The following is a 133,370-nucleotide window of genomic DNA, read 5'->3' as shown; positions in this document are numbered from 1 at the left end:
ATCTTTTATCTAGTGTAAAAGCTCTGCTGCCTTCCCTTAAGTGTTGTAGTATCGATTCCCTTGTGTAAAACCCACTTACCACCCAACCCTTTTAGCTTACAAACTCTGTAAACTAAAAAAGAAGTGACTGCAAGAAGTTCGACCTTGCCCGACAAGGTGAAATCTTGCCCGAGTCTCTTTGTTTGTACTTTTATTTAGTAGATTTGTCACTTAATGTACTTTTCAGCATGTATTCAAGTTATTTCCAATAGTTTTCCACCTAAGAGTGCTATTTGCATTCGAATCTAATTAACTTAATAAACCTATTTTCATTAAGAACAAATTTTGTTCAAGGAAATGGTTAAGAGGGCCATGAACTCCTTTCATTTTGGACATACTAGATTATGAACTAAAAGTGTTTGTTTACAAGGCAAGAAAAAGAATCTAATGCAGACTTAACCCATATATGACAATCCTTTGATAACAAGAAGTTTAAGTAACTTAGGGTGCAAGTAATCAACTTAAATCACACCTATTCAACATCTGTTATACTGAGATAACAGTGACATGCCTAGATTCTTGTTAGCTTTGATTGCGAGCCTCAAGGCCTACACCAAAACCCCTACAAAGGCACCTTTCAAACTAACTACGAACTCTTCTTGCAGCACATCAAGCAACAAGTGCAAGCCCGACTACACCCCAAGTGCCAAACCCCTAGGGAGCTATGCGAGGGAAATCCTTACCCGAACAAAACCTTATTTACCTTGTTGGCTACTCCGCTTGTAAATGGAGTATACGAGTCTCTGGCGATAAATAGGGACGTCCATCACTCAGTTCACTAGCTAAATCGGGGGAAGAAGAAAGATGTGTGCCGTAAATAGGGCCGTCGACCACTCAGTTCACTCACTAAATCGGGGAAGAAGAAAACTGTGTGCCCTATCTTTTCCTACCAATTTACTGTCGGTCCCATGCACCCTAAGCTGGGGGTACTTTTACCCCTAATTACGTAGAAGTTACATGCATTGGGTTTGCAGTGAGCTATGTTTTAAATTTCCCCACTCTCCTTGTACTAAACGAAAGATCTTCAACTTTTATTTCTTTTGGGTGATTGGGTCCCTTGAGAAAAAACCCAATCCCACCATAACTGTTCTTTTATGTTCATCCACGATGAAAAGCTGAAGTGGCTAGTACTCAAATTATTGCTTGGAGTTATAAAGTTGAAGTGACTAGGGCTCAAATTATTGCGTGGAGTTATAATATTGGTGAGAAGATATGACAAATATGAGCGAACATAGCAGTACTCAAACATAATTATATGCTTAAAGTTAAAGATCTTCCGGCCATGGTTGCATAATTATCTATTGGGATTATGATTAAAACATTCATTATCCTCTCCACTTTGTTAGTTGTTAGAATATTACGACCATCAACTCATAATACAAATGTATAGGAAACTAATCATCTAGAAAATCATCATGAGATCATTATCAAATCGGTGTTCTAAATTCTGATGGACCTTTTACCATATGGAGAAGAGAGGCAAATCTCACTTACCCATTAGTATACTAACTTAACATTGGTTGCTTTTCAATATAATTTCTTTCAGCTTTTCAATTAACTAATCCACTTCAACTTGTTGCTCATGGTCTCTAATTATGACCTAAAGCGATGGTTTGCACTTTGGATTCATGTGATGTGAAGGAAAGAATGATCACTACAAGAAGCTCTCTATAAAATTTGGTCCATGGGAGCCTTAAAGCGTTTTGTGCATTAAATTAAAAACCCAAGCGTGAAAATTGGTGTGGTAAAGAAGGAAAGAAGTAGTGCATGTGATGGACAGTGATCTATCTTCCTTCCATATTTTTATATTTTTTATTTAACTTAATAAAGAGCAACAAAATAAAGAATAGGATTTTTTTTTTTTTTTCCACAAGTTAGTACCATTTCTTTGATACTTAATTCCAAGGGAGTTCCTGCATATTTATGGGCTTAATCTGTTCTAAGTATACTAGAAATCGTACAAGAACTTGTTATAATTGGATTTATTGGATTGTTTCATCTATAGTGTTGGGTCATAATAACTTTCTAACTTTGCACCAATGATTCTCCTATTATTTTATTAGTGAATAATAATTAAATAATTTTTTCATAAAGATAGATTTCATAATTCACATAGATATAATAAATCTCGCTTGGTTTGCTTTAATAGTAGTCTTTATGTTTTCCCTTTCACTAGTAGTTTGGGGAAGGAGTGGACTCTACTATGAATTGAGTTTAAGAACTAAACAATATCATTTTTTTTTTATAGAGCGTTCGGCAAAGTTTTTTTTTTTTTTAATTTAAAATTTCACTATTTAAATTTTATTTTCAAAATGAAAAATTTCTTCATTTCGAAATTCTCTTGGCTTTTAGTTGAGTAATGTATTTTATGAAGAATACTCTTTCAATCAAAGAAATATATATCGATGATACAAGTCAGATTTTAGATGTAGAAATATAAGAAGGTAGATCCCTTCTCCACGGAAAGACATGGCATGATAATATCGCGGATACACCACATAAAAAAGAATCAACCGAATTTTCCTAATGTAGATGCAATCAAGAAAACCGCATAAGTAAATATATATCCAACATAAAAGTGGGCTAATCCAACCACTTTGATTGCACAATGGAAAGAGCCACCAGTTTATCTCCCCATCGAATCAAATTAGCCAAAAGTGTGTGTTCATAAACCCATACTAAAGTTACAATCAATTCTTGTGAGAGACCTTTCTCACCACCACTTGTGTGAGGGTTGCACTTCTAATCAAATCAGATGTCGCCGACCCTAGCTGTTGCTGGGGTCGGTGGTCGTGCTTTCATTGTTTTGTTGTCTTCCTTTTTGTTGTTTTTCCCCTGCTCTCCTTCCCGATCTATCCATTTCTTCATACCCTATCGGCGTTACTCCTCACTCATATATGTTCTGATCTGCAACCGCTTCATAACCGCAATTTGTTGCAGTACTTCGAGATGGTATGTAAAGTTTCTGTGTTCCCAGCGGCTCGGGCGTTCAACACCACCACTTTCTCACTATCTGCCTTTGTTGGCAGTGTTGCTCACGGAATCTCACGGGCTTCCTTTACTTGGTTCTTGGTTCTTGGTTCTTATATGTGTGGCTATGTTCGGACAGGTGCTCGTGGTTGGATGTTGCAATCGGCGAGGCGTCGGTTGGTTGGTGGCGAGGGTTTGTATTGGTAGGGATGCTCGGCGGAGGGTGCTGCAATGGAAACCTAGGTTTTCTTTTGTTGTATTTTATGGCTTGGGTCTTTACTGTTTGTTGGATTCTTTGGGCTAGTTTGGCAGGTCCTCTTTTGTTTGTTTATGCTTCTCTATCTTCAGACCTTGTACTGTTCCTTTGTGTTTGGTAATGAAAATGGCCCACTTATCCAAAAAATAAAGTTACAATCAATTCCTGCCACTATTCACGCTAGGAAATTAAAAGTATGAATCCGTGTGGCCCAAGCAAGATGTCCAAATAAAAACATCCCCCCTAGACTGATAAACTATTCATACCAAAAGGGTTAAATTCATTGATAAGTTGTGAAGAGTTTAACCATAAATAATCTCTTAATGGTCCTATCAAATAAGTGGGAGACACATTAAACTGTGAAACATTACCCTACCATAAAGTAATGTGGTTCCAATGCCAATATAATGTGGTTACCCTAACATATTTAACATTAAAAAATTGCCAAATAAAATGTGCCTCAAGCCGAAATATCACAAGTCCCACCTCGTCCTCTATGTACCACGAAAAATCAAATCCATCCTCCAAGATTGAATTTCACAAAAGGACACATAGTTACAGACAATTATAAACATCCACAAAGCATCATGTTCATAATTAAACAGTGTTCTGAACTTCAGCAAAACATTATTGTGGGTCGGGACAATATTCGTCATTAGCTTAAACGCATTGTTGATACGACTAAAATCCAACGTTCAATATTTGATCCGAAAGCTATTCCTTCGTGACAATTATGAGGTTAGGTTATTGTGGAACACACGACCACGACATCACTTTCATCACCTAGATTAGATTATATTCATGGTTCATTATGGATCCATCGACCCTTGTATATGATCATAGTTGGACATGGACTAAATATCTTAGTATTACTTCATTATTTAATTAGATTGTTATTATTATTTTGGTTCAAGCTTCTAATGATGTTTCATCAAGCGTTTTACTTTTCCATTATTTTGTTTGTTGAGCTAGTAATACATGAAGCTCTTTGCATTTGTGATAGTTACTTTAGGATAATTCTTGGCCGTGATTATTACAGTATTATTATGTAGTGTTTCTCCCACTATTTCTTAGCTTAGTATAAGTGGAATAATATATACTTTCAGAAGCTGAGAATTCATATTCTTGTGTCCAATATGTAATTATATTTATCGAAACCATTATTTATGCTAATAATGCATGTATCACCTCTTATGTGCCGAAATAATGATCCGGTTGAGCCTAAACTATGTTTGACTAGAAGTACACGGATCTAATTAAATCCTATTCGCAGCCATTGGATCTGAATCAACCCATCAGATAATCCCAAGCAGGTGCCTTAGTTTTGACTTATGAGTTAAAAATTCGTACAACCCTAATCATTTTTTTATGAATATTGTCGGGATATTCTTCATGAACGAGTATTGATTTTGTTTACGTGAACACATCCTACGCACCTCATGAGTGCTACATTTCAATTATTTTGTTAGACTGTCTGATGTATTACAGTTGTTAATCTGACATACATATTTCAAACAAAATATATGCAATCTACATAATACAAATTATAACAAAATATTCGTAAAATACACATGTTTTCATGTTTTGATGGGTGGATAAATTCTCTGAGTTCGTTTTTTCTCAAACCCACCTAACTAAGGTAACAAAGACAACATAATTATCTACTATACTTGTACTTATAGACGTAGACAATTAGCTGGACCAAAGCAACAATGTTTAACTATTTTATTTAGGGTAATGCTAGGAAGACCAAATTTTTTAAATCAAATGATGTGGTTGCAGATGATTGGATTATTATTTCAGTATCGATTAACGTGATTGTTTTTTTGGACAAAATTTTCTAAACTAAATGATATGGACGTTGATGATTGAATGATTACTTAAGTGTTGATGAACGCACTCATTCTAATTAGTGACACATCATTTAGTTTGTAAATTTTATCTACAAATTTTATCTCTCTAGCAATGCATACCCTTCCTCTTTTATTTATGCACAGGTAATGCTAGGGAGACCAAATTTTTTAAATCAAATGATATGGTTATAGATGATTGAATTATTAATTATGTGTCGATTAACCAACTTATTTCTTATTGATAACACATTATTTAATTTGTCAATTTAGTTTAAAATTTTGGTCTCCTTACTTTTATTCTTTATACACAACAAGATTTCATTCTCCAATGCAAAAGCTTTTAATTAGTTGATGAGCCACTTGCTGAATTGGTCAGCCATGGCCTCAGATCAGTCCAATCTTTAGTAATAATTATGTAGCTGTTATTATCCAAACACTATCCAAACACCTGAAGCTTCTCTCACCAAAATCATGGGGGCATTGATCGAATGATAAAGATCAATTTTTCTTATAAGCTCATGTAACATTTATTTTGTAAATAATGTGAGATTTATTCTTAATATGTGTCAAATTTTCAAATCAAATGTGAAGACAACGCAAGTGGGATAACATAGAGCATGCGTGGCTGTTGGCCTTCACACGTGAAACAACTTATTTTGATACCAAGAAACTAATTGGGAATATGAGTAGTACAACTTATTTATAAGCCCATACAAATTCTTTCTCCCATCAATATAATATTTATTCTCAACAGAGACGTAATTTAGTGGTCCAATTTACTAATGCATGCCAGTTTTGTGTTCATATTACGACAATGTGAATTATGTGTTTGCTCAGTTCTAGGCTTGCAACAAGGGTCGAGGCCTGTTGGGCTGGTTCAAGCCCAACCCTATTTTTTGGGTTGTGGGCTGGTCCGGCCTAGTCTCAGGGTTGGGCTTTATTCGGCCCAATGTTAATTAGGCATGGCCTAGGCCTTGTATTTTAGGCCCTAGGCTGGCTCCTGAGCAGGATTTAGGCCCGACTCTATATTGTCCAATGTAATTTAAATATATTGGAAATTTCTTTAAAATAATTAACTTTTTAATATTATATAATTTAATTGACTATATTAATCAAACAAATATGTTATATCAAATGGTAATGTTTTTTTAGTACATCGATATTTTTTTACACTAAGGACCTAAATTCAATTCTCAATAACATTACTACGTTAAATGAAAATGATTCAAGGACCAAAATTGAGCCTGGCTGGGCGGCCCGCTCATAGGACCTAATTGTCTAGGGTGGTGTTCTGGGCTACCTTACACATTTTACATAGGGTTGGGCCGGGCCATTTAATTTCTAGGGCTAAAAATTTTGAGGCCAATTAGGGCTTGGGCCTTAACCTCTTAGGGCCGGCCCAGCCCGACCCAACCCATTCACAGATCTACTCAGTTCTATTCTAATTAATACAATAATTAAAATTAACCGCTCATAAAAGATCTAAGTTGGTAGAAAGAGACAATTAGGAATGAACGCCATTGCTTAGCTAGCTAGTTAATTAACACAAGCCAGGAACATGCATGTTTCTAACTTATAAAGTGTTCAGCATAATAGTAGTTAAGAATAGAACATTCTCAATGATTATAAGAATATTGATCACAAGAAGCAATGAATCGCCATAATCTAATTGTTTAATTGTTAATCTCTACGCTAATGCGCTAGCCGTTGGAAGGACATTTCGAAGAAATGATCTATTTTAGCTTACAAACAATGTGACAATTATGCATTAGTACATAAATAATTAACCACCTAAGAAGCCAGTCCATTTAGCATAACTATAAATAAATTAATCATCCGTACTACCCTTACTATTCTATCATCTTAATTAGAACTTTGCGCAAATATTCACGTCTGCTGTTGAGTAATTTAAATCCAAAGTGGGAGGATTAAATTAGTAATAAATTATTAATGTTGATATTTGTTGTATAATATTAATGTGTTCAACCACATGGTTTGAAGTTGGTCGGTGACTTCACACCTTTAGAGGTATATATCTTTATTTTGTTACTTAAGAGGAGAGAAATGCACTTATTGGAATTATAACTCACCCACTTAAATACCTTCACCAATTTGACTAACCCAAAAGCTTGCCTTCAGAAGTATGTTCACCGACAATATTATTTTCGTGCCCATACTATTATCTAAAGATTATTTGTTTTAATGTTAGTTATTCCAACAAATATTTTTTTTTAAGGACCTCAAATAAATATTACGCATAGTTAAGGTGGTAACTTACTAACTTATCGAATGATATATTGATTATATTGTTTTAAAAATCATGGTGAAAATAATGCATTCATTTGAAGGGTACTATATTGAGGACTAGGTATGATTATTTAAGTTGTAATTTAACACTTTCTAGACTAAAAGCATCATATGAGGCCCAGAGAAGCACTTCTGATATGATTGTTCTCGAAGTGGCCCATGGCTTTTCTACAAAACGATAATTTATTGATTAAGATTAGTGTTAAGAAATGTTGTGGAAGACACTCCATGTGCATAATTATTGGCTCGTGAGCCACATGATTAGGACAGTTAACCCTAATCTTGTTTAGTACGGAACCAACAGTTTGGTTGCCTTTTAATTGTTGTTATGGCAGCTTTCTGATAATCATTAACTAATCCACTTTCCATGACAGCAGATGCATGCATACACCGATGATCCTCTCCAAGCATGGCCTAAAGTGATCACAGCACTGCGGCCATCTTTCTTGACTGAGATAGGAAATAATACCACCCTCACCTGATCAAATATGTTTTCCTAATTCCATGATTACAAAATGGTCAACTTAAATTTTTTTCCCCTGTGATTGAAGTATCAAAATTAATATAATTAGGGCGTGTTTGTTTGGTCTCACTAAGTTTCACTGAACTGGATAGAATTACTAATCCATGTTTGGTGCATGAAGAGACTGAATTTAATGAGACTAAGAGCAACTCAAGAGCGAGCTGGAGCCTGATGAACCGGCAACTTTGATGACCCAATAGCCCCAGCTACCTTCTCCAGCCCATGCGGACGATTGGGCAAGGGGCCCGAGTGAAAGGCCCGGCTCAAATTGGTGGCCCAAGAGCCTGAGGTCATATGATGCATGCCTGACGTCAGCCACATTATAAAATTAATAAAAAAATGTAAAAAAATTAATAAAAAATGTAAACAATTAATAAAAAATCTGAAAAAAAATTAAAAAAAAAGATTTAATTTTTCTATAAATATCTTATCATTATCTTCCACCTTACACCACAATTTTATATTTGGGTAAATGACAAAAAATTACATCAACTATTGGTCTCACGACACTGTCATACCTCATCTTTTAAAATTGACAATGTCATACCTCATCTTTAAAATTTGGTCCAATGTTATACCTTCCGTTACTTGGCAGTGAATTTTTCAATTAAATGCTAACATGGCTTGATTCAGGATCCACTTTCTATTAAAAATTTAGTAAAATATTATTAAAAACTAAAAAAAATTATTTAATATTATTTAAATATTAAAATAATACATAACAATAAAAAAAAACCCTCAGTTCGTCCCTTCCCCCTCTCTCTCTCTCTCTCTCTTCTCCCCCTTCATCTTCCTCCCCCTACCTGCTTAATCTTCAACAAAAAAAAAAAAATTGAAAACCCATCAACCCCCCCCCCCCACCCAGATCCCGTCACATCCCCCAAAAATATCATCACTGCACCAACCCCCTCCCCCCCCCCCCAAGATCCCAAGATCCCAGCACCCCACCCCCTCCCAAAACCCAATCCTTCCCACACCTGCAACCCAAATCCACCACCCCCCCCCCCAACCTACAGAAGAAGAAGAAGAAGAGAGAGAAAAGAAAAGACACCCCCCCCCCCCCAAAAAAAAACAAGCCAACCTACAACACAAAAAGAAGAAGAAGAAGAAGAAAGGGGAAGGGTCCGTTCCCCCCCCACCCAACCTGCAACCCAGAAAGAAGGAAAAGAAAAAGAAAAAGAAGGAAACCCACCCCCAAAAAGCCAACCTGCAACCTAGAAAGAAGAAGAAGAAAGGAAAAGGAAAAAAAAAAAAAAAAAAGAAGGAAACCCAGTTCGTCCATCCCCCCCCCCCCCAAGCCCAACCTGCAGAAGAAAAAGAAAGAGAGAGAGAGAGAGAGAGAGAGAGAGAGAAAAATGAAAAAAAAGGAAACCCAGGTTCGTCCCCCCCCCCCCCAAACCAAAGCCAACCTACAACCCATAAAGAAGAAGAAGAAAGGAAACAAATAGAAACCTAGTTCGTCCGTCCCCCCCCCACCCCCAACCCAACCTGCAGAAGAAGAAGAAGAAGAAATTTTTTTTTTTGGTACTTTTCTTTATTATTTTAATATTTAAAAAAAAATAGTTTTTAATAATATTTTATTAATTTTTTAATAATATTTTATTAATTTTTTAATAAATGGTGGGCCCCGAATCAAGCCACGTCCGCATTTTACTGAAAAATACACGACCAAGTAACAGAAGGTATAACATTAGACCAAATTCTAAAGATGAGGTATGACATTGTCAATTTTAAAAGATGAGGTATGATAGTGTCGTGAGACCAATGGTTGAGGTAGTTTTTTTGTAATTTACCCTATAATATTATAGTTTGTTAATTATTCTGTTTCTTAGTTTGACACTGCACTAAACACTTCACTAAGTCAGGCTAACTTAGTCTATTCTAAGTCAGCCTAGCTTAATCCCTGAAATTAGTTCAGTCTGAAATAGTCTAGTGGACCATAACGACCATACTCACAAAATTGAAGTAGGATAAGAAATTAGTCAATTTTGTGAGAATGGTCGTATGGTCTTGTTAATTTCTAATCTTAATTCTAAGACCATACAACCATACTCACAAAATTAAGGGCCCCTGTTTATTCTGCTCAACCTAATTGTGATATATAAGACGTACATGACCACCTTGGATGTGATATCAAATGTGAAAATTATGTGCATGTTTTTTTTTAATGTTTTGATCTCAAACATTATGATCAAGTTTGCTGTTGGAAGACCATGTATCCCTAGTCACCAAATCACCAAAAAAAGGACTTATACATTTATATATGTTGTGCATGTATCTATGGTTTCAATCATCTCAATGGTATTAATGTTCTAATCATCACACAAAATTAACTAAGCTTTAAAGGGTAAACAGTTATTGTTACTTAAGGACTACCATCTCAAAGCAAATCTGAGGTCTAATTTGCGTATTTACTTTAAAGTAGGCAATATTGTCTATATCAAAGAAGCAGACAAATTTGTCTACTGAATTGCCTCTACCAATCGAGCCAATTTTTACCTATGCAGCACAATTGAAATTATGAAGGCAATTGGAATCTGCCCAGCTGCTCCAAGTAAGCATAGAGGTTAAAGTCCAAAAACCTCCATGTGTTTAGCCAATGATCGTAGGAATGTTGTCCAGGTGCCCTTGCAAGCCCTAATATATTGAGCTCAAAAGTTTGTGACATCTAGAAAATTCTAGAGGACCCTTGTCATTCACCCAAAGAAGCATAATAACACAAACAACATCTCCGGTCCGAAGAAATGTTGACGTTGTGTACCACACACTTTACAGCTTACACTAATTTGGGAAACTGCAACATCTTTTCTAATAATTTTAACTGTTGCTAAAACAAATCAATGTATATATATAATTGGAACTTTCTAACATTGGATTAGGTTAAGCAATTATCAGTATATATAGTACTCTTCCTGAAACTGCAACATCTTTTCTATAAATTTAAATTTTGCTAAAACAAATCAATATATATATATATATATATATATATATATAATTGGAACGTTCTAATCCTCGGATTATGTTGAGCGATTACCAATATATATAGTACTCTTTCTGAAACTGCAACATCTTTTCCATAGCAATTATCAGTAAATATGGTACTCTTTCTGTCGGCTTAATACCTTTCGGCTTCTTCTTCTTCTCCCCCATATTTGCGAACACTTTGCGCCATATTTAGCCCCAAATTGCCAATTCTTCTGAATTTACCATGGCTGTGAAAATTAGGTTACGGCCGGACTAGACTTAGCATGTTCAACGGCAAATATATATGTGGCAAGTCTCAAACCCTTGTTTTAATCGTGTTGTGTCGCTTCAATTATATTCAAATTGTATTAAAAAAGATTATAAGAACGGATTAAACGAGTTATATAAATCTGACACGAAACATTCATGATTTTAATTAAATATTGTGACTTTTTACTAATTTCTTGTGTAAAGTGTACTTAATCTTAATAGTTGCATGCTAGCGTCACGTAATTTGGAAGGATTGTGAAATATACATGTCACTGAGGCAAATACCCCAACAGTTTCGTCATACTAATGACCAGAAAATCTGGATTATGGAAGATTCTATAAGGATAAACACTCGACCGGCCTTGAAGACTTGCTACTGCGCTCGTCAAATGAATATAATATTACGTGTGTTGCATTAAGACAGGCCCTAATATTTTACGTTCTTAATCAAAGATTGCTTCTGATTATGTACACAGAGGACGAAAATAATGGATGGTTACTTTAATATATTACTAATGACTGCTTTAGAAGTACCAGCAAAAAAAAAAAAAGCCATGACAGCTTTTGAAGTTAAAACTACATGAAAAAAGTGAGTTATCCTGACTGGAAAAACCATTACGAAGGCAACATAGAGTGGAGCTTTTACAAAGTTTCTTATGGATTGAAGTAGTTATTGTTATTTCAGATATGTTAGGCCTTAATGTGACATATATGTATCGTGTTTATTAATAACATTAGCAATCATATTTTTCAAATGGGCAAGACCAATTTGATATATATAGTCACGTAAGCAAGAAAATATTTATTTTGTGCATGAGGTTTTAGGTTGAATTCTCCTCTCATTTATTAAAAAAATTTGATCAGTGCATGGTCATTTGAAGTTTTGTAGTATAACATTATATTTCTAATCACTAATTTCAAGTACATTGGATGTGAAAAAATAAACAATACATAAACTCTATCTAAGGAGACAAACTTAATTCATATTTTTTTCAAACTTAATTTATTAAAATTTAACATTGTATGCGAAAAAATAAACAATACATAAACTGTATCTAAGGAGACAAACTTGATTCATATTTTTCTAACTTGATTTATTAAAATTTATCTTCATTCCACAAGGGTACAAGCAAGCTTGTTTAATTTAAGAATGGCACCGATTATGGAAGAAAACATCAAGGTGATGCCATCAGAGTTCCTATTGATGTACACTCCATTTTTTTATTTCTCCAGATAAATAAATCAAAACATCTCCAGTGCACCATGCTTCCCATCTAATACAATTTTTAAATTAAATCATCTTCCAGCGTATTGAGTTAGGTTGCGGGCAGATTTTATCGAATATATCTAGCCACAGAGTGCAGGCCACGCAGCCTAGGCTTTCAATTCAGTCGGGACACCTTGCTCACAAGCATTGGCTTTTTTCCACCTTTTTATTTCAACAAATAATATATAACTTTAAACTAATCCATAGCATGTTAATTCAGCGGATTAGTGCGGATCTTATTGCATAATCTTCTACCAGTTTTATCATGCTAATCTTGACCAAAGCATTAGGAGTGGCACGTGTTCGAACCCATTTAAATTGGTTACTGAGGTAGCTGTTGCTCATTACCTATTGTCGCTGCGGTAATTTGCTAGTCAAATGGTATGAAACGCCACAAATGTGTCTTATTTTATAAGATAATGGTAGATACTATTTGATGAGCTGGACAAGTACGAGTCACTACACTTGCCAACAAGAGGAACTGGCCAAGTGTTGGGTCAGTAGAGGCTGCTGCTCCCACCTGAATTGCAGAGGGAATCGACCTAACAATTTTTGTTAAATAGTTAATTTAGTAGACAATGATGTAGTCATTTTGCAATTAGAAGTCCTTTTAGATCAAGACTTAAGGATTTAAATTTTTAAGTTTTTTTTTTTCCAATTCTAACTTAAATTAGAAGTCATGTTGTAAAATTAAAGATTTAAGTTTGTACTATTAAAAAAAAAATTAAGTTAGAATTGATTCAATCAACAATTCAAACTGAAATTAGAATTGACTCTACCAAAAATAAATATGACGCGTAAGTTGAGCTTGAGTTAGAGCATCAATTCAATCAAATTTGGGTTGAGGTATGAATTTTTGTATTACGTTTTTTTTATTTTATATATATATATATAAACAGTAGCGCTACTGGGTTAAATAATTATCTGTTTGGGGTAGGTATATCGTTCGGAAATACGCACCAAGGTGCATATGTATAATTGCTTTGCACCGCTGCTATAAAATGGGATCTGCAATTATGTGTATTTTTTAAGGGATATTTTGATATGGGTGCCTCAGTTTTGAATTTTTTTAGATCAAACATCCATACCTTTTAGTTATTTGATTAAACTTTTTTGTCATAATTTTGGTGCTATGTACACATTATATTGTAACAAATTTCCTATAATCTAGCCTTTTGATTACGCTTTCCACCGTTAGAGATAATTGTAAAAAAAAAAAAAAAAAAAAAAGGTTAAATTCAATTTATTTTCACAATAATGCTACAATTTAACAATAATTATCTACAATTAAAATATTTTCTTTTCAAAATAGTTTAAAATATTTTTCAATCCCCCAAAATCAAACGTACCGAAATAAGTTTTTCTTTTCGTACGTTAAGTAAAAATAGGATTGAAAATAATATAAATGTACCGATACACAATGTGTACAAAATAAATATAAATGTACCAATACACAATGTGTACAAAATAAAACGTACCAAAATAAAAAATAATGTACCAATATTAACAATATGTATCAAATCAAACGTACCCAAATTGCAAATAAACGTACCAATTAATGATTTTTGTAAATTCAAACGTACCCGCAGATAACATGTGTCACATCCCGACCCAGACCCCCACCATATCTCGGGCTCGACTCCACCATAACACGATATTGTCCGCTTTGGGCCCCTACCACGCCCTCACAGTTTTGTTTCTAGGAACTTACACGATAACTTCCCAGTGGGTCACCCATCATGGGATCGCTCTCACGCGTACTCGCTTAACTTCGGAGTTCCTACGGAACCCGAAGCCAGTGAGCTCCCAAAAAGTCTCGTGCTAGGTAGAGATGAGAATATACATATAAGGCTTATATGATCCACTCCCCTAGGCAATGTGGGATGTCACAATTTACCCCCTTTAGGGGCCCAACGTCCTTGTTGGCACACATTCGGCCAAGGATTGGCTTTCATTCGGCCAAGGATTGGCTTTGATACCAAATTCTCACATCCCGGCTCAGGCCCCCACCACATCCTAGGCTCGACTCCACCGTAACACGATATTGTCTGCTTTGGGCCCCTACCACGCCCTCACGGTTTTGTTTCTGGGAACTCATACGAGAACTTCCTAGTGGGTCACCCATCATGGGATTGCTCTCGCGCGCACTCGGTTAACTTCGAAGTTCCTACAGAACCCGAAGCCAGTGAGCTCCCAAAAGGCCTCGTGCTAGGTAGAGATGGAAATATACATATAAGGCTTACAGGATCCGCTCCCCTAGGCAATGTGGGATGTCACAATATATACGTAATGTATTGTACCTAATAATAATTCGTCAACAACTATACTTAAAAAAACAACCAAAAAAATTAATTTTACAAAAAAATTGAAAAAATTACACAGAGCTTTTATGTTGATCACCAACTATTTGAAAAAAAAATAATAATAAAAATAAATAAATGTTTGCATAACAAAAAAAAAAACTGTGATAAAAAAAACATATTTGGAAGAAGAGAAAATATAGTTTAATTACTAATATCTCCACTAAATAAGAAAAAGTGCATCATGCAGATAAAATGATAAATTCAAATATTATTTTAATTTTAAAAAATAGAGGTGACTATTGGTCAAAACACTTTAATCAAATTTTAAAAAGGTACATATATTTAATCTAAATTATATAAAAAAACTGTAAAGGATTCTAATTTTCCTTTTTTTTTTTAAGTAATTTATTTTTGTTCATGTTGAATTTGTGGGCTAAACTCTTGGGTTACCAGAGTTAATAAATTATTTAAGCCTAACCTGATTAATCTGGACAATTCAAACTCAACCTAATTATGAGGTTAACCCCTATTATCTAACCAACAAATAAAAATTGAATATGTTAAGTTTGATTTCATTTCTTGTTACATGGTGGGAATTGAACCTCTGTCCAAACCTGATTCAAATTCATTTCACTATACACTCTAACTTCTGAAGCTTGACTCCATAATTTAGCCTACATTTGGAATTTAGCTACAAAACTTATATGTATATAGTACAACCACCTTCTTGACAGCCAAATTGTAATTGTATTAAATAGATCAATTCATATGAATTATTTCTGACAGCCAAATTGTAATTGTATTAAATAGATCAATTCATATGAATTATTTCTGACAATCATATGGTAATTGTATTAAAAATATGTAACTATTGCAGTCAATCTCTTAAGTTTAAGGCTGGTTTATTGACTCGACCAAATTGAACTAGGGTTCTATCGATTGACTCATGCTAGTTAATCTCCCAACCTGTCTTATTTGCAGCCTATAAACACGGAAAAGGATTCTTGCCATATCATTTTCTTGGGATTCCCGTGATCATAACTGTTCATTGTGCGGTCATTTTTCGTTAGGTACTATTTATATTTAATTTTAAAATTTTAAATAATTTCTGATTGCACAATGTACGATGAACGATCATAATTGAGGGATTTCTCGGATTCCCAAAATAAGGATCTGGCGAAAATCCTTTTCCTATAAACACTATCATTTTCTGTACTATGTGCCTAACATATGTTTCACCAGAAATGAACAATTAAACATACTTAAAGCGCAATCATGCATGAATATTGATATTGAACTTCACTATCGTACAGCTATCCTTTTCTTTTATTCCAGTTTTTAGAATTAAAAAAAAACTAGGGTTTGCTGGTTCATGGTTGGATCCTAATTGCGTGCACCAGTGCATAACTGCCGGTTAGAAAGCTGCTGCACCTACTCCCTTCATGAAAGTACTTGTCAATTTGACCTAAACACATAAGTACTTATTATTAGATCTATACTGCTTGGCAGGCTAAATTTGATGCGTAGTGACTTATCTACTAAGTGTCACATCAATATATATATCTCGGAGTTGTCGAGGCCTGCAGCCATAATTTTATTTAATTAAAATGTAAAGCTCCTGCGTTACAGAGTTCTACTTCTATGTCAGCGTCTTGATCATTCTTCTCCCTCAAGTTTCCCGCGCTCCTCCTCGTCGAGTTTACTATGACCTAGACTTACGATCATTTTCCTTTCACGGGTTCGATTTGGATTAATTACCTCGAGTGAACCCATCCGTCATCTGAAATCATTTTTTATACATGCAGCAAATTTGAATTGAACTGTGAACAATGCTTGTCTCCTAAAAAATGAAAAGGAATAACTTCTCCAATATTTGATTATTTATTTATAGAATTTTGTGTTTATAATTAAAACTGTTCATAGTATAAATAACTTGTTACAAATCAAATAAAATCAAGGTCATTTAAGCAACTTGTAGCCAATAGATTAAAAATTTGTAATGCCTTTACCAATTTTAATCACTTGTTTGTATATGATTTGATAACTAAACGATATTTTATTTTATTGATTTTTTATAAAAATGATATTTACATAATATTTATAATATGAAAGGTTAAAGTTATGTAAGTCAGCCATAAAAATGTTTTGAGTAAGAGTTATTTCTCATATTTTAAGGATGCAAGTTAATTTCTTTTGTAGATTATTGATAACTGGATTTTCTTGTATATATGAACTTTTAACTGAAAATTATTTGGTCATTGATCGGAGCATAATAATATTTTCAATCAATAATTTAATTTATTTATGAAAAACAAAAAATTACTTGAATTGTATTCACTGAGATTATGTTTTGTTATGCAATTAATGGATGACATGTGCTCAGTGAACATACGAATTTTATTTTTTTCAATCAAGGATGACCTAGGGTTATTTGAATAATCGTTTTGAGTTGCATTTTATTTTGTCGATTAATATGATAATATCATCAATTATTCTTTCTTTAGACTCTCTCTAACCCTGAGCTAAATACCAAATTTCCCCTCTATTCCCCCCTACCCAAACCCAACCCAACACAACCCAAGCTAAATCTTTGAGCTAAAAGTCAAATGTCAAATGAGGGCCAAATTCCCCCCAAGAAATAGCCCAAAAACACATGGACTTTCCCTTTCGCAGCCCACTCTCGCCCCGATCACTCGCGCCACTTGCCCCACGCGGGTGTTAGCCTTCAGAGCCCGACAAGGTGGGACCCACTGTCAGGGCCACTGTCGGAAGCAATTATGAGCCCAACGGCTCTTTTGTTCATCGGACGGTTGGCATTATTTGTGACAGCCTGTCCTGGGAATTTTAAGAACGTACGCGTGAAAAGACGGTTTTACCCCTAGTGCGTTTCCTTTATGTTTTGTGGTTGTTTTTGGGTTCCTTGTTGGCATGTTTTGGGCCACACACCATAACCTGCACCCACATCCATTCCCTTGCCCTGTACTCCCCTGTCCCGAGCCCCATTCCTTTCCCATTTCCCTTGAAACGTACGGACACACACACGCACTCATTAAACCTCCACAGATCGAAGAAACCAAGACCATATTCATGCTCGTGAGGCTTGTAGGAGTCCAACCATACCTTTTTCAGGTGAGAATACCTTCGTTTTCACGTCGAACTCACGATGCCCGATCTTGGTACTGTTCATGCACATGTAATTTCTCACGTTTTTGGGAATTTCAAGCTTGTAGGAAGCTTGGTGAGGTCCCTAGGAGGCTCGGGGTGGTTCGTTTGAAGGTTTTGGACGTCGGGATCACAAGTTTCGAGGTTGGCCAGAGTTGGGGTGATTTTTCAGGTGAGATTTTGTGGATTTTAGCACTTGAAAGTAGTACGATTGTGTTCCTCTAGTTCTAAGCTTCATTTTGGTACTAATTTTGTGAAATTTGGGTGAAAAACGAAGAAGTTACAAAGGTTTGAATTTTTCCCGATTTTCCGGCGTCGGAGGCTCGCCGGAGAAGACGACGGATTATTCCGTCAAGTCTGACGGAATCTGTTAGGGATGACGGAATATTCCTGATGGCGTCAACTGACGCCGTCAGTGTGCCAGGCACGTGCCTGCGCGTGGCCAGCGCATGTGGCCGTGCCTTGGCCGGCGCGTGGGGGCGCGTGCGACGGTGAAAAATTATTTTAAAAATATGGGGATGTTCCTGAGGTTGAGTAGATCACGTTGGTGTATTCATACACCCCATTTGAGCATTGTATGAGAAGTTATTTCTAAAGGTTTGGTTATGTACTTTAAAATTAACGTTTTCGTAGTTGTTTCGCATATAGGTGATACCTATTCCGAGGACGAGCGTGGTCACTCGAGGCAGGGGGGCTACGACCCTTCCACATATCAGTGAGTGGGCTTTTGGTTTTCCGTATATACCTATATACTTATATTTTCCCATAAAATGATTTGAATTGTTTATTCGTTATATGCCTTATATTATATTGCCATTTGTTATGCATGGTTACTTGCCTTTATAATTGTATGTGTATTGGTGCTACGGACGCACAGGTAAGTGCCAGGTGAGTGGTGATTTATATTTACGTTCAGTAGTGATTTGAGATATATAGAGAGCTCAAAACCTGCACCCCCGGTGTTAGTGCTCCCGCCCAGAGTAGGGCACAATCCTTCACATGTTGTTCACCTCCCACACCACACGCTCAGCTTGGATCCAAGTTAGGTGCACAGTCCTGTCGTACAGACCACTTTAGGTGGTTCCGACTTGTAGGTGACCCGCGATTACTCGCCCAGCCTTCACGTGATCGTAGCACTAGAGCGTTTATATGTATTACACCCAGGCCTGTCGTACAGACCACTTTAGGTGATTCCGACTCATGTGCAGGTCTAGTTAGTGAGTTTGAGATTTGAGCTCTAGATTCAGCCGTACAGGTCACGTTAGGTGACTCCGGCTGCCAGATTATATAACAGTGATATGATTATACCTGAGCACTTGCATTTTATTCTGAGATCTTGGCACGGCATATTCTTGAGCATGATTGTTATATACATATATGTCTATTTTCTGGGAGGTATAGAGGTTTTACGGCGAGGGGTTAGAACTTATTTGTTAAATGGTTTTCGAAAAGCTTTGTTTTTGCCCACTCATGCTTTTGTTCTGCGCCCCTCCAGGTTCTAGTTGGCTAGCACGTTTGGTGGTTTCTCAGAGGGCTTTCCCGGCATATCTGACAGACGATCACCAGCGTAGGGCCACCTTCGGGTGTACTGTTGTCGCGTCGTTTACTTTGGACTGCTTTAGGCTTTATGCTCTGAACTTGTGTCTCACTTACGCTTGCACTTGTTATTACCTTGTGTAAGACTAGTTTTTATTTATTCGTACCACTTACATTATTATTTTATTAGCTTCCGCACTGTGCACATGGTTACGTCACTTTCACGTGACGGTCAGCATGCCCTGATCTCGATCGGGGTGTGTCATTATTGGATCGTTGGTTGATCCAACGGTCCAAATTCAAATTTTTTTTAAATGTTATTTTAAAATACATTGAATCCAACGGCTGAGATCGAATATAATCAAATCTAATGGTAAAAAAAAATCTAACTGTCCAAATTTAAATCCAACGGCTAAAATAATTAAAAAAATTGAAGGCTTGATTTGTGGAAATATTTAGTGATTTTTCAATATTTATCGGAATTTAAATATTTTTAGATTAAAATGTTCATAAAATTAATTTAAGATAGTTTACATAATTATTTTGTTTTAAAAAAAGTTAATTTAAGAAAAAAATTAGCCTAAGTTCATTCATCAATAATCCCGAGCTAAAATTTTAGACTAGAAGGGTTGGAGAAGAAAAGCTATTTCTGAGCTAAAAGCTAAATTTTCTGGACTAAAACATTTGGCTTTTACTCTAAAGATTGAAGATGGTCTTAAAGCCGTGCTAGCACCTGAGGCACACAGATCAATAGCGAGTCTCATTCCTGTGTCTAATACTTTTTTTTTAAGGGAAAATTTGAAATAGGTCCAATTTTATAGACTACCTTTTGAAATAGGTCCAATTTTTAGTGACTTTTGACTTTTGAAATAGGTCTAATTTTTAGTTACTTTGGATCCATTTCAAAAAACCTTTTTTTTTAATGTCAAGCCTGTGTCTAATACTTGACTATTGCTTTACTTTCAACGTATTTTATTACTGGTTTTATCAACAATTTTCACTAAAACACTGTGACAACGAATGGAGCTTACATCCTGCATACGATTTCCACCAACTGGGGGCAGACAGGCAATGCATTTGGATTTGACAAGGGCAAAAAAATAACTAGCAGTTAAAAAAGTCAGCAATAATATTTTTCAATTCAAAAGTTAAATATGATGTGGCTTGATATAGATTAATAATCTTCAACTTCAAATATGCTTTTAATTAATTATTAAATACATTATTATTATTATTATTATTGTTATAGTTTAGTGTAGTAAAATAATAGTTTAATTTGACATATTGTATGAAGAGTAAAAACTTAAAAGATATCAATGTGTCACACATACGCTGTCAAATATAAATTTTATGTTTAAAATTTGATATTTTCTCTATAAATGCTCGGATTGGTGAGTAAAGAAGGCGAAAAAAGTAGGTACCACGCATTTAAAATAGGATCATGTTTAGGCATTTTTATATATGATTAACGTATCTTTGTAGTATAAACCTTATAAAACCGTTAAATCTCTTAACCTTCATTTCGAGCTTATCTCTGCAAAAAAAAAAAAAAAAAAACAAAACAAAATCATTTGAATAAAAAATCTTTTAGTTATCCAAATCTATCAAATAAATAGACAATTCATCACAAATATATACGTTAGTTGTTATCCACACCATCAATTTGTTTTACAACACTTGGATGCATAAATGATATTCGATTGTAGATGGCACTTTACAGCAGCAACAGAAAGCAATAATGCGTATGTACTTTGGTGCGTGTTCAATCCACATCGACTCCCCTCACCCTAACAATTAACAATTAAACCAACACTATCATTTGTCCAAAAAAAGATATATGATTCAAATAATTTTTTGTATGAATGATCTTCAAGTAAAGATTATGAACTTAAATAGTTCTGATTTTAAAATTATACGATAAAGATAAAATATTTGTAGGAAGTTATATATGTGCATGCATTTCCTTCATCGGGGGATACGAGTATTTATCATTCTTATATTCTTTCAATTACAGTTAATATGTGAACAATTTTTTTGAGAATTGTTATTAGCACTCTAAAAATCTCATTCTATACTCTAAACTTTATATATTAGGAAAGAAAAAAACACTTGTGAAGAGTGTAGAATGAGATTTTTGGAGTGTCAATAACACTTCCCTTTTTTTTTTTTTCCTTCTCTTCATGTATGTTTTAAGAAATAAATTGATACTTCATTCGTAAAAAAGCCTAAAGATTACAATTTGATGAAGATCATAACTTCAAGAGGAGAAATGCAAGCAAAAATCTGAATATTATTCAGAATTGTAGCAAAACTCTGAAGGAGGAGGAATATCTATAGAAACTAATACATTCAATGTTGCAAGATTATGTTAGAGATGAAAACTTTCAAAACAGTTAATCATAGAATAGATAAAAACTATGCTTCTATCAAGACACTATTAAAAAGGACATCACAACTCCATGGGAGGTTTCTTGCTTGTATACTGCAATCATTTCGCAGTTTGGTTAATACTTTGACTCCTGACAAGGCTGAAATTTCTACTATTTGCCTATGGAAGGTTTAAAGTTTGACTTTCATGAATCATATGTCTTAAATTCAACTCTTATTAAATTATAAGTTTACATGTAAATTTACTATTAACTCATTATATGATTTAATTCAACCTTAAATTTCGATATGATTGTGAAAAAAAAAAATACTCAACAATTTATTTGCTCAAACTCTTCTTTATTTCTTGACGAGACTATAAAAAAACCTCGATCGATCTTCTTTAGAATTCATCGTTTTGCACATACCTTCTTTTGTCCAAGTTACATATCATGGCTTGAAGACACAGGCGGGGGGAAGTCTTGCTCCTTGTGGGACGATATATTTCATAGGGTTTGGACTGGGGTGGGACCCAAGAGTGGTTACTATATGTAATTCACAATGGTTGGGTTCTTGGCTTCATGCACCCGAGCCAGGGGCACCAGACTGAGCTCTGGAAAGAGGTACAACAGACTCTTAACGGATTTGACCATCCAACAGTTTTTAATTTTTAGAATTTTAATCCTTAAATAAGATGAAGTGTAGAAAAATATCTTATATAAGATTAAAAATTGATTTTGGTCCCTAGACTTTATGTAATGCAAGTATATTAAATCTTTTTTATTTATAATTTTATGGTGTTCATAAATTAAATTTTATGAAAATATTATAAATTTTAATTCTCATTATGGTAAGTATCTTATATAAGAAAATATTTTCATAAAGATTTTTCGGTACACATGTTTTTGCATATTTTCTTATGTGCCACTGATTCATGACAATATATTTAGGTACAAACATGTATCATATATTTAGGTACGAACCTTTTCAGTACACTTATGTTTTTGCATATTTTCTTATGTGCCACTAATTCACTACAATATATTTATATATAAAAATTTCGGTACACTAATTTAGTAAAATATATTATGATACGAACGTTTAGGTACACTAATTAGAGGGAGTAAAATAAATATAATGAATTAAAATGTGTATAATAAAAAAAAAAAAATTTAACTTTAGTATCATGACATTAAATAAGATATCTATTAAAAATTAAAACAAAAATATAATATAAATTTGAATTAAGTACACATTCGAGGACTAAAATCAATATCCAATCTAACACCATATTTTTATTTAATTTTAATCTTCTTAAGGGATTATAGTTCAAAAGCCCCTTTAATTTTTTGGATGCATTTTCCCAAATATATGATCTCTTTATTTTAATTTGCTCCTTTTGCTGCCACCAAGTACCAACCAAGCATGCATGTTTCTTAAATCTTATGCTCTCATCATCTATTATGTATGCGTGCTGCTGCACAATGTTTCTGGTCTGCTGCATTTGTTTTTATGGAGTTTTTACTCAAATATATACACACACTTACATAAGCAACTGTATGATTTTGAATTCTGGATCTCTCTTGCATAGATTGTGACATTATATAATGATCAATGCATTTAAAACTAAATTCCATCCTTTTATTTTATTATTAAAAAAAGCTGGGGATATTGGACTCAATTTGTGAAGGAATAATACATCATAAGTTTTAACTTCATTTCCTGTGCCCTATTCACTCTCTTCCTTCTCATTTATTGATCTAAGACAACTCTTGCTTGATTGATACTATATCATCATTTATTCCTTTATATTTCGTCTTCTGTTCAAAATATAAAAATAATTCATAAAAATAGAAATATAAAGATGATATAATTATGGATAAGAGTTGCATGATTCCTACTTATCTTAAATCTTATTTCAAGTGCTACCTTTTTATTTAGGAAAAAACTAATGAAAAGGGTTTGAAAACTTTGAGTTTTAACGAAAATGACAAAATAAAGGGTAAAGTGAATTGTAACAAGATTGACTTTTTAGAATTAAAATGTGGTTTTTCGTTAAAGTCAACAATACTGTAAGTTTTTCGTTAAAATTCCCTTTTATTTATACATGATGTATTTTGCACTCTGAGATGATGTAATATATTAGTATAAAACTCAATATTCGAACATAAATTCTTCCACTTATAAAGTTATAAATAAAATAATATTCCATTAGATTATAGTACTAAGTTTTATTTTCTATTGTCAAAAAACAAGTGATATAGTAAAGTGAAAAAAATTATGAAGGGAAGTTTACCGGTGCCTGGAGGAGCCTTCTGCTTTGGGCATGCAAACGCATGTTCACTTAAAAAGCATATCTTGAAGAAGAAAAAATTACTCTAAAATCTTTTTTGAATCTTTGATTACTATGAATCACATGATTGAATCTTTTTTTACACAATGGCCACTCTATGTAGAATTAGGTTCTACTAGCCTCTTACCACACCCTCATGTATGTGTGAGAATTTACTCTTTTACATGTTATTCCATACTTGTAATTTTATTTATTTTAAATATTTTTTTATATTTTTATTTTTAAAAACTAAATAGAATCTTAATTTGGGAGGAGTACTTTTGAGATTAGGAATGATTCTTTTTTTTTTTTTTTTTTTTTTTTTTTTTTCCTTCTGGCTTCATATATAGATTATTTTAAAATCTTAATTAGAGAAGGGTATTTTTTAAATTGTGAACGACATTTTTTTTTTTTTGCCTTTTGACTTTATATATAAATCAATAATTCAAATCCCATTTTATTGACACCGTATAAAGTTATTAACTAGTTGGTGTTTCTTATTAAGTTCAATTCCAACATTTGGTTGACTGTTGATCCTTAAGTTGGCAAATCTAACAAAAATCATGAAAAATTAGCCCCTCACAAGATTTACTTAATTTTAATTTTATTATTCGGCCCATATGATAAAAGATTCCTTAGTGCCATCTCATGTGAACGTCTTGTCTGACATAATTTTTAAGAAAAAAAGGACAGAGGAAATAATTAAGAAGAGCACCCAAAATTCAATTCCCGTGAAAAAATCCCATGTCCCGAGCTTATCCCATTGATTCAGTTTGTGATTAGATCTTCATTTCCCATCATGCACATTACGTCTCAAAGGCAAAATTCTTCTTGGAGGGAAAATAAAAATAGAGACGAAATAACTAAAAGTTCAAAACTCAATTTGAATGGATAAATTTAAGATTATTAAGGAATTTTAAAATGATTAAATTATATTTCTTGAATTTTCTTGTTTTGTTAATTTAAAAGAGTAATGAAATTTAAATACGTAATTTTGTTATTTTTAAACTCTCACGCATAGAAATGATACCTATTTATATACAATTTAAACTTAGGAATGAAGATCCCAAATTCCAAGTTTTTTTCCACATGAAATTTCTAAATTTCTATGCTTATGAATCCAAACAAGGGAATTTGCGCATATCAATTTATAAATTCTGGCTTTTGCAAAAATTTCAAGTTTATTTCCTTCATCCAAATATAGTGTAATTGTTACAGTAATTACTGGATAAATTGTGAAGATGTCGATGAGGTCTTGTGTTCGAATTCCTTCGTTCAATATGTTTGTCAATCTCTGTTAGAAATTCCATTAAAAGTTATCAGGTGTTACGCACGTGACCATTTTCATTCGTGTTTTGATCACTCCTTGACCTCTAAATGATTGGGACTAAGTCTTTGGCTACAACTTGTATTTGTGAAAATGAAAAATACGTCCCACAAACTTTAGTTAACTAAATTCTTATTAAGAGTTATATGGAGTTTTTAAGTGTCAAAAATACACTCGAAAAAAATGAAAAAAATAGAGTATTCACACAGTTATCAATTTACATGAGAAATTGACGATTTGGAGTTTTGGTGGTACTTGGGTTACGACAATACTTGGTACTTACTAAAGAATATTTTATGTAGTCACTTTCTGATTTCATCCAATAAAAAATGACACGTATTATTTGTTTTCAAAAACTCAAAAAAATTAATAATATGTCCATTATTTTTTAAAATAATAACATGTGTAAAAAAGCATGGGACAAAATAAAAAGGTAAACTAGTGAGTACCTAAATGGAAGAGGATCCTCAACAAATCCTCATCGTTCAAAATTGATCTTACAGTCAGAAATTTTCTCTACTTTTTCACACAGCACACTTTCACATCCCAGAATTATCTCCCCTTCTCGCCTACGGTGGTGTCCAGCATGCCACCACCGACCAAGTTCGCAGCGGCAAGGAGTTCGACGGCCAAATTGGGCTTCCTCAATCTTTCTCATTCACTTTCACAACTTCACCACTCACCACTCACCCACCTCCATGATTGTTGTCATTCCACCCAATCCACTCCTCCTTCCTCTCCCACCATTAGGACTGCCATCTTCACACCCCAATCCCCTCTGGTCATCTCACCCCCATCCCCTCCTCCTTCGTCTCCCATCGCCTGCACCTTTTCCCTCTGGTTTTATGGCCGCACGATTAAATTTAATGACCAGTATTGATGGATTCATTGGGTCTGCAGGCAAAGCTCTGTAGATGATCTTAGTCGGTACCCAAGAATTTTTTTTTTTTAACTAACGATATTATCTACAGGGATGGAGTGGGTGTAGCCTCACAATAGACTAACAATAAGCTAGTTAAAACTCGCTTTTAGCAAATTTAGAGCATCTCCAATTGAGGCCTTAAATGCAGTCCCTAAATATAAGGACAAATGACTTCTAATGAGTCAAAATTGAAGTTTTGAAAGTATTTTAATACATAGAAGGCTCATCAGATACCTCAAAAATTATCAAATATGAGAACTATATATAGAGACTCAAATAGGAAACTCTATATTAATTTTGAATGGGAAATGATGCTGCTCTTTATGCTTTTTTTCCTATTTTTTTTAACAAGGCAACTTCTCATTTCCCTTTTTTTTTCTTTTTTTTTCAATTCTTGAAAAATCAATGATAAAGATAGTAATTTTATTTTTATCAATGGTTACAATATTTCAATGAAATGAATAATAATTTTTTAATATTTTAATCTCTATATTTAGGGATTATTTTATAAGAAATTTTCATTATACACTATTCTTTTAAGGACTCGAATATTCCTTTAAAACTCCTAAATAAGTCATCAAAAGTGATCGTGTGAGTCCTTGAGTAGAGATCTTCATTAGAAATGCTCTTAAAACATTTCACTTATAAATGAATAGTAATACCGTACTAAGTCGGTAGTAAAGTATTAACTAAACATAATAATTGCACTCCTCATGTTTTAACAAAATGACTAAAATACCCATAATGGAATGTGTGTGCTTTTTAAAAGTTGGACTTCAACGTTGAAGACCTTCGTCTAGTCTCACTCCCTCACACTTCTTTGCGAGCACCTTTTCCCTCTCTCTCTCTCTCTCTCTCTCTCCTTTTTATTTTTACGAGGAAAGCATCTTGATGTCTATAAATTTGAGAAGCCATAGTGTTGCCATTTTGCTTTTACGAGGAAACGCCCACAAATTCCTCTGCATTCTTTCATCTCTCCTCCTCCAAGCCAACCAAAACAAGCAACACATCAGGCCTCGGCTTCTCTGACTTGTCTCTCAACCTTCTTTGCCTGATCAACAACGAAAGCTCCACAAAAGAATTAGGGCTCTCCTTTCAAGTTTTCAACCTCCCTCAATTTTGCCATCATCTCCTTTGGATTCATTCCTGTAAGCATTCTATTTCCCCAGTAAAACCAAAACCCCAAAACACCCAAATTTTTAATTTTCTGTAATTGTTGTGTTTTGCTTGTTTTAGTCATTGATTTGTGACGTAAATCCATTTTTTATCAGCAATGCGATTGACAGTACGTCCCACAGTTCTTATGTATCTCTCTCCGCTCTCTCTATCTCTCTGTTTCATTGTCCCACTATTTCTGTGAATCTCTGTTTATCTCAAATCACCAAGATCTGGTGACTCGTTCCCCATATTTACAAAACCCATATCCCAAATTTCCCAGATAAACAAAAGATTCCGGTCCCGATCATTTCTCATCATTCTTCCATATTTTGGTTCTCAAAGTCCAAATCTTTTTTTTTTTAATGTAAAACCCAGCTCCAAACTTTGACAAAATAGAATCTTTTGTGACATATTTATTTAGATTTGATCCGTTGCTAAAGATCTCAAACCCAAAAGGGCCAACCCTTTTGGTCACTATTCTTGTTTTTGTTTAAGGCCTCCCTCTCTGTAAAGGCTACCTCCCTTGCTTGTAAAGAAATATTCCTCCTCCCAAAAGGATGAACCTGGCCTACTCTCTCTCTCTCTCTCTCTCCCCCTCTTATTTATTAATTAGCCCAAAAACCATTTTCTCCAAATATTGTAATTTTTTTAATTTTAATTTAATTTCTTCAAGCTTACGTTGATTCCGAAGCTGTCTCCATATTTCCTGCAACTGGGTTTCTTATTTTCGGTTGAATGCTCCAGTTGACACTGATTTAATCTCCGTTTTCGCTTTCTTTTTTCTCTTGCCGTAAAAAATAAAAAATAAAAAATATTTTTTTTCCTTTGATTCAGCACCCATTTTGTTTTTCTTGACGACTTTCACTTCTCTAGTCATATTTTTTTTTTCTTAATTAAGTAATTATTAATGTGTTTTTAGATTGGATTTATCTTAACCCACCTACTACACTCGCCTTCCTCTCCGTTCAGATTTTAGAGTTGTGGACTGGATTTCGGTCCGGTGATCGGACGGCGGAGCAATGAGGACCAACGGTGGGAAGATATCCAAGGTACCCAATTCATCTTTTGGCCATTAAATTTTCGTTTATCGTAAATTTGTAATAGATCGGGTTCTCGAAACCGAAACAGAAATTAAATCCAATATCCGAACTGTTTGGCTACAGCCTTCGTGGCCGAAAGTGGTGGCGAGGAAATGGCTCAACATACCAATCAAGGGGGATGAGTTTCATTCCGATTACTCTCCGAAATGTAAGATTTCGGGTTTTTTCCGGTTTATTAATTTTTCGCGGTGTATCGTTTCGTATCGGATGCGTTCGGTGTTTCGGCGATTCCAATCTGAAGTTGTTTGTTTGCTTGTTTGCTGTGTCAGATGAGACTGGGAGAAGGAAGAGCTGCTCGGACGAAGACCACTACGTCGTCGTACCGGACGATTTTTCAGGTAATATTACCATGCAGCTGCACTGTACTCGTACTTGGTTCACCTTTGGCTCTTTATCCTCCAGCTGGAACGGGCGCTCTGATATACTCTGAGCCGTCCGATCCACGGCTTTTGTTTTTAATTTTGATTACACAAGAACTGGGTCACGATGGGCTCCCTTGATTCTAGATGGGTCCCCCTTGGGATGGTTTAGTGCGAGGATTGTTTTAATTTATTGGAAATGCGAATTAGGTTGTCGTAATAAAGTGGTTGGATATTTAAAAAAAAAAAAACCTTCCAACCAATTTTACCGTGATATTTTTGTATTTTAGACACATTGAAAAACCCTCAGAGGTTATTCTGGTTGTGCCACGTGGACGGGGAGGATGTTAGGCTTATGAACCTGAGCTATTGTGCTACAGTAACATAGGTGTCCTTTGCTATGTTCTTTCTCAAGTACTTGAGCTTTTTTCAGTTTTGGGTATTAATTTTATTTTATTTTGTGTTTATTTTTTCAAGATGGATGCAAGTTGATGGGGGAAAGAACCCAGAGACAAAGTTGTGGAATGGAGCCGGCGACTGTCACTGATGATCTCAATCTCAAGTAAGTCTATATCACGATTGTGTAAGCGATGTTTATAGGGCATAATTACCTGTTAAGTGCGAATACCTACAAATAATTAGCGCACCGTTGTATGTGTTACTTAGTGTTATTCAATGAGCCGTACTTTCATGTGTTTCTATTGTAGCCGGATTTGCGTATTTAGTTCAATAAATACGCGGCCGTAACTTTTCTTATATTGTGTTGTGTGATTTTGACTTTACTAATGTATGATTCAATTTTGGGTAATTTTCTTGAGAATAATCTGACTAGGTCTTGGCCTTTGAAACAATGCTTCTTTTCACACAAGTTTTTCTAAACGAAGTCGTTTTGTCTATGTTTAGGATGTTCGTAGGGACATGGAATGTTGGAGGCAAATCACCCCAGGACGACTTGAACTTGAGGGAATGGCTGAAATCTCCTACTCCTGCAGACGTCTATGTTCTTGGGTAACGGTCTTTGCTTTGCATCTCTCTCTCTCCTTCTCTCTCCTTTCTTCTCTCTCTCTCTCTCTCTCTCTCTCTCTCTCTCTCTCTCTCTCTCCAGGAATTTGCATACCAAGTTTGACTCCTTTCTTGTTTTTTGCTTTGTCTTGAAAATGGTAGTAGTCTAAACATCGAAAAGAAGACTTTGTGCCAATGAGTGGTTGTCCAACCTATAATTTACACTTTATTAGATCCAATCCAATATTCCCTTTATATTAGGGTTCTTGTTTAATTCGATGTTTGTTCTGTATGCACGTTTTAATTATGTAAAAGGATACTGGTAATATTTTATTATCAAACAGTCTAACGTGTTATGTTGGTAAAGTATAAGTTAGTTGATTAGTGATTTTCTTGTCAAACAGTCTAACAGGTTATGTCATCATAAGTTGATTAACTAGTGATTCAGATTAACAATCTGACAATGTTTTATGTAAAAGTTATCTGGCAAGAGAACTTCCATTTGTCATGCTTTCATCAAGTTACTTGAAATTTATTTGAATTTGGAACTTTTTTCTTAATTAGGTTCCAGGAAATTGTCCCTTTGAACGCCGGGAATGTATTGGGCACGGAAGATAAGGGCCCAGCTGCCAAGTGGCTGTCCCTGATTCGCGAGGCACTGAGCAAGAATGACCCTGGACAGCTTGACAAGCAAGGCAAGCCTAGGCTCAGCTTCTCCGACTTGCTTTCTTTAGAAGATGAGCTTAGCAGTGCAGATTTTGAGAGACTTCTCAATTTGAATCCGGCGTCGACTTCAAGTGGAGAAAACTCACCAACCTCGCCAGTGATGTGTCAGTGCAAAGGCAATAGTCCAACGGAAGGAAATCGTTACTGCCTATCAGCAAGCAAGCAGATGGTTGGAATTTTCATGTGCGTGTGGGTTCGTGCGGATCTTTGTAGACACATTAGCAACAAGAAGGTCTCGTGTGTTGGTAGAGGCTTAATGGGATACCTTGGAAACAAGGTTAGTTACTTTAAATTTCAAAACATAAAATTTATACCACACGAGAATAAAACTATTTGTATGATGACGTTGTTGTTTAGATGGTTGCTCTAAGCTATATGATTTTTCATGCGACAGGGTTCAATATCAATCAGCATGACATTGCACGGAACAACGTTTTGTTTTGTGTGTGCACATTTAACCTCTGGGGAGAAAGAAGGGGATGAGATGAGAAGGAACTCAGATGTCATGGAAATCTTAAAGAAAACAAGATTTTCTCATTCATGTAGAACAAAGGGACAACGGCTTCCTCCCAATAGCATTTTAGACCATGAGTAAGTCATTGAAACTAAACCTCTCTTATTTTTGTTCATTTAATTGCCATTAAGTACACACTATACATTATGGTTGTTTTAATCCTACAATTAAGACAATTTTGCCTGTTTTTAATCTAATGCAGCAAGGTTATTTGGCTCGGGGATTTAAATTATCGGCTAGCAGCTGCTTGCTGCGGCGACACAGATGAACTGTTAAAGAAGCATGATTGGCAGGCACTTCTACAGAAAGATCAGGTAAGATACTGATGTAAGAACTGTTTTTCCCCCAAACATAGGGGGAATAGGTGTACTGGCCCGAATCGAAATGGTGTCTTTGGTATTTCGCATCTTACGCTCGGATTTGTTGTTTCTTGGCAGCTAAGGATAGAACAACAAGCAGGTCGAGTTTTTAAAGGGTGGGAGGAAGGGAGGATATATTTTGCTCCAACCTACAAATACCTAGCTAATTCTGATCATTATGTTGCCCAAAGTTCTAAATCTAGAGATAAGAGACGCACTCCAGCCTGGTAAGATTCCAATCAGTTTCCCTATGTGCTTATGAATAATTGCATCAAATTTCATCACGCATTCATCGAGTTTATTGAAATGAGGAACAACTAGTGATCACCATCATTACACAGACATAATGTAATTATATGTTTCGTAATCTTCATTATGAATTTTTAATTACATACGGTGAGACCTGTTTTAACCTATATTAGAGATATTATCATTGATTAGCAATGTGGTCAGTAAATGTAGTACATCAGGTAATAGCGTCTCATCGTTAAAAAAATTTTCTAGACTTCGCGTTGAGGTGGACCCAAACTGTTGCTAGTTAAGGACAATCAACTTTATCAAGCCTCCATATTCAATTAGGGTAATCGTCCTCCTACTCCAATAACCGACCTGTCAACTTTATTGAATCTGTGTTGACTCCAGGCTGCAGTTCCGGATTTGTTTAAAATATTTTTCAAATTGTTTGTAATTAGTACCGACCTTTTTCACGTTTTTTATTAAACTGAATTAATCCAAATAAAGCTTAACTTTTACTTGCTACACTAATCTTTTTTAATTGGTGTTGTGGGTGGTGGGATTTAACTATTTAAGCATCATAAAGCAGGGACCATAATTATTATTTTTGTCCACATGAAATCAAAATATTATTTTTTGGTCATCATTTATGTTTTACGTTAATTGATGGTTTAATTTAGGAGTTGGCAGGGGAAACAAAGAACTCTTTCCTTCATCTAATTTTAAAAAAATGAACATGTGACATGTACAGACTGTCATGTCTGTATTATCATATTTAAAACAAGTTGCTTGTGTTTAAACCTTTGCTACTGCGGTCCTGCGGGCGTGGGCATAGCCACATTGGTGAGCAACGATGCTCTTTATTATGCACCCGAGTTCAAATATCTATTTCCGCTGTTTACATTTGTTTAAGGTATAACATCTGCATTGTTCTAGTTTCTCGCTTTCATAGGCTGAGTTTATGTTTGTCGTAGATGCATTTATATTCAGTAAATGTGGTTCAAATAGTTTTCATCGATGTTACTTTAGTTCGGAAAAGAGACTAATGTGGTTTGATATATATGGCAGGTGTGACAGGATTTTATGGAAGGGGGAAGGGCTTAAACAAATGTCTTATGTGAGAGGGGAATCGAAATTCTCAGACCACAGACCGGTTTCTTCGCTGTTTTCAGTCCAGTTAGACTTGGCTGCCAAGAAAAAGCTCAACTCTTGCATGCTCAAGTCATCAGCCAAAGTGCAGGCGGAAGAGCTTTTGCTGCTCACGGAACCAAAAGCTGCTTAGACACCACCTCAAGGTTCTGATTTAATTACTGTCGAACACAGCCCACATTTTTGAAGACCAAAAGCTGAAGCAGCCAGCCAATGTACAAATTTACAGCTAAGTGCTGTGTAAATTGGTTTGGTTTTGACCGACTGACAAAATCAGAAGCTGGTGTCCCTGGCTTTTTTTGACAGTTGTTGGGACTAAAATTTTAACCTCTCAAAGGCGTGCTTAAATTTTTGAAGGCATGATGATGATGAAATGGTGTCGTTGGTGGAGCAGAGAAGTGAAACAGAAACATATAAGCTGCTGGGACTGGGAAAGTTGGGATGGAGAGTGAAAGCAGCTTCTGTGAAAAGTTGAATTGTAAATGGTTGATCAGCTTTTGGCAGAAGAATATATCTTTGTTTGAGATTAAGTTAGGGGGAGAGGGGACACAGAGAGAGGTTGATTAAAAAGTTGAAATGTGTAGAAAAAAAGGACAGTTTTGATTGAAAGTTTTCTGTTAAGGGAACTGGGGGAGATGGTGGCTTTCGTTTGCTTTTACAATTTACTAATGAAATTCTTTTATATTTCCAACCAAGTATAAAGATGGTCTTACGGCACCGACAACGCCGTTACGGATTCATTTAAATACGTATATTTATTAACATTATATACCTCCCAAAGTTAAACTAGCTTTTTGTCACGAGTTATAATTTGAGTAAACTTGCAACATTAAATAATAAATGAAATGGTTTTGAAATTTTGATTCCAGCGTCTGGAACAAGATTGAAATCAATTCCCATCCAATGTTTGGCAAACCCCAGGAATGAAACAAATGCAATCCTTATTCACTGAAGTGAAAATCCTAAATTTCAAAACATGTTAAAAATTGATTTGAAGTTATATATGTTTTAATTATAAAGTAATTACTGACTATGTCAACAACAGAATAAAAGTAGTGTTAGTCCAGCCGTATTTGAATTCATCAACTTGTAGCTATATCCCTATCCAAGTTGACAAACACCACAATCTGCTTTATCAAGAAAACATTGTACCACTATGACTTCAAATTCGGATCTCCGTGCGCATGACAAAAGACTATGAGAAAACTCCACGTTTGTTAAAAGTAACTCATAAAATTTCTCTTATGTTGACACATAACATTGTCTCGTGCTATAATTTCAAGTGAATCACTTTCAATACTAGCACACCCAATAGCATATGGAAGAGAACAAGACAAATGCCCACTAAAACACAAATGGAAACACTTTGAACCAAATTTTTTCACCCAATTTTGTTAGCAAGTCCATTATACTTTGGGCCATACCCTTTTAAAATACAGTTTTCCTTTAAATATATTGAAAACAGAAAAGAAAAAAAAGGCTTCCCCCACTTTTTCCCCAAACACTCCAAAGAGTCTGACTAATTTCCAGTTTCTAATCCTCCAATCTACCAACAAAAGAGTTATACCATTTGATCCCTTGATCAGCTAAAACGTTAAAAAAAAAAAAAAAAAAAAAGCATCATGTAAGGATTTTACCATGAATTCTTTTTTATTTTTATTTTTTTTATTACTTTACAAATTTTACAAAGGGGCATGCTTGCTGGATCATGCATCTATGTTATATATATATATATATATATATATATATATATAAGTGTTATTGGCACTCCAAAAATCTTATTCTACACTCCTTACAAGTGTATTTTTCTTTCCTAATATAGAAAGTTTGGAGTGTAGAATGAGATTTTTGGAGTGCAAATAACAATTCCCTACATATATATATTTATAAATATAATAGATAGACCTATAGATTCACATCCGATATCTTTCTATAGATTGTAATGGTATCAATTCACATGTCTGTGTGTATATGGGGTGGAATAAAAATAAAATAGAAATGATATTTCAAAAAGATGGCTAAGTGGTTGATAGCTCCTGTAAGATCTCACATCGTCCATGGGTGTGGATCCTGTAAGCCTTATATGTATATTCTCATCTCTACCTAGCAGGAGGTCTTTTGGGAGCTCACTGGCTTCGGGTTCCGTAGGAACTCTGAAGTTGAGGAAGTTCGCGCGAGAGTAATCCCAGGATGGGTGACCCATTGGGAAGTTCTCGTGTGAGTTTCCAGAAACAAAACCGTGAGGACGTGGTCGAGGCCCAAAGTAGACAATATCGGTGGAGTTGAGCCCAGGATGTGGTGGGGGCCCGGGCCAGGATGTGACAATTTGGTATCAAAGCCAATCCCTGCTCGGAAGTGTGCTGATGAGGACGTCGGGCCTCTAAGAGGGGTGAGGATCCTGTAAGCCTTATATGTATATTCTCATCTCTACCTAGTACGAGGCCTTTTGGGAGCTCACTGGCTTTGGATTCCGTAGGAACTCCGAAGTTAAGCGAGTTTGCACGAGAGCAATCCCAGGATGGGTGACCCACTGGGAAGTTATCGTGTGAGTTCCCAGAAACAAAACTGTGAGGGCATGGTCGGGGCCCAAAGCGGACAATATCATGCTACGGTAGAGTCGAGCCCGGGATGTGGTGGGGGCCCGGGCCGGGATGTGACAGCTCCGGTCTTGAAAACCAGTATAGTTCGAAACAAAGAACTATTGAGGGTTCAAATCCCTCTCTCTCAGTGAATAGATTTGTTGCTTTTCTTTATTTTATTGGTTTTGCCCAACTTAGTAGCGTAGCATAAAAGGAAATGGCTTGGCTAAGGTGCAGTTTGGGATTGAGGTGATTAAAAAAAAAGCTAGGATGAAAAAAAGCTGGTAAGGATTCTGGTGTTTGGTAAACATCCCAAAACAGCTTTTTTTCAAAGTTTCACATGAAAAAAAGCCAAAAAGTAGAAGCTGCATTTTGTAGCTTCCAAGAAGCCGCTTATTTTTCCAAAACACGGAGCTACAGTACCCACTTAATGAATTTTTTCAATTTACCAAAACTGCCCCCTCCTTTCTTCTTTCTCCTTCTCCCGATCCTACACTCTGCACTCCCTCTTTCTCTCTCGCAAAAAACTTCTACCCTGTGCCGTTCAAAGAACCCCTCTTCCCTCCCGCCGCTACACCTCTTCCTCCTCCTTCTTTTCGTTTCTCTCTGTCACTCTCAACGCCATACCGCCGTCGCGTTCTAGGTACCAGCTACTTGACTTGCTTTCAATTTTTGCTATAACTAATTAATTTAATTTTTAGGTTAGGGTTTGGCTGCTCTCTGATGATGAACCCATGTTTTGGGGTTTTCTGAAACAAGGTTTTGTGTGGCAACCAACAAACGAGCTCGATCTCATTGATTAGGTAAACATAACTCTTTCTGAAACAGGGTTTGGTGTTTGAATTAATGTTCTAATTTTCAGTTTTGGGGTTATGTTCTGATTTTCAATTTTGGGGTTTGAATTAATTCTCTAAATTTCAGTTTTGGGGTTTGAATTAAGGTTATTATCATGAGATCCATGAAGCAATTTCAGTTGTTAGGGTTTGATTGGCAACGATGGTGTTGCTTTGTTTGTGTGAAACGCTTGACAACCTGAGAAAAACAAGGAGGTTCACCAGAGTCAGTAGATGCTAAATGATCACCCGTGAGATCCTTTAGGGTTAAATCATATGATTCATCACACGAGCATAGATTTTGATACTTGTAAACGTGAAAAAAGTTGTGTAAAATGATTGTAAACCAGTAAGTGAAAATAGAACTGTGTTAAATTTGGCAAATGAAAAACGAATGAAGATCCACAAGATAAAGAAGGCAACAAATTTATTTTATGCTGTAAAAAACTATTAGTACCAAATTAAAAGTTGCTAGATTTCTGCATAATCCAAGGAGACATTTGGTTTTCCCATGGAAAAAAAATTACAGAATGTTGAGTTTGCCCTTTAGATATATACACCTTCGATTTCAATACACCTTTTAGAGATACACTACAAAGTTTAGATGTCAATGCTCAATAAATTTGTCGCATTTATACACTTAGGTTTCAGTAATAACGAGCTTGCAGAATCTGCTTTGCCTCATTATTAGTCCCCATTTAGGAACTTGTTTTCAACTGTGTGCATCTCTTCCTAGGAAACTTCATTTTGCATTCTCCAGACTCCACAGACAAAATTGTACTCTGCTATAAAGACGTTAACAACATCCATTCTGTGTAAAGGCTCCGTCATATTGTTGATTTTCATCCATTTGAATGCCACATATAAATGGGTTTCCTTATCTTGAATCTATAAATTCTATATGTTGTTGGTTTTAGTTTCAGTTTATCCGTCCAAGATGTTGAGATATGTGAAATAAGAAGCCTAAAAAGATCTGTATGAAGCTATGACCATCTTTATTTGTTGCTATGTTATTTGTCATCATAGTAAATAGAAGAATGATGTAATAATAGGAAAGAACATTATAATTATGTCCTAAGAGTGTGTCTAAATACTTGCCAAATTCATGGATGAGAAAACAATACCTTGTACTTTTTAGAAGTTTTCAATGAGTAGAATGTGATCATCTCGTATGAACCTTGTTTAGTAAGGTGAACTGATCCTTCAACTGATTTCACAACTAAGGCTCTGTCTTTTGACATTTAAGTCTTCCAGAAGAAGTTTACTGGGTTGGGGTGACATTTTGCTAGTGAAGTTGTATTTCCAGTTTGCTGGGTTGTATTTCCATTTTGCTGGAAGGGACTAATATGATAGTTCACAATTTGGCATGTGAAGTTGTATTTCCATTTTAGGGCTGCTTAAAAGCAAGCGTGCCCCATTTGATTAGCTTACATATGAATAGATGTCAAAAACTGTATAATGCTATAAATGTCGTATAAATCTTTCTAATATTAAAGAAGATAAATTTAACATACTTATAATCTAGTTTATAGTGAAAACTGTTGAACTATTGTCTGATCCTGAAGCAGATAAGAATACAGATTAGTATCAAACAAATTGTATTACGCTTTATATGTAGTCAGTTCATAAAACCAGGTAAAGACTGATTCCACAAGTAACCAATTTAAGAAGAAATCTCTATCTGTAGTGCTAAAAATAGTCCACTAGTAAAAATAACGCTTGAAGGCGATTCGCAATGTCACACTAATGAGTTTCAAAAGCTCAGAGTCATATCACACCTTTGTGAAACCTGGACTTGCAATCACAGCACAGCGAACAACACTGAAATCAACGTGCTTCAAGAATGCCTATCGATATACAAAGCTGTATCATTAGATGCAAGCTATGTTTGACAGTGTGAGGAGCTTCCGAGTAAAACTCAACTTGAAATTACCTGTAATACATTCTCAAAGAACTTATTCAAAGCGTATAAAAAACAGAAAGATATTAGTAATACAATAAGTACAGAAACTCTTTTAACATCATTCTTGCCAGATAACTTGATGTCAGGAAAGACAAAATCTAAAAAAGAAAACATACCGACTCGTAACCTGCAATCCCAGGTCCGTGCTTGCGAGGAATTGAAGTTTCTAGTCGTGAACAAGTAATTGTCATACTGATAGATATAGTTGCAAGAACATTAGTCTCATAAGGTCATAATTTTTTAGGTGCATGATAAGTATAGGATAACACTGCATATGCTTAATCTTGACTTTGGAGCTTTCTATGAGTGATATTTTCAAAACCACAATTTCATAAAGAAAGTCCAAAAATAAGTTAATCAGAAGATTTTAACCAATCTGTCAGGCAGTTTTCCTAACACACATTTCAAGGATATAACCAAGATCCTAATGCAGAGAACTACCAGAAAAATGGGGGAGAGTAATGTGGCTAGGGTCCTAGGGATGGGCAATGGGTCTGCATGGATACTCCACCATCACCATCACTCATCACCATTCAAACGAATCATGTTGCAAATGATGTTAGGCACACCTTTTACCAATAAGGAGAATATGTGCTAATCCTTCTTGCATTAAAACCACAGCTAGATCAGCACTTGCACCGGGATTATTCAAATTGTAGAAACAAGACTACCACATAAATACAAGACCCTAAACATTAATGTCCATCCCAGGAGGTTCCACTATGCATTAGCTATAAAGATGGCAATATTATTTGTTCTTGGTTAATAGCTATGAAGTTATATTACAATATTATTTGTTCTTGTTTTAATATATATATATATATATATATATATATATATATAAATACAAATCACTAGCTGGTATAGATGGCAAATAAGGGAACATCTTCGTCAAATCCTACTGCTACATGGAATGCCCACAATATATGTATATTTTGTGATCTATGCATCAAGGAGGTTGAGGCCGGACATCGTCCGGGCACTTACTTTGACAAAGAAGGATATGCAAATATTAGAGCTAACTTCAAGGCAGAGACAGGGCATGATTATGAAAGAAAGCAATTGAAAAATAAGTGGGATGCACTTAAAAATGAGTGGAAGTTATGGAAAGAGCTAGTTGGTAAAGAAACTGGCCTAGGGTGGAATTCGAACAAGGGTACCGTTGATGCCTCTGAGGAGTGGTGGAATAATAAAATTCAGGTTTGTGTTTTTATCTTTTAATATGTATTATGATATCATGCAATATGTATTAACTATATTCTTTCTTTACTTGTAGATAAACAAAGAATATGGAAAATTGCGAAAAAAGGGCATTAGTCCTGAGATGGAGGAAAAGTTAGATAGGATGTTCTCGAACACAGTTGCTACCGGTGAACATGCATGGGCACCTTCATCTGGAGTACTACCACCAGAGACAAGAGAGGAATCCATAGGACAGATTGATTTAGAGGATGAGGAAGAAAGTGAGACTATGCAGGATCTAAGGCAAGCTACTAGGAAGGGAAAAAAAAGAGCGGTTAACCAAGGAGAATTGCAAAAGAAGGTTGATAAGAAAGGAAAAAAAATTGGAGGCGCTGCAAAACTTTGTGGTTAAATTGACCGTCCTGTTGAAGTTTATGAAAGTAGGAGTTCTGCAAACTCATTGATGAGGCCGCTAAATTTAGGCAGTAGTATTGCGGAAATGATAGCGTCTGTTGCAAAATTGCCTGGTTGTGAGCCACCTAGCGAGCTATGGTTGTTTGCTACATGTTTATTTTGTAGTGCAGAGAAGCGAGAGATGTTTGCCACTATGAAAGATCCTGAAGTGCAGCTAACTTGGTTGAAATATATGTTCAACAAAGAACAATAAGGAGCTAAAACTATGAATTAGGACTGTGTGGTTTGTGTTTATTGAATGTTGCTTGTACTTTGTGTTTATTGAATGTTGGATTATGATTTCTTATTAAACGTTGGATTATTCATGAATGTCGGATTATGATTTCTTAGTGATCGTTGGATTATGACTTGTGGAATGTTGAATTATGTGTTGTGTTACAGGTGTATATTCAATATGAACACCTATGATGATGATGATGTTGAGGATCTGGAGGATGGTCTAATTATATGTGCTATAGCGAAAGCTGTTGAAACATATTATTTAAAATATGTCCACAAAACTCCGTGTATGAATTCTTCCCAAACAGGTAATATTTGGTTGATGGAAGTACTACAAGGACATCATGTGCGATGCTATAGAATGTTTAGGATGAACAAAGATGTCTTTTATAGATTATCTAATGACTTGCAAACTAATTATGGATTGAAAGGTTCAAGGAGAATGAGTGCAATTGAAATATTAGGAATGTTCTTGCATATGTTGGGACATGGTGTGAAAAATATATTAGCTCAAGAGAGATTTCAACATTATGGTGAGACTGTTAGTAGATATTTTGGTGCTATGTTGGATATCGTATGTAAGATGGCAATAGATATTATCAAACCGATGGATTCGGAGTTTCATGGCATTCCCCAAGAAATAAGGAGAGATACAAGATACATGCCTTATTTTAAGGTAAAATTTGACTCGTCTTCTAACTTATTTGCAAACTAGAAGTGTAGATTGACGGTTTTCTTCTATGTTATTATTTTTAGGATTGTATTGGTACCATAGATGGAGTTCATGTTGAGGCTTCAATACCACCTCCGGATCAAGTTCCATACATTGGTAGGAAAGGAATACCGACTCAAAATGTTATGGCTGCATGTAATTTTGACATGCAATTCACATTTACTTGTGCCGGATGGGAAGGCACTGCACATGATACAAGGGTTTTTCCATCCGTGCTACGAAATCCAAATTTAAACTTTTCTAAGCCTCCAAATGGTAATCTTCATACTTGCTTTGTATTATTATAATATTTTACATACTTGCTTTGTATAATTATTACAATACAAAACAAAATTTTCAATTGTCAGGAAAATATTACTTGGTGGATGCGGGATACCCACAAATGAGAGGTTATTTGGGACCATATAAAGGTGAAAGATATCATCTCCCGGACTTTCGTAGGGGTGCTGAACCAACGGGTCATAAAGAGGTATTCAACCACATGCATTCTTCTCTTAGGAGCATCATTGAACGAACTTTTGGCGTATGGAAGAAAAGATGGGCAATTTTAAGGGATATGCCTAATTACCCGTTCAATAAGCAAGTGAAGATTGTCATTGCTACAATGGCTCTTCATAACTACATACGGAGGTATTCTGAACGTGATCGTCATTTTGATGACCCTAGGGACTATTGTGAAGAGAGCGATAGTAGTGATGATGATGATGAAGAATACCAAAATTATGAAGTTGAAGGATCACATGAGATAGAAGCATAAAGAAATAGAATAGTGGCAAGTTTGATGAATGCATCTAATTAGATTACTTTTAAGTACATTAACAATATTGTACTAATGAATTCTAACTATTCAGTCTAAAATATTTCAATTGAAGTAGTTTGCCATACTAATTAATATTTAAGATAAAGTTTATAAATATGTTTCTTTTACAAATAAAGTATATTTAGTAATTCACCTTTATTGGTTAAGAAAATTAAATTAATGGCACATCTAGTATTATACCCTTTTTACATAAAAGTTTATCAAACATTATCAGACTGCTTTTTTTTCCAAAAGCACTTTCACAAAAAAGTTTACCAAACACTCTGCTGGCTTTTTTTCACAGCCGTTTTTTTTCACAGCACAACAGAAGCAGCTTTTTTTCAAAGCACAGTAATACCAAACCAACCCTAAGTGGGATAACCGAGCCATAAAAATAAAAAAAATAAAAAAAAGATTAGAAGATATAAATGAGTTGAAAAAAATCAACCTGATCCACCTTACATACTAAGTTTGGTGGAATCAATTTGATTTCTACTTCAAGCCGGGCACAAGATGCTAAAGGTATTTTAGCTCACTTTTGTTCAGTCAAATAGAACCCGTGTGAAATCCTATTCCCGGAGTTTCACTATTCATTACGTATCTCATCATTAAAATTTGGATTTCACGTTTACATTATTTTTATTAGTTAATTTTAGGAATTGAATCGTTTAGTTATTGAGTTTGAATTTTCATAATTAATCTTTAAAATTTGTTGACCTTTCGAGGTCACAATTAATGTTTTTGAATAGATTTCGAAACCACGAACACATAGGCTCGAGCCGTGTGCGAATGAGGATTATAAAGAAAATTTTACAGACGTTCGAAGTTGTTTTTCCTAATTTTTTATTTAAACCTTAATTCTTTAGTTAAAAGAATTTCCACCAAGTGGGAATTCGGCCCAATCACATAAAGGAAAGCTAAGGGAACCAATCAGAAGGGGGAACTAATGACCAATCAAATTAAAAGGAAACTAAGGACCAATTAGGAGAGGGAGAACTAGGGACAGGCAAAATACCCATGGGTTTGGGTAACCGCGGTTACCCGCCTATTTAAAGTTCATGGTTACGGTTATGGGTAATCGTTTAAATGAACAAACGGTTATGGGTATAACCGTTTATCCGTGAAATTTAAATGGGCGGTTGTGAGTATTACCCGCGGTTATAACGGGCATCCATTTACCCATTTATTTTTGTTTTTTACTTTGTAGTTATTGGTGATACTAATTAAATTTATGCATATGGGTGTGTGAAAAATCATGGAATTTAAACCTTCTATTTATGCATATTGATGGATGGTGATACTAACTCAATTGATTTGGTACTCCGCTTTTGTTTGCTTTTTTTTTTTTGCTTTTTTTTTTTTCCTTCTAATAACCGAGTGTACAATGTAAACCTTCTGTGATCACTTACCTTTGTTGGATTCATGCTAATTGGTGTCGGTGTTCCTAAATGGGATACTAATTCAATTTATACATTTATTTTGTAGGTCTCTTTTGGTGACAACAAGTCGATGAGACTTTGTGATTGAACGTGCTAAATCATTAGTGTTCGAAAGTGTTTAGTTTCGGAATATTTTAAAGTTTTGAATTATCTCGTATTCAAGATAATGACTACTTTTTGTTTTTAGAAGCTTTACTTTGTCATCATATGCATTATAATTAAATACTTGTTTGGGTGTAGCAGAAAAAGATCGTTCGTAAACTATTATTTCAATTATTAGAATTGTATGAGGACTTAAATGATTAACATAGGGAAATGCATGCTAAAATGGACCTATAACGGTGTTTAATTGTCAGAAAACGAAAATTATGACAAATTTTTCTTTTGTAATTTTCAAGTTGTTAAAAAAAAAACATGTAGACGGGTGAAAATGGGTAAATGGGTAAAAAAAAGGATAAACGGGGTTCAAAAATGGATAAATGGTTATGATTAAATGGGTAAACGGTTATTGTTAAATGGGTACACAGTTATGGGTATGGTTAACCGTTTATAAACGGTTATGGGTATGGGTATAGCCATTTATGCAATTACCCAACAGGTAAACGGTTATGCAGGTATGAACATAAACGGTTATGGGTAAATACCTGCGGTTACCCGTCCGCCATAACCGTTGCCCATCCCTAGGGAGGACCAATTAGGAGAGGAGAAGGAAACTAATTTCCCATCCTGTACACCGACACACTTAACCCATTCGACCCAGTTAGATTCTAGTGGTTCCTAGCCATTTTTCAGACGAATTGCACCCAACCATCACTTGCAATCACCACCACACTTCTTCTCCACCATTGTTCATTCAAGATTGGATGGAAATTGGGCCAATTTGTGGCATTTTGCGACGGGACATCTAAAGGCTTCATCGGCGGAGATCCGCCATTTTTTAATGTAATCCCGTCAATCTCCTCCACCATTAGACTCCCTTGAGCCCTTGAACAAAGCCTAATCAGTTTTAGGGGTGGCAAAACACCGAGGAATGAGAATCGAAGCACACCCATTTCTAGGGTTCCGGTGGATCAAGGAGGTTTTCAGGTGTTTCCTAGTCGAATTGGACTTTGGCCCTGGTACGAAAGTTGTTCCTCTCATTGAGATCTTCATTCTTTTAAAATTTGAGAATTTTTAGAGTTAGTCGGAAAATTAGGTTTCTGTTTGCCGGAAACCGCCACCCGCAACAACGCTTGGCCAGTGGGCGGATGTTGCCTTTATAAGTTAAACTTGATGTTCTAATTTCATTTTTTATATCCATTTGATGTGGTTCAATAGTTTGAATCTAGTATTGAATATTACGCCACTTGATCATTATGTGATCCGACGATTCGACCGTTTGATCGTCACCAAACCTTAATACATTATAGTACATGATACTTGACGACCATATGAACTAACAGATTGGGAATCCGACCTATGGATGTTCCCAAATTGAATTTCTAAGTTTGTAAAACCAAACGTTGATAGCAACCTAATTCTAACAATTGGCGGAAATTCAATCGTTGGATCGTTCTGAAATTTTAGAATATTGTTTTAGAAGCATAAGGAGACTCTTGGGAAGCTACGTATTTGATAGGTTGATCTTCCATATTAGGTTACTAGGGTTGTGGACCTTACCCTCGATCTTGATTGACGGTTGACTTTTTAGTCAAATAGCCCAAGTTCTTCTAGCATGCCGTTGAGCTTAGAGTGTTGCTAAGATTCCATAGAGCTTATTAGGCTAAGCATGATGATGTGTCTTCCTCGATTTACGTACTGATGGCATCACACTGTGTTATGCTTGTTGATTTTATATGATTTAACTTGTTATGGAGTGTGGTTGATTTGTATGTTTGGCCTGATGTGATGAAATGTGAGGGCTAGTAGTACACCATGAAACCATTGTCATGGGGTTTGTTGCTTCAAGACTTGTTTCACATATCATATCATTATTTTATTTCTCGTTTCGTTGAGCCGTTCTAATTGCATACCTTGTGCTTTGTTCCATTTCTTGTTTCGTTGAACTTTTGTATTTTGAGTACTTGGTTCATGTATTGTTTCCTCGAGCTGTTTTCATATTCTTGGACTTCCGCTCAGTTCCGTTGAGGGATCCTAAACTAAGTTCAACTGGGGTTCTGTTGAGTCACATGGTTCCCTGCTCCGTCTGGATTCCGTTGAGAGGTCCGGAATCCCTCATGCTCCGCGATTCCGTTGAGTGGTCCGGAATCGTATCTAGCTTGGATTTTGTTAAGTGGTCCGATATCCATTGTACTTCACGATTCCGTTAAGTGGTCTGGAATCATATCCACTTGGATTCCGTTGAGAGGTCTGAAATCCAGTTTGGTATTATGGTTTCGTTGAGAGGTCCAGAACCTGATTAATTGCTTTGTTGATTCTTCAGATTGAGTTTGGATTAAGATAGCTTCAGATGTGTAAGCTTCAGCTGAATTGTATTGTTCTAGCCCTGCATTTCGATGTATTGTATGTGTTATTGATTGGGGTGATTATTGGATGGTGTTGGAAAGCATATGTGTGTGAATGACAAGATGACTAGAGAATATTATTGTGCTTCGTCGAATGTTCCTTGAGATGTTGCATGCCTGAATCGTGGTATTATGTTAGGACATAGTGGTTTATGTGATGAATGTTCGAGTGTAGTGAATGACGAACTACGAATTGCTTAATCCCTGTTTAGGGTATGTAGGCAGTCTAACGAGGTTGTTAGATGCAGCCATAAAACATACAAAAAATTACTATGCGATTTGATTCGATTCTTGAGTTGTGCTTTGCCCATATCCCGAATGAGGGATATGTTAGATACGATTTTTTGGTGACGTCACGTGTCAATATTGGACGTATGTCGAGATCAGGGTATGACAACCCGTCTCTCAAAATTCTCAACCAGGAAATTATCCATATTTTTACTAGTTTTGTGCCTCGAACCCAAATACAGAGAGCAAACCTGACTTGAAATTTTACCATACTTCTGCTGGACCACTTGTCTTAGTTAAAATGTTTCTCCTAGATCTAATTCTTTTGGATGACAAGTCCAAGTTGTGGTTTTCTCACCCTTTACATATTTCACTTTAAGAGGAGACATTTTTATTGGTTGAAATTGAAAAAGTTAACGGAGTATCACAGACATATTGTGAAATAATCTAGCTAAAAAAATGGATTTAATCATAAACCCTAATATAGTAAGTAGAGTTTGATGTTTCAACTAAGGTTGGACGTTCTCTTCATCAATTCGAATCTCTAGACTAAAAAAAAAAAGAGTAAGCAGAACCAAGTCAAGATGATATTCATCAACAATTACCTATAGGAATAGAGGAGATGCTTCCAATTGCATCAACCACAGAGTTTCAGATAATACTAATTCAAATGCCATAAAACTAAGTCCCAACAAATCAAAGCTCCAATGTCTATTTTAAGGTGCATGGTGATAATGCTACTACTCAACAAAGTGTTTTTTTTCCATTAAAGTAAATTTAAATAAATATAACGACTATATATAATTTAAGTGGGACAACCTTTTGCTTATAAATCCAATAAGATACGGACACATGTCCCTGACTCAAGCCACCCTCGTGACACGGCACGTGTATTATTACCATGGCGTATTGTGGTAATAATACAATGTTATGAAATAAACTTACACATATTGGACTATTAATCTGCTTCACTTAATTTATGGATTTGAGTTGTAACATGTGCAATGCTCTTTTTTTTTTAATATCCTGAAATTCTGTGTTTTTCTTCGAAAGGATTTTTTTTTACCGATGCCCACGTTAGTATTCAACACCTAGCATGCCAACTCTTTTTAGTTGCTTGTAGCTAGAAATTTGATGTTTGCATCTCTATTGTATTGTATGTCTCGTGATATTAATCAGGTCACATGTCTTTTTTTTTAAATTGTTACTGTAATTTCTAATATTCACGTTTGGGTATGGATAGTTTTTTGCTATCCTCTATACTATCTCTGTTGTTTAATAAATGACCCAATTAAAAAAAATACGAAGGCCTAGTTTGGCACGTCGTATTAAGCGTCAGATAGGATTAATAATAAGGTAGCAATTGTTTGGTGCACTATTGTACTAAATAAGAACCCGCGTAATTATATGATCCATGAAATTTAATACGATTGACACCAGACAATTAATACAACCCAAAAGCTCGGTATTATTAGTTGGGGGCGCTAAACAAAAACACGCTCACTTCTCCTCTTTGGTTTCACGCATCTGCTCCTTGGCGAATCATCTCCATCTTCAAGAGCAGTTCCTCGACGAGTTCTCGACCCCAACCGCCATTCCTCTATAATTGGTCGCCAAGCAATTTCCCATATCGTCTACCACTTCCTGCTCTGTCACATTTCAATCGTTGACGTCAAAGCACGACGATGTGGACGAAGAGGAAGTTGAGATCAGGAAGCCCGATCAATGTCAACAACAATAGACTCAACAGCTCAATGATCTTCCGTTGCCGACAATGTTGGATTTAGCTCCGATGGCTCTGGTTAACTCGGACCTTTGTCGCGAATTGATTTCTTTTCTTCATCAATTTGGATTTTCAATTTAATTAGTAGTTGTTTTGGTTGGTGAATTGATGTGGGTTCTGGGAGATTGAAGAAATGAGGAAGTGGGATCATATGGGAGGGTGGGATTTGAAGCGTGAAGAAGATGGTGAAGAAAGAAAAAAACACTGTTCTAAAAATGCGGCGCTAGGCGGCTGGCCATTGCCCCGATTAATGCCTAGGCATTTGAAAATTAAGAAATGGTGTCTAGACCTGCTGAGGCGCCCGCCTAGACCACCTAGGCACCCACCTAGCATGCCCAAACCCGCCTAAGCACCTACCTAGGTTGTGGCTCACTTAGACAGAAAATAGATAACTTTCATTTTGCATTTTTTTTCTTCAATAAATTGTAAAAGACTTGTTGTAGACTTAAATGAACACACATTATATGCTTGTTCTCTATTTTTCACTATATTCCAATACTTCATAATATATATATATATATATATATATATCATTCTATTTTGTAGTTTATGATGAAATTGTTTATATTTTAAGTATAAACTGGCACTTATTTACACAAAATATAATAAATTTACATAAATCCGCCTAGTCTGCCTAGGCACCCGCCTACCCGCTAGGCCCCAACCAGCCGTCTGACTAATGCCTAGCGTCTTTTAGAACCTTGAGAAAAAGCTACTGGGAAGAGACCTAGATTTTTCACCTTCTTTTTTTTTATTTAATGTTGTTTAATTACTTTTTTTTTTCTTTCTGTTTTTCTTTGTTTTTCTCCCTTTTTATCATTTTAATAATTATTGTGTGAATTTAAAAAAAATTACTATAGTCCGACGTGTTATACGATGAATAAATTAATCCGATACAACACCAAACATCTGATTAATTTAATCAATATTATATGAAAACTATTTATCATATCCGACTTAAATAATCATTACAATCCGAGCTGCTAAACAAAATCTAAAAGACTAGAAGAGGTGAGAACGATGATGTACTCATTTAATATAAGTTGTTCTTGTTCAAACACTTTCAACTTCCGATCTCCAACTGAAGCTCAGTCCAACCGGTTTCAGAACAGTTCGAGTCCCAATGCCACGTGTACGGCCGCGATGCAATTTCCACGCAAAGTGAACGTGCAGGGCACCCACATCATCTTATATCTTTTTTCGCTCGACTTCAAAATCCAAGTCGCTCTCACACTGTCAGATCTCACCACGATCTCCGTCCGTACATTATCCGGCTTGTTTTCCGGCCGACGCCGGAAAGTTCATTGATCATCGTCTACGGATCCCACAATCAGGTTTGCATTGAAAATACCGCTTCTTTTGATGATACGTTACAGAGTAGGGTCTTAGGGTTAAGAGTCTCTCTTCCTATTTAGCTGATTAAGTCCCTGTTTGGTTGCACTGCTATTCAATAAGTGATTTTCAATCCTGGATTTTCAGAAAGTGGTATTCTTTGCATGACAAGTTCGATTTTCGCTTCGTTTTTCAACATTTTCTCGGTTGCCAGACAAAGCATGACTCATGTATTTTTGGTGGATCATCATTGTTTAGTACTTTAATTAATTATGTTTATTGATGTATTTATTTGTTTAATTTTCTCTGGCAGATAAGTGCTTAAAGTTTTGAGCTTGAGCAGTTTGGTATTTATCAAAATTGGACTATCAATGTGCGTTGTTGGTGGAAGGAGACTTGTATATAGGAGTGTAAATAGTTGTGCAACCAGGTCCCCGGCAAGTGCAACAGCCTCGGCAGAGTGGAGCTCGAAGTGAAGCGGCAGAAATGGTATGTTTGAATCAAGTTTCATGTCTCTTTAATGGTGTTTTGCTTTCGAAATTGGCTTTTTTCATGTGTTTTTAGCAATGTGGTTTCGGTGATGCCTTGGTTTGTATCTTTTTGTTATTGGTTCGGTTGTTAGGTTTTCGTATGCAAATGTGTTCGAAGTTTTGGCTCTCATAACTGATTGATGTGTTTCGTTGTCGATTTAAGGTTTCTAGTTTTAGCTTGTTATTTATTTACAACCACCATAGAGCTTTAAATTTTCTTATTTTCGTATATATAAATTAGTTATGCAGTGAAGACGTCTTCCTGAGTAGTATTTGTGACAGTCTTTTCAGAATCACGGCCTTTGGATGGCAAAGGGTACTGGGTGTTTAAACGAAGGTGAGGCACTGTATGATAATTCTTCTCGAATTGAGCCTAAGCGTTCTCATCAGTGGTTCATGGATGGTCCTGAGGTAGGGATATCCCCCAACAAGAAACAGGTTGTTGAAGTTCCAAACAACAATCTGTATTCGGGAATGTTAAATGCAAATGTTTCTCCGTGGGGAAATGTTCCTGGTTTTCACTCATTCTCTGGCCAATTTGCTGAAAGGTTATTTGATTGTGAAATAGACCGGGCTGTGAAATTTGATGACACGAACATTCCGTCTGTTGGAACGGAAAAGATGAATTTGGCTAGAAAAGTTAATGAGGATCTATTTGGGAATGACTCCTCATTTGGTCTATCTATGTCCAATACACTAGAAGATCCTAGATCCAGTCCTAATTACGGTGGATTTAGAAAAGTCAAAGTTAGTGAGGTCAAGGACTCTGAGAATGGCATGCCCTTTTCAATAGGACAAACGTATATTCAGGCAGATAATGATGCCATGTTGGCGTCTCAATCTTACAAGGCCAAAGACAACTCAGCTTCCACGGGTCCCATTTATAAGAAAGGGGATGACAACTTCATATCCATGAGTGATACCTACAGCAGGGCAGATAACAGCTTCATATCAATGGGGCAACCCTTTAACAAAGGGGATGAAAGCATATCGTTTGGTCAATCATACAAGGAGAGCAATAACACCCTGTTAATGGGTCAGACATGCAATAAGAGTGACAATAATATCATTTCTATCGGCCAAACCTATAAGGTAGAGGAAAATACCATATCAACAGATAATTTCTACAATAAAGGGGAAGAGAGTACCATATCCGTTGGTCATGCGACTCATGCCTACAGCAAGGGTGACAACAATATGTTGTCAGTTGGGCACTCTTATAATAAGCGAGAGGGTACTATCATATCCTTTGGCGGATGTGATGATGATGATGTGAATACCTCTGCAGTCTTTGGTTATGAACTTCTGATGGGTCAACCTTTTGTGAAAACAGAAACCGTGAATGAGAAAGAGTTGGGCAAATCAAATTCCGGTGCATTTGTTAATGTACCTCATATAACTGCTGGAAACGAAAATGTCCTGAAAAAGATAGTTGAACAGAAAACGTCTAAGAAGGTTCCTCCGAACAACTTCCCTTCAAATGTGCGAAGTTTGCTGTCAACAGGTATGCTGGATGGAGTTCCTGTAAAGTATACAGCCTGGTCGCGGGAGGTAAAATCCTAGTACTCATGCTTTCATTTTCAGATTAGATTATGTTCGGTGATACATATGTTCTTCATATGCATTTCAGAAGGAGCTGCAGGGTGTTATCAAAGGTTGTGGGTATCTATGTGGCTGTCAGTCGTGCGACTTCTCAAAGGTGAGTTTGTTCAGTTTTTGCTTTTAACATATTGAAGCCCGGTTTGATGTCAATTGGACTCAACAATGCTTATCAGGTAATCAATGCATATGAATTTGAGCGTCATGCTGGTTGCAAAACGAAACACCCAAATAATCACATATATTTTGAGAATGGTAAAACTATATATGGGACCGTTCAAGAGCTCAGGAGCACACCACAGAATATGCTGTTTGAAGTTATTCAGACTATTACTGGTTCGCCTATCAATCAGAAATCCTTTCGCCTTTGGAAAGGTGATGCACATGATCTCTTCATTACTGTTGGACCCTTGACTTGTCCGTACACCATTCGACACTCCAAATTTCCCATTTTCTTTCTGGTATACCCGCTTTATGTTACGAACGCTGTCTTCTCATGCTTGCTCCTCTTTCTCCTTTTCAGAATCCTTTCTGGCAGCAACACGTGAACTTCAGCGTATATATGGCAAGGAAGAGGGGAAACAGCTTAAATGAAGCAAGCTTGTCCGGAGGCAGGACCATCTTTTGTTTTGTGAATACAAGTAATCGTTTTTTGGCTGTACATTGTTACTCATTTGACGGTGACTTCATCACTAACGCAATGGCTCGGCATAGTTATGTGAAGGACAAGGTGTTCTTGTAAATCTTTAAGACAAAACTTATGTCAGAATAGAACCTCCGTTTTTAGTCGTCGGACATACGATGACGGGTTGTAGTTTGTATTTAGTAAGAGTCTTGAAGGAAATGAAATTTTAAGATAATTTGGCACCAAAAACAACACTACAAGAAAATTGATCTTAGGCGTGACCATTATACACTAGTCACAAGCAGTGCCTGAATTAGCGACCAATTTTGCCAACCGATCACAAATGTTCACGTTGCTCAGTGAAATTTGTTTAGGCTACGTTCGGGTGAGAGATGTATACATTTTGGACTCCTTTTATCATTTGTTCTTTTCAATTTCTCCTCGCATTTCATTTGCAAGATGCGATTGTGATGGCCTCAAGATTGAGATTTTCTTTTACATCGCGTGCTTGCTTCATTGGCGTTAATTCATCTTCGATTGTTTTGTCCGCGGACTCATAATCTTTCGCTTTTACCCCATACAACAAGATATAGGCCGGCGATTATGACCGCAGCACCCAGCAGCCTGTAAAATGATAAAGTTATTGTTCAGAGTATTGCTTTGTCAAAACGAAAATTACACATAAAGCATAGTTTATATACGGTTTATTATTTGAAGGTCTGGTGATTAGGCCTTGGGCAAGATTTATAATGTGGACCCTCATTAAAATACAACTTTGCATGTATAAACGTCACTTTGATCTCTTATTTCGGAGGTTATCTTGATGCAAGTAAAAGGCAGAAAAGAAGAGAATTACTATTGACACTTATAAAAGTAACCATACACTCTTTCCTCTTACTACTCGTGCCAATAACAGCCCCGGAAAAAGAAAGATAAAACCGTCACTTGCAGTGTTGCATCATATCTTCTCGGTCCTCCTCTACTCCAAGAACAAAAGCTCATGTCCATTTTTTTTGGTCGATTCATGTCCTCATCTTGTTGAACTAAATATGAATGGTTTAATCGGTGGAATCCATATCCCCTTGAGTATCAGCAATTTCATCTCATGGTCAAATTTCTTAAAAAATAAATAATGCAGCTTTTTGGTGTAGCTCTATGGGCAGCCGCAACATCAGGAGGTATACCCCAACGTCCTCAAAAATCCAAGCAAAGTTGATTCGATCCCAGTTTCGCAGACAGGACTTGTGCCAAACAGCGTCAGGAGAGTACACATGTGTGATTCATGCCAAATGCACCAACAAGAGTCTTAACACCACCCGCGAGGCGAACAAAATACGGCCGTGTTTCGGAGCACCTAAACTACTTGCGTCCAGAACAAAAACAAACTACCGTAAGTATGATGAGATATGCTCGCTTTAGTTGTTGGTTGTCCATGCTCGTACGTGACTATAAACCATTGATTAGCATCGCCTTCACTTCCACAGCAATCAATGGTTACCACCACGAGTAGCAAACCCAAACGGATCGTAAACGTATGATAGTTGTCCGCATAGTCTAATAACTTCACACAAAAAAGTTTAAAACAAAGGGTAGGGAATTTCACACATTTTCTCCAGGAAAATGAAGGAATGCGCGGGAAAGGAGAAAGAGAATGCTCAAGAAGATAAGCCTAAATGAAAAATCAACTAATATATAATTGACTTCCCAAAATATGAGGATCTACCATTCACACCCAAATCACAAGTACTTATAAAATAATGATAACAGAAAGCGATGCAAGCACAAGTAACATAGTTGTGACAAATCAGTTTTTCTCCCCAGCGAAGTCGTTGCGTTTGCCTTAAACATTTACCCATCACATCATGTTCGACACAGTTTTCTTAAGAACCGCAACACGCTGAGTGTTGGGCAGCTTGAGCAGCCCCAGCTCCCTGGTCCGGTTGGTTAATCTTGATTGTCTGAGGCTGCCAAAATCCAACAAAAGTAACCTCAGTATATCATCAGAGCACGAGATGAAAGATTGGGTTTAATCAAACGATCGCCAACCAGCTCTAGTTGGTAGCAAAGGCTTGATAATGAAAAAAACAATTCGGCACTATAAAGGGTGACTGACTTCCAACTGATATATGCGCCCACTACACACTTTCATTTAATTATTGAACAGAAAGAGTTTCTTTAAGCCTGAAAAGGCACTCTTTTCCATTTAATTATTAAAAAGAAAGCGTTTCTAGAGATTAAAAATGGATACCATATATTTCAAGTACTAAATTAAAAAGATCAGATAAGTACCAACGTTATAGAAACGAAAGCAAGCTACGTATGTATCAGGAGGAATGTAGTAATATCAGTGACATGGACATTATACCTCAGCCCTCGAGTCAGTATCGGCGAGTCTTTGCTTGATATCCCTAGCTATTGAAAAGAAGACCTCTTCCACATTCAAATTTGTCTTTGCACTCTGTAATTCACAATATCTTTTCAGCAAAATGGGAAAAAACCGAACTACATTGTAAGTAAGAAGACACCATCGGAAACTCACGGTCTCAAAGAATTTGATGCCATATTCGTCAGCAAGGGCTTGACCCTTCGACGTGGGGACAGCCTGAAAGAGGTCACTTTTGTCAATACAAGATTGAAGAACCCTGAATCACACTCAAGAAACATACAAAGAAGGGACTGGAACAAACCCTTTTGCTTTCATCCATGTCAGCCTTGTTACCCACAAGGATCTTGTTGACATTGTCAGAAGCATGCTGTTCTATGTTACGAATCCAATTCCTAATGTCTGAATACAGGTAGAAATATAGCTTGATTACCATGTACATGTAATAACCAAAAAATGTAAAAAAAAAAAAATAGACCCTAAAAAAATCACATATAATTCCAACAGTCCAAGTGTACAACCGTCATATCAGGAAAAACATACTGTCTTTTTTCATATTTTTTGGAAAAGAGAAATATACTGTCATCAAGTTAACAATACATAGATCAATAAAGATCTACAAATCTAGGGAACGGACAAATGATGAATATAAGCATAGGGTGATGTAAGTGATGAAGAAGTTACTGTTAAACGATGACTCGTCAGTGACATCATACACGAGCAAAATACCCATGGCTCCACGGTAGTAAGCTGCAGAGACAGAATACTTAACAAGGTTATCAAAATTCTTAGGAAATGAAGGCAAGAGTCCAAAAACTATCAATCTAAAAGATAATATGAGATCTCAGCACAATTAACAGCTTTAGATGTATTTTGGAGCCACACTCAAAAAGGCGACCAAATATTATGACTCATAAGACAAAGTAAGAGCTACTGCATAAACTAAATGTGCTGAACCCAGTTCCCGCTCTGACCATTCACTGTGCCCACCGGCCTGACCCACAAAAGTTGAAAAATGAGATAAAAATAAGGCATGCAACCAACATACTGAACTGGCCCTAATCATCAGGTTTACATAATTCTTCCATGCATGTCTCACAATTGTAGCAAGAAGGCAACAGAGAAGCCCTGGAATTGTACAAGACCCTCCACATTCAGATTGCCACAAGCCAGCAATATAGAAAATATGGAAATATCTTAAATTTTGACCAACAACCCGCTTATCCAGAGTATTAAGTTTCTTGCTAGTGGTCTTGCTGACAGATTGGTGAACACCTAACAAAACTGATCCCAGTGGACTAGTGGAGTCAAACCAAACATAGTATCAATACAAACATACAACACTACAGCAACACCATGCCAGTTTTTTTACAGGAGACACTAGTAGTAACAGCTTCCAACCTACTCTTTAATGCTCAACTTGATCAAATTTACAGCTCCAAATTGAATTTCACAACCGAATACAAGCCCTACTGAGCTTGAAGATATTCGGTTCTTCTAACTTAAAAACATTTAAGATCCAATTTCGGTTAATACATGCTCCTTCATGAAGATGCATAATTGATAAACAAGCTTGCAAACACAGCTGTAAGCAGCACACAATCAAAATTATATTTAGGAGAAAGTTGGACTTGGACATGGTTACACATTCAAGTTCAAAGGAAAAACAATGCGAAGCCACAGAACTAACCAGTTGTAATTGTTCGAAACCGTTCTTGACCAGCAGTATCCCAAATTTGCAATTTAATTCTTTTCCCATCAAGCTCTATGGTCCTTATCTTGAAATCAATACTGTCAAAGAATTACAACCTAGCAAGATTCAGAAACCATTGCAGAAAAAAGAGATAACAAAACCTTAACACATTCAAGCACAAAAAATTCCTACCCAATGGTTGTAATGAAACTAGTTGTAAAGGACCCATCAGAGAAACGCAGAAGAAGGCAACTCTTACCCACACCTGTAAAGTCACACAACAAAGAAAACAAAAGGGAATTAAACTCAAACTAATGGTTGTGGTACATACAAGGAAACATAAACCATAATTGTGAACATGCTTGACATCCTTAATCAATAAAGATACGTCATCTGATCCTAGTAACCCTTGAAAGGCATTTGAAAACAATAAAATCATTGGTAGCCTGACGGTATTAAATAGAACTAACCAACCCAATGCAACAAACATTCCCTTACATTTGGAAAAAGTTCAAGGTGTTAGATTGAACGACAACTTCAGAAATATCAATGAACTAGCAAATACATGTTTACGAAACTGCTTCACACAGCTAGTGCGTTTAGGCTCAACCATTACTTTATGTTTTTAGATTGAAGAGGTGTCTCAAATATGCATATCTTGGCCTATTGGAAACTCCCCAAGGTGTGGGCCCCTAAAAGGAGTCACCCGTTAGAAAAGTTCAATCTTGCAACAGTTGCCAAAAATAATGCACTAATGACAATTTCCTTACCACCGGGAACACATTATCAAAGAAATTATGCTAAGTGGACTCCTAAGAAAGTAGAATTCACTATATAGATTGACCCGAACATGTGCTTCAAACTCCAATAGTCCCCAAACCACAACGGGATTACTTTGCAATGCATAAGGACTATACCTCAAAATACAGATACCACATGAAATTCTGACTCAAAGGAAGCTTACTTAGAACTTCAATGAACTAAATCAATCACAAATCTAACAACTCAGACCACCTACTCGGAACATACATCATCTGATCCTAGTAACCCTTGAAAGTCATTTGAACAATCAAATCATTGGTTTCCAGATGATGGTAAATAGAACTACCCAACCGAATGCAACAAACATGCCCTTAAATGTGGAAAAGTCCAAGGACTTCAACGGAACGACACCTTGGGAAAATCAATGAACCAACATACACATGCTTAAGGCACCACATCAAACAGCTAACAGGTTTAGGCTCAACTAATGCAGACTCCCCAATGGTGAAGTTCAAGCTAGCAACACTTGCTGAGAATAATCCACTGGTGAAAATCTCATTATCAAATAAATAAATTATGCTTAGCACAGTACTTCAATAGCGCCATTCGTTTAACACAATAACCCGAACATATGCTCCAAACTCTTATAGTCCCCGAAAACAATGAAACTATTTATTTTGAAAATGCATACAAAATATACCTGAAATACACATACCACATGAAATGCTGCTCAAAGGAAGCTAAACTAGAACTTCAACTAACTACATCAATCACAAATCTAACAATTCCAACCGCCTACTCGAACGAAGAGGCTAACCAAACCGCAACCTAAAACTTTCACCTCCAATAAATTACGCACATCAATCATGTACCTGGAATTAACAGCAACAAAAATACGATCTACCAAACAAAAATCGAAATCACATATATCCTAAGTATGCACGTCATTAGCCCTAAATCAACCCTCACATTAGAACCTAAAATTCCCAAACAATATACGATCAAACGACAACGCAATAGCAGATTTCGGTCCAGGGGATCAGAAATTTCCTACAGATGTAAAATCGTACCGCTGTCGCCGATCAGGAGGAGTTTTATGAGGTAATCGTAATCAGCTCGAGCTCTGGCAGGTGGAGCAGCCATGGCAAGAATCCCAAAGCCACAGAAAAATTACCAGTGACGATAAAACCCTAGAGAGGAAACCGATGATTGGTGAATAAATTACAGAGAAATTGAAACCAAATTTCAGACCAGAAAAATTAGAGAAAATAATAAAAAATAAAAAGGAGAAATTTGATTCGAGGAAAGAGAGAATTACCAGATCAGGAGAGAGAGAGAGAGAGAGAGAGAGAGAGAGAGAGTGAGATCTAAGGAGATGTGAGAGAAAAGAGGAGGGAAGCGGAAGCAGAGTCCCTGTTACGTCAGCAGACCCAGCAGCACCAGTCGGCCGTTGATTTTCTGTTTTTTGTTTTTATTTGTTTCGGTTTTATTAGAGAGAGAAGTTTTGTGGTGGGGTACGAGAGTTCCTGGCCGTTGGATTATAAGGTCATATCTGACCGAAGGTTGGTCAAATTAGTAGTTTTAACGGCTCTCCAAGAAATTAATATTTTAATGAATAGTATAGGATCATATTTGCTTCCATCTCCAACCGAGGGCCAAAGAGTTATAAGGCTCGTTTCAGCCTTGTCATAAAAATCTGTCTCCAACCGAGGGCCAAAAGGTCTTAGGGCCAAACTTAATTTATTATTTAAATTTAAAAACTACAACAACTTAAATATTAAAAAAACAACTTAAATTTAAAAACTACAACTTAAATTTAAAAACGACAAATTAAATTTAAAAACTACAAATTAAATTTAAAACCAACATTAACTTAAATTTAAAAACTACAACAACTTAAATTTAATATCCATAATCAACATCATCTTCATCATCCCTCATTGTAGAAGTATAGTCAGAGGTAAACAAATGCGGTCGGGTCATAATTTCTTCTCTTTTTTTTCTATCAAAATAGGCCTTACTCATAGGAGTGTAATTCGAAGTATTCCTTTCCATGTTCTTATCATCCATCTCTTCTTATATTTGTTTGGCCTGTTCTTCATGCCTACGGTTCCCTTCTTTAGCATCAAGGGCAGTTTGCTCTGCCATTAATCGTAATGAGGTCACCACTTCCTGTTGAGCGGCGTAATCATCATTTGCCTTGCCCTTTTCCTTCACTCGAAGATGGATTTTCTACCCTTGTTTGTTGAATGGTAGGAGATCCATCTTCATCCATATCTGTTACGCCCCGATCCCAACATACGTCCAGGATCGACACGTGACGTCACCAAATACTCGTCTCTAACATACACTGCCTCCGGAAAAAAGTAAAACATAACTTAAGAGCCGACTGCACAATTATTCTTCGTAGACTTTATAGCTGCATCTAACATCCTTGTTAGATTGTCTACGTATCCTAAATAGGAAGCAAGTCATTCGTAGTTCATTACTTCAGTACATTCGAATATTCATCACATAAGTCGTTATGTCACAACAAAATATCACAATGAATATCATGCAATCTTTCAAAGAACAAATGACGAAGCACAATCATATTCTCTCGCTGTATTTATCAACAAGCCAGTCATAACAATAACAATGATATCCAACATAATAATCCCACAAGACGGATAACATTTCCACTTCATCCATCACATAAATCATCACGTTCCCACATAAAATCACATTTCATAGCGTGTAACATATTAAAAAATTAACAAAGCACAACATTATTCTCCAGAAATATTAATCAACTAAAATAATCATAATAACAATACTCATATCCAACGTCACTCCACAATCCTGTCAATTAATCAATTCATGAATCAAGATGTACAATCTTAGCATTTAATCACGTTCATCAAGCAATGCGATAACAAAACATTTCACGAATTAACCAAGAAACTCTATATAATTCCCCACTTGGATTATGAGTAATAAACATGGTAATTCTAATTTATTTTCACAATATCTATTGTGGGTAATTCCCATCCACTCGAATTTAGGATTCTAAGATCACCTTACAGAATGAACAAGAGCAAGGATTACGGACCACTCAACGGAATCCAACAACATCAGGTTCTGGACCACTCAACGGAACCAAAATATCAAGCGGTTTCTCGTAATCTACCCAAACCTGTCATATGTAAAGTCAATGCCTACATTATGGGATTGGTGCACTGGCAAATCAGGCATTCAGATAAGCTGTGAGGCTCGGGTGAGTGACAATAATATAAGCATGTGATACAATAATAAAACCAGCCATCAATCACAATTTATAAACCTTGAATATAAATCATTCATATGAAATTAATACCAAACTTTTGAAAACTCCGAGGGAGTCACCCAGACATCCAACGGTTTGCCTGGAACAATCACAACATCTCACAACCATATTATCATACACACAATGAAAAGTAGGGTTAGAGCAATACAGTTCGACTGAAGCCTATATCTTTGAAGCTATCTCAATCCAAACTCAATGAACCCAAGGTGGATATGATCTCAGACCATCACTCAACGGAATCGCGGAGTAAGAGAGATTCCGGACCATCACTTAATGGAATCCTAGTGGATACGATTCCGGACCATCATTCAACGGAATCACAGAGTGGAGTAGGAAGGATTTCGGACCATCACTCAACGGAATCCAGGTGAATACGATTCCGGACCATCACTCAACGAAATTCAAACTAGGATATGATTCTGGACCATCACTCAATGGAATCGCGGAGTACAATGCATAACAACCAATCAATGAAACAACACATGAATCAAGTTACTCAAGTTATAAAGGCTCAACGAAACAAGAAATGAAATAAGAAATGAAATAATGAAACGAGGGATGAAACACGTTTCGAAGCAACAAACCCCATGACAATAGGTTAACGGTCCATCACTAGCCCTCACCTTTCATCAAATCAAGCCAATCATACAAAACAAACCCTATTTCCAATATGCATGTCAAATCCCACTTCATAAAACTACCTCGATGGCTAAATATAAAAATTAACAATTTATAGGAAACATAATTATAAAACCAATTCATATTCACATGTATTAAAGTCACTCACATTCCATCATATCATACCATCTATGCAAATCAACCACCTTTCAAATATGCATGTCAAAACACACATCACGATCATCATCAGTACACAAGCCGTTTAATAAACATAGGTCTATGGCTAAATATATACATACATATATATATATATATATATCCATATATAAATATAATCACATTTCAATAGAAATCATATTATAAAATCAAGTCATATTCACAGATGATACCAATATAAGAAATCAAGGTAATAACCATATCACATATGTTCAAGTCACTCTCTAACCAATGTAGGCCACTAGACTTCACTTAAGTCTCCCATAGTACTAATTTTATTATTTAGAACGTAACGAGACATGTTGACAACAATTCAACTCTCGGTCAACGATAGGATCCACCACTCTACGTAATTCGATCTTGAAGATCCGCACATCGGATTTATGATCCATAACTTCCCAAAGTCCACATTATGTTTCTAGAATAACATATTAAAATTTCATTATGATCCAACGGTCGGATTGTCGTCAATCACACAAACAAGTGGCGGTCCAAATTGATCACCACACCAAACATTTGAATTTTGGGAAACCGAGCTAGACATAGGTTCACAGGGTCACTAAAAGGTATTTGGAACCTAGACAACACTCATGAACGATCCCACGCACCGCCACACGCAGTGGTAGTCAAGATGGATGGTTTAGAAACCCCGAAATTTTCGACATTAACTAGATGAGCTCAAATTTACGTGGTAGCTAGAGCTCAACAAGGGAAACACTTTTCACAACTAGGTTGACGGTAATTTCTAACCGGAAACAGTCCAAATTCACCGAAGAAAAATCGGATTTCTAGGGTTCTAAACACCCAACTCTAAAATGAATATGAAAGCACAAACTAAGCATACCAACTTGAAGATTATGAAGAGTAGATGAAGTTTCATACCTTACTCGAAGGAAAGGATTGCCAGAATCACCGGAAAAATGATAAAACCGCCGGAAAGTCGTGGGCTTTGTGGCTTCCAACTACAAAGATGGAAAAGAAATTGGAAAATCTAACACCATAGAGATGTAGGGTTTGTCAAGAGCTTTCCATGGACACCAAGATCACCCAAAACGAAGCTCAGATGAAGAAGATAAAAGCATGTCAAGTTTGTGGGTTAATGGGTCCAAATCTCCCCTAAAACGGGTTAGTAGCAGCTATCCCCTTCCATTTTCAGAAACCTCTCCCTTTTCTGGAGGTTTCACTCCCATTTATAGCATTTTGGTAAAATTACCAAAATGCCACCAACTGCAAACGACTTTAACTTCTCCGTTCTGACTCGGAAATAAGATCTGTTTATGCCTACGCGCTCATGGAATCGAACTCTACCTAACCAATTCAAGAGCTGACCAAAAAGGTCGAGAAATTTTGAAATGACTAAAGTACCCCTCACTTTGTTTTTCTCAAATTTGGATAATTAACGAACTAGTTCCAAGCAAATCTTCGAAATACGTCAAGAATAAAATAAAAAAATAATTTTGGGGATGGGATATCACAATATTTGCAGCTGAGGATGCAGTTCTGAACACCAGTGTAGGACCTACTCTATGTTGAGGTGGATCTTTAAATAACACCCACCCTTTACAAATTTCCCAACAACTGTGAAACTGAAAGGGTTTCGAGCTGCCCTCCATATACAATTCCTCCGCTTGGCGTACCTAGAAAATATAATTACAAAAATTAAAGGAAATTAAATTATGAAATTAAATGTATTTACAAAAATTAAGGGAAAGTAATTCATGAAATTAAATGTAATATAATTAAATATTTAAAATAAATTGTGAAAACACTTACTTTGTCGTAGTAGTTAGCGCCATTTTCATGTCTACTTGCAGCTGCTAACAATGCTTGATGCCATTTGTTCAAACTTGGGTGAACATGTTTTTTCCATCTTGAAGAACAACTCTCGTGGTTTCGAACATTCAGTGGAGTGGCGCCTTCGTAGAACTCTAAGTATTTTTTGGACACACGAAGCCAAACACCTTCACTTGTTTGAGAACTCCCCTTCACACTATCTTCCGACACCCATCTATAAGCCTTGCAAAGAGTTTCATCTTCTTTTCGGGTCCAAGCCCTGCCTTTATTGCAGACAAGGCCATTTGAAAATTATTGAAATAATTGAAGGAAATATTTTTGAAAGAGGTAAGAAAATATGAGAATTGAAATGGTGTATGAATGGTGAAAATTTTGTGAGGAATGGTGAATAAATGGTTTAGATATTTATAGAAAAAAAAATTAGAATTTTTAAGAATTAAAAAAAAAAAAAAAAAATTGGCCCAAAAAAAAAAAGAAAAAAGAATCCAATGGTAACTGGCGTCAACGTTGGATTCAAAGATTTGTTTAAGAATTCATGTCGGATATAACTGACAGGATTAATAACAATGATGTTGGTTATATTCGACAACAAGTCTTAAATTCCTGGCCCAGCCTGAGGCTGGCTGACTGGCTCCTTTGGCCCAATCGGTTGGCCCTTTCAGATTTCATGGGGCCCACGAGCCCTTTGGCCTAGCCCTCTGACCCTCTGGACCTTTCGGTTGGAAATGGCCTAAGGGGAACGAGATATGAGCAGATGAAAAACGCATCATTGTACTCGTGAAGAATGTCGGAGATGTTATGAAACTTAACAAGAAGTTATTTTGAATGTGCATGATTTGGCTGAATATCAACGACATGGTAAGGACGTTGATATCAAGTAAATATTACATTGATATTTGATTGATACATATGACGTAAATACTTAGTATCAAAACGTTAATATGACGTTGTTGATATGATATTGATATCAGTTGTTATATTAATAGTTGCGTCATCCACGTCGGGTTATCCTCGGTCCATGTGAGCAAATAAATCATGCATATGCATTATGGTACATGATTAATCTCCACCAATCTCTCTCCCTCCTACATAACAACTAACAATATAACTCACTAAACGCTAACGTTTGTCAAGAAAAAAACGTTCTATATAGAAAATTACAGTAATACCAAACTAATCCCTAAACTAAAAAGTTCCCTTCATCTTATTAATCAAAAAGCGAGATGGTGTTTCACAAACCTATGGAAGGCCGACCTACCAAAACTAGTTTTGATTACTTGCGAATTTGAATCATATTATTGCTAACTCATTATGAGGCTTAATCCACTGTTCTACCCTCTTAAAATAGATAATATCTTGTTCAAAAAAAAAAAATCACAATTTGTTGAAACAAAGCTTCCTCCTAATCCGAACTTGAGGGCCATAGGTTTAGGGTTTAAGGGCTCATAGTTTAGGCTTTTCAAGTAGTTGGGTTCATCATCTTTTTTGGAGTCCATGGGCCTTTAACAAAAAGGCTTCGATCAGGTGGCCTGCCCTTGATTTTTGGACCAGATACCCTTAACAAAATAACTTCAATTTTAAGTTTTTCTTTTTATTTCTATATAATTTAATCGTCAACTTCAATTTTAAGTTGTTTTATTATTATTATTATTATTATTTGTGCGCAAAGATCTAGTTGTCATGTATGCAGTATGCCTCCTACCAACTAAGAGTGTGATTTGCACATTCTAAGAAGATTTCAGATCAAAATCAACATTATAATATAAAATATGCCAACTAACTAATAATTTAAAAACAGCCTAAAAATCAATCTCAGGTACCCTTCCACTTGTATTCCAAGACTTCTGCACACCTTCCAACCTTATTAAAATACCAACTATAAAAATTAGACCTGGATTGTCTGCGATCCTCATCCTATACCCTTCTCATCTCCTCTTATTTTTGTGGTCATGGTTAAGTCACGTCAATATTTTATATTCTCATTGCTTTTTGTCTTATTATTTCTATAAAAAAATCAATATAAAATGTTGACGTGGCTTAACTGTTACCACATAAATAGGAGGGGATGGGAAGGGTATGGGATGGAGAGGGCAGACAATCCAGTTCCATAAAAATTGGCCACCTATGTATTCAGACAGTATGTCACTTTATATACATACACACACACACACACACACACACACACATATATATATATATATATATATATATTTTTTCTTAAATGCCGGACATTGGAAAGTGAGGAATTATTTTTTATTTTTTAACAAACGATATTTATCAACACTAAGGGATATGGGGATAGGCTTAGCTCCACAATGGACTAGCAATAATGTGGTTCAAATTCGCTTCTGGCAAAAATCAAATTTAGGACTTTTCACTTACAAGTGAATGGGAAAGTAAGGATTTAAACGTAAAGTTATATTGCTACTTAGTACTACGGTTTAGTGATATTTTTTTTTTACTTATAAGTTAATGGTCTTAGGTTCAATTATCGCCAAAAATGAATTTGAACCACATTATTATGACTAGCCGAGTGTGAGGCTTAGCCTCACTCCCCTCACTCCTTTATTGTAAATACTATCGTTTATTAAAAAAGAAGGTATTCATACATAAATATTGAACTCGTCATCTATACAAAGCAAACTTTAGACATATACTTACAAATAAAATAAGAATACCAACAAACTATAAGAAGAAAAAAAATAAAAGAGTACCAACAAAATATAAATTATAATATTAGCAGTTTTTTAATTATAAATATTTGATACTTAGAACCATTGTTCTAAAAATTCCCGTCTTGCACCGCCTAGGCCCCGCCTAGGCTTTAGGCGGCTGACCACCGTCCCGATTAATGCCTAGACGTTTGAAAATTAAGAAATGACGTCTAGACTTGCTGAGGCACCCGCCTAGCCCGTCCATACCCGTATAGACACCCGCTTAGGTTGCAACTCACTTAGATAGAAAATAGATAATTTTCCTTTTGCATTTTATTGTTTCCAATAAATTGTAAGAGATTTATTGAACACTTAAATAAACGCACATTATATATTTGCTCCCCATGTTTTCATTATGTTCTAATATTTCATAATATATATGTTATTCTATTTTATAGTTTATGATGAAATTATATATTTTTTAAATATAAAAAAACACTTATTTACACGAAATATAATATATTTACTTAAATCCGCCTAGTCTGCCTAGGCACTCGACTAGCACCTAACGTCTTTTAGAACCTTAATTAGAACTAGAAGATGATGGGGTGCCATGTGTCAATCCTAATTCTGCTAAATATCTTAAAGCCATCTTCTTTCTTCTTTTTTTTTTTTTTTTTTTGAAAACTAGGATTTCACATACCAGGGCAAAGAAGTCAAACAGGGACAAGAGAGCCTACCTAGAGGCAAAGAAGCCATCTTCTTTTCTTTTTGAACAAATCTGAAAGGCTGAACGCCATCTATCTTAATGGCACTACCACTAGTGGAAGTTTGTTTTTATGTGGGAATTGTGATGGATGGTCGGTCGGTCGGTCGGTTTTCCTACCAGTCAATTTGCTGTGTCGGCTGGGTAGCTCCTTCCAATCATACTTTTTTCTTCCGCATAAAGACCTAAATGCAGGTTTCCAAACAAAATAAAATAAAAATAAAAATGCAATTCAAGACGCATCTGCCAATTTATGGAACAATTATCACTTCATCAAACGGACAATAATTAGAATTGTAGTTTAGAAGTTTAGCTGTGGTAAGGTTCGTTGTTTATGCAATTTTTTATCGTTGATGCATGTGAGGTTTGCAGTATATTAATAGTCTGAATTCATCTACATTATCAATATATAACTGATTAGGTTCACTCGTGCACAAGTAAACCGCTGAAATTACAATTTTTCTTTAGATTTCAATACATGACAAATACGTATTTATGTCGCTTCCTTTTTTTTTTTTTGCATGAATACAATTGATGTTACACATGTAAAACAAGATTCTTAGTGCAATATTTGTTGCCATATGAGAAAGATTCGAGCAAATTTTAAATTTTCTGATTTAAAAAACAAATGAAGAAAAAACGATATGAAATTGGTCAGCATATTTAAAAGCATAAAATTAAAGTGGAATATTGCATGGCGTAGGAATTCCGAAGTATTGATTCTATAGATGAGGAAAAATCAAAGTTAGAAATTTGCAAGTAAGATTCCTCACCCAAATTCCGATCCCTTTGTTTTTGTATTGCTGCAGGCCTGTTCAAGCTAAGTTTTTCAAGGAATCCTTCTTTAGACAAATTTGAAATTTCTAATTGGATAGATGTCTCAACAGATAACAACTTACATGGAATCAGTTTATTATATTTGTGGCGTCTCTAATAATGAATTGTCATGTAGAGAAAAACTTACACATGACAATGAAGTATTGAACTTGAAGACGCCATCTAATAGTAAATTCATTTCTTTTAAGTGTATCACACCAGCATGGCCACCAGGGCCAGTCCAGAGATTTTTGAGGCCTGGGGCAATGCCAAAAAATGTGCCCTCACTTCATATAAAAAAATTATTTGTTTTTACACGTAAGATATCGATAAAATTATATTTAGAAAAACACTTCAAACTCAGTAATTTAGAAACATGAAAAACTAATTTATTTTGTATCGAGAGAAAGAAACCAAAAAACTTCAAGCTTACAAGCAGATAGATTATGAGTTTTGTATTCCATCTGAAGTTTTAAAGTGTTTTTGTATAAATCCTAAAATATTTCTTCTTATTTACTAACCTCGTCAATATAAGACTAAAAAAATAATGATATTTTCAAGTTTTTAAGGATATGTATAAGTAATGAATGGGCACCAAATTATACCTTTTAATGACATGTCATATGATTTGTAAATTTGGTCTAAAAATTTAGTATACGCATTACCTTTTGTTGAAGATTAAACTTGAGGGACGAATGTTTAAAAATAGCAACCCACATAGTTATTAGCTAGTAATTAAAAATAAATTAACAACAAAACAAAAATTCTTAAAAATTGAAAAAAAAAAAAAAAAACATGCACATAGCATTTCGAACTTAGGACCTCTTGTTAATTTTAAATACAAAAATCATTGCTTCTAATTAAACTTCTAATTATTTGGCCAAATTTTATAAATTTATACTGTTATGAAAAGAAATTTGTAAAAATTTAAATTTAAATAAGCACACATGGTGTTTTGAACCCAAGACCTCCTCATTAATTTCAAACAACAAAAACATTGGTTCTAGTTAAATTTCTTTGTCATTAAACCAAATTTTATAAATTTATACTCTTATGAAAAAGTATATAAATATGTCACACTAATATTTTTGATGGTCCTAATTTTTTTGGATCCCAGACAGTCGCCCTACCTGCACAGAGCTTGGGCCGGCCCTGATGGTCACCATTTAGTAACATCATTTTCAGGTAAGTAAGTCTAATGCTATATATGGATCTTCACATCGCTTTCATGGTAACTTTACTACATCAATAAAAATGTCATCTTGACCTAAAGCATGCGACGTGTCGTAGTGTCTGATAAGTAATAAGAGAGCATTTTTCATTTGGTCACATATTTTGTACCACTATTTGTATTATCTCTAGTAGAGGTAGAGGACTTACCAACACATTTCTATAAAAAAAACAATACAAAAGATAATACAAATAGATGATACAATAAAAAATTTCCCCTTGCTCGTCCTCGAGTGGTGAGTATAGTTGCTGGTATGGCTGCTTATTTCTTTTGCTGAGTTTTTTAGAGGCAAATTAGTGTATTCTTTGTGCATATTAATTTGTTGTGAAATTAGAGGTTAAATTTAATTTGTTCTCTAGTTAGACACTTATATTTGCATCTGTGGATTTATTTACGGGCCTTGTTGTGACATCCCACATCGTCCAGGGGAGTGATCCTTAAATGTATATTCCTAGCACGAGGCCTTTTGGGAGCTCACTGGCTTCGGGTTCTGTAGGAACTCCGAAGTTAAGCGAGAAGGGGGTTAGAGCAATCCCATGATGGGTGACCCACTGGGAAGTTCTCGTGTGAGTTCGCAAAAACAAAACCGTGAGGGAATGGTAAGCCCAAAGCGGACAATATCGTGCTACGGTGGTGGAGTGGGCCCAGGAAGTGATCCGCCCCGGGCTGGGATGTGACAATTTGGTATCAGAGTCTAACCCTGGCCGTGGTGTGCTGACGAGGACGTCGGGCCCCTAAGGGGGGTGGATTGTGACATCCCACATCGCCCAGGGGAGTGATCCTTATATGTATATTCCCATCCCTACCTAACATGAGGCCTTTTGGGAGCTCACTGGCTTCGGGTTCCGTAGGAACTCTGAAGTTAAGCGAGAAGAGGGCTTGAGCAATCCCATGATGGGTGACCCACTGGGAAGTTGCTCGTGAGTTCCCAAAAACAAAACCGTGAGGGAATGGTAAGCCCAAAGCGGACAATATCGTGCTACGGTAGTGGAGTCGGGCCCGGGAAGTGATTCTCCCCGGGCCGGGATGTGACACTTGTATTTTGTTATGCTGACCGCATATCAGCTGACCTGAACAGCGGATTTGTTAGGTGCAGAGTGATTGTAGTGAAGACGATGATCGTTTCCTCTGCTTGGGCTTCTTTGTCCACTTGACCTACTAACAACTTTTCTTTAAGTTATCTCTTATACCATTTTCTTCCATATGAATGAAGCTTCATTTGGACAAATGAAAAGATGTTTGAGACGGATATTTGTTGAAGTTAAACGACATCCTAGAAGGTATGAGTTTGATATTCTAAATTGACATTTGTAATTTGAGTCCAAATCGATAAAATACAAAAGTTCATGCATAATCCAAACAATATATAAAAGAGAACAACTTATATAGATAACATAACGGCGCACTCGGCCATGTAAGTGTTTCTCAAACCAAAGCGAAGAAGAAGAAAGAAAAAAAAAGACAAATGAACAAACTGGGTGCGTAATGGCTGGCCACGAAGAAGTCCGTGAGATTGACACTGTCTGTGTTTAATCTTTCCTAAAATCTACTTCTTGAACCATTCGCCAGCAGGTCAATTAAAATGACCTAATTCCAAGAGTCCGAATCTTATGTACCGAAATTTAACCATCGTGTCCTGCATCGACCGAATCTATAACGTAAATTTTGACTGTTCCACGAAACAGTGGCAATAAAAATATCTGAAATCTATCCCAAGTTACGAATAAAGAAAGAAGAGTGGTTGGTATTAGTAAAATCAAAAGTCAAACCTAATAAAAATGTGGCGTCGGAGCTTTTGGAGAAATGGATAGGCATTCCCAGTCATCTCTTACGTACCACCCACGTGCCTAAGATAGAGGAAACGATGATCCCCCATTGGCTATAGTTGCTTCAACGTCGCCTCTTTCATAAATGACTTTTAGCGTTTGACTGTCTTACTGATATGTAGTGTTATCAATCAAATTATACAGGTATATTTTATTATTTTATGTGTGACTATTATATCGTTACTGCTGTTATTATGATGTGATATGTGAATCATTCAAGGAGCATACATTCATATTTAATGAGATTAAAATTAAAATTATATAGCGGTTACAATCACTTGTCATATTATGTACTACATAAAAATATGAAAATGTTAGGAATACCATATTTTTGTATCATATTATTGTATCATCTGGTGTGATAGTGACATATACATGTCACGTCAATTAATGAGTTAATTTTATTAAATGTTAGTTGTATGCATCACTTGCATATGTGATGGTACACTAAATATGTGCAAATGTGTGGTCTCTCTAGCAAAACTCATAAAAATATGTACAAATGGCTAAATTACACTCAGTGTTCAAAATATTGGTATGCGTGAAAATATTGGTATGAAAATTTGTGAAAATAGCGACAGATATATTGAATATCAAACATTGGTTTGGACGAAATATTTTTTTTTTTAATATTTAACAGATGTGTTAGAAATATCGACGATATATGTCGATTTTAACCTAAACATAAGATTTTCTCCGATATGAGACTTCACCCCCCATTTCTATATCTTTCTCTAACTTTTTAACAATATTGACCATATCAAAGAAATTTTAAACACTAATTACACGTGAAGATATAAAATTTATTTATTTATACCTTATACTAGATTCATAATATATTAACCATGCTGCCCATATCCTTAATATATAAAAGTAAATTATAATCACGCACCATTTTTCTATTTTTGCACGCTTTTGTTTATTTGGATTGTCATATTGAATAAATTAAATAAAAACAATATTAAATAAGAGTATATAGAAAAATCATCTAATTGCAATTATATTGTTGTATTTAGATCTTATCTTTTTATCATTTTATTTCCATTTACGATCTTGCAATGTTATCTGATCATCAAAATTATCTACTTTTAGGCTACCGTTAAAGATCATTTTTAAAAGTAATCAAATAAAATTTATTTAAGTGCTGAATTGGACATTTTCATATAACTTTTAACGTTTATGATTCTTCTATTCACACGTAGAACATCTCCTCTCCCACCAATCCAATTCTCCGGGGATGGTCATAAAACGACGTGGCAACAAACTTCGTTGTCGCAAATGGCCACACGGGATTAGCGTAATCCGTCAGCTAGACCATCCCCACCCACCTAAAAAGCATTTTCCCGGATACGTTTTGTCTCATGGAGACTACTCACCGTCCGATTCACGATGTCGCGGCGAACCCGGAAAAAAAGCCCTCACGACCGTTAGGAATACCGTCTCTGTCCGTCTGTGGGACCAAATACCTACCAATAACCACCCGCCACGTAGCACATCGATGCCAGCTGGAAACACGTTAATTTCGGTTGGACAGAATATCCGGATTCCATGAGCACCAAAACTTGGGAAATTTTCCCTTTAATTTTTCATTTATTTTATTTTATTTATTTATTTATTTCCTTTAAATGGGAAAGCACAAAGATAGCGGGAACACGTACAGCTGCTTATTCCTTTCCTATTCTGCTTGAGCCCCATTCACTCCTCCTCCTTCCGCTCTTTCAATTTTTGAGATCTGCGCTCTCTTCCTCTCGAAGCTTCCTCCTCGCTCCGCCGACGGATTTGCAGTTCCGTTCCTCCGCCGGTACGTTCTCGACTAGCTTTTCCGACTCCGTAACCGTCGTTTCGTTCAATTTACGCAGCGTTTCTCGCTGTTTTTGGCGTCGTTTTGGTCAACCTTACTGTCGTTCTAGCTGATTTTATCGTCGTTTTGGTCAACCTTACTGCCCTTCTAGCTGATTTTATGGTCGTTTTTGTTGTGTTTGTGGATATGGTTTTCTTCTCTTCGGTTTTCGGAGGCAGAATCCGTCGACTTGGTCAAATTAATAATGCATTCGTAGCTTTTTTTTGCCGTCGTTTGGTCAACTGTGCATTGTAGCTGATTTTCGCGTCGTTTTTTTTTATCTGTTCGCGGATCTGATTTTTTTCTCTTCGCTTTCGTTATGCTGCTCGTATGCGTTTGCTTTCGCTGCGCGCGCTCCATGTTTGCGTTTTAATCACTGTTAATCGCCATTTAAAATGAATTATTGTGCTGAATTTATGTAAATTTCAGAGATCAATCTTTCTAGTTGTTAATATCTAAAATTGCTCTTTGTTATCGCTCTGAAATTGTTCATGTTCTCTGGCTTCTGGATTACTTGCAATTTTCTTAATTTTCAGTTAGAGTTACAGTTTGGCAGATCTAGACGCGGATTTTCGGTATATTTCGGTCAAAACGTTTTCCGTTCCGTTTCCTTTGCTCTTTGAAATAAAACGCTTTGCTGACGCGTTTCTGGAAACGTATTCCTTCACAGTCAATTTTGCGAGGCTATTTTTGGATTATTTTATTGAATTTTTCCCTCCGGAATTGAAGAGAAAATTGAGCTTTTACAAAATTTTAGAGCTATGGGCATTTTTGGATTTGTTGTGAGAAAGTAATTCTTTTACGTACTGCCTTTTGTCATTTGGATGATTGGAATCTCATAGTTTCGGACCTTTAAATTGGGAAATGTTGCATTAGTTTCATGTGATCTCGGTCTTTAATTTCGAAGGAAAAAGGTTCAATTTGTTTTAATAATTTAGAATTTCAATCATAACTTATAATTGTTATCGTATCTGACGGTCCTCAACATCATGTTTTGATATAAATGATTATTCTAGATCTTAGCTTTTGAGACTTGTGTTTAGTGCCTGTGTGGCACACTCCATGAAACATTATCGAAAAATCGCATTCAAAATCTTTTGTTTTGCTGACTTCGTGTGGTTTATGTACCTTGTAGATATGGTTCCACCAATTGAGACAGTTCAGAAAGTTGAGCCTCCTCAAAAAGTTGTTGAACCCCATGTCACCTATCATCATGATCATTCCTCACATCCACCTCTAAATGAGAGGATACTTTCATCCATGACCAGAAGGTCTATTGCTGCTCACCCGTGGCATGACCTTGAAATCGGTAAGCAGTGTCTCTCGCAGCCATCTTTGTCGTGCTACATTTCTTTTATTGTTCTTATAACCTGTGTCTAACCTCTTCTTCTTTCTTTTTCCATTTCAATGCAGGACCTGGAGCTCCTAAGATTTTCAACTGTGTAAGTATATTGAACCATAATAACTATTTGATGCTTTTAAATTTTTTGATGATTTATCTACGGCTTTGCTCAAATTTTGGATTCTCTGTAGTCTGTACTTAAGTTGAACTTATAGGGATTATATCTTGAACTGAATGACTACCCAATTGAAAAAGGTAACTTAGGAAGTCATATTAGATTAAGTTGAGTTGATCAGCTATCCAGAATCTGGAGACATTCTTGACATTTACTCATATTTAATTTATCTTCCGGAAAACTATTGTTAACATTATTCTCTAAATAATCAGTTTCCATGTTACAATTCTAATAGTTATGGCATCAATAGTACTTATTGACAAGAGTGTTCAATTGTGTTTGTCATTCTACTGACCATTGTTCTTGTGGAAATCATCCAGGTTATCGAAATCCCAAAAGGAAGCAAGGTGAAATATGAGCTTGACAAGAAAACTGGACTCATCAAGGTAAATATCTGTGCCAAGCTAATCTTCCTGGTAACTTTAGTACGTTAAGTGTGACTGCTAACGGGTGTTTTTTCTATGTGTAGGTTGACCGAATATTGTACTCATCTGTTGTCTACCCCCACAACTATGGCTTCATCCCCCGTACCCTTTGTGAGGACAATGATCCCTTGGATGTCTTGATTATTATGCAGGTATTTTTATGCTTCTTTCTGCTGCAAATGCTATATTGGAACTTTATTTCGTGAATATCGGGCAATGAAAACCTGAATATGATATCAACCTGTTGGGCACATACTACCCATGTCCTATCATGCACTCTGAGACAATCATATGCATGTCTCATTAAATAAATAATAATCATATAAAAAATTTGGGCTTAATTTTCCATATTTGTAAGGAATCGTGTTTTTGAAAGTATTGCATTATATTTGTAAGTAACTTTACACAGCTTCCAAATCTATTTGGTTTATTTTAAAGCTGATGCTTGTAAGCTGAACCTCGAATCTGATTTGTTTTGACACTTGAAAAATCTTACAGGAGCCAGTTGTTCCTGGGTGCTTTCTTCGTGCCAAAGCTATTGGCCTGATGCCTATGATTGATCAGGTATATATGAAGACAGAAAGCGTTGTTATCTTAAATTTGTTACAAAGGTTTATAACTTTTCATTTATTCAGGGTGAGAAAGATGACAAGATCATTGCTGTTTGTGCTGATGATCCTGAGTACCGACACTACAATGACATCAAGGAGCTCCCACCTCACCGTTTGGCTGAGATCCGGCGCTTCTTTGAGGACTACAAGAAAAATGAGAACAAAGAAGTTGCAGTTGACGACTTTCTCCCTGCAGCTACTGCCTTTGACGCAGTCCAGCATTCCATGTAAGTGTCAATGCTCTCTGACCTTCGCACACTCATATGATTACCTCTTTGTCTGTGAATTAAACTGTCGATAGTCTTAGAAGAATGTCGTGGATACAAGTTATGACTCCGTCCAAATTTCTTTTGATGTCAACCAGTGTCCATGTGCATAACATTACTCATTCTCGTTGGTTTGTTTAGTTCTACGAATGGAGTATAATCTTAATCTCTCTCTTTGTTTCGTTGTGATAGGAACCTCTATGCGGACTACATTGTGGAGAGCCTCAGGAGGTAGTTGTTCGTGCAAGTGATGAAACATGGTGCTATCACTACTCTTATATAGGGAACGTTATATATTCGTTTCTCTGTTATGAAAAATAACTCTATTATTTTGTTGTTAATGCAGACATTTATGCCTTATGCTCTAGACTCTAGTTGGGATTGTGCCTTAAAACCTTTTTATGTAGTAATGATCTCGACGAAAATGATAGGAAAAAGGAGCAAGGAAAATAGTCTGGGTTGATATATATTGGTTTATGCCTTTATTTTTTCCATTTGGTATGTGACTCTTGAGTTGAGTCTTCCCTTTCTGTTTTTGTTGGAGAAACATGTTTTATTTACTTGCTTTGTGTCCATGTAACGGAGCAATTCATTTTGTAAAATGCTTAATTTCAAATGTATCATTTGTTACCAATTTCAAATTATGATTTTCCGATGAAATAATCGGTTCAAGGGAAGGCTTAAACTCTTCTGCCGAGATTGCATCTCAACATCGACCCTTTCATGTGATCCCCATCAGTGTCGTACTTGCCAACCGTGCAGGTCGAATTTGAAACCTTCCATTTGTAAGTAAAGTGGAATATTGAGGAATATCTAGTTAGTGGTCAAATGTCTCATGCCGAATGAATTCACTCAGGTTTGAGATTTTATCTCAAAATACGGTGATTCTATTAACAACAAAACACCTACTTGTCTTCTTCAATAGAAAAGACAAAAAAAAAATCCCACTTGTAGTATGACGTGGAATCAAGTCTACCCACATCCGTTACTTGTATCAATCCACACAACCGCAACTAGTACATCCAAGCTGTCTACAAGTTGTCTCCGTTCAACACCCTTACTCTCACCATACAAACAATGTTGTGCAAATGCACAAATTGGACGATATAACTTTGTATGTAATCATCACGCTGTCATTGTTTTTTTTTTTTTTCCTCTCACGAGGGATCCAAATCACACTATCATTGTGGTATCATCCATTCATTTGTTGCAACACATTTTAGTTGGAGCGGTATCATGTCCACTCACATGAAAAAATAAGACAGAGTGGACATAACAGTACTATTATATTCGTATTAATATTCATGTCCTAATTGTGAATTTATCTACTTAAATTATAACATGTGGGATGGTAGAATCGCATGTAAATGTTTGGGGCTTGGAACCTAAAACTTAAGTCGATGATAAAACATTTTGAACTTGATACCAAATTAAGTTGCTCATTATGCGGTTTATCTGAACTTCTTATCTCCTAATGTGAAAGTATCGAGGTACGGAAAAAAAACACAAAAAAACACTTTTGAACTTCGATTCCAATGCCAAAGAAGGCTTGAGCCAAATTGATCACACCTATTCTAATCACAGTCAGAGACTCAGAGCCCACAGGTTGACATTGTGATAAACGTCCAGGTCACAGCCACGAATGTGCTTATCAACGAACTCCACGTGCTTCCATCGGAACTCTGCACGTGGCAGAAACCCATCTTCAATCGTCAACATAATAAAATAAATAAAATCCTTTAAATATTCCAAACTCCAAGCTTAAAGGCATAAACCCTTCCGTTCCCATCCCGCAAAAACCCAAAACCCCTTTCCTTCCAAAGGGCGATGTCCTAAAACCCTAATTTCCCCAGTCCGAACCCAAATCCAAACGCCATGAGCTCCTTCACCAACACCACCAATTTCGACAACCTCATGCTCCAAACCCTAATGGGCAGGCTCCAAATCCGACCCCCCACCAACAACTCGTTCCTCTCCCAAACCCTCGAGGAGCTCCTCTTCGACGCCGCCAATCTCTCCGACGACGACGACGATGAGAACAAGACCCAGCTCGCCAAGGAAGAATCCCGCCTTGAGAAGGAGATCATCCGGGTTGTTCTAAGCGGCAAGACCGATTCCCTCAAGCCCAATTCGGGTCAGGCCGTCACGATTGGGGAGCACCACATTTGCGTTGGGTTTCATGAGGAATCGGGTTCGGAATATCGGGTTTGGGAGTGGCATGGGCATATCATGCTCTTTGATGAAGAGAACGGGTACACCCCTGAGTATATATATGGGAATTACTTTGAGAGGCTGATTGGTAAGGCTCGTGGAAATGGCGGCGGCGGAAGTGGTGGTGTTCGTGAAGAGGAGACCAAGGAGGAAGAGGAGGAAGATAAAGAGAAGGTGACCACTTTGGGGCTCAGGGAGTTGATTGATGGTGTGGATTCGGGTCAGGGTCGGATTCTTCATCGGAATATCAATGCGGGTTCTACAAGGTTGATATGAATTACCCCCCTTATTTTTCTTGTGTGTTTTCATATGATGTGCTTGTCTTTGCATTGCTTTCACATTTGTTGGTGCTTTGGGTTTTTAAAGTAGTTGTGATTTCAGAAATGGTATATTGCAATGTGATTACGCTACATTTTGTGTTGGAACTTATATTTGGAGAGAGTTCGGGGCTGCATAAATTGCACTGTAATGAACATTTATGCTGTGGTTGGAAGAACATAGCCGTTGGTGGCTTTGCTTTCTGATAGACAATTCTAGTGATGAGAAAACGTTTGTGATAGGACTGTTCAAGATGTTGACTTAAAAGCTTAAGAAGTTTCGCATATCTTACCAGATAGGCTGAAAATAATAATAATAATAATAATAATATGGCCAAGCCTTGATTATTTCGCGTATTATCTTGAAATTGGTTATGATATGGCTACTAGCAGCTATATGAGGAAGGCCGGCATCTCACAAGGAAGTAGAGAATGATTCTGCTACCACTTACTCATATCATCAATTCTTCACCTTATTGGAAGTCGATATAAAATCCCAACATCACACAAGGACCTAGAGGAGCTACTGCTACTCGCTCTTACCATCGATTTGTTATCATGCTTGTAGTCTTAACGATATCCTGCCAGCCACCTTGACTGTGGACCCTTATGCTTGTTGAAACCAATCTGGCATAGGTTGATTTAAGACGAGGTTTAAAGTTCTCTTAGAATATAAATGTTCTCTGCCTAGATCTAGGAGACTAGGATCTTGTTTCAACTTGGATGCTCTCCCCCTAAATACTGTTTTCTTCATCCCGTTGTCTGTAATGGATTTGAGACACATCATGTGAAAAAACAAGGAGTTATAGAAGTAGAGTTTAATTCTTTAGTAAATTTTGAATGATTTTTCTGAAGTCTTTCTCCGATTCCTTCATGAAGCATTATTTAACCGCATCTTCTATTAACCGCATCTTCATGTTTCACTGATGTTTATAGTAAGTTGTGATTCAGAACTCCGAAATGATGGGATTTTTCTTAGGATTCTACATTCATGTCTAGCTGGGATTTAACTTTCAACCTCAGTATTTAATACCTATACGTATAAACCCAAATAAAGATATGGTAGTATGTGCTTTTGTGCATAGGATCCTGCCGATCGTGTCATTTGCAATGATCTACATGTTTAACCTGATTATCCTTCTTCTTACAGGATTAATTAAAAGAAAGACTTTTGGTTCTTAAGAAGTTTCTGATGTTAAAGAAGGAGCTGCGTTGAACTTTTCTTTTCTTTGGTACTTGGTGTGGGAATTCAGGACTGCTTATCACTTTACATGGTTGTAAGCTGTTTTCTTTTTGTTGGTTTTCGTTTGAATTTCCAATACGTAAGACGGTACAGAAGAAGAAGGAATGCATTGTGAGACATCATTCTGTTAAAAGTAGATTTTGATTAACTTATCAATGGACTAAAAATGGTGCATCGACTCTTTTATATTACTTGGTTGTAAATTTTAGTTATGCCTGTAAGCTGGCTGGTACAAATAATTGAGTTTCAAAGTTTCTGGTTCCGAAATGGTTATATTCTTGATACACTAGGTGTACTATGTCTAATTTATTGCTTGACTTCAATAGAGGGAGAATGACTTGTATGGAACAAGTTTACCATCATGTGGTGTCCTGGTGTCCTGGTTGCTATGCACGACAATGCATTATTTGACGTGATAGTGAACCTGTTTAACAGAAGTTGCGCTGTGGTGATCGAAAAGGATCAAATTCTGGATTTTGGTGGCAAATTGGATGACCATTCTCGTAATGACCAAAAAATTGTGGGATTTTGAGCCGTTTACTTCATCAGTCTTGTATTCCGATTCGAGGTTTATCAAAACAAGGGAACTAGGCACATTTGATGTTTGGGATGGCTTGGCTTGGACAACTTAATAAACTCAAAGAATAGAATGTTGAATGAAATTTGAATGTTGACGTACGTATTTTGTTCAAGTACACGTAGTAGATGGAGAAGTCATAAAGAAAACCATATCTATCATAACTCCCGTAGAAATGGGAAGATTGAGAGGGATAAGTGCTTTTGTAACTTCTCCATTTTCTACCTTCACATGAACAAGATATATGAAATCTACAAAGCTATTATTCTTCTCATTTCTTGAAATTTCATGTATATTGTCATATACCAAAATTCAAATTTATTCAACAAAACAACATAGAATTTGTAAATTCTCTCCTATTCTCTATCATTTTTTTTTATTGTTTGGAATTTTCAATCGATTCTCCCTATATAATTTAATCGTATGTATAAATGATGAGGTTTCCATGCAATGGTTTATGAATAGACAAATGATCAACGCTTAAGTTATTATGATGTTTTGGTTCTCCCTTTTATTTTGCCTCACATAAAGTTTGACTCCACCACTATTCAAGTACCTGTTATATTATCTACATTATGGGATGATGAGTGAGTTAAGCCTGATAATGGGCCAATCATAATAATTTGGTTCGAACTCACCTTTAGCGATAATCAAACCTTAGACTTTACTTACAAGTGAAAATGAATACTAATAGACCGTAATACTAAGTGGCAAAAGGTAACAAAGTTATTTAAGAAGTCTTAGGTTTGAATCTCATGGATGGTAGGTTCTCAACCAATTTATTCTCTTACCCCTTAGTGCAAAATATGTTGTTGCATAAAAAATAAGTTTGCAAATTTAAGGGTATTCAACCAAAATTCTAAATAAATTCATGAAACTCTATGGATACTACTCAATGTTTTGAAAGAGTTTGTAAAACCCCACACTAATCTAAGGAGGGTGTAGTCAAATTAAGATTTGAAAGGATTTTAAAAGACTTTAGAATGAGTATGTAGTCAATTAGGATGTTAAGAAAGGATTTTTTAAAAGATTTTGAAATCATGGTGTAGTCAAAGTAAGATTTAACAGGATTTAAAATTATGGTGTAGTCAACGTCAATTAGGATGTAAAATTAAAACAATACGTTGACGTGGCTTAACTGTAACCGTTCAAATAGGAGGGGAGGGATAGGGAGGAAGACTAGGAGAGGAAAGAATCTTACTCTAGTTTCAATATGATCTTTAAATAATTCATAAAACTTCATGCGTATTCAATTAAGTAAAAATGTTAGGGATTTTTATGAATTTGGAGGGATTATATAATGTATTTTAGGTTTTCGGAAATCAAGCCTCTCCCTCTAACATGTTGAATGATTTCAGTCAGGATATAAGAGCACTCATCTTGGATGGGTTTACTACTTAGATGATTTCAACAGTTATCCGCTCTGCTCTTGATTTGCATAGACATTCAAGAACTATTGTCCTAGGTGCTAGGGTTACGAACTTATAATCTATGATGATCTAGTCGATTAGGAAATAATCGAGTTAAGAGTTGTAGCTATGGGTGCTACAGATGCTTTAAAGAGAGAAATGAAAGTGATTGACACCGAAACTCCTTTTAAGTGTTCCAGTCGGCAGAGCGACTCTAAAACAAATTTTCAAGCCTTTTTTCACATTTGTCTGGTCTGGAGAAAGCTGCTGTCATAAGGATTTTCCTAATCCTCCCTCGCGGATTCAATTGAAAAATGTAAAAAATTTGTACAAGTTATCCTTTCCGTTCTCCATTAAAACTCCTTCAAACTCCGTTAATCGGTCTGACCACGACTCCAGTAAATCCAACCGCCACCACATGTCCAAATCAATCCAACGGATGCCCAATCATACACGTCACCGATCCTCATGAAAACCAATCACCCAATCACAACTAACCACCCCTCACTATATAAACAATTCGAACTACCAGCACCTCCACCAAAATCCCTTAATCCACTCCCTCTCCCCGCACAAATCCGTTTCAACTTCCCTTCGAGTCCGTTCGCACAACAAACCGCCCGAAATGGCGCCGACGAAGGCCGAGAAGAAGCCGGTGGCGGAGAAGGCACCGGCGGGGGAGAATAAGCCGACGAAGGCGGAGAAGCAGATCCCGAAGGAAGGCGGAGGAAGCGTGGAAATGAAGAAGAAGAAGAAGGTAAAGAAATCGACGGAGACGTACAAGATCTACATCTTCAAGGTGCTGAAGCAGGTCCACCCGGACATCGGGATATCCAGCAAGGCCATGGGGATCATGAACAGCTTCATCAACGACATCTTCGAGAAGCTCGCGCAGGAGGCGTCGCGTTTGGCCAGGTACAATAAGAAGCCGACGATCACGTCGAGGGAGATCCAGACCGCCGTCAGGTTGGTGCTTCCTGGTGAGCTCGCCAAACACGCCGTTTCCGAGGGCACCAAGGCCGTTACCAAGTTTACCAGTTGTTAATTTTTCATTCATTTTTTGCGATTTTTTTGTTTGTTAATATTATTTTTGTCGTGAATAATATGCATGCAGTTGTATGGAATTGGTTTTGGATTTTTCCAGATGACGAATCTTGAGTGGTTCTGTTTATATAAATTTATTCGGTTTTGATGAATCAGTGAAATAGTGAGCAATCCGCAGTTCCGCACCGTTGTGGGTTCGAAATCTTTAATAATTTGCAGATTTCAGTTGGTGAAAAAGGGATCCACATTTTCCTGATGGTTGGCAGATTGAAGATTTTAATTACGTTACATTCTTTTGGTTTTTTAAATAAACGATATTATTTATGTGGGAAAAAGGGTTAAGCCTTACAATGAAATTATAAAAATATGGTTCATTTGGCTTTTGACACTAAACCATAATGCTAAGTGCTTAATCATCTTCTTAGTATGATGTTTCAATCATGGCCCATTGAGATGTTTCTCTACAGTGTCTTCATGAAACGCTTTCGAGTGCTTTGCCAAGGTTGCACATACAAAATTTTACTTTGTTTTTAGTAGAAGCAGTTTTACAAAAACTAGAAATATGGCCAGCACGTTGATGCGGGATTAGAAACCGTATGGCAAAATATGTTTCAAAGCTATTAATATATTGTTACAAAATGTTAATGTTATCTGCACTGAAAGATGTTTGAGCTTTTTAAAAGAATTTTTACATGAAGAGCATACAGTGGGTGAATAAAGCTCCTGGAATTCTTTGAACCACTCTAAGAATATAGCATTACCTGTGAATGATTGATTGTGTAACAAAAATTAGTAAAAGATTGGAATATATGAAACTTTCATATGTATAATTCAAACTTCTACACATTTATCCATACCTTACCAATTGTTAGAAACTGCTAACATAACAATTGGTATCACATAATTGGTATGCTATTAACATAATGAATTCGTGAAGCAAAAAAGTGATATGTAATTTCAATTTACGATGCTAAAGAAGCTCTATAAGAGTAGCCGGGCCCTCTGTGCTTTATCTATCAAGGCATTGCAACTGTAGATCTTGGAAACTATAAAAATCCATCTAGTCAAGAGACAAAATTCAACAGTTATAGGTAAGGTGAATATGGAACCACGAATGTAAGATATACTTGACAAATTTGCAACCAAACAGATGAAAGTACAGATGATGAAACAATCAATTCAATCAAAGACATTGAATTCAATCTCTATGACAACACAGAAGACAAACAATTGATGTCGTTGTAGGTCATTTTAAACGAAACGAAGAACGTTGTCTTACATAGTTGGACGCAGGTAGCTAATACAAAATCTATCTATGTATCTTGCAAAACATTACGGAAGTAGTAAAAAACAATCCTCACAGATGACAGTAAAATAACGAGAAGGCAAACTTGTACCAAACGTACAAACAGGACAAATACATATTAAAGCGTAAATAATCAAGAATAAAAAGATGAGGCTTTTCAAAGCCTACCAAATAGAATCACCAAGGAATTTTCAAAGCATTAAGTGATTTTTTGTAACCCTTCTTCGTAATTCTACAAAAAAGCACAGGAACAACTATATAAGCTCCTAATAAAAGCTAAAAAGCTGATATAAATTGAAATTAAAAAAAAAAAAAAAAAAAAAAAAAAAACAAAATTAGCACAAATTGAATTTGAAGATATCTGTAACGTAATGATAGTGATTTTTTCTATTTGTCTTTGCTATAGACTAATTCAAAGATCTGTTCTTCTTGCATATCTAATGTGGTCAATGCCGGTAGCAAATAAAACCATCCGTTCGAATCCTAAACCAAAGCCACAATGTTTGATGGTCCCAAAGCGTGCCAAGTCAATGTGGCTCAGCAGGCAGACCCATTTCCTCAATCCTGCAATAACACATCCATCACCCAATACAAACATTAGTCAGTTCATTCAAATATTATACAAAACTATCCACTCGGAAGTATGGGAGAAAAATTGTGGAGGAGATGACTCTACTGAAAAGAATAATAATAATAATAACAACAACAACAATGGTAGATAAAGTCACTAAAACATACAAAAACCGAATAATACCTGCTTATAACAACGTCGTAACGCTCTTTCCTTACCTTCCCCCAATCAACTCTCCACATGAAATATAAGAAAACTGTATAAGGTAATCAAAAGATACACAATGCTCAAGCATACAACAGAGCATTGAACTCAACGGTTCAAAGTTCATAGCATAAGACCCACCTCTGGTACCAAGACATCCATAGCAGCCATTGTCTTTAAATCATCGTTGAGCTTTCTATAGAATGCTTTGACCCCTTTATATTAGACGACAATATCGTCCCCTTGATATTAGGAGTAGAATTGATCCGTATGAATCAATGTAAATCATCTTTGTTTCCTTCCTAGAATAGACTTCTTTGTATTATATAAGTCTTGTATTATATAAGTCTTGTATTCAACTGTGAATTAATAAGAAAGTATTCAAAGTTAATTCCCAGACTCCATATTTCTAAACCCTAGCCGAGTTATCTTTCAACATGGTATCAGAGCACCGTTTCTGGTGACTCTGAATACCCACACAGCTTCCGCAAATCCTAACAAACACAACATCACCTAAACCACCATGGGCGATCCAATACCTAAGACGTCCATTGACACCCAAAAGCCTATGGAGACATTCACAGATGTCTCGAACCCTTTTATCATACATCCCTCAGATCAACCTGGGAATATCTTGGTCTCCAAAACACTTCAAGGAGACAACTACAATACCTGGAGTCGTGCTATGCGAATCAGCTTGAGCGCGAAAAATAAACTTGGCATGGTTGATGGCACCATTGACCCTCCATCAGAGACTGACAAACAATTTGCATCATGGCAAAGATGCAATGATATGGTCCTTGCCTGGATTCTCAACTCAGTCCACGACGACATTGCGAGCAGCGTTTCTTATTACACAACAGCAGCCGATGTTTGGGCAGACCTGCGAGATCGTTTCTCACAAGGAAACGACTCACGCATTTATCAAATCAGGAGAGAGATCGTTGAACACAGACATGAACAACAATCGATCCAGATTTACTACACGAAACTGAAAGCGTTGTGGGATGAACTGGCATCCTACAATGAAACTCCGACTTGCACCTGTGGGGGATTGAAGAAGATGAATGATCGAGATGAGAAAGAAAAGGTGATGCAGTTCCTGATGGGTTTAAACGACACTTATGCAGCAGTACGTGGACAGATACTATTGATGCAGCCACTACCAGACACTCGGAGGGCATATTCCCTTGTTCTCCAACAAGAGAAGCAAGTAGAGGTATCTCTAAATCGTAACAATATAAATATGCATGCTATGAATATAACCCGTAACAGGGAAACTGCTGCATCAAAAGGAAACACCATTCAATGCTCATATTGTGATAAAAAATACCACACCGTGGATCGATGCTTTTACCTGTATGGTTTCCCGCCTGGCCATAAGTATCATGGCAAATCAGTCAAGCCACCAAATAAAAGAAAACCTGCGGCAAACCAAGTCACGGTGGAGACCGAGACCACCAAGGGTGTAGACTCACGACACAAGGCGATGTCCAGTGACGGTCCAAAGTTTACCACAGAAGAATATAATCAACTTATGGCAATGCTCAAGAAGAGCAACATTGATGGTAATCCGCAGCATTTTGCAAATGCAACAGGTACAATCACACCTTCTTCTGACTTGTCAGAGAAAACTTTATATTGGATCATTGATAGTGGGGCAACAGACCATGTATCTCCTTCTCCTTATTTGCTAGACAAGAAGTCATTATCCATGCTGGATTCTGTTCAATTGCCGAATGAAGGACATGCCTTAATAGACTCGATTGGTTCTATACAAGTTACCCCACACATTAAACTTGATGGAGTGCTCCATGTGCCCAACTTCCGAGTTCACTTATTATCTGTTAGCAAACTTACTGAAGCATTACGATGCATAGTGATTTTCTTTCCTGATTTCTGTGTGATACAGGACATGGATACGAGGAGGACGATTGGCCTGGGCAAGCGATATAATGGGCTTTACTACTTGGCGCCAGAACACAACCTTCGCCTCGCTCATCACATTAGCCGCAACTTCACCCTCTGGCACCAACGATTAGGGCACCCTTCTGCCGGTCCTCTGCAAACTTTAACCAAACAAGTTCCATCAATAGTATTTGATTCCAGTCATACATGTGACATTTGTCCTCTTGCTAAACAAACCCGGTTATCTTTTCCGTCCAGTTTTATTTCTCCTAAAGCACCTTTTGATTTGATACATTGTGATATTTGGGGACCTCACCGAGTCAATTCCCATTCGAGGGCTCGGTATTTTTTAACGATTGTTGATGATTATTCTCGCTATACTTGGATACATCTCATGCGTTTTAAATCCGAAACACAAGGATTGTTACGTTCCTTTATTGCTTGGGTCCAAACACAATTTCATTGCATGCTTAAAACACTTAGGGCTGAATGGTGGTGAATTTACCTCTTTACGTCCTTTCTTTGATAACAAGGGTATCATATTCCAAACTTCTTGTCCGTCCACGCCCCAACAAAATGGGGTTGTTGAACGGAAACACCGTCATCTCCTCAATGTTGGTCGAGCTCTACGGTTTCAAGCCAATTTACCACAACATTTTTGGGGGGAAAGCATACAAACAGCATGTTATTTAATTAATCGTTTACCTACACCTCTTCTTGGTCATAAAACTCCTTATGAGCTTTTGCATCGTCACACTCCCGATTTTTCGCATCTTCGGGTTTTCGGTTGTTTGTGTTATGCTACCAACCTCCATCCTCACCATAAGTTTGACCAACGTGCTCAAAGATGTATTTTTGTTGGGTATCCATTAGGTCAGAAGGGCTATCGTGTTTATGACCTTACCACACACGAAATTTTTTCCACTCGTGACGTGATCTTCCATGAAGCCACGTTCCCTTTTTCCTCTCAACCACTTGACCATCACCCTGCTACACCTATCCTACCTATCCCCACCGACTCTCCATCTCATCCTAATCCCACACCGCCACCGACTGCACCTCCTGTACCCACACCGACCGACATCCTTTTACCCACACCGATAGAAACTGCTCCTCTCACTCCCATAACACCCTCTCTTCCCACACCAACCGACCCTCACTTAGTCTCTCCACCACTTCCTACCCCACCTGCCCCCCCTGCCCCACCTGCCCCTCGCCAATCTGGCCGTGCCCTCAAGCCCTCCGTCAGGCTTCAGGGATACCATTTATATCACGTGCAATCTTTTGCTCCCAGCGCCACGTCCTCCTCCATGTCAGGTACTCGCTATCCTTTATCTCACTATGTATCTTATGCTCATCTTTCACCATCGCATCGCTCCTTTGCTTGTGCCATTTCGACTCTTGTCGAACCCACTACATTTGCACAGGCTAACGGTGATCCTCAATGGCGTGCTGCCATGGACTCTGAGCTTCTGGCCCTTGAACAAAACAACACATGGACTCTCACTACCTTACCTCCTGGTCATCGCGCCATCGGTTGCAAATGGGTATACAAAATCAAGTACCACTCCGATGGTACCGTCGAGCGTTATAAAGCTCGTCTTGTGGCCAAAGGTTTTACTCAACGCGAAGGTATCGATTACAAGGAAACTTTTGCTCCTGTTGCCAAACTCATCACCGTCCGTTGTTTATTAGCCGTTGCTTCGGTTCGTCATTGGTCCTTACATCAAATGGATGTCCATAATGCCTTCCTTCATGGTGACCTTTGTGAGGAAGTTTATATGCAGCTGCCTCCTGGACTTCATCGGCAGGGGGAGAATAATGTATGCCGACTCAACAAGTCCCTTTATGGCCTTAAGCAAGCCTCTCGCAGCTGGTTCCATAAATTTTCCACTGCCATAAGTCAAGCCGGCTACCAGCAGTCAATGGCTGACTACTCCCTATTCACTAAGGTGCGTGGAGATTCGTTTACAGCCGTCTTGCTTTATGTTGACGACATGATTATCACAGGCAACGATGAGGCTGCCATCCGTGACCTCAAGCAATTTCTTCAATCCCATTTTCGCATTAAGGACCTTGGACACTTAAAGTATTTCCTCGGTGTGGAAGTGGCTCGGTCTTCTCAAGGAATCGCCATCTCACAACGTAAATATACACTTGACATTATTGATGAGGCCGGCTTACTTGGTGCAAAGCCTGCAAAGTTCCCAATGGAAGAAAGCTTGAGATTATCTCCAACGGACGGGCAACTTCTCCATAATGCCTCGCAATACAGGAGGCTTGTTGGGAAACTTATTTATCTCACAATCACGAGGCCGGAGATTTCATACTCGGTCCATATACTCAGCCAATTTATGCAACAACCAAGAAAGCCTCATCTAGACGCAGTGTATCGTCTTCTACGATACTTAAAGGGATCACCTGAACAAGGGCTTCTTTTTCCTTCAAATGGGAGTTTGACATTGAAAGGATATTGCGACGCCGATTGGGCTCGCTGTCCACTTACAAGAAGATCTGTCACAGGCTATTGTATATTTCTTGGAGGTGCACTAGTTTCTTGGAAAACCAAGAAACAATCTACCGTTTCGAGATCCTCAGCTGAAGCGGAGTATCGTGCCATGGCTTCAGCTACATGTGAGCTTACGTGGATGAAGTACCTATTGGCTGATCTGCAAATTGATCACAAGGGTCCGGCAAGGTTACACTGTGACAACCAAGCTGCACTTCACATAGCTGCCAATCCCGTTTTTCACGAACGCACCAAACACATAGAGATCGACTGCCATGTTGTTCGAGAACGACTGCGTTCTGGGATTATTTCGACAGCCTATGTACCTACTGGACAGCAGCTTGCCGACATATTCACCAAGCCACTTGGACAGTCAGCATTCCGTTCTCTACTTGGCAAGATGGGTGTTCTTGACATTCACACTCCACCTTGAGGGGGAGTATTAGACGACAATATCGTCCCCTTGATATTAGGAGTAGAATTGATCCGTATGAATCAATGTAAATCATCCTTGTTTCCTTCCTAGAATAGACTTCTTTGTATTATATAAGTCTTGTATTCAACTGTGAATTAATAAGAAAGTATTCAAAGTTAATTCCCAGACTCCATATTTCTAAACCCTAGCCGAGTTATCTTTCAACACTTTAGGATAGTTGTAAACAGTAACAGGCTTTTGAAATAATACCTCCGTCAGGTATCTGCGCAAAATCAGAACAACGAATCGATAAGCTCTATTTAATCAGTAACCATAATAAGACAAACCAGTAGAGTAATTCTAAGGGATTACCTTTCGTGCTCAGATGCCAAATCAATCCCCCACCCTACATGGTTCTCAAACTTCTTACCCTTTTTCACTTCATCAATTAGCAGATCCACTGTTTCTGTATCAGTAATCCGTTTAAAGGGTGTTTTAGCAAGCATTTTTAGACGATCAATGCAAGTTTTATGAAATTATTGATTGTTTTTCATATTTAATTTTCACAAAAACTTGCTACCACCTAAGAAAAAATCATTTGCAACACAACATGAAACACTAAGTCATCCAACACCATCTAAAACCATAAAACAACATAACAAAGACACCAAAATCTAAAAAAATCCCACATATTTGACTTTCACACTATAGAAAACACAACTTCACAATATTTAAAAAAAAAATTGTTGCAGAAAATGCTAAAAGGAAAAGCTGAAATTGTTTACCTTGAGCATAAACGGCTTCAAAGCTGCACACAGAAGCCCCAAAAAATGAAGAGCAAAGTGTCTTGAAAAAAAAAAAAAAAAAAAAATGAAGCAAATTATACAACCAAACGATAGATCTAAGGATATAAACAAAACACCCAAAATTCCAAAAAATATAGAGCAACGTGTTCTGAAACGAAAAACACATACAAATCATACACCCAAATTTCAGATCTAACGATATAAAACACCCAGAATTAGGAAAAAAATTCATACGAAAATCCCACTTAAACATGGAAAACTACAAAATAAATTAAAACAACAATACTATAAGAGTAAACTGTTGATTTACCCCCTGAACTTTCACCTAACTTTCGATTCCCCCCCTTGAACTTTTCTATTGGAAAATTAAGGACTCAAACTAATTTTTTTAGCCAATTTGCCCCCTACCATTAGTTTTTCATATATTCCATCCATATTTCTGTCAAGTGAGACCATGTGCACAACATGTGAGGCTAGTTAAGTCAATTCACTCTTAAAAATGATTAAAAAACTGAAGAAAAAAAAAAAAACAAAACTTTCCCTCCAATATTTCCCGCTAATTCCTATTGTCAATTATATTTTTCCCTCTCATTCCTATGCATGAGAAATGACTTATGGTGTTATTATCTTCATAAGTAGCCAAGTTAATCTTTTTCTTAAAGCATGTACTACCATTTTTATTTTCTCTAACAAATTAATAATTTGACAAATGCTCATAGTGTTATTGTCTCCAAAGCAGTGCATTAATATAAGAAACATGTTCATAATACTCATAAAAAAATGCTCAAGATAATTACATATTTTTTCATAATGTCATAATAATCCCAATACAATTCCACAAAATGATCCTTAAGAAGTTGGAAAACATAACACCCTCAACCTTACTTAGCCATCAGAAATGAAAATAGGTTTAGGTACAAGATTCCAACCAAACGAGGAAGGCCATGGAAAGTGTAGTTGATATCCACGTGTCATGTGCGTTTCAAGCAGAATGTTTGTGCTCTTGTTTTGATAACCAAAACCTTATTTTGCTTGTGTTTGGTTAACTGGAATGCCCATATTTTGTAATCGAGATTCTATGAGTTATATACCTTATGGATGGTAAAATCTCTTATGCTTTCCAACTTCTTAAGGATCATTTTGTGAAATTGTATTGGGATTATTATGATATTATGAAAAGTATGTAATTATCTTGAGCATTTTTTATGAGTATTATGAACATGTTTCTTATATTAATGCACTGCTTTGGAGACAATAACACCATGAGCATTTGTCAAATTATTAATTTGTTAGAGAAAATAAAAATGGTAGTACATGCTTCAAGAAAAAGACTAACTTAGCTACTTATGAAGACAATAACACCATATGTCATTTCTCATGCGTAGGAATGAGAAGGAAAAATAAATTTGAGGATAGAAATTAGCGGGAAAAAATAAAGGGAAAATTTTGTTTTTTTATTTATATTCAGTTTTTTAATCATTTTTAAGAGTAAAATGACTTAACTACCTTCACATGTTGTGCACATGGTCTCACTTAACAAACACATGGATGAAATATATGAAAAACTAACAGTAGGGGGCAAATCAGCTAAAAAAATTAGTTTGAGTCCTTAATTTTCCAATAGAAAAGTTCAGGGAGAAAATAAAAAGCTAGGTGAAAGTTTAGGGGTAAATCGACAGTTAAAAAACTCACCACCAAATGGAGGCGGACCTTGGAGGTAACAAATCCAAAGGTTTAAACGCAAGATGCAGCAACTATTTATTTTTCCAAGGGTTTTAAAAGCAAGAAATTTACACAGATAATTTGGCTAAGAAAATGAGAAAGATGAGGAGATTGGAAACAAATTAAAGAGGGCTTGGGAGAGAAAGAAAGGCAGGCGGAAAAACAATGAAAATGAGGAGAGAGAAAGACAGAAACCAAAGCCAAAAAGAAGGAAGGGTCAAGAACTTATGGAATCAAACCTATACGTCAACATCCTAGAGGAGCAGGCCGACGCATGGATATCAGGGACAAACACGTAGTTCCAGTGTGAAATAAAGAAAGAAAGCTGGAAACTGAGAGGCAGATTCGTCATTTCACTGTTGATGAACAATGCTCCCTCACAAGATGAACAGTGATTTTCTGCTGGCTTTTAGTAAATAGTCATGTTTGTGAGCAAAAGTATTTTTTAGAGAAACCGTCAATGTCAGCATGACATAGGCTGGCTGGACCAAAGTTAAAAGCTACAGGGAACAAATATTATCTATACTAAAGAGGAGATGGTGGGTTTCGTTTCACAATGGGCTAACAATAATATGATCAAATCCGTCTTTGGTGAGAATTGAACTTAAGACTTACAAATTAAAAAGAATACCAATAAACTTTAGTACTAAGTGACACTTTCGTGATTTAAATCACAAAATAAAAATAAACAAAAAAATAATACAAAAAATAAAACCACAAAATAGGAGAGGGTGGGTTTCGCTTCACAATTGGCTAGCAATAATATGGTCAAATCCGTCTTTGGCGAGAATTGAACTTAAGACTTACAAATGAAAAAGAATACCAATAAACTTTAGTACTAAGTGACACTTTCGTGATTTAAATCACAAAATAAAAAAATAAACAAAAAAATAATACAAAAAATAAAACCACAAAATAGGAGAAAGTGGGTTTCGCTTCACAATTGGCTAGCAATAAGTGACACTTTCGTGATTTAAATCACAAAATAAAAATAAACAAAAAAATAATACAAAAAATAAAACCACAAAATAGGAGAGAGTGGGTTGCGCTTCACAATTGGCTAGCAATAATATGGTCAAATCCGTCTTTGGCGAGAATTGAACTTAAGACTTACAAATGAAAAAGAATACCAATAAACTTTAGTATTAAGTGACACTTTCGTGATTTTAATCACAAAATAAAAATAAACAAAAAAATAAAATCATGAAAAAAAAAATAATACAAAAAATAAAACCACAAAATAATACGAAAATTCGTGATTTAAATCACAAAATAAAAATAATACGAAAATTAAAAACATAAAAAATACGCTACTTTAGTATTAGCATTTCGATAACTCATTTTGTCTTTACAAGCTCTCACCGACATTTAGTTGGCAAACCTTATCGAAACGCCCAAACGATTCTTTCTACCGTACAACAAATGCATGGATCATTTGCAGATTCAATGCCATCATTCTGTACTCTAGGAGGGAAAGATGATCCCGCATCGTCTCGTGGTTAAAACAGCTAATGTATAACATACTGAATTGCTAGCTAATTGTGAGGCTTAACTCACTCCCCACCCCTTTAGTGTAGATAATGTCATTTGTTAAAAAAAAACATACTGCATTGCTGTATGGTAAATTTTTCCCACTCAAGCATCATGAAGCAGATGCTCTCAAAGTACCTAGTAAGATGTAAGTGCAAAAAAACACCAAAGCTAAGCAATAGTTATATGAGGGGAAATGATTGATACAAACTCTTTTTCTCCTCCGCCACATCCTTTTTTTTTTTTTTTTCCCCTTGGCAATTGAATTGAACAAATCAAAGGAAAATCAAGGACCACAATTAACAAGGGTGTAGAAAGTTGAAAAAAAAAAACGTGCAGAAACCACTCTCACTTATATAAGAAAAACTAACGAAAAGTCCTAAAAAACTTTATGTTTTAACGAAAATGACAAGATAAAGGTGTGAGTAAATGGTACCAAGAGAGACCTTTCAACATAAAAATGTCATTTTCGTTAAAAGTGAACAGTACGAAAGTGTTTCATTAAGATTCCCTATAAAATATCTCCAACTGCGCCATTGCAAAAGGCGAAAATTTAGAAGTCGGGTGAATTTCATTTCATATGAAACACAGATGTTCTAAGCGGATACTGAAACAGAGAGTACAAGAGTCTTAAGTCCTAGGGGGATAACAAGGGGAATAACGACACATGAAGGCATCCTACTAACCATGTACAGACATGGAGACTCCATAGACAGGTACTACCATAGACACTGCTAATTGGATCAGTTATGCCTTCTTAGGGGACTTGGTGGCAGCTTTGACGGGCGACTTGGGCTCCTTCGCAACCCTCTCATGCTTCTTTGGCAGAAGCACAGGGTTGATGTTGGGAAGCACACCACCATGAGCAATTGTCACACCCTTCAGGAGCTTTCCAAGTTCTTCATCGTTCCTCACGGCCAATAGCACATGCCTTGGGATAATGCGATTCTTCTTGTTGTCTCTTGCAGCATTTCCAGCCAGTTCCAAAACCTAACCAAATCACGTCATCACGATTAACACCAGTTCCTAACCAAATCATACGGCATATACTTGAACCCATTTGGCCGCTAATCAAAGAGATTGGGAATAAATTTGGGTTACTGGCAGTTATAGGACAATTATAAACTTGAAATAAGTAAATCAACACCAACCACATGATCAACACTAATTTTCATTGGAAACGTCTTAAATGCCCCATATATACCACTTAAAACTACACGATTAACACGTGTTGATCGACAGCCTCCAATCGAATTGATTCATCCTCAGAATGCAAAATTCTTATTGTTGATCCTGTCGATTGTGCCAATCGCGCTGTTTTATATGGTAATATACAGGAGGGTTTGAGGCATGTCACATGTTACGCTCCGTGTGGATCGTGTTGATTTTCTTATTTCAGCAAAAGAGATTTATAAAACTGTCCTATAACGGCCAACATTACAAAAAAAATATACCCAAGAAGACAATTTTAGAAACTTGAATTCTGAATCGAGGGAATGCAAACCAATGATCATAGGATAAACTACCAACCTCAGAAATCACATGCAGGAGCTCATCTATCTAACAGAAGTTAAGCCATCAAGGGCCTGTCTGGATTCCAAATTACAGTTAAATGATTTACAATGCTCTACAATTTAGAAAACCATGATTTCCTATTTCCTTTTTCCATCTTTTTCTTACCGACCAAACAGATCCCAACAGTTAACAAAAAGCAAAACCCTTTTCACCAAAAATAAAAGCACAATTTGGTTTTCGTCACTAAATAATTTCATATTTTGGCAAACGTCAATGTACATTTCATTTTCTAGCTGAGGTCAACAGAAACGATTTTCCCCTGCAATTAAAATCAATACCACTTGCTTAAATTTCACCTCTTTGACATGCACAAAATGCAACTAAAATCAATACTACTTGCATAAATTTCCCTTTGTCGACATGCACGAAATGTTGATTGACCCAATCCTCATATCGAAAATACTCTGTGATTCAAAAATCTAATAGCAAAAACCCTAAGCAACTGATCGGCTAATGCAGAGACATAGAGGAAGCTGAGATTACCTCGGCAGCAAGGTACTCGAGCACAGCAGCCAGATAAACCGGAGCTCCGGTTCCGATTCGCTGAGCGTATCGGCCATGCTTCAAGTACCGGCCGATACGTCCGACCGGGAACTGCAGACCAGCTCTCACAGACCGGGTAACCGGTTTTTTCTTGGGACCGCCGGCTCTCCTCCCTCCTGCGCCTTTCTTGAACTTCCCACCGGTTTCCATCACCCTGCCTCCGCACTGGGTTCAACTTCTGAACCGACTTTCCCGAGAAACAAACAGAAAATAATTTAAAAAAATGCAGAGGTGAAATTTTGTGCACATGGAGCTTCAGTGAGAGGAGCAGGTAGGATATACACTGGGTTAGGTTAGAGCACTAACTATGGTTTGGATATCGGCCGTTGGATTGGCTCAGATCGACGGTTGTCAGAAGCTGAGTTTGTAAATTGGGCTGACTGTTGTTGGCGTTTACTTTCTTATACCAGAGTTCAAAACCCTTTTCAAATAAATTACAACATGTATTGGCAAATAGAAAAAGGCATATTGTAGATTTGTCTCCCGAATTTGTATAAAGATGTCAATTTCTTCTTTGAATTTTAATTTTAGTCTATTATCTCTGAATAATTATAATTAGCTAATTTCTTGAACTTTAATTTTAACCAATTATTCTCTTAAACTTTTATAAATAGCCAATTCTCCCTTTGACATTAGATTTAAAAAATTTCATTCAATTTTCCTTCCATTTTGATCACTCAAATAACGCATGACAACTGTATAGGGGCAAAAATAATGGAAACTTGATGGATGAAAAATTTTAAAATCCAATGCTGGGGGAATTAGCTATTTATAACATTTTTCGAGGGGTAATCGGTTAAAGTTAAAGTTAAAGGAGGAACTTGGCCAATTATAAGATTTTAAAGGATAATCAGCTAAAATTAAAATTTAAAGGAAAATTGACTACTCTAGGTGGCTTTTTTTTTGGGGAGGGGGGGGTGGCGCGGGGAATTTGTAGGGGTGGGGGACAGACAAATACCTCAAAGAAAAAACAATTGGGCCCGTTGTTCACTCACAATAATTAAGGTAGTTTGTGTGCGTCCCATAATTAAAGTAGTTTAGAGTAACTTACCTAATTTTTTTAATGTGAGTGTCATTTGATACCACCAAATTATACTAGTTTTTTTTTATATTTATTTATTTTTTATTATTATTATTGAAACCAAATGATACTAATGTAATGGGTAAACGATACAGTTAATCATGAACCTTGGGTATTGTACTAATAGAGAATATTGAGACAAATTCCTCTGGTCTGGTCATTTGATATCGACACGTTATCAACTATCAATATGTCATTTATATTATCGATCGTATCGATACTTCAATTACATAGTTCTTCATATGTTTGATCATGGAATTCTATATTTCAGGTAACTAACAGACTAGTCAAACAATTTGACCTAATTTTTTTTTTCTCTCTATTTGTGTGAACTTACAACACCATATCATGTTAGTGACAATCACACTTAAAAGCTACTTGATAAATACGACATTTTTAATGCTTATTTTATTCTTCAACAAATGCGAACCTTTGTTACATACATTTTCATGAACATGAAATTAATTTGTCCTTTGACTTTTATGATTTAGAATTACACTGTTTAAACGTCTGATATTAATGATCAAAGTAACTTTATTGTTAAAATTTGTGATTAAATCACTAGATAGTGTTGTTTAGCGATTCAAATTTAATTGTCACTTTATATATACAGTCAGCATCCTAAAATAGTGAAATTTTCAAATATTGCCGAAACGCCCTTTTATAATTAGGGATGTCAAAATAAAATAATTTAATGAAATAGGGATAAAATGGTAAATTGAGAACATTTCAATTTAGAAATAGAAAAATAAATAAACAAAAAAAGAGGCCTTTTCGTGCAAACAGCCGTACACCTTTCCACAAATATCTGCAGAGAAAAATGAAAAGGACAATATGTTAGTTGACCCGGCCCAACCCAATTAAAAATCTTCCACGACCGACTAAAGGACCCGCAGTTCGCAATGGACACGTGTGCGTCCATGATCTGCTGGCCGTGGACCCATTGACGCAAAGTATTACCGTCTTCCTCTCCTCCTTATATTCAAACAAGGAAGAGTCCCAAAATTCCATCCGTTCTGATCTCCATTTCTGCGATCTCTGAATCTCCTGTTGACTTTGACCCACCACCACATTCGGCCGTTCCTCCTTTCTCCGCCATGCTCCGCCGCTAAAACCCCCGATTTCACGACGACCCAGAAGCCGGTTTTCTCAGATTTCGCAGCTCTGGTTCACGATCTGGGGCGGTTTTGCTGCGACTTTCGGGTTTAGGGGTTTCGAAGGGCATACAAGAATGCCTTCGGTGCCCATTCATCTCCTCCTACGACCCTCGGTCCCTAACTTGACTTCCTTCCAGGGCGGCTCTTGCTCTCATCGTCTGAAACGTCTCGAAAAAGGTGATCGGCGCGGTAATCTTAGTTAACATTCGGTTTTAATCTCACTTGGGTTCGTTTATCTTGTGGTTCTTGCTCAGCTTCCCAGTTTGTAGCGAAGGTTAGAGAGTTTTCGTCGAGATTTCTTCGAGAAATCTGAGGTTTTAGGGTTCGAAGAACTTTTTGTTAAGGCTTTAAGAAATTTGGAATCGTTTTGTCAGATCTTGGTGCGAAGGCTTTCTTGCTGTTAACTTTATTCGAGGTAATTAATTTTATGAATTTAATTTTTATTTATGTTGATTGGTATTGTTTATATTTAGGTTCAGATTATGAGGCAGCTGGATATTTTTGGATTATATATATGTAGTTATTTGTAGTTTATTTATGATTCGGTGAACTGTGTTGATTTGATTTCACCGATGATGTTTGATGTTGTTAAAATGTGGATTTTGGCATTTTGTAGAATTTGTAATTGTAGATGGACATAAGCTTTCCCCTTGGGAAATCGGTGTTGCGAAATGTAGACAGTTTGCAAGGTTTGCAGCCCTCTGTGAACCAAGAGCAAATTCGTACTAGTTTGCTTGAAGATTATTCGGTAAGCGGTCTTGTAAGTGCTGTTGGCGAGTCCTTGAATATCAGCGTTGGAGAAGACTCGATTGATGTTAAAGATGTTGGAAAAGAGTCGACTGATGTCAAAGATGTTGGAAAAGAGTCGAGGATTGATGTTAAAGATGTTGGAAGAGAGTCGATTGATGTCAGACATGTTGGAAAAGAGTCGACTGATGTCAAACATGTTGGAGAAGTGGAACTTGCTTCTGATGGGTATAATACTGTCGGTGTGGAGAAGAGAAACACACATGAAGATCCTAAAGCACAGCAGGGAAAAGTCACTCGAAAATGCTTGAACAAGTGTGCAACCTTTCCTAATCCTACTGGTGTGCTCTCTCCTAATGCCTCCGCAAGCATAGTAAAGGAGGAACCTAAAGAAGCACTATGCGGGGATGAACATCATCACCAAGCCTGCTTGCGCTCGGTGTCTTTGCCTGTAAGTTATCTATATGCTTACTGAAAGAGCCTATTGTCCCCAGAGTTGTGCACTTTATTCCCCCTAATACTATGTTTTCTCTCTTGGATATCCCGTTAATAATTACCACTTTTATTTTCAGTTGATATACTTAAGGAACCTGTTGTTATTGTAATGAGCTCATAGCCTTACGCGGACTATGCCTAGCTTGATATACAGCACATCAAACTAAATGGTGCATGTGGTTTAGAGTTTCCGTTCATGCTCCCCCTCTTGGCTCCACTTCAAGTGTGGGAGGCGGAATGTGTTTGTTTCTTTGTGTTTTAGCTAACATTCATTTTTATCATGTTCATTATGCCTTGTCCTTGATGTTGGATGGTTGCTCTGTAGTATGTCATGCAAGGTATAGAAGTGGCATATTTTTTTTTTTGTGCATCTCCTCTGTTAGGTTATCCAGAAAATATAGACATAAAATTTAGTGTAATTATATTTATGCATTAATGTACAACAACGTAATTTCGGCAAATGTAAAATAGGTGGCAGAGTAGAAGGCTGTCTTCTAGGTTTGGAATGATTGAACTGACTACTTGAAAAGAAATGTTGTGATAGTCTAGTTTCTGATGATGTGCTCACTACGTAGGTCTTATGGTTCTTAATGCCTTGTGCAGGCTCCTTCGAAGCTACTTTCTGCTCTGAAAGGTAGCCGGGAGAAAGAGGGCTTATCACCCGGGAAACTTTCTGTCACTTGGGCTCCTGATGTGTACGATCCGCCTGCTACATCAATGTCGCACACAGTTACAGGCAAGAAACAGCAGAAGTCAAAGAACAAAAAGAATTGGAAGAAAGATGGAAAAAAGGGGCAAAAGAGCAGCTCTTCACGAGGAAAAGATAAGAAGCAATATCGCAAATCTGGGGCTTCTGAGAGGTGTCGCAGATCTCTGGATCCCCGTGAAACATTGGTTGACACAAACAATGGTTTTGGTGAGCTTGTGGTGGGCAGCCCAGACCAGCATTCTTATTGTGGGAGCTCCTTCTTGAAAAATTCGCTCACTAACGTGCATTACCCAGTTGCAGAAGCATTGTAAGCAAACGTAATATCACATCCTACGCTGTGTGCATAAATAAGTCACTCGAGACAATGTTATGTTTATGAGTGTTTGAGAAAACCTGGAACAATGTGCTACTCTATTTGCACCCGGTGTGGTTATTTCTTTATATGTTGTATTGTTGCTATGCTTCTTTCAGAGCAGCGTTTTGTAATTAGTATTGCCGTGTTTGTGGCACGCATTTGTACTGTGAACCGGCTTTTCGCTCGCAGAATGCTATCGTATTTGGTTGGCCCGATTTTGATTTGTTGCTTTTCTGCTTGGATTTTGTCTGCGTACTCTCCGTCAAGGGTTTATGAATTCATACATCAATAGCATCGTGGAACCCTAATTTATGTGGAAGTTCAGTTATGTTTGCTGTGCTTGGCGACGTTTTCATTTTGTAAGGTTGTGTTAAAGGCCGTATAAATTGAGCTGGTGTTCTAGACCAATGGTTAAATTCAAAATGGAATTGAAGAGTTAACAGCCTGAATAATCTCATTTGGAATTCCAGTTGGGGTTGCACAATGACGAAATGAGTACTTTATGTTGTGTACTCGGCATTAATTTTAACATAATCGTAACTTAGGTCACAACCCCATGCTTGACCTCGTCCCGGGCCATCACCTGTTCAAAAGTAAAGGGCATATCAAACACGAAAGATGTACAAAAATAGTTGAGTTTGCAGGTTTAGTAATCATGGTTCTAACTGAATATCTGACTTGAATCTCCTCCAAATGTTTAACTTACCTACGGATACACTAATTACAACTGTGCCGTGGATCTCACCAGCCTTCTTGAGGTAGTTACTAGCCGAACTCCTGAAAGAAATATAGCTAGTCAAACTACTAGGTTTAGGGTCGATCTCCTCAGAGAGGAGAAAGATGACGGGCTGAAAGGGAAATGTCCTTGACACAGAGCGAAACGATTTTGTTACCTGTCAAATAATTGTGGCTCCCCACCATCCATGAGCAGAATATCCCCTAGTAATACTTGGAGCTTGCTTTGGTCGAAAGGTATCCCTGCATAGCCTGCAGCAGCAGCGATGCGCCCCCAGTTTGGGTCTCTGCCATATATTGCAGCCTGATTGACATTTGGGAATTAAATTTAGTATTTGGTACACACGAGCATAAAAAAGGTAGGCAGAGTTCAGATATCATGCCTTTACTAGTGAAGAAGATGCCACCGACCGTGCTATTTTTGCTGCTTCAGCCTCACAATCTGCACCAGTCACCGTAACCTGCACATCTAAGTCCGGATTAGCAGACACATCTTCGAAATCATATATGAAATACCTCAATTTCATCATCCTCAAAAATCAAAGTGCAAACAATTAGCAGTCTCGTACTTACCCAGATCCCACACTGAGCACTTTACAATACTATGTTATACTTGTGAGATTAAAGAACAATTTGACTTTAACTTGAAAAATAAAATTAGAAAAACAGTGGAAATTAGCAATCTGGAATAAGAATGCAGACCTCAATTAAGCAGGTTGCACCTTCTCCATCCCAAGCTATTGATTTGGCAAGACCTTGCATTACCTGCAAAATGACACAACAATTGCAATCCTAAGAATTGGATTTAGACCACATACAACAGCTCAAATGGAAAACACAACTTATTTTTTCCATTTAATTCCTGAAATTTGGATCTCAGCCTAGGAGATTTTTGGACCACGGAGGTTACGTAATAATTAAATGAGTGGAACTAACCACATCAAGGCATGCTTGAAGTTGGACTGCTTCGTTACTGTTGTAGGAAGATATCTTGGTTCCAGATAGTCCACTAGCTAACGCAATGACAGTATCATTGGTGCTTGTATCTCCATCTACCTGCAACGAGAAAACACCTTAAGTGGGTTATCATACTACAAAAGAAAGATGCAGCAGGTTGATTACACTCCGTTAGGTGTTAGTCACACTAAGTATGATATTTCGAGAAAAAGGGAAAATAGAAAGTTTACTTACTGTTATTTGGTTGAAGCTTCGGTTGACAGCAATTTGAACCATTTTTCTCCAAACATCACTGCTAACCATTGCATCGGTTGTAACTACCTGTTCCCGTATAAAACTCTTAGTAACATTACGTACTAGTAACAAACATCAGGAGTAACTTAAAAAGACATACTCCCAGCATGGTAGCCATATTTGGGTGGATCATCCCGGAACCTTTTGCCATTCCCCCGACTCTTATATTTGTCCCTCCAACCTGAGCAATCACCAGTGTAGTAAGGACCTGACTGATTTTTCAAAGTTGTTTTTATTTCCAATGTTGTTTACTTGGTAGTAATATGCAGAAGCTAGATCACAATTAAAGAATGTGACATTAGTTTACATTAAAGAGAGTAAACATACTTGGAAATTGTAATGCCAACGTTTTGGCATCGCTGATTATGCATAAAACAAAACTTCAAACAAAAGCAAGCAACATAAGAGTTGCATGGTACAGTGTCTTTATCAAGATCCGTACAAGACAAGCACTGAGCACATTAACAAAAACAATTCCAAAAAAAAGCAGATATCTCATGCATCAAGGATATAAATACAGGAAACATTGCACACCTGAGACTGAATTGCCACACTCTTGCTAACGAGGTCAGTTGTTGTGATTGCCACTGCTGCAGCATTTGCTCTGCAGACCGAACCAAAATGGCACATCAGGGCGATGATTTTAAATTTTTTTAATCCCCATAGTTTCACAACAAAAAAGAATAGCATGCACTCAAAAAACAAGAGAGTTAGTTTACATCAAAGAGAATAAAGTACTTGGAAATTCGATGCCGAAAATAAATACAACCAGGTACATAAACATGAAAGTATGTCATTTATATGAGCTAAGTTTACAAGCATTAACATTTACCCATCAGTTGACGATGACAGTGAATTAACCAGTTTTGGAAGAGATTTTAGAAGTGCTTCCTGCATATGAGAATTAACGAATGAATCGTTTATACAACACTAAGAACATGTTAAGTTATATATCTGCCATAAAAATATCATGTAACATTTATTAGTCAATCTGTTAATATTCCAACAAATACTGTGCACATCAGTATGATTAGAAATGAGCATAAGAAGGAAACAGAAATATGGTGGCTATATATTAACCTTCTTTATCCTTTGACCAATCACACCAGTGGATTCAATCAGCACTTCCTCTTGTCTCAAATGAAGCAGCTGCAGTACAAAAATTCATGTTGAACTTGATAAAAAAAAAATCCAGCCTATGCAAGAGTATCTATGAGATTCATGTGTTTGTCGCCCTCCACATACCTTAGCAAGGCTGCTGGAGCACTCTATTACATCTTGATATCCCGCATCACCCTGGACAGAATTGGAATGTATATCATCTGTGCAAAACTTAACTGTAACAACATACTCGGAGAGTGATTTAACAAGCTACAAAGTTTGGAAGACAAAATAAATAGAAAATTGACAATAGGCATCGATAAATGTCCTACCGTTGCTGCATTGGCTTGACCAGCATTGATCAAAACTGCTCGCGCCTAGCAGAAAATCAAAAACACAAAAATGATATCAAACACAACAACAAATTTACAGTAATCCCAACATCATTAGCTAATAAGTAAAAGAAGCATTGAAACAAAAGACAGTCAAGCACACCATTTCTGAAGTCTTTAATACAGATTTGCAATACAATACCGGCGCAGCTGCTACCACATTCGTGGTAAACGATCCTGCAATTAATCAAACTTAAAAATCATTACAAAAATGAAAAATTACACAGAATCAACTAGATGAGATTAATTACTCACCAGCAGAAGTGGCATCAACATCACAAGTGACAAGCGCAAGATCAGGCTTGTCCCCTTTGGCACGAAGACCGCCATACAATCCGGAAGCTTTGAATCCTTCTGCAGCTGTAACTCCGCCGGGAATCTACAGAATCATGAATAAAGTCACAGGTCTTGATCAATATTAAAGAAACACGAAAACGAAATTGCACAGAAAAATGCAAAAAGTAAAACAAAAACAGCGTCGTGGAGAAGGTCAACCTGCTTCCAAGGTCCTTCCGGAAGAAAAATGGGGGCTGCCGGAATGTGAGCGGAGACTTCAATTGCAGACATGGAAATAGCGGGAATTTTGAAGTCCCGCCGAGACGAACCGAAACAAGGGATTGCTGAGAATTTGACGGAGACGGATTGAGGAGCGTAGAGATACATTTCGGCAGTAACACCTTGGAGTTGGATTTGAAAACGGTGGTTTTAGGGTTTTGCGGCTGTTAAACGTATTCTTTGGGCGGCCGAAAGTTTCAAACAGTATTGGGGTGGAGGTGAGAAGTAGAAAGTTTTAAAGGGCTAATACTTAGTACTCAATGGTGAGTACCCAAAAAACTGACTCTTTGAAGTGGCCCAATTAAAAGTTTACACCTGTTATGTCCAAACACTCCAAACAGATTTTTCAGTATGAGTATTACATAAGGTGGTACATCTACTATTCTTATATAAATTATGGATTATATGTATTAAAAGCTTAATAACTTAAAATTTTTAAAATTTTTTATCATTTATATAAAAACACGTGATATATCATTCATGTTTTCGTCACACCTAAAATTTTCTCCTAGATATGAAGAAATTTTTCATTAAGACGAGAACACATCATATGTTTTAATAGAAGTAGAAGAAAATTTTATTTTTAATACATATATTTCACTATCTATATAATGATATTAAAATGAAAAATTTCTCCCACATATACTCGTACACAAACATCCCTCTTCTTCCTCACTGTCAACCCATCTCTTCTCCATCCGCTCTGATCGTTTCTCTCCGACGACTCCAACCCTAACTCCTTTTATTTTCCAGCGACCACCTCTAATCCCCCGCTTCTCCGGCAACTGCCTCCGATTCTAATTTTTCCGGCAACTGCGAATAGACGGCCTCCCGCGATGGACGTTGTAGTTCCACGCCGGCCTTAACCTGCTGCTCCCCGATGGACGCCCTTGATTTACTCAATCTTCTGTTGTGTGGTCATAATCCCGACCTTCAAGCCATGGTCAGAAAACTGCAGTGGTGGAGACGTTGGGGTCCTACGGATGAAGAGGGGGATGTTTGGATGAGTTATTACCGTTGTTTGGTTACATGTTTTATATAACTTAAACTTTAACAGGTGTCTTATTTACACCACTTCAAAGAGTCAGTGTTTGTGAACTCCACGGTGAGTACCCAAGTATCGTCCGTGTAAAGGTCTTGTCTTGCGTGTGAGTATTACCATCCATGCCACATATAACGAGTTCAAAGACAAGATGACAAAATTTTTTTCTCTTACTCTCTTAGTACTACAATTAATGGTAATGTTGACAAGTTTAAGGTTCGGTTTTTATGGAAGGTGAATTCAAACCAAATTATTCTGACTGATCTGTTGGATAGCGCAATCAAGTCTCTCACTCTGTTGGTATGAGTACATTATTGTACTAAAAAAAAGACTATTGACAATGCATGATTTAGTTAAATTACTATCTCAATGGTGCATCAAATATAAATAAGTTCCTGCCATTTAAGTTCAATTTGCATTATAGAGTACAAAAACACATGTTTTGAAGTGATAGTGCAATTGTTTTTACAATCATTGTTTGTAACACTCATCACGTTAACATTGATCACTCAAGCAACATGAAGATTATTATAGGAAAACAACTATCCCATCACTCAAACTATCATATACTAACATTTCAGCACAAGCTCGCGTGCATGCGAGAGGTCATTTTTTGTGCACATGAGCTACACGCCCTTTAAAGATGGGTTTGGTTTAGAAATTTTTCTAATTGTTTAACAGTGGTATTTCGTGAGAAATTGTTCATGAATTGTGCATGTGAGGGCTTTCTTAACATATTAGGCATTAAAATGTTCTTATGCTTTTCTTTTTCAATCATCTTCTTGAGATAATTTTTTTAACAGTTATGTTACAAACTATGACATGGTATCTAACCACCCAAGTAGTCAAGGTTTACTCTTTATCATGAAAAAAATAATCAACTCGGGTTTGTAAAGAAAAACACTCCTCAAAATCCATCTCGGTGGATATCTTCGTATGAAAACATTCTGTTTTGATAATTTGTCAAAGCTGAACAGTGGTGCAGCAAGATCACGGTGTTCCACCATTCGTGCCTAACAAATATCACTAATAAGAACCTTGTTCTAACCTCAACGCATGACACACATAAGCCTGCTATATAACTGTTCACAACATACTTTTTCATATCATAACGTCCTTTGCACAATTAGTCTGCTATATATCTATCTCAGACTTGCAAGGTAAGTTTCTAGACGGTAACCACCCAACTAACTAAATCATCCCATCTCATGACAAGTGTTAATCATCTAATAAGGTTCCATTACCTAACAGAACATACACATATCTCATTAATTTGGATAACCCAACTTAGTATCCTAACATTACCCCGCCCATAGAAACAGACCTTGTCCTCAAGGTTGAAAAGAAGGGAATCGACACTTGAAATTGTCATACGGCTCCCAGGTGGCATCCTCCTTGCGATGATTCTTCCAATGAACAAGAACTTCAGGGATCTGGGAATTGTCCTTGGTAAGTACACGAGACTGGAGAATGGCAAATGGGGTTGCTGGTAGCAGACCATCATCCGTGACATCAGGGAGCGGAGTAGTAGGAGCCACACCCACACCCAATTGCTTCTTCAAGCATGAGACATGGAAGACAAAATGTAATTTGGAGTGAACTGGCAGTCTGATCTTATAGGCTACTGATCCAATCTTCTCCAATACCTCAAAAGGTCCATAAAATTTTGGTTGGAGCTTATGAAATGGATGACTAGCCAAAGACTGATGTTGATAAGGAACAAGCCGGAGGTATACCATGTCACCTACTTCAAAAGAACGGTCAGTACGATGTTTATCCACCTGTTGCTTCATTTGGACCTGAGCAGCTTCCAAATTAGATTTGAGTTGAGTTAAAATCTGCGAGCGGGTTTGTAAACAGCGATCGACCATGTCCAATTTGGTGGTGCCAGACTCATACGTTGGAATTGCAGGAGAAGTTGGCCATACACAATTTCATATGGTGTGAGCTTCGAAGAAGAGTGATAAGAAGTGTTGTAACTCCATTCAGCCCGTGATAACCATTGGAGCCATTTCTTTGGTTGAAGGCTGCAAAAACAACGCAGATATGTTTCCAGACAACGGTTGACTACCTCAGTTTGCCCATCAGACTGGGGGTGATACCCTGAGCTCAAACAGAGTTTAGACCCTTGTAATGCAAAGAACTCTTTCCAAAATGCACTTAGGAACACCGGATCTCGGTCACTAACGATCGTGGCAGGCATTCCATGGAGCTTGAATATGTGGTCCACAAAAACCTGAGCAACGGAATGGGCCGTGTATGGATGCGACAGTGCCACAAAATGGGCGTATTTAGAGAACCGATCAACAACTACAAAAATAACCGTCTTCCCTTTGTAAGGCGGCAACCCAACAATAAAATCCATGGAAATATCAGTCCACACAGTTTGAGGAATTGGCAGGGGATTCAAGAGGCCTGGTGAAGCCAAGGTTTCGTATTTGTTTTGTTGACACACCTGACAGTCAGCAACCATCCGTCGAATGTCAGTCTTCATGCCATGCCAATAGAAAGAGCGAGAGAGTCGCTTGTAAGTCTTAAGAAACCCGGAATGTCCCGCCATCAAGGTACTGTGATGTTCATGAAACACCTTATCCCTCCAATTGGTCGTCGGACTCAACACAATTCTGCCCTTATGCTTAAGGAACCCATTATCAAAATGGAAGGAAGAGGAAGATGTAGCCGCAACACTAGTCAACACCGAGGGGTCCTTGAGTTTTGAAATAATCCAAGGCTCTTGTTCCAAATGGCGCCTCAAGTCGTCTAACCAACCCATATAGGGATAGGAAATAGCACATAACTGAGCCTCCGAATGTAGTCGAGACAAAGCATCCGCAACTTGATTTTCAGTGCCTTGTTTGTACTGGATTTCATAATCAAAGCCCAAGAGTTTAGAAATCCATTTTTGTTGGAATGGAGTATGAGCCCGATTTTGCAGAAAGAATTTCAAACTATGATGGTCTGTGCGGATAACAAAGTGGCTGCCTTGAAGATAAGTTTGCCATTTCTTAATAGCATGGACGATTGCAAGCATCTCCCTTTCATATGCCGACATAGCTTGAGATCGAGGACCAAGGGCTTTACTTGTAAAAGCTATAGGGCGGCCTTCTTGTTGTAGAACAGCCCCAATGCCCGTGTTAGATGCATCTGTTTCAATCACAAATGGCTGCGAAAAATCTGGAAGAGCCAGAACTTGTGGAGATAACATCACATCTTTAAGCTGATTGAAAGCAACCGTAGCGTCGGAATTCCAATGGAAGGCATCCTTCTTTGTTAAGGCAGTTAGTGGGCCACAAATTCTGCCATAACCTGGTATAAACTTGCGGTAATACCCAGTTAAACCCAAAAATCCACGCAAGGCTTTAATGGTTCCAGGTCAAGGCCAATCTTGAATGACCCGGAGCTTGGAATGATCCGCTGCAACGCCATCCCGTGATACCACATGACCCAAATACTCAATCTGTGTTTTACCAAAATCACATTTTGATTTCTTTACAAACAATTTATGCTGCTGTAGCACGTGAAAAACTGTACTGAGATGTCGCAAGTGTTCCTCCCAAGTAGAACTGTAAACTAAGATATCGTCAAAAAAGACCAGAACAAAGTGACGTAAAAAGGGCCGGAAAATCTCATTCATGAGACTTTGAAAAGTTGCTGGAGCGTTAGTGAGGCCGAATGGCATTACCAGGAACTCATAGTGGCCACTGTGAGTACGGAAGGCTGTTTTGGCAATATCATCAGGATGAACTCGGATTTGATGATATCCTGCTCTGAGATCGAGCTTAGAAAAAAATTGAGCCCCAAAGAGTTCATCTAACAATTCATCAATTAAAGGAATCGAATACTTATCTTTGATCGTCAACAAATTCAAAGCCCGGTAATCCATACACATCCTCCAACTGCTGTCTTTTTTCCGAACCAACAAAACAGGAGAGGAAAATGGACTGTTACTAGCACGGATAAACCCGGAATCCAATAGCTCTTGAACACAATTCTCAATTTCAGATTTTTGTATAGGACTGTAACGATAAGGTCTTGCACTAGGTGGTTTACTGCCCTCCAAAAGTGGAATGTGATGGTCATGGGATCTTGAAGGAGGTAAAGTAGTAGGTGTCTGGAAGATAGAGTCAAACTGAGAAAGCAATTCCTGCAACCCTGCTTGTTGACTATCCGAGAGATCTCCAACCACTACTACTGTTGTATTCGGATCAAGAAGGAATAAAACAACCCCAAAAGACCCTTGACTGAGCAATCGTTCCATTTGACACACTGATACGGAACTTGGCGCATGAGGAGGAGAGCTATACAAACAATAGTATCGTTGGCCTAAGGTGAATTCCATCTTCAATTTCTCAAAATCCCAGAGAATGGGTCCCAAGGTTCGCAACCATTGAGCACCCAAGACAACATCACAACCACCCAATTGCAAAACATACAAATCCGAGATATATTCGTAGTCTTGGATACTAATTCTAACCTGAGAACAACACCCCATACTGGTAATTGTACCACCATTGGCAATCATCACATCAAACTTCATAAGAGGGTCGACTCTCCAACCCATCTTCTTGGCGAGGGCAGAGTTGATGAAATTATGAGAACTTCCCGAATCGAAAAGAATCATTGCAGGGCAATGTTTAATAGACCCTAGGACCTTCATAGTTTGAATATTATCAGGAGCAGAGACACCATACACGGCACATGCAGTAATACGAGCATTCGATAACTCATCACCCTTATCTAACACAGGATCCTCATCAAGAACCTCCTCAGATCTATCAGACAAATCAAGTAGTAAGAGTTGTTGACTTTGGCAAACATGCCCTCTAAACCATTTGACAGGACAATAATCGCAAAGACCCTTTTTCCGTCGTTCCCTAATTTCCTCAAAAGTCATCTTCTTCACAGTGTTTGGTTTAGGAAAAGTAACAGAGGAATTGGGGTTACCTGGATCCGTAAGACCTGGAGTAACCTTACTGCCCACCGAATTATGCCAAGAGAAATTTGGAGTCTTCGAAAAAGATCGGATCTTAGAATCAGCAAGCTTAGCATCGAGTTGTAAGGCAATAGCCTGCGCCTCATAAACGTCCGATGGTCGCAGAAGCTTGACATCGTGACGGAGCTCCGATCTCAATCCCCCAATGAAACAGCTTTTAAGCATCGACGGAGCAATCTCATGGGTTCGATTTGCCAAACGCCTAAACGCTGCAATGTAATCTCGAACTAACCCCGTCTGTCGCAATTGAATCAAAGCTTCAGAAAAATCCTCAAACTCCGATGGCCCGAACTCACGACAGAAAACCTTAACAAAATCAGGCCAACGAGGAAAGTTCTTGATACAATTCCGCCATTGAAACCACTGAAGGGCTTCTCGATCAAAATGAAAAGATGCCAATTGAACCTTGCGATCGTCGGCGACCGAGAAATATTCGAAGAAATGTTCCGCCTTATACACCTAAGCTAATGGATCATCACCTTCACCAAATCTTGGAAAATCGAGCTTGATTGGTGGCTGGCGAAACTGGAATTGATAATCTTGATGACGGAATCTAGTATCTTGACGTTGACGCTGGAATTGCAGATTGGGATCAAGATTCTGATCGCTGAAGGTTTCCTCCGAATCCATGGGATTTCCCCCCAATTCAGACGGACCCACACGATTGGTACGATCACGGCCTTGCTTTTCCATGGAAACCGACCGAGATTCCACCAACGAGAGACGAGTATCGATCGACGCCATGAATTTGGTCATTTGGGCTGTCAGATTCTGAACCGATTCTTCGATTCTGGAGTTCGAAGCTTCAAGGGCGGTGACGCGAGCATCCATCTTTGTGGCTCGAGTGGTTGCCCTCAGCATACGCAAGGGAAACGTGGGATCGTAGAATTGGCTGATACCAATAATAAGAACCTTGTTCTAACCTCAACGCATGACACACATAAGCCTGCTATATAACTGTTCACAACATACTTTTTCATATCATAACCTCCTTTGCACAATTAGTCTGCTATATATCTATCTCAGACTTGCAAGGTAAGTTTCTAGACAGTAACCACCCAACTAACTAAATCATCCCATCTCATGACAAGTGTCAATCATCTAATAGGGTTCCATTACCTAACAGAACATACACATATCTCATTAATTTGGATAACCCAACTTAGTATCCTAACAATCACCCCTAAGATTAAAAACTGAAAGAAAAAAAATCAAATTTTCGAAGTGCATGGCTTAACAGAATCAGTGTAAGTTTTTTTTTCTTCTTTTTCAAAAGGAAGACAACTAGTGGTAAGCCACGGTTATCCATTCATTCCTGGCCCGGAGGGGCTATGGAGAATTTCATCCTGCCCGTGGCCACAGTCAAACAGACTTACCAGCTCGGAGCATCGAATTCGGGACCTCCCACATTTTTTTGTTTATTGGGGAGCCGTAGCCTGCCAACTTATCATTGAGCCACTTGATGTGGTTTCGATGTAAGTTCCATAGGTAAAATGTGCCAGAAAGGTTAAAAGAAGGAAATTTAAAGCATGGATAACCATATTTAAATAATTCAAGTGTTTCATATTTCTCAATACATATAACCAGAGGGGGATTAGTGTTGAAACTGCCCTCCTTTTCATCACAATGAGATTAAACCGAAGCAACTCATGCAGTCATCATCCACACCACCCAATCGTCTTGTTTGATCTGAAGCCAGTTTCCGAAGGGTCTTGCTGTGCTTGCGGTGGAGGAGCATATCTAGGCTCCCTAGGCTTGGCAGGGTCGACGAAAATAACCCACCCATCCAAGAACTTGGCATTCATTCCTTCTCTAGCTTTCTCAGCTTCTTCAACTGATGCGTATGTGATGAAACCGAACCCCTTTGATCTTTGAGACACCCTATCCATGACCACCTTAGCTACATGGCCAACGAATGCAATGCGTTCGGGTTAAAGCATTGTAAGAAAGGTTGTTAGGACTTAGGAGAGCAAATGAACAAGCTAGAATCGACTTTTACCATCTACAATCTGCCCAAATGGGGAAAATGCCTCTCTAAGCTTTTCGTCTGTTGTTAATCTCGAAAGACCTGCTCATTGCAAATAACGAAACAACAGTAATGATTCAAGATTGAATATATTCGTGTCTTCAAGATTCTACAAATGGTAATGTAGTCTCCTCAGGAGCTCAACAGTTCTTCAGTAAACAGATGGCATATTTACAAGAGTTAAACACATTTGCAGCCATATTTGTTCTGTTTTCTTTTCGATAAATTAGTCGAAATATTCGAAAGTATTGGATTGAAGCTTTGTTATTAAATTTATATAAAAAAAAGAATCAAATAACAAAGAAATGAACACAGATTGAAGCACAAGGATATGCAATTACAAATTTACAAAAGAGGCCTGATCCTTTATAGGTCATAGACATACACTAAACTCTAAAGGAGCACCAAATTATATAAACTCGCATAATCTGGGTAGAAACCACAACCACTGATCGTAATGTGTCAATGTTTCATCGACATGTCGTCGATATTTAATTTCAGCAAGTGGGATCTGCTCAATTTAGCCAAGTTCCAAAAAAGATACAACCTTTGACAAAATAAGTGAAAAAGAAAGAATTTTCGAAGCAAAGAAATGAAAACAAAACATGGGTTTCTGCAGGATTCGATTGAATTTCGCAAAAAGGGAAGAACAGAAAGAAAATAACGAAGTGGGTGAGATCGACATGTACCGCTAATGAATAGCCTGGGGGATGTGAGAGTTGAATTGTGACGAATGACGGCGAATTGGGAGTGGAGAGCGGACGAAGATCCGCCGAGGACGCGTCGGAAGGTGGAGATGAACGCCATTTGAGGTGATCCGACTTCAATGGACAGTGTGTGACAACAGAGTCTGGGGATTTTGGGGGTTTAGGGTTTAATGAGCAGAGAGAAATATCAGGTTCGGGTCGGGTGGGAGCAGAGTTCCAGAAGCTTCTACACTTCGTTCAAAACCAATGGGTCCGACCGGGCTTGGCCCAATTGGGATTTTTCCACAAAAGTGAATGTCACGACTCACAAATTTAATAAAGTTCCGAATACGTCCCCGATCACACATAGTGGAAGTTAAGAGGGTCGGATGGTCACATGGTTCGGTCGTCCGCACTCTAGAATTTTTCGACATAAAAGTTTATGGGAGTCTAATATTGGAGTAGCCAATTACATTTATAATTAGATTCATGGTTTTTTTGGAATAAAGCCTAATCTAGCATCAAATAAATCTTAAATAATTTTAGAAAATATACACAAATAATACCGATCACTAGTTTTTAATAAAAATATAATTGGAAACACTAAATAAACAATAATTCTATATGAATCATGATTTTATTGCCCTTTAATTGTCTGTTTAATGTCCTTGAATTATTTATTTATTATATGTTTGTGACCCCTTCTATTTTTTGAGACGAAATGATAATAACTTTATTGATGGGATTATAAACAATTATAGTCTTGAAAAATATGGTTCTAAATAATATCACGAGTCTCCTCAAATCAATACGAACCAAAATCTGAAACAAGAGTCAATTTAGCCATTTTATGCACCACAAAATTAGTGGTTCTATGAACATGACAAACTCACGATTTATCCAAATTTTGCAAGCAAGCCTGAATGTCACTTGCCTCTAAACCCAGCCAAGAGCCTTCAAGATTCTCACATCTTAGCCATTCATCGTGTATCGTATGATCATAAAACATTTGACTTCTTTTATTTAAAATTAAATACAAATATTATCTGACGAAAATCGACCGCAAGATATACAATGAACGATGAACGGTTAAAATGTGAAGATCCCTAGAATCCCTACAAAATAGATCCGGAGAATAACTTTCAAGTACAATATTCGACCATCCCTTCTCGAAAGCCAGCTGCACATTTTCTAGCAGCATGGAACTCCACCACATCGAGCACTGTTACAGGTGGGATATTCAGACAAAACCTCCAGCATAACTACCAGCTTTGCGACCAGTTTTATTCGAGAACATTTCACATATTCATATTTTATGTTACATGAGTTACCGTCCATGGTACTAAATCCAAGTGGTAGAAGCAAAGTGACAATTCAAAGTGAACCGAAATGAAAAATGTGAAACATTATCGTCATACGGTAACCAAATAAAAATGTGGGATGCATGCAGGTTAAAAGGACAGCATGCACTTCTTTTTCTTCTCTTTTTACATACATTCTTCTTGCTCATCTTCCTCCTTTTACTCTCGAATTCCAGTTTCTTCAATAATATTTTTCTTTAAAAAAAATCCTCAAACTGCTGCTTATTGGAGAGGTGAATCACTAACGGGACTAAAAATAGCAGCGATATTACACGGGAAGTGAAGCGCGAAAAAGAAAAAAAACTAACATGTAAAAGAAAAACTAAATCTAACTTCGAACATCACGGAAAATTGACAAGTTGTCAATCCGTCAACTTCACCACCTTTTCTAGCATTGACGTCCCCCTGAAAATTGTCAACTGCACTTCCCTCATGTATTTCGATAACTGGCAAATAAGAGAAGTTCAAGCGGTTAGGGATTGTTAACATTCACTAGCTGCTAACATCAAGAAGATTGAAAACAAGAACAGCCCGCCTTATAATACCAAGTTAGAAAAATCAAATTCTCTGTAACTGCGTACCATCTGCAGATAATAATATATGCAATTCAAGTAACTGTATTCACTTACTTGCTCGTCTCTCATCTTTCTAAATCCTAATTTCCTCGTCCAGATTGACTCAGCTTCCTCAGCCGCGGGGAGAACCAGTTTTTCCACTTTCAGAGAAATAAGTAAACTCTCCATACATGAAAATAATGCTTGGAAATAACCCTACAAACACCAATAAACAATGACGTCAAACTTCAAAAAACCTGTTAGTTTAATAGAAAAGGAAAACATTGAAGCATTATCAGATAAAAGCAGATTCCAAATCCAACTTACTTTTCCTTGATGTTCCCTACTAGTAGCAACAATAGGAAGCTCAGCAACCTCCCGACCAAAAACCCTAAGGAGACCAGCAGATACAACAACAGACCTGGACATAAACGAAAATTGTTACTAGTGTAAAATGGTGTGACAAAACCATCAAGTATTATAATTCGTGCTAACACAGGAGGAGCAACGTACCCCACTATTAAAACTACACAGTACATGCCTCCAAACTCTTGACCTGAAATATTTCTCCTGAAAAATGCCGGAAAAAATAATTGATTCAACAATATTTTTGTCATAGAAATTATATTGGATGAACAAACGCTACATAAAAATACATAATTCCAAGAAGCAACAAATAACTAAAAAACAGTGGAACAAATTAAAAACCACCACTTACCCATATACCATAACAGGGATCAAGTCACGACCAGACTCTGCAACAATAGGGTCAAAGCACTCCTGCCAATTTAGCACAATCAATTTGAAGGTGACAACATCGATAACTATTCCATATAAATTTGTCCGCACAACCAATTTGAAGTGACAACGTATGAAAGATACACAATTGACAACTAAGAAGTGACCGAAAAATACATAAATAGGAAGCCTAATCTAGAACGCCAAGTGACATACGAGAGAAGCCATTCCCTCAATATATTCGTCCTGTATAAGCTTTTGATGACTGAAACATAACTTACCAGTTCTAAAAGTAAATTCTATTTCTTTGTGAATTTTAAACATACAATTGGGACAGAATAAAACACCAAAGTCCAAGTTCAGTGCCATACGTTGAAAGGCATCAAATGAGCATTAAAGAATAAGGGTAACAATTCCAACGCACATATATGTACTTACTCGAAAAATAGCAGCAGCCCTTGAAAGGAAGGGTAGGTGTTCCGGATAGCGCCTCTTTCCACTGAAAACTCGCCATTGAACATCTGCCATTCCGTCAATAAATATACCTCTATCTGCATGCTTCCGGATTATTGTATCTGATAATGTAGCTGGAACACGCTCTGCTTCACTGAGTACTAAATTCTGTAAAGCTGCATGAATCCTGTTACAGTCATCACAACAAAACCATTTATCTTTGGGGAGTGCCTGCAGTAAGACAGCAAAAAATATAAATTAGCATCCCAGAAATATAAAAAATTTAACCACCACAAGGTTCAGAACATACTTTTAAGTCACATAATCCACTGTTCCGTAAGCAGCCAACATGGAACTCCTTCTCACACTGAACAAGAATCAAGGGTAAGAATAAAACGATGATAACTAAAGAGAGAATTTTGACAACTCTCGTTGTATGTGATCAAAAGAATGAAAATGCAAGTCATACCTGATCACAGATTATAACAGTTCGTTCATCAAATAAAGCCACACTGAAATCATGGCTCCTAAAAATACAAAATAATATGTTAGCACCTATGAGTGATAACCAAATGGCAAAGATCAAGTGAAGAAATTATATCACAAGGGTCCTCAAGAGAAATTATATAAAAATATTGCAAAGAAATTGTGTAGAAACCAGGGTACCACATTTCCAACAAAACAGTTTGTCGCCATAAATGTTGACCATGATGTGAGAGACTCAAAAAATTTAACCAACTTAATTAAAACCTTCATTCACTTCAGGCTACTTAAAATGCATACAAGAAATTAATGGAATTAATACACAAAAGGAACCAACCTGCAAACGACGCAGCCACCAATTTCATACTCAGGTGCATTGAATACCCGTGTCAACCGTATCACAATAGGTCTTCCAAAATTTGAAGATTCCCCAGCAGCAGCTTTTTTACCAGGTTCAAACTTATCTCTACAATCTGGACAATGCCAATCACCTTGAGGAACCCGTGGTAAATCCAAACAAGCTGCAATATAAACAAAGGTTAGACCCAAAATAAAATGAAACACCTAACAACTACTAACTTGATTGACTCATAGGGATATTTAAATTCTTAACAACCTGATCAATATATAAGATGACTTTGTTTCCCAACAAAAGAATTGAAATATCAGGTTTTTTTAGTAATATTAGCTGTGCGGAGAATACATCCAATTATTCGATTGAGAAGACAGTGATGTGGAACAAAAAAAAAAAAATCATCAAACCATTAAATTGTTCAGTAATTTCAATTCAATAGCACTACAAAAGCATGAGGAGTGATGAGGAACAAAAATCATTCATCAAATCACTTAAATATTCAGTTAAACTGGGGAAAGAACAAAACGGAATGTATCAAATGTGATCTTAAAAGTTGATGAGCAAGCCTTAAGAACATAAAGCAAATGTATACATCCACAAACTAAAATCAAGTACCAAAAATTAGAAACAATATCAACCTGAATGATAAGCACGAGGGCATCCATCACAGAAAATCATATCCCCTGTATCATGTCCACATACAGCACACATATCATCATTGCCATCACTGCCACCAATTGTCAGGTTTTGGCCGTTGGCCAATGACATGGCTATATCGTGAAGCGTCAGTCCATTGGAAATATAGATGTGACGGTAGCTGCAAAATGAAATAAATTATCTACACATGACACACTGAACAACTAGAACAGCAGCCCGAGCTCTTTAAAAGCTACTCACGGTTGACGCCTTGCAGCCATTCCAGCATGAGCTTCAAACTGTGAAGGGCTTATCTGTTTTCACATAAAGAGTAAATTGACATGAGAAAAAAAGGGAAGGAGGGGCTAGACCAACATACAGGACTCAAATTTGATGTGGTCTGTGCAGCTCAGTATTTACCTCTTTGTCACAGCAATTACAGACTATCCCATTTCCCTGCTTATAGCCGCTAAGTAATCTCTGGGAATAGCACAACATCAAATCATGTAAAGATCAGAAGTTACAGGCATCCACACGTGAAAACAGCATTAACATGATAATTATATCCATAAATTACCTGCCCTTTGACATAGTATGCCAATTTAGCTCCATCTGGAAGTCCATTTGGCATAAATAATAACCGGTGGAGATCATTATCCCTGTCAACCAGGAATAATTTCCCAATCAAACAAAACTCACCCATTATTGCGCAGCATCTTATAAAAAACTCCTCACAGAGAATCACAATAGGAAAAGGAGGGGAAGGGATGATGCAAACCTTTTCCTATTGCCACCTTCAGCAGTTTTCTTCTGGTACATAGCTGCATACGGATTGTGGAAGCTTGGTCTGCACAGCAGATACAGTTTCAGTTTTCTCATGCAAAAGACTGCATGTTTCAGTTTTCCATTAGCCAGTAAATAAATGAAGTTAAATCACCGTTAAATTAATCTAACAAATTTAATGATGGACATATATTCAGTGTATAGAAAACAAAATTACCATGTGTTATGTTTATTACCTGGGAATTGGGTGACGCAATTTAGGAAGCTTCACACGATGTCTTTTCTCCACTTCAGCCATTCCATCGCTTCGATTAAGAGTTTCTGCAGAATGTTTTATATATCGAAAAAGGAACATTGGGGTCTTAATAATACATTAACGTAATTTATATATCAGCTGGACACAATTTTGTTTCCTTTCCTCGATCACTTTTCCCTTATAGCATTTTCGGCCTTCCAACATAAGCATTTTAAAACGCAAAATTTATCAAATTGCAATATCTTTGGCCAACTTTCATCTGACTAGATTACACTACCCTCAAAATCTCAACAAGCACATGACAAATGAGCTTCATGGATGGCAGATTTTCTAGATCTGAGATATATGGTATTTGTCCTAGGAAGTTAAGAAAAATGATGGTGAAATTAAACATGAATTGGAATCAAGCTCAAACCAAGCAACGAAGTTTTCTTCTGACAAGCCCTCCCCTTCCTTCCTCGTTCACTTTCCTTCCCATCCCCCTTCAATTCCATAAAATAGTTCCCATCCAAAACAAATATACACATCATAATCATCATCTTGTTGGGCCTACTTGGGATCCTACCTAAGTGGGTCTGGATATCGTCTGATGTTATTTGGGCTACCGCACGTCCATAATCCTATGTGTGTTAGAGTCAAGTATTGGCTCGATTATTAAGGGAAGGGCTTTTTTAAAAGGCTTATTGAGAAAAGAACAATTTCAGAAAGGGCAAAAAAAAAACCCTAAGAAACTTGTTGCTATTACCTTTCCAAACCCGGAAGGACTCTTCATTGAGAGCAGAACCAGCAATATCCTTTATCACTTCATCCAGACTGCTTAGCGGAGCAGTCTTCAGTTCTTGTATGATGCTATAAACTGCCCTCCCATTCTCCATGTATATGTGATTATTAGGATGCCGAGTCTTGACACCAGCATGCTGCTCAAACTCATATGCACTGAGTACCTGCTCATTGCATTGAATCAATCAGCTATATAAGCAATATTGCACTTAAACTCCAAAACAAAGTAAACAGTGAGTATACTTACCCTGGTGAAATTGCATGATGAGCAGCCGCACAAATAACCACCGCCACTTACAATTCCATGTAGCTCTATCTGCCAAAATTTATATTAGAACCTCCATGGAAAATAGATATTCATACTGCAAGCACATATTATATCCAACCGAGAAGAATATATATGTTTGATAAAATACCTTTGGCGGGGAGGAAACATACTTCACTCGAGCTCCATCAAGAATACCAGTAGACAATAGCTTCTTAACATTTGAAGGATAGCTGCTCGGAACTACATAGTTAGAACTTTCCACCTTTGAGTTAAGCGCACAAGGATGAAAGTTGCCAGTTTCAGCGCATTGCCTCCAATATGAACTATCTGGAAACTCCCTACTTGTACTAGGCATCGCTTGAAAGTCCATTCCGGGCTCCTCGTGAGAACCTCCATGTGAAAAGTCTTGATTACTCGCAGTCTGATTCTCCTTTTTCTTACTGAACTTGAACGTAATCTTGCGAATCCCAGATGAACTGGCAAGCTTAGGAATTTCTACCACAACACGAGAGGTCAATACATCACCATTCGTCTCGTTCTCAATTTGACAATTATCATTCTCGGTACACTGTCCATTGCTCAAGTTCTCTGCACCCAAATTCTCCGAACATGAGGACTCAACTTCACCACACTCCGTTCCGTTACTATTTGCCAATTCCGCAGGTTGGCTAGTAATGTCCTGAAAAATGGAGCCATTCTCTTTCGGAGATACAACGGGGTTTGATACTTCCGATCTTATATCCTCATTGGAATGCTCCTTCACTTGCTTCTTGTTTGGAAACCCGTCTGCCCCGCTATCATCTTCGAGACACTCGTGCTCTCGCTTCAGTTCAGTTCTCGGGAAGTTTTCTGTTTCCACTTCCCCATCTCTCAATTTCCCCACACAAATTGCCTCTTCTCCCATCCAACTACAACTCCACTCCAAAATCCAAATTCGACAAATCCCCAAAAACCAACACTTAGAGACTGAGACAGCATTCAATCAGAAACCCAATTTCAAAAACGAATCGTAATTCGCCGAGCTCGAATCACAAATCACAGCTTTTCGCTCAGAATTTGAAAATAGTTTTTATCCTAAAAACAAGTAATCGAATCAAAACCAAACCACAAAAAATGAAAACAAAAACATTGGAACCATCAATTTAGGAAAAGATTCGAAAATAGTTAAATTTAATACCTTGTGGTACTCCAAATCTGAAAAATTCGAATCCAACAGGACTTGGAAATCCGATAGAAGAAAGAGGAGCTTGGAGATCCAAAGCGTTTTCGAATCGAATTCGGAAAGATGCGGATCTGAAATTCAAAAAAAAAAAAAAAAAAAGTCTGGGTTGTTTGTGTGGAGTGAGATATCTGAGAGGAAATAGCGCGGGATGCGAAAAGGGTTTTAAGAGAAGTGTGAAAACATGCAGAGCGGCAAAAATAGCGAAATGAAAAGCTTGTCTCGCGCCCCAGATTCAACTTTTGAGGGACAGATAATCGGATATAGTCCACAAGAGACAAATATTATTATTTCTCTTTTTCTTTAAATAAAATAAAATAGAAATAAATTAAAAAATGGTGACGAATGAGTTTCTTTGGAATTATCGAGAAGGCAGGTGGATAAAGCATACGGGCCCACCTTTTGGACGAACCGGATGGCGCCGCGTGGCGTACAACCATCGGGACCCATAGAAACATTGTGAAGTGTCCCGTCGATGACACGTGTGATGCGATTTGGAACCGCGAGTCCCGCGCCTTTTCAATTTTTTCGGGAATTTTGTAATTTTAAGAGTTTGGTGCGCGGAATGAGGATCCACTCCGATCCTCTTTGTGAGATATTAGGAATCTTTAAATTATGTCAATTTATCGTATATTATGTAGTTATAAATTATTTTAAATTAAATATAAATAGTACTGACGAAAACTGACTGTACGATATACGATGAACAAACGATTTGAAGATCCCCAAGATCCTTATAAAGAGAATCCTCTTGGTGGTGCGCGGAAGCAACCATGAGTGCGGCGTTTGATTGAATTTGAGTCGTGGGATGGTCTAGGTGGAGGCATCTGAAGGAGCGTAAAAAGTTTTTGAGGGGTCGAAACACTTAACTACAATTTATGGTATTCCTCTTCACTTGTAAGTGAGGGGTTTCGATTCTCGTTAAACGGAAACTTGAACTACATTATTGCTACTCATTATGAGGCTAAGGCTAAGCCCAACTCCCTCTCACTTAGTGTTAATAATATTGTTTGTTTAAAAAAAAATAGGGTGGTTCGGTATGGCATCCTAAACCGAAAATGGATCCCGAATCCTAAACTAAAAATTTTCGAGACGGGAATTTGAAGATCAATCTTGAACCGAAATTTTTGGGTTGTGGGCTAAAATTTAGGCTTTTGGCCTGAAATTTTGTTACCCAATTTCATATCAATTGAAATTTAGGTTTTTTTTACCTTATACCAACTTGAAAATTCATATTAATTCAATTACCAATTCATTCATACCAAGTCAAATTGACGTTCCAAAGTTTCAAACTGCTTAATTTCATATTTCTATTTCTAATATAGTTTACTATCAAACTACTTAAATTCAACATTTAACATGCATGCAACCAAAAAAAAAAAAAAAAATATATATATATATATATATATAGTTTGGATTCCTGAACCATTGAATATGTATTTCCGATTCTCGGACCGAAAGGTTCGGGATTTGTTCAATATAGAGTCTTGAAAGTTTCAGTGTTATCAGTTTAGAAATTTTTCGATATGAGATCAAGATTTTTTTTATTTGGTTTGGAATTGTCGAGAAAATTTTCCAGGCTTGCATCTAATTGTCATAAAAAAAGAGAAACACATAATTGTCCCCAATGATGGATTCTTTTTTTCTTTTCTTAAAAGGAAGATAAAGATGAAGAAAATAGAGTGGGCCAGGTGCATAATACCTTAGTTAAGTGGGCTCTGGAAACTAGACCGATGCATGATACCTAAGTGGGCCTCTTTCCTTTTAAGATGGCTTGGCTGAGGATCATGTTGATTTTTGAAGGAATTCTTTTGTTCTTTTTCCGCTTCTAGAAAACTTCCTAATTGCAAGTGGACATTTATCACAGTAATGGAAAGGTGTTGAGTCCTTACATGTACATAACGGTATGGGTTCGAATTCCGTCAGTAACTAATCTAACTTATAATCTAACAAAATCTATCGTTTTACAAAAAAACAGAAAAAATAAAAAAGCCAATTCTTTTCTTCTCTAGTTTTCTTTTTCAATATTTCACACTTTGGGACATATTGATCATATATTGATGATACAACAATAACATGATGACAAGACAACGATGATATAATGACAACATAATAAACATTAAACATTGTTCATTTCTTTAATAAATGTCAAAATATGTTTGTTGCAACTAGTGGGGCCTTTTTTATACAAGCAATAATTGAAATTCAGAGATGAAGGAATTTCGGAGATGGACCTTGTTGCGAATTGCATGCATTTTTTAGTGGTCACCACTCAATGCCTGCATAGTTTCTTCTTGCTTTGTTGCAAAAAAAAATAAAAAATAAAAAAATAAAAAAATAAAAAAAAAAAAGCACTTGCATATCATATGCATGTTGTGAAACTAATTGCTGAAAGAGAATATAGATACGACCAGAACGAGAAGAGAGAAAAAGGATAAGGGATTGAGGAGTTCTATGTGTAATTCTTCATGTTTAGTCTGTTTATTTATACTATCATGGTGGGCTTTACTTGCCCTATAAGTAATACAAGGAAAAAATCTTCCAAATTTTATAAGATTCGTACTTCTAGTTTACACTGTCATACTAGTTATAAAATAGTATTCACAACATTCCCCCTAAAGTGTGTACAACTTAAGAAGTAGTCGCATCAAGTCTTCATGATCAGGAGATGACAATTGTTGTCATAAGTTCTCGTTCGGCACATGCAATGCATACACAAGTGTCAAAGTAAAGGTGCATATAAGGAGATAATCTCACCAAAACCTAGTCATGGTAAATCTAGTGGGGCAAACCCGTTAGCTAAGGAGAAAATTGAGTTAATGCAATGTTGATACGTGACATCTTTAAGATACCTCAACTAGCAGAAAACGCACACAAAGGTATGACCAACCCGACATAGGTGCCTTGTAAAACCTCGTCAGGTTAGCAAAAACCCAATGAAAAAAATACTCATGATCTAAAGGAAAATAGTACGTTAAGGTCAAGTGAGTATACTTCATGATACTTTCATTGAGTTTGACAAAAATCTCCTTGAGAACTACAAGCATTGAAAATGAGATAGGACACGCAATCTAATCCTTGGTAAGCTTCTGGCAGGTAGACATCGGTAGCAACTTTGTGAAGAGATTGACGATGTAAATCAAACATGCTTGACTTCAATCTTCTAATGCTTTGTTGATGAGGGAAGAAAAACTTTGGCGCACGCAATATGCTTGACATTGACTTCTTGGATAGTCTGGTCGATATAAATGGTGTAGTCTTCATAGATCATTATTGAAACTTAATGATGGATGAATGCATGCAGGATAGTGCTTCGAATGATTCTCATGTACATCGTCATGTAAGAAAACGAACTGGCCATGGTTCAAAGATGTTACAACTAAGGTCTATTGTGGGAACTTCCAAGATATTGTGGTATTCTTTAATAGTAATGACATAACCATCTTGGAATGTGCCTTGTGCAAGTTGATAAGGAATTAGCATCAACATAACAAACAAGGCAAACATCATTCTGAAGATCAAGGGTAGATCCATTGGGGATGCAAAGGGATAAGTCTACATCCCTAGTACTTCGAGAGTAGTGGAAAACTTATTTAATTAGTGCCAATTTAGTGGTAGCATGTAGGTGCGGAGCTGTATCTTACCAACATATCAACTACAAAGGAGATGTTCTGCCTAATGCAACGAGCTAAGTTTGATAAAGCGTAAGTTGAACCTAGATATGGAACTTCATATTCCAAAACCTCATCAAGGGTCTCATTTGCACCTAGCGTATGGATGGTGATGGGTGTACCAAAAAAAACAACACCTTATAGGTGCACTTCAACTGGTTGACTAGAATATGTCATAACAATGCTTGAACTTCAGGTCAAAGAATATTAGTATAACAAAAAAATAATTGAATTTATACATAAGCATTTGCCACATATTGAGAAAGAACAATAAGCTCCATGTACAAAAAAGTTGGTGAATATTTAAAAACACATAAATCATATGAATTTCCCATGTTATGAAACTTCCAAGATTACGCTGATTCAAAAATTGTGAATTTGAAAAACTGTGATCCAATCCAATTTGATTCCAAAATTTTAAAACGAGAATTGAAAACGTTATTTCCAATACGATCCGTCCAAAAAGCACCCCTATCCTTTATTATCTTTTTCTTTTTCTCCTCCTTCCAAGTTGGGGCAAAACACATGCAGTGTGTGAATGAGCTTTTAGTTGAATAATTTACGCATACCAAGTTAGGGACAAACCGAATTAAAATACAACTTGTACTATAATGTTATACTACTAATTACATCGAGGACTTTTGATAACAAACAAGCCCAATGGTTATATATGTAAGAATATGAACATGAGATTGGATGTTTTGACAGTGAATGGTTAAGTCCAATTGGAATAGGAAAGCCTTATGAGAAGCTGTGTACAAATCCTTGTTTGTGATGGATTCTGTTATAACATTTAAACTGATATGGATTGGAAAACATAAGTTGTTTTCTATAAGGATTGTAATAGGGAACCTTATCAAGTTATAAGAAGGATATATATATATATATATATATATATGTTTGTGTGTGTGTGTGTGCGCGCGCGCGTGTTGTAACCTTTGCTCTCACAAATGTATATGCTCAATTCAGAACCAAGTCCTATTCTTGGTAAGAGCTTAAAACAATCTAACAGAAAAGAGAAGGATTGCAGCGCGTTGAGATTGGATAGCAACAACTATGGCGTCTTCCAATGGAGGTTCATCAAGTTAGTGGAATTGTAGAGTTCTATATATAAGAGGTTTCATGCTTTCTTGATTGTGATTACTGCAACTTAATCTTGTTCTTGGCAATATAAATTTAACATGTGGTATCAGAGCCTATGGTTTAAGTTCTTAAATTCAATCAAGCAAAGTCGATTGAAACATAAAAACAAAAAAAATTTAAAAAAAAATAAAAAATAAAAACTCTGAAAATCGCCATTATTAGGTTTCGAAGTTGGTCCTAGGTCTCATGACAGTTTTCCTCACTAAACGGTGCGTTTTTAATAAAATAAGGTTGTTTAAAATTTTGACCGTTAGAAAACATTCAACAATGGGGGCTCTTCTGGTCCTAGTAAGAATTCTAAATTCACTAAGAATTCTAACAAATTCAATATATCTGCTAAAGTAAATGACTCCCTATAAAATCTATCAAATTTAAGGCTAAACCTAAAGATGTGTCTAAACTTAAGTGTTTTTGGCGCAAGACTAAAGGGCATTTGAAAGTTAATTGTGAAATTTTTAAAGATTATGTAAAGAGCAAAGAAAAAAAACAGGTACTTGTCTGTGTTGAGTCAAATATTTGTGATGTACCTGTTGATTCTTGGTGGTTTGATACTGGATGCTCAGTACACATAACTAACTCTTTGAAGGGTTTTCAAAAACAAAAGGGAATTGGAAATGCCTTGAATAATGTTTGTTGGGGAAGGGACTAAGGTTGCAATGCATTCCATTGGGATAGTGAACTTGAAACTGACTTCTGGTTTTGTTTTACAATTGAAACATGTGCTCTATGCCTAAAATGAGAAGAAACTTGATTTCTGCTTCTAAGATAGTAAAAGATGGTCATGCATTCTCTGCTGATGATGTTTGTTTGAAAATCTTTAAGAAAAACTGTTTTGATGAAATTTTGGGAACTGCTCTCTTGTCTAAAAATCTCTGGCGTTTAGAGTGTTTAGTTAAGTATGTTGATCACTCGATTTTAAATGTCAGTTCAAAGAGAATGCTAGAACAGGATACATCTTATATTATTTGGCATAAGAGGTTAGGGCACATCTCTAAAGAAAGAATTCTTCAACTCTCCAAAGCTGAGTTAATTCCAAAATTAGATTCTGCCATTGCAACAGAATGTGTTGACTGCTTAAAGGGTAAAATGACCAACTTTAGGAAATTAGATGCTAAAAGAAGTCAAGGGTTACTTGAAATCATACACACTGATATATGTGATCCTTTTCCAATCAAAACAATATGTGGAAACAAGTATTTTGTTAACTTTATAGATGATTTTTCTAGACTAGGATACACTTTTCTTATTAGTGAAAAATCTGATGCCCTTAAATGCTTTATAATTTACAAAACTGAGGTTGAAAAACAGTTAGGTAAAGTTATTAAAATTGTTAGATCGGATAGGGGAGGAGAATACTTTGGTAGGTACACTGAATCAGGGCAACAAAAGGGACCATTTGCACTTTATTTGGAGCAAAATGACATTATAGCTCAATATACAACACCTGGGGCACCTCAACAAAATGGAGTCTGGGAGAGGAGGAATATGACTCTTGTTGGTATAGTGAGAAGCATGATGTCAAAATTCAAGTTTCCTGGTTTCTTGTGGGGAGAAGCCTTGAAAATAGCAAATTATATCCTAAATAGAGTTCCAAGCAAGTCTGTTACCTCGACACCTTTTGAGTTATGGTATGGTAGCGCACCTAATTTTTAATATTTTCATGTTTGGGGTTGTAAAGCAGAAGCTAGGTTCTATAATCTTAATGAAAGGAAATTAGATTCAAGGACACAATCTTGTTACTTCATAGGCTACCTTGAAAAGTCAAAAGGTTATAGGTTCTATGTTCCCCAAAATCACACTCGGATCCAAAAGACACATAATGCAGCATTCTTGGAGGATCAAGATGTTGCAGACCTATCAAGGGAAAATTTTATTTTTGAAGAGATGGATCAGGGTTTTGATAACACTCCACAACCAAATTACAGTCAAGTACTTTTATTCCCTCAATTAAGGTCAGCTGCAATAGAAAATTCAAATCGGTTTCTAGCACTGACAACATCATGGAGATAGATCCAGTTCCACCATCATCTGAAAATATTACTAAATCACATCAGCAAGTGACAAATGAAATGGCATCTCATTTGGAACCAAGGAAGTCAACCAGAGTTAGGAAATCTACAGCTGTGAGTGATTATGTTTACTTACAATAAGCAAATTTTAACATTGGTGATATTGATGACCTTCTTTCATACTCTCAGGCCATGGAAAGTTCACAGTCAATTCTATGGCAGAATGCAATGAATGATGAGCTAGATTTGATGTACAAAAACAATGTTTGGACACTTGTGGAGTCCAGCCCTCAAATCAAGCCTATAGGTTACAAATGGGTGTACAAAACCAAAAGAGATGCTCTTGGTTGAATTGAGAGGTGCAAAGCTAGATTAGTTGCAAAAGGCTTCACTTAAAGAAAAGGTATTGATTACAACGATACTTTTTCCCCAGTGTCTTCTAAAGATTCAATGCGAGTTGTCATGGCTTTGGTTGCATATTTTGACTTAGAGCTGCATCAAATGGATGTGAAAACATATTTTCTCAATGGAGACTTAGAAGAGTGTTTTTACATGAAACAATCAACTGGATTTGTTGAAAGGGGGAAGGAAAACATGGTTTGCAAGCTCAATAAGTCCATATATGGGTTAAAACATGCCTCTAGACAGTGGTATTTAAAGTTTGATCAGATTTTTTCTTCTCAGATATTTAGCGAAAACAAATTGGATGATTGCATTTACATTAAGTTTTCTAGTTCACAGTTTATCCTTTTGGTGCTTTATGTTGATGATATTCTTCTAGCAAGTTCTTGTCCTCAGTTGTTACAAAGAACTAAAATAGTGCTTAGTGAAAGTTTTGATATGAAAGATCTAAGAGAGGCACACTATGTGTTGGGGATTGAGATTGTACGTGATAGAAAGAAAAGATTGCTTGGTTTATCACAAAAGGGTTACATTGATAGAGTATTGCACCAATTTAATATGGAAAGTTGTAATTGTGGACAAGTTCCAGTTAACAAGGGGGATAAGTTTTTGAAGGAATCAATGTCTGAAGACTGATTTGGAGATTAAGAAAAGGCAATCTAAGCCCTATGCTTCTCTGGTGGGAAGCCTTATGTATGCAACCATATGCACACGACCAGATATTGCTTTTATAGTAGGAATGATGGGAAGGTTTCAACCAAATCTTGGAGAAGTACATTGGATATCTGCTAAAAAGGTTTTCAGATATTTGCAAAGAACCAAGAACTTTATGTTGGTTTATGGCAAAAGTGAAACTTTGGAACTTAAGGGATATACTGACTCAGATTTGGCTAGTGATGTGGATGATAGAAAGTCAATATGTGGTTATATTTTCATGTTAAATGGTGGTGCAATTTCTTGGAAAAGTGCTAAGCAAACTGTTATTGCTACATCCACTATAGAGGCTGAATTTGTAGCTTGCTTCGAAGGAATGAAATAGGTTGTTTGGTTGAAGAACTTTGTGTCAGATTTAAAGGTTGTGAGTTCAATTCAAAAGTCTGTGAGAATGTTTTGTGCCAATAATTCAGCCATGTTCTTTGCTAAGAATAATAAGAGAACTTTTGCTTCAGTTGATGGATGTAAAGTTCCTTAAAGTCAGAGAACAAGTGAAGAAAAGAATGATTGAAGTACAACACATTAGCACTACTATGATGATTGCTGCCTTGACTAAAGCATTGCCTCTTGGAGGGTTTCAGAAACATGTGTCTCGGATGGGAGTGTTGGAGAGTCTTGATCAATGGGAGTAATTGGTTATGCTTCAAGAACATGAACAAGCCCAATGGTTATATATGTAAGAATATGAACATGAGATTGGATGTTTTGACAGTGAATGGTTAAGTCCAATTGGAATAGGAAAGCCTTATGAGAAGCTGTGTACAAATCCTTTGTTTGTGATGGATTATGTTACAACATTCAAATTGATATGGATTGGAAAACATAAGTTGTTTTCTATAAGGATTGTAATAGGGAATCCTTATCAAGTTATAAGAAGGATATATATGTGTATGTATGTATGTATGTATGTATGTATGTATATACATGTATATGTTGTAACCTCTGCTCTCGCAGATATATATGCTCAATTCAGAACCAAGTCCTATTCTTGGTAAGAGCTTAAAACAATCTGATAGAGAGGAGAAGGATTGCAGCGCGCTGAGATTGGATAGCGATAGCTATGGCGTCTTCCAATGGAGGTTCATCAAGTTAATGGAATTGCAGAGTTCTATATATAAGAGGTTTCATGCTTTCTTGATTGTGATTACTGCAACTTAATCTTGTTCTTGGCAATATAAGTTTAACAATATAAACAAACCTAGTTAAATTACAGACACTATCTTAAGTACATCGAGGACTTTTGTGCCCGATACCAAAGCTTTGTCTCCTGTAGTTATCGTAGAACATATACGAAACCTAACTTTTAATTTGACCTTGCTTAGGCATGAAATGTGGGACCATCTTTCCTAAACCTTTAAACCGTAATTTGAAGATGATGGACTGATGGTAGCGTCGGCAAATTTCTAGTGGCTGAGGAGAACTTTTGTGATCTAATTGTGACGCTATTACGTAGTGTTACAATTACATATGATTATTACACACATTTAATTTGTTAATACTTAAAAAAAAAAAAAAAAAAAAAAAAAAAAAAAAAAAAAAAAAAAAGCACTCATCATTCAGTACTCATATTACAAATTACAGAACATAAATTAATATCACCTATCATGCTGACTAGGTATATCAAATTAATGTAAAACATGATAGAAAGACATGAACACATAACAATTTACAACGTGATTTTGGATGGGCCTTGGAGTTTATATATTTGGGTACGACATGAATATCACATGACACAAAAACACATGACAACCAACATGCATACTGCTAAGATGGTACCATAGTAGCACTAACTCAAAATGGGATGAGAATCATTTTTTTTAACTCGTCACGCAATTTAAAGTCTCTCACTTATAAGTAAAGATAAATATCATACACATTTTTACTTCTCACACATCTCTTTTAATTTTCAATCGTCGAAACGGATAAATTGAAAAAAATTAATGACCAAAAATTAAAAAGGATGTGTGAGGTAAAAATGAGTGTGTGAATAACATTATCTTATCTTTAAAGTGTAGTACTAAGGACAAACAAGAATCAAACTAACAATTAATAAGATTAAATGATTTCCATAACTCACCAGATTCACTTAACCTAAGAAGGTGATTAGGTGCAGCGAACTTGCTTGCCTTAAAATGGAAAAAAGAAAAAAAAAACTCGATCTGAAACAGGTGAGGACGAAGGTTCCAAGTACCATATGCACGAACCCATGACCCGGAACCTCAATAATATTTTTCATCAAATCACATGGATTCCCAGCAAATATTTTATCTAGGAGTCCAATCAAAGTTTTGTTAATTATTTTTTTCTAATTATTTGTCATTTTTTTTTGGGCAAGTATGTAAGACATTTTTTAAGTCTCGGGATTTAAAGTCTAATATTATAATTTAAATTCGATCAAACAAATTATAATTTAATACTACGTTACACAAGTTTCATAAATCGAAAGCATTTTCTAGTTATAACATTATGTGTATTTTAATTTAATTACAATTTTTTTGATGTGGGGACTTGTAGCTTCAATAGCAATGAGCCATTAACGAAGTTTTTTTAATGCGAGATGTAAGTGTTGGTCGATCAGGGACAATACAAGATCGATCTAAATATTCGCATTCTGCAATTATCTCGTAAGATTTATTTTTCGTTGGAGAATTTGTCTTTCTTCTTTAAATGTAAATCACAATCTGACAAGAATACTAATTGTTTATACACATCAATCAATTTCTGTCATTTCTTTTTGACAAATGATTTTATCTACACTAAAGGGGTGGAGGAATGAGCTAAGTCTCACAATTGGCTAGCAATAATGTGGTTCAAATTCACATTTGGCAAAAATCAAACCTAAGACCTCTAACTTACAAATGAAAAGAAATACCAGTAGATTGTAATACTAAATGACTAGTTCTGTTATTTCAAAATTAATAACATATGTAAATCCCCTCGCAGATGCTACAATCCTTTACTTATCAGTAATTTTGATATAATAAAGATTGTAGTTAAATACAAATTTATGGACTATATATGAATACCCGTTCACACCTTCATGAGATACTTTTGGTGGTAAAAAACTTCAACCAAGTCTGCCCCAATAATGTGTTAATATTCAATAAAGTCTCAGTTGTGTCATTAGTGCTACGGTTTAATAGTGTATTTTTTACTTGCAAGTTGTGTCATTAGTGCTACGGTTTACTAGTGTATTTTTTACTTGCAAGTAAGATGTTTTAGGTTTAACTTCCGTGGATGGTGAGTTCGATACCAAATTACTATGACAACTCATTATGCTGTTTAACCAAAATTCTCCATCCGTTACTATAAAATGATTATTTATCCTTTAATCCCACAATATTTTTTTTTTGGAGGATTATGCTCTCTATATTTTTTGCAGTGATAATATCATTATCTATCCTTTAATCCCACAATATTTCTTATTATATTTTAGCCTTTATCGAGGAGATGTGCAATATGCTTGCAAGACCTCCACCATGAATGGCTGTGGTTTGCATTGGTTATTAACTCAATAATCTCATCTTTCTCCTCTCTCTATCACACGGCATATTCATTTGAAAAAAGAAATCAATTACCTTTATTTGCTAATCAATTAAAAGCATATGACTTTCTATGTTATCTAACTCCATTAGAACACTATGAATTTAAGAATTATGTCATTAAATTATAGGGTTTTTATTACAAATTGTTCTTGAAATTGACCCACACCATCAAGATGGTCCCTAAAATTGAAAATTGATCAATGTAATCCCTGAAAATAGGTGTCACAAATCAATGTGGTCCTTCCGTCACAATTCTATCAAAAATTATGATATGTGCTGATGTGACACATAAATAGGTCCAACAAATCTTTTTCTTTTTTTTTTTTATAATCACAAATAGTTCCTAAAATTGACTCACACCATCAAGATGGTCCCTAAAATTGAAAATCGATCAATGTAGTTCCTAAAAATAGATGTCTTAAGTCAATGTGGTCATTCCGTCGTAATTATGTCAAAAAATTTGTTATGTGCTGATATGACACATAAATGAGCTCATAAGTCTAACTAAATAAAAAATAAATTAGAAATATGTGTAATAACTTAATAATTAATTAAAAAAGTTGTCAACCCAGAAACTTAGTCCCGCAATCACCTCTGATCTCAACCCATACTCTTCTACCTCCATCTATGGTAGCATTCGTCGTCTTTTCTCTAGAAAAAAAAAATGCTTCAAACACTCATTTTCACATCCTTCGACACCTTTCATCGAATTAGACCAGGATTGAGGTCACCTTTTGTGACAGCTTGGATTGGTGTCCACTTTTGTGACTCTACGGTCAATATTTGGATGATTGACAACCTCACAGCCTTAACCTTGGAGAGCTTGTTAGGTGCTCCCTTAATGATCTTGGTGACACGGAGAATGGCAAACTCTGTCTTGAGATAATCTCATTGTGCAAAAAAGTTTTTTGACAACTTTTTCAATTAATTATTGAACCCACATTCAACTTTTTCAATTAATTATTGAACCCACATTAACACTTAATAGAATTTTTGACAGAATTGTGACGGGATGACACATTGATTTGCAACACCTATTTTCAAGGACTACGTTGATTGTTTTCCAATTTCAAGGATCATCTTGATGGTGTGGATCAATTTCAAGGACCATCTTGATGGTGTGAGTCAATTTCAGGGATGATTTGTGATAAAAACTCTTATATCTTGTGGACCCCATTTATGTGACACGTTAACACATAACAGAAGTTTTGACAGAATTGTGACAGAAATACCACATTGATTTGTGACACCTATTTTCAGGTACTACACTAATTGATTTTCAATTTTAGGAACCATCTTGATGATGTAGGTCAATTTCAAAGATCATTTGTGATATAAACCCTAAATCATATTATGATGATGAACTTTTAGGAGATTAGGACCTATAGTCTTTCTAATGTTCTTTGTATGATTAAATTCGGACCTTAGTCCGTTGAATCCTTAATTCTCATCACAATGATGAGTGGGAAACCTACATCCATGTATATGAATTTAAAGTTCATATATAATGCAATTGGGAGCCTATAGCTCATTGCACCCATAACCTAATGGGTATATGAATATGTTGGACTCGGTGGATAGTCGCACCTTGCGTATTTTTTGACGCTAGTGAGAAAATTATTTTGGCCATTTTTGTAGGAATGAAATTGTTGATCTTAAAATGACAAATTATTGCATATAAGAGCATAGAGTTAGTTGATTCTAAACAATTGAGGGCTGAAGATTCTTGGTTTAATTAAAGGGTGGTGCTATTCACATACTTTTTTATCTTTTTCACACATTTCTCAATTTTCGGATGTCAGGTTGAATGAATTGAAAAAGATCAAAGGATAAGAATTAACAGATGCTCTGCGGAAGGTAAAAAAGAATGCATGGATAACACCACCCAAATTAAATAACTAAACCAAATGAAAATTTTTGGTGCTATTTATGCTAAGCATTGAGCACGACTCTACCGCATGCCATATAGGCATGGAGCACAACTTTACCGCATACCCATGATTTTGAACTCGATGGATATAACCCACTTCGAGAATTCTAACTTGTTTTTCCTGCTACAAACGGAAATCATTTTCATTCCATTATTAGTGGTTGAGTGTTATCTTCCACTTCGAGCTTAAGCAAGCAACCAATAGCTGCGTTATCTTCCAATGGCTTGACTCTTTGTTTTATTTTAGTTTTTTAGCACTTCCATTTTGTTGATTTCAATTTTATTTATTTC

The 133,370-nt window shown here is 36.6% G+C and overlaps 14 protein-coding genes across 15 annotated transcripts; 9 read left to right on the top strand and 5 right to left on the bottom strand.

Moving 5' to 3' along the window:
• Positions 1-27,192: 27,192 nt before the first annotated feature.
• On the top strand, positions 27,193-33,690 carry LOC137745361 (type I inositol polyphosphate 5-phosphatase 8). The gene is made up of 11 exons (XM_068485305.2): positions 27,193-27,546; positions 28,526-28,605; positions 28,720-28,804; positions 28,926-28,994; positions 29,493-29,577; positions 29,919-30,023; positions 30,582-31,020; positions 31,138-31,334; positions 31,460-31,571; positions 31,695-31,843; positions 32,919-33,690. Exons 2-11 carry the CDS (start codon positions 28,576-28,578, stop codon positions 33,130-33,132), a joined length of 1,485 nt encoding a protein of 494 aa, XP_068341406.2. The 5' UTR covers positions 27,193-27,546; positions 28,526-28,575; the 3' UTR covers positions 33,133-33,690.
• Positions 33,691-38,536: 4,846 nt separating this feature from the next.
• LOC137735910 (L10-interacting MYB domain-containing protein) lies at positions 38,537-40,361 on the top strand. Its single transcript, XM_068475261.2, has 2 exons — positions 38,537-39,574; positions 39,651-40,361. The coding sequence occupies exons 1-2, from the start codon at positions 39,242-39,244 to the stop codon at positions 39,966-39,968; spliced, it is 651 nt and encodes a 216-aa protein (XP_068331362.2). The 5' UTR covers positions 38,537-39,241; the 3' UTR covers positions 39,969-40,361.
• A 12-nt stretch (positions 40,362-40,373) lies between these two features.
• Positions 40,374-41,850, top strand: LOC148692291 (uncharacterized). Its single transcript, XM_088681059.1, has 3 exons — positions 40,374-40,925; positions 41,006-41,237; positions 41,330-41,850. Exons 1-3 carry the CDS (start codon positions 40,374-40,376, stop codon positions 41,737-41,739), a joined length of 1,194 nt encoding a protein of 397 aa, XP_088537185.1. The 3' UTR covers positions 41,740-41,850.
• A 6,859-nt stretch (positions 41,851-48,709) lies between these two features.
• LOC137745487 (uncharacterized) lies at positions 48,710-52,070 on the top strand. 2 transcript variants are annotated; one of them, XM_068485443.2, is made up of 6 exons: positions 48,710-49,069; positions 49,381-49,556; positions 49,880-51,148; positions 51,228-51,296; positions 51,373-51,571; positions 51,720-52,070. In XM_068485443.2, the coding sequence occupies exons 2-6, from the start codon at positions 49,554-49,556 to the stop codon at positions 51,788-51,790; spliced, it is 1,611 nt and encodes a 536-aa protein (XP_068341544.1). In that variant the 5' UTR covers positions 48,710-49,069; positions 49,381-49,553; the 3' UTR covers positions 51,791-52,070. The 2 variants fall into 2 exon arrangements, with proteins under 2 accessions (XP_068341544.1, XP_068341546.1); XM_068485445.2 differs by having other exon boundaries at positions 48,721-49,069; positions 49,839-51,148.
• Positions 52,071-53,491: 1,421 nt separating this feature from the next.
• On the bottom strand, positions 53,492-58,136 carry LOC137745117 (ras-related protein RABE1a). The gene is made up of 9 exons (XM_068485000.2): positions 57,978-58,136; positions 57,730-57,849; positions 56,090-56,162; positions 55,895-55,995; positions 54,889-54,954; positions 54,509-54,606; positions 54,361-54,423; positions 54,187-54,279; positions 53,492-53,785 (listed from the first exon to the last, which is right to left on the bottom strand). Exons 2-9 carry the CDS (start codon positions 57,800-57,802, stop codon positions 53,702-53,704), a joined length of 651 nt encoding a protein of 216 aa, XP_068341101.1. The 5' UTR covers positions 57,803-57,849; positions 57,978-58,136; the 3' UTR covers positions 53,492-53,701.
• Positions 58,137-71,545: 13,409 nt separating this feature from the next.
• LOC137745671 (soluble inorganic pyrophosphatase 4) lies at positions 71,546-75,205 on the top strand. The gene is made up of 8 exons (XM_068485667.2): positions 71,546-71,706; positions 72,881-73,054; positions 73,159-73,187; positions 73,583-73,648; positions 73,732-73,839; positions 74,186-74,251; positions 74,323-74,525; positions 74,757-75,205. Exons 2-8 carry the CDS (start codon positions 72,883-72,885, stop codon positions 74,797-74,799), a joined length of 687 nt encoding a protein of 228 aa, XP_068341768.1. The 5' UTR covers positions 71,546-71,706; positions 72,881-72,882; the 3' UTR covers positions 74,800-75,205.
• Positions 75,206-76,318: 1,113 nt separating this feature from the next.
• Positions 76,319-78,602, top strand: LOC137744932 (uncharacterized). Its single transcript, XM_068484750.2, has 2 exons — positions 76,319-77,041; positions 78,243-78,602. The coding sequence occupies exons 1-2, from the start codon at positions 76,440-76,442 to the stop codon at positions 78,250-78,252; spliced, it is 612 nt and encodes a 203-aa protein (XP_068340851.1). The 5' UTR covers positions 76,319-76,439; the 3' UTR covers positions 78,253-78,602.
• A 2,248-nt stretch (positions 78,603-80,850) lies between these two features.
• Positions 80,851-81,517, top strand: LOC137746153 (histone H2B.9). The gene has a single exon (XM_068486234.2). It carries the CDS (start codon positions 80,947-80,949, stop codon positions 81,364-81,366), a length of 420 nt encoding a protein of 139 aa, XP_068342335.1. The 5' UTR covers positions 80,851-80,946; the 3' UTR covers positions 81,367-81,517.
• A 2,524-nt stretch (positions 81,518-84,041) lies between these two features.
• Positions 84,042-85,402, top strand: LOC148692290 (uncharacterized). The gene is made up of 2 exons (XM_088680904.1): positions 84,042-85,044; positions 85,359-85,402. The coding sequence occupies exons 1-2, from the start codon at positions 84,132-84,134 to the stop codon at positions 85,400-85,402; spliced, it is 957 nt and encodes a 318-aa protein (XP_088537030.1). The 5' UTR covers positions 84,042-84,131.
• Positions 85,403-92,888: 7,486 nt separating this feature from the next.
• Positions 92,889-94,709, bottom strand: LOC137745736 (putative histone H2A.2). The gene is made up of 2 exons (XM_068485737.2): positions 94,395-94,709; positions 92,889-93,326 (listed from the first exon to the last, which is right to left on the bottom strand). Exons 1-2 carry the CDS (start codon positions 94,602-94,604, stop codon positions 93,084-93,086), a joined length of 453 nt encoding a protein of 150 aa, XP_068341838.1. The 5' UTR covers positions 94,605-94,709; the 3' UTR covers positions 92,889-93,083.
• A 1,741-nt stretch (positions 94,710-96,450) lies between these two features.
• Positions 96,451-99,213, top strand: LOC137744687 (uncharacterized). The gene is made up of 3 exons (XM_068484457.2): positions 96,451-97,107; positions 97,309-97,890; positions 98,538-99,213. The coding sequence occupies exons 2-3, from the start codon at positions 97,324-97,326 to the stop codon at positions 98,952-98,954; spliced, it is 984 nt and encodes a 327-aa protein (XP_068340558.2). The 5' UTR covers positions 96,451-97,107; positions 97,309-97,323; the 3' UTR covers positions 98,955-99,213.
• Positions 99,214-99,426: 213 nt separating this feature from the next.
• On the bottom strand, positions 99,427-104,037 carry LOC137744685 (arginine biosynthesis bifunctional protein ArgJ, chloroplastic). The gene is made up of 16 exons (XM_088680806.1): positions 102,973-104,037; positions 102,733-102,856; positions 102,581-102,654; positions 102,418-102,462; positions 102,230-102,280; positions 102,065-102,133; positions 101,817-101,875; positions 101,519-101,588; positions 101,085-101,165; positions 100,925-101,011; positions 100,670-100,789; positions 100,436-100,498; positions 100,117-100,194; positions 99,892-100,037; positions 99,705-99,775; positions 99,427-99,581 (listed from the first exon to the last, which is right to left on the bottom strand). Exons 1-16 carry the CDS (start codon positions 103,138-103,140, stop codon positions 99,499-99,501), a joined length of 1,389 nt encoding a protein of 462 aa, XP_088536932.1. The 5' UTR covers positions 103,141-104,037; the 3' UTR covers positions 99,427-99,498.
• Positions 104,038-110,574: 6,537 nt separating this feature from the next.
• LOC137745526 (organelle RRM domain-containing protein 2, mitochondrial) lies at positions 110,575-112,017 on the bottom strand. Its single transcript, XM_068485487.2, has 3 exons — positions 111,783-112,017; positions 111,067-111,135; positions 110,575-110,967 (listed from the first exon to the last, which is right to left on the bottom strand). The coding sequence occupies exons 1-3, from the start codon at positions 111,898-111,900 to the stop codon at positions 110,726-110,728; spliced, it is 429 nt and encodes a 142-aa protein (XP_068341588.1). The 5' UTR covers positions 111,901-112,017; the 3' UTR covers positions 110,575-110,725.
• A 1,142-nt stretch (positions 112,018-113,159) lies between these two features.
• LOC137745524 (uncharacterized) lies at positions 113,160-119,961 on the bottom strand. The gene is made up of 19 exons (XM_068485486.2): positions 119,624-119,961; positions 118,595-119,520; positions 118,426-118,494; positions 118,144-118,342; positions 117,379-117,463; positions 117,138-117,206; positions 116,937-117,018; positions 116,780-116,839; positions 116,621-116,673; positions 116,362-116,540; positions 115,706-115,889; positions 115,355-115,412; positions 115,196-115,252; positions 114,871-115,116; positions 114,413-114,474; positions 114,208-114,264; positions 114,022-114,115; positions 113,770-113,910; positions 113,160-113,586 (listed from the first exon to the last, which is right to left on the bottom strand). The coding sequence occupies exons 2-19, from the start codon at positions 119,348-119,350 to the stop codon at positions 113,503-113,505; spliced, it is 2,535 nt and encodes an 844-aa protein (XP_068341587.2). The 5' UTR covers positions 119,351-119,520; positions 119,624-119,961; the 3' UTR covers positions 113,160-113,502.
• Between the last annotated feature and the right edge of the window lie 13,409 nt (positions 119,962-133,370).

Source organism: Pyrus communis, chromosome 12, assembly GCF_041283825.1.
Source record: "Pyrus communis isolate YQ-2024b chromosome 12, ASM4128382v1, whole genome shotgun sequence".
Lineage (NCBI taxonomy): Eukaryota > Viridiplantae > Streptophyta > Magnoliopsida > Rosales > Rosaceae > Pyrus > Pyrus communis.
This window is presented reverse-complemented; position numbering and strand designations above follow the sequence as displayed.

Coding starts and splice junctions, on each gene's coding strand:
- LOC137745361 (XM_068485305.2), top strand. CDS start 28,576: ATGAGGACCAACGGTGGGAAGATATCCAAG. Junction 28,805..28,925: donor TTCCGATTACTCTCCGAAAT/GTAAGATTTCGG, acceptor TTGCTGTGTCAG/ATGAGACTGGGAGAAGGAAG. Junction 28,995..29,492: donor CGTACCGGACGATTTTTCAG/GTAATATTACCA, acceptor TATTTTTTCAAG/ATGGATGCAAGTTGATGGGG.
- LOC137735910 (XM_068475261.2), top strand. CDS start 39,242: ATGGCAAATAAGGGAACATCTTCGTCAAATCCTACTGCTACATGGAAT. Junction 39,575..39,650: donor GGTGGAATAATAAAATTCAG/GTTTGTGTTTTT, acceptor CTTTACTTGTAG/ATAAACAAAGAATATGGAAA.
- LOC148692291 (XM_088681059.1), top strand. CDS start 40,374: ATGACTTGTGGAATGTTGAATTATGTGTTGTGTTACAGGTGTATATTC. Junction 40,926..41,005: donor GATACATGCCTTATTTTAAG/GTAAAATTTGAC, acceptor TATTATTTTTAG/GATTGTATTGGTACCATAGA. Junction 41,238..41,329: donor CTTTTCTAAGCCTCCAAATG/GTAATCTTCATA, acceptor TTCAATTGTCAG/GAAAATATTACTTGGTGGAT.
- LOC137745487 (XM_068485443.2), top strand. Junction 51,149..51,227: donor ATACAGCCTGGTCGCGGGAG/GTAAAATCCTAG, acceptor TATGCATTTCAG/AAGGAGCTGCAGGGTGTTAT. Junction 51,572..51,719: donor ATCCTTTCGCCTTTGGAAAG/GTGATGCACATG, acceptor TCTCCTTTTCAG/AATCCTTTCTGGCAGCAACA.
- LOC137745117 (XM_068485000.2), bottom strand. CDS start 57,802: ATGGCTGCTCCACCTGCCAGAGCTCGAGCTGATTACGATTACCTCATA. Junction 55,996..56,089: donor AGTTTCATTACAACCATTGG/GTAGGAATTTTT, acceptor ATTCTTTGACAG/TATTGATTTCAAGATAAGGA. Junction 54,424..54,508: donor ACATGGATGAAAGCAAAAGG/GTTTGTTCCAGT, acceptor GACCTCTTTCAG/GCTGTCCCCACGTCGAAGGG.
- LOC137745671 (XM_068485667.2), top strand. CDS start 72,883: ATGGTTCCACCAATTGAGACAGTTCAGAAAGTTGAGCCTCCTCAAAAA. Junction 73,649..73,731: donor AGAAAACTGGACTCATCAAG/GTAAATATCTGT, acceptor TTCTATGTGTAG/GTTGACCGAATATTGTACTC. Junction 73,840..74,185: donor ATGTCTTGATTATTATGCAG/GTATTTTTATGC, acceptor AAAATCTTACAG/GAGCCAGTTGTTCCTGGGTG.
- LOC137744932 (XM_068484750.2), top strand. CDS start 76,440: ATGAGCTCCTTCACCAACACCACCAATTTCGACAACCTCATGCTCCAA.
- LOC137746153 (XM_068486234.2), top strand. CDS start 80,947: ATGGCGCCGACGAAGGCCGAGAAGAAGCCGGTGGCGGAGAAGGCACCG.
- LOC148692290 (XM_088680904.1), top strand. CDS start 84,132: ATGCGAATCAGCTTGAGCGCGAAAAATAAACTTGGCATGGTTGATGGC. Junction 85,045..85,358: donor GCATTTTGCAAATGCAACAG/GTACAATCACAC, acceptor TGTGTGATACAG/GACATGGATACGAGGAGGAC.
- LOC137745736 (XM_068485737.2), bottom strand. CDS start 94,604: ATGGAAACCGGTGGGAAGTTCAAGAAAGGCGCAGGAGGGAGGAGAGCC. Junction 93,327..94,394: donor TCGAGTACCTTGCTGCCGAG/GTAATCTCAGCT, acceptor TGATTTGGTTAG/GTTTTGGAACTGGCTGGAAA.
- LOC137744687 (XM_068484457.2), top strand. CDS start 97,324: ATGGACATAAGCTTTCCCCTTGGGAAATCGGTGTTGCGAAATGTAGAC. Junction 97,891..98,537: donor TGCGCTCGGTGTCTTTGCCT/GTAAGTTATCTA, acceptor TGCCTTGTGCAG/GCTCCTTCGAAGCTACTTTC.
- LOC137744685 (XM_088680806.1), bottom strand. CDS start 103,140: ATGTATCTCTACGCTCCTCAATCCGTCTCCGTCAAATTCTCAGCAATC. Junction 102,857..102,972: donor CGGAAGGACCTTGGAAGCAG/GTTGACCTTCTC, acceptor ATGATTCTGTAG/ATTCCCGGCGGAGTTACAGC. Junction 102,281..102,417: donor GTCAAGCCAATGCAGCAACG/GTAGGACATTTA, acceptor AATTCTGTCCAG/GGTGATGCGGGATATCAAGA.
- LOC137745526 (XM_068485487.2), bottom strand. CDS start 111,900: ATGGCGTTCATCTCCACCTTCCGACGCGTCCTCGGCGGATCTTCGTCC. Junction 111,136..111,782: donor CCCCAGGCTATTCATTAGCG/GTACATGTCGAT, acceptor TGCAATGAGCAG/GTCTTTCGAGATTAACAACA. Junction 110,968..111,066: donor ATTTGGGCAGATTGTAGATG/GTAAAAGTCGAT, acceptor TTGGCCATGTAG/CTAAGGTGGTCATGGATAGG.
- LOC137745524 (XM_068485486.2), bottom strand. CDS start 119,350: ATGGGAGAAGAGGCAATTTGTGTGGGGAAATTGAGAGATGGGGAAGTG. Junction 116,674..116,779: donor GTAATTGCTGTGACAAAGAG/GTAAATACTGAG, acceptor ATGTGAAAACAG/ATAAGCCCTTCACAGTTTGA. Junction 113,911..114,021: donor GTAGGGAACATCAAGGAAAA/GTAAGTTGGATT, acceptor TGGTGTTTGTAG/GGTTATTTCCAAGCATTATT.